The 144179-nt window shown below is 41.2% G+C and overlaps 4 protein-coding genes, 2 non-coding genes and 2 pseudogenes across 8 annotated transcripts in view; 5 read left to right on the top strand and 3 right to left on the bottom strand.

The window, feature by feature from the left end:
* Positions 1–35870: 35870 nt before the first annotated feature.
* On the top strand, positions 35871–43605 carry LOC144250858 (dual specificity protein phosphatase 7 pseudogene; annotated as a pseudogene).
* Positions 43606–70846: 27241 nt separating this feature from the next.
* LOC113183134 (dual specificity tyrosine-phosphorylation-regulated kinase 2 pseudogene) lies at positions 70847–72422 on the bottom strand (annotated as a pseudogene).
* A 1320-nt stretch (positions 72423–73742) lies between these two features.
* Trnae-uuc (transfer RNA glutamic acid (anticodon UUC)) lies at positions 73743–73814 on the bottom strand. The gene has a single exon. It is a non-coding gene; the product is annotated as a tRNA-Glu (tRNA).
* Positions 73815–75608: 1794 nt separating this feature from the next.
* On the bottom strand, positions 75609–78871 carry Vma22 (vacuolar ATPase assembly factor VMA22). The gene is made up of 5 exons (XM_026389281.2): positions 78726–78871; positions 78553–78656; positions 78390–78472; positions 77683–77814; positions 75609–75943 (listed from the first exon to the last, which is right to left on the bottom strand). Exons 1-5 carry the CDS (start codon positions 78834–78836, stop codon positions 75831–75833), a joined length of 543 nt encoding a protein of 180 aa, XP_026245066.1. The 5' UTR covers positions 78837–78871; the 3' UTR covers positions 75609–75830.
* A 104-nt stretch (positions 78872–78975) lies between these two features.
* Positions 78976–83498, top strand: Imp4 (IMP U3 small nucleolar ribonucleoprotein 4). The gene is made up of 9 exons (XM_026389268.2): positions 78976–79586; positions 79688–79796; positions 81513–81596; positions 82201–82310; positions 82451–82583; positions 82665–82819; positions 82894–82988; positions 83096–83169; positions 83256–83498. The coding sequence occupies exons 1-9, from the start codon at positions 79584–79586 to the stop codon at positions 83366–83368; spliced, it is 876 nt and encodes a 291-aa protein (XP_026245053.1). The 5' UTR covers positions 78976–79583; the 3' UTR covers positions 83369–83498.
* Positions 83499–96015: 12517 nt separating this feature from the next.
* Positions 96016–109240, top strand: Ptpn18 (protein tyrosine phosphatase non-receptor type 18). Of its 3 annotated transcripts, XM_026388989.2 has the most exons (15): positions 96016–96108; positions 98231–98339; positions 98626–98702; positions 98788–98883; positions 98965–99003; positions 103830–103898; positions 104728–104790; positions 105077–105219; positions 105574–105640; positions 105723–105800; positions 105895–105984; positions 106205–106293; positions 106910–107112; positions 107565–107639; positions 107863–109240. In XM_026388989.2, exons 1-15 carry the CDS (start codon positions 96016–96018, stop codon positions 107928–107930), a joined length of 1359 nt encoding a protein of 452 aa, XP_026244774.2. In that variant the 3' UTR covers positions 107931–109240. The 3 variants fall into 3 exon arrangements, with proteins under 3 accessions (XP_026244774.2, XP_077654423.1, XP_026244784.2); XM_077798297.1 differs by lacking the exons at positions 98231–98339; positions 98626–98702; positions 98788–98883; XM_026388999.2 differs by lacking the exons at positions 98231–98339; positions 98626–98702; positions 98788–98883; positions 98965–99003.
* A 22199-nt stretch (positions 109241–131439) lies between these two features.
* Positions 131440–131521, top strand: Trnal-aag (transfer RNA leucine (anticodon AAG)). The gene has a single exon. It is a non-coding gene; the product is annotated as a tRNA-Leu (tRNA).
* A 10974-nt stretch (positions 131522–142495) lies between these two features.
* Cfc1 (cryptic, EGF-CFC family member 1) overlaps positions 142496–144179 on the top strand; it is an 8005-nt gene continuing 6321 nt past the window's right edge. The window contains exons 1-5 of the mRNA XM_026389548.2: positions 142496–142518; positions 142802–142851; positions 142945–143115; positions 143842–143956; positions 144063–144172. Of these exons, the coding sequence (XP_026245333.1) occupies positions 142496–142518; positions 142802–142851; positions 142945–143115; positions 143842–143956; positions 144063–144172 (469 nt within the window). The remainder of the gene's footprint in view (positions 142519–142801; positions 142852–142944; positions 143116–143841; positions 143957–144062; positions 144173–144179) is intronic.

The following is a 144179-nucleotide window of genomic DNA, read 5'->3' as shown; positions in this document are numbered from 1 at the left end:
GGGTTCAGTCCTCAGCACCACATAAAAATAAATAAATAAGATCAAGGTATTTCTAGGAAAAAAATAAAAAGATACTTAAAAATGAAATGAATAACCCTGCTTGTGTCATCAGATTATAAAAACATTGAATGTTTTCTAGCATCTCTGAAGCCCCCAGCATGACTGGGTAACTATTTATTTGCTGAGTGTATGAGTTTGTTCTAATTCTAATGAATATTTTCTGTCATCTAATTGTATACCTGGGCCTGGCTTTTCCTCTGTTGCATTTTTGTTAATATTGAGCTTACAAAGACCTCTAAATTTCTTCTTAAAACAGTCTTTTGAATCTTTATCCATCATTTCTCTTTGATTTCCTTCTAAAATTTCACCTGTTTTCTTTTCTCTATATATATTTCTCTCAAATATTTTTTTTTCTTTGCCTCTTTATCTGCTTTGAATAATCTTCTTGATGTTTCCTTTAGTTTTCTGTGCTGGGATGGAACCCAGGCCCTCCCACAGGCTAAGCATATGTTCTACAAATGAAGTACATCTCCAGTCCCCCAGGACATTTTTTCTGTTTGCTTTCTTTTCTACTTGGACCATAGTAAACAAATACCAAAGTGTATTGTTCTTTCTAAAAAATTTGTATCTGAATATAATCTTCTTTTTTATCTTAGATAATGATTTAGAGGTTATAGTAATATTTAATATTAACATACTAAATATGGTTTTATAGTAACATACTAAATGTTTTATATTAACATACCAAAATTGGTATACACGGCTATAATAATTCTATATATGTTTTGAATATCAGTTCTTTATCCACCATATAAATTTAAAACATTTTTTCATATCACATTCTAATTTTATTGGAATGTTTTCATATAATGTTAGGCTGAAACAAATGAAAGGATCATATAATTTCTTTTATGTGATAAAACATAATATCTGATTAAAGAATGTTTAAATAGTTGTTATTTGACATACTTATTATGTACATTTTTGCAGATTGAGGACAGAAAAGAAGTTAAATAAATATAAATATGAAGAGCATGGTTTCAATGGAGATTTGAAAGCCAGTGAAATTGAAAGCCAAAAGGTAATTGTTTAGCCACTTTTAGGACCCAAATAAATTGATTTTGAAAAATAAAATTTCTCCATGCTTTGAGTATTGAAATGAAGATCTTTACAAATTTTTATAGACTTGATATCAATGAAAAATATATTTTTATGAAAGATCCATAGTGATGATTCTCTTATGTCATGAATCCTGGCTCATAATTTAAAGCCAAACACTTCACCATTACATGCCCCAAAATCATGAATACTAAATCATGATATAAAACTTTAGGTCACATATTTATTAAGATATAACTAACATACCATGAAACTCAGTCATTTAAATTGTATAATTCAATGACATGTATTCATACTTTCATGCAATCATCATCTTGATTGTAGAATATTTAGAATATAGAATATCACCCTAAAAATAAATCTCATACCCATATGTCATCCAACCTTAGCTTTCCCTATTCACCTATTCAGCCCTAAGGAAACACCAGTATACTTTGTTTCTATAGAAGTGGTACTTCATTGGAGTTTTCATTGGCTTTATAGCTCAGTACAGGCTATATGGAGTAAATAGTTCAACTCATCCAAAGAATACAGCACTTAAAATCAGGTAGTATTCAGTTTACTTATGAAAGACAAATAATAAAGTGATTTGAACTTCAAAATTTTAAAGACAAGATGCATGTTATGGAGAAGATTGTGCTACAACATAAAGATGAGATAGTCTTCACCAAATGAGATTGAATTAAGGTAAAAGACATATTACATTAAAATTGTTTACATTCAAAGGACACTACATTTGTTTCCCTACTGAAAAATTAAAATTATTCCATAATGTTCTCTTTACTTTTGCATTGATTAATGGAAAATGAAGATACATGCCAGAATGATAAATAAGTACTCAAAGCTGCCTCACTTAGAGTTCAATAGTTGAAATCAGATGAAATACCTGATTTTCTAACCTAGTGTTTGAAATTAAGTGGCTTCACTTTTATCACATTGTTTATTAGAAGCAAGTCATAGTAGTCTGTACTCTTGTCATAGAAACAGCCTGCATGTGCATCCAAGTAGTTTGCTCAACCTAGTTCCTCCTGAAGAACTCCCAAATCACCTTTGAATAATTTTAAGAAGGAAAGACATGAAATATTCATGGGAAAATAAACACCTAAGATCAAATGTAAATGTCTTGTGGCAAAAAAATGATGAGTATAAGAAATATGGTTTTTGAGACTCCTGGTGGTTTATTTTCTGAGTCATTAAAGGGACCAAATTCTCAGATTCTAGTATATAGCATATGTTATCGCAACTGAATGTGTGTCAAATATGGTAGGATTTTTAAAATTATTCTCAGCCTATTTCTTTCATTGCCAAATTACTTTATTCATGCATATTGATGAACATACAGCAAAATTGAAGAGTCCATCTTTAGTATCTTCATGTGAATAATAAATATCAATGTTTTTGTTAGGAGTTTTTATGTAGGAAAATGATTCAAGAGCAAGTTCAAAAACTAAAAGAAGATAAAAAGGAATTGGAGCAGGAGGTAGCAAAACTAAAAAGTCATATGGAAAGAAACATTGAAGGACAATTAGGAAAATATAAAAAAGAACTTGAAGAATATTTTAATAATGAATTACAAACATCCTTAAAACAAATCAATCTATTTTTACAGGTAAATTTATCTGCAATGTGCTTTAATTCCTTTCACTGAAAATTATGTTTTAGATGCATTATGTTATATTCTTCTTCTACCTCCCTTATAGCAATTTAATAGACTTTTAGAAGGAAGATGACATCTGTATTCCCTGTAAATATTTTCACATTAATAATTAATATAACTAAGTTGATTTTTCAGAATAAAAGCTTTTATTGGAGAATCATTTGATTTCTTAAGACTAGTTGACCTTAAACAAGACTATTAGGGAGAAAATTAAAATTGTTACATAGAAATTATAACACTTTTAGAGCTGGGGTTGTGACTCAGTGGTAGAGCACTTGCCTAGCATGTATGAGACACTGGATATGATCCTCAGCACCACATAAAAATAAATAAATTTTAAAAGGGCATTGTGTCTATCTACAACTAAAAATATATTTTTAAATTATAACACTTTCAAATTGTTCCTAGGTTATGCTGTTCAATTTTTTAATCATTTTTTTGAATCTATCATAAGATTCTTTGAATGTTCATCTCACATGAGAACTAAGAGTAATTCATGGCTGAGATGTAGCTCAGTGGTGAAATGCTTCCCTAGCCTGCTTGAGGACCTGAATTCCATCCTCAGTAACACACACATGCACACACACACACACACACACACACACAGATTTTTTTTTATATTTCAGATACAAAGATTTCACAGTTGATGATAAATATAATAAATTCCAGCATCTCATCTTTTTTTTCATGTAACTAACATTGCTCTCTGAATCACTGACTCAGATATAAAGGAAACTACTGTGCTGTGCAGCCACATCAATGTTTATAGCAACTCAATTCACAATAGCTAGTCTATGGAACCAATCCAGGTGTCCCTCAATAGATGAATGAATAAAGAAAATGTGGTATATATACTCAATGGAATATTACTCAGCTTTAAAGAAGAGTAAAATTATGGCATTTGCCAGTAAATGGTTGGAGTTGAGCTAAGCTCAACTAAGCTAAGCTAAATAAGCCAATCTAACAAAACCAAAGGCTGAATGTTTTCTCTAATATGTGGATGATAATTCACAATAAGGCAGAGGACACTAGGGAAGAATAGCATTACCTTAGATTAGGTATAGGGAAGTGATGGGGGTGGGGGGATGTAGGGACAGAAAAGATAGTAGAATGAAACAGACGTTATTACTGTATGTAAATAGGTGACTACATGACCAATATGATTCTGCAACATGTACACTCAGAAAAACGAGAAGTTATATCCCATCTATGTATGATATATCAAAGTGCATAAATGCATTCTGTCATGTATTACTAATTAAAACAAATTTAAATTTTTTAAAAAAAGAAATAAAAGAAACACATATGATAACTGTTGGGGTTATAATTATTTTTTAAATATTATTTTAATTTGCTTTAGAAAGAAACAGAACATCGAGATCATTTATTTGAGTTAAGAGAAACTCAAAGAAATGAGATGGAACTCAGAATTAAAGATCTGGAATCTGAAATCTCTCAAAGTAGAACCCAAAACAATTCTACCAAAACAGAACTGGAAAAATTCAAACAACTCTATCTAGAAGAACATGTACTTAGAAAATCATTGTCAAGTGAACTAAATGAGTAAGCCAAAATCTAGAATCATAGAAAGAATTGTACTTATTAATTTTTCTCTAAAGCATAATTTCTAGCAAAACAGGTTTATGAGATTACTAATAGGATGTGAATGCCAACTAAACAATATAATTTTTAAAATGATGCTGCTAAATGAATTTATCTTTAAATGTTAGCTCAGAATATTTTATATTACCTCCTTTTATGGCTTTCTTCCCCTTCAATATTCTCATGTAGTTAACTTGATCTATTATTCTTTCAGCAAATAGTTTTTGAAGCTTTATAACATATTTCTACTGTTATAAAATTTCTTATCAGCATTCCCTAATACAGAAATATTAACAAGTTTAACTATTTTCTATAAGAGTACAACTTCAATCTCAAGGTTCAAGTACTAATACTAATATTCTGGGCACATTCTGGCCCTTGGTGTATTAACTTGATTAGGATCATTGGTATTGTCACCAGAAGACACCAAGATATAAAGTGTGCTTCATGGGTTTTTCTACTCTACATAAAGGAATACTTATGATTCAAGGAATGATTGTTACTGGGGTGAAGGGAGATAGAATTCACAAAGTGCTTAAAAATATCCTTTGGATGGTATGAGTGGGGGTGTGGAAGATAGAAAGGACAGATCCACCTCTGATGTCTTGGTAATGATGTCTTAAGCTAACTGCCTTGGGACCTGCTTTCATTCTTCCCCCCCCCCTTTAATTATTTTGGACCACTACCTCAGACATCTCCTTGTCTCTTAGTGGTGGCTGCTCTAAATAGTCCTCATTGCTAGATGCTTAATTTCCTCCATGGATAGAATGTCCAGATGCTGAAAGCAAATGCCTAATATGTCTTTAAGGGAAGGCTTTTAAGTTGCTAAAATGGTTTGCTACAAGCAAGTATTTCTAGGTTTTTTTCTCAGTCTCATTTTAAATTGTACAAAATGCAGGAATACAACATGGTGTTATAATATATTTGTATATTATGAAGTGGCTATTATAGTCAAACAAATTAAATATCCATCATCTCAACAGTTCCTCTTTAAATGCAAGTGTTTCTAGTGGCATCCTTAAGAATCTTTTAAGATCCTTCAAGAAATCAGCAGGGTTCCCTATGAAATGATATGTCATAATAGCCATTTCCCTCTCACCTGCTTTGTTTAAATTACTTATTAAATAAGAATGCCCCTGGAAACATATGTACATCTTTAGAACAGTATAAAGCCTATGTTTGTATACACTATGCATGCTGACACATTATTGGTAAGACACTGTTTGATGGGAAATTCCATTTATAATTATGGAAAAATTTTTTAATGCGAGTCATTTTAGAGTCATTTAGAGGAAAATGAGATGCTAAGACTTTGCCTTTTACAGTCTTTGCAGAACCATTGAGATGCTAGAAGAAACCAATAACAGACTTCTGGTGATTCAGCAGAATAGCACTGGGAACTCAAGGCCTATTGGAGAGGGTCCTCTTGAAAGAAATCTTCATAGCAACTTGGGACTCAACAGAAATTTTATGCCAAGAGAAACGCCTATCTCATACCCACAATCTTCACATAAAACCTTGAAGAAATATCTAACTGAGGTTAGTTTATCAGCTTTTTCCCCTTATAGAATTTGTTTTTTCTTTTTAATTTGGTGAAATACTATGTTGTTTAATTGACCTATATATGCTAAATAAAGATCACAATGATCTGTATAGAAAGAGAGAGAGAGAGAGAGAGAGAGAGAGAGAGAGAGAGAGAAATGTCATTGTTTTTATTGTCCCTGGGCTCTTATTTACTTGTCCCATTTTTCAATAAATTAACTGATACGTCTTAGCTTTCTTTAAAAATCTCAATTTAAATTAGATTTTCCAAAATGAATATTATTGCCTGTAACTAACTGGATACTTTGAATTGCTTTGGCTTACCTTCCAAGTGATTTTACCTTGGGTGTACTTCATAATACTTTTCAAGCTTTCCTGCACCATCCCAAGAATACCACTCCTAATCATAGTGAATGTTTGATTAACAAATATTTCATCACATATGTATGTGTATAACTTAAAGGAATCTCAGATAAATTCATTTAGAAACTTAAAAAGTATAATACTCAAAAAGACTAATTAATTAATTTTAAAGAGTAATTTCTTTTTTAAGTAAAAATATTTTCATTTTCTTGAAGTGTATATCCTAATGGCTGATTCATTATAGCATCTTTATCTCAATGTTTGTAAAATAAGAATATTACTTATTACAATAGCTTTAAAAATAATTAGGCAAGTCCTTAGGGTATGGACTGAGGAGTGGGATAGCTGGGTCAAATGGTGGTTCCATTTCAATTTTTCTGAGGAATCTGCATACTTCTTTCCAGATTGGTGGCACCAATTTGCAGTGCCACCAACAATGTATGAGTATACCTTTTTCTCCACATTTTGCCAACACTTTTTATTGCTTGTATTCTTGATAACTGCCATTCTGATGGGAGTGAGATTAAGTCTTAGAGTAGTTTTCATTTGCATTTATCTAATTACTAGAGATGTTGAAGATTTTTTCATATATTTGTTGTTGTTTTTTTTTTTTTGGTTGATCCATTGTATATCTTCTTCTGTTAAGTTCCTTAGCCCATTTATTGTTTTTTTTATGTGTTTCTGTGTGTGTATTAAGTTTTTTGAATTCTTTATATATCCTGGAGATTAGTACTCTATCTGATGTACATGTAGTAAAGATGTTCTCCCACTCTTTGGGCATTTTCATCATGTTATTGATTGTTTTCTTTGCTGCAAAGAAGCTTTTTATTTTGAATCCATCTCATTTATTAACTTTATTTCTTGTGCTTTAGGAGTCTGGTTAAGGAAGTCAAGACCTAATCCAACAAGATGAAGTTTTGAGCCTAATTAGTTATATATGACAAGCAAAATTTAAATTTGATATTTAGTCTTTGGTCCACGAACACAGTTTAACTTATATTTATGTAGAACTTTCTTTTTTTATCATTAGGTTTTTTTCATACATGTCCTGTGCCTCTATTGTTGAATTTATGCCTATGTATTTCATTTTGGGGAATACTATTATTATAATTTTTAGAAATTTCAAAGTTACATTATTTTTTTCATAATTATTCAAAGTGAGTATAGTATTAGTAGTTTTTGTGCCTTTATATTAGTAGTTTCAATATTTATTTTGAAGATTCTTTAAGATTATCTAGGTAATCATGTCATTTGCAAATAGAGATTTCATTGTACTTCATCCAATTTCTCCAGTAGATAAATATCCTCTCTTCTCATGAGGAAAGTAGAGAGAATATAAATCACTGCATGGAAATTTGAGGCCAGGGAAATGAAGGTTTTCCTATCATTTAAATTCCTGCCTGAATTTAAACAGTAATTGAAATCAAGCACATATCTTTGTATATCCTAAGTAATGATTAGAAAGTTGGCCAAAAGTAGGCAAGATGGTAAAGAGAAATCTCTTTTTGTGTGTTTTAAATTTTGATATAAATAATCTACAATATGGATAATTCATTTATCAATTGATTTTGGAAAACAAATCTTATTTGGACAAAATAAACCATTTTGTAAGGAAAAATTTGCTTGCTTTATTCAAGTAAAGATTTTTTTTCTTTCAAGTTCTTTGCTCCGTTGTTTAAAATATGAGAGGGTTTTTTTTAAAAAAAAAAAAGAGTGTATTGCACTCCTTACTAACAAAAATAATATAATTTTTATTCCCTTCCCTTTTATTCATAACTTTAGAAAGTATAATTTATTAGAGAGCTTTTATGCCTCATGCTTTAAATATCATTGAGTTACATGACAGTTTTGCATATGCATTTTCTCAGAGCTATGTTTAAAAACCTTTGTCATGTTCCTGAATATGCAAGAAGTAACTACACAGAACTACATGCTTTAGTAAGAACAACTAAGGCCATTCCTGACCTGCCATCAGTTGGCTTTTGAACTCATGTAAGCTGTAATATCCCTAAGAATGTTTTGGCTCTTATGTAAAATTAGTGACATTGTGGCTTTCTTACTTTTCTAAACATTTTTGTTCAAAGAATATAAATTTTCTATTTAAAAACTTTTCATGAATCTGCATGATATAAAACAAATAGAAATTAGTGCTCTCTCTCTACAGGAATTATGGGGGCTGTGAGGGTGGAACTTTCTTATATCTGCATCATGCAGTGCCCCCTGTGGAAACATAGATTTCTGAGGACATGGTTTGAAAACTACCAGCTATGAGGGAATTCTTCTAATGAGCTTAAAGTTCATGGTACATTGGTCTACTGTTTTTATGATTTAGATATGAGGTGTCTCCCAGATCTTGTGTGAAACAATGCAAGAGTGTTTACAGGTGATTGGGTTTTCAAAGCCTTAACCTAATCAGTACATTAATCCACTAATAAGGATTAACTTGGTGCTAACCATAGACAGGTAGGTTATGGCTGGAGGAAGGTGGGTCTTTGGGATTGTGCCTTTGCAGTTTATATTTTGTCCTTGGCAAATGGAGTCTCAGCTTCCTGGTTCCCCGTTCTCAGCTGCTTCCCTCTACCATACCCTTCCACCATGATGTGTTGCCTCACTTTGAGCTCCAAAGGATGAACCCAGCTAACTATGGACTGAGATCTCTGAAAATATGAATCCCAGAATAAACTTTTCCTCTTTAAAATTGTTCTTGTCAGATCTTTGGTTACATCAAGAAAAAATAACTAAAACAAATGGGTATAATTTTTTCACCTTATATTTTTGAAAATTGAAAAGTATAAATTAAGTTACAACTTTACTGGCTTCTTAAGATTGGACTTCAAGATTCCTCCACCATCTGAAACACAGTGTCCACCCAGAAAAATATATAAAGGTTAACAAGGAAGGAGAAATGTTTTCTGGAAAATATGTCTTATTTCAGACTTTTGATTTGGTTATTGAGCATAAAATGAAAATTAGCAATTTATTAAGCTTTTTATTTCTTTTGGTAACATTTAGTTTCTCCTAAGTTGTTGCTTTAAACACTTTGAAAGCCTTTGGCAGCACTGTTATCTAACAGAATAGGACAGAGAGAGATTAATACCTCCAAGACATGTTTCTCACTTTTTTCTTCTGTAGTCTGTGCTGGAAAATGTTAAGCCATTTAACTGAGGGTAACAGTTCTGAATTTCTATTAATAGAAATAAGGAATATTTATGATTTAATGGATAAGTAAGAATTAAGTGAAATGGACTTTAAAAAACACATGCAGTGTTTGTCAGATTTCACTTGTCAGCTAAATCACTCCACCTCCCACCATCCAGGACAAACCTGGAACTTTTAGTACTCCACATAGTTAAGCTGTTATGTACGCTCTTCCAGGCCAGCCTGCTCACCCTCAGTGTTCTTAGTCTGCCCTCTATTCCTCTGAGCTGTCTTTTCTTTCTTGTTATCCCTTTCCCAAAAATAGTTTCTCTCAGCTCATTTATGCTGCCAAGTTTCTAGAGTCAGAGAAAGAATGGAAGATAATTCATGCAGGGGAATAGAGCAGAAGCAACTACTTCTACTATGTGTCTTTTAAGTGTGTGAGAAAAAAATAACCCTGACTGAAATTTATCATACCACAATATGAGTGGTAATAATAAGAGTTAAGATCTATTAAGCATATTAAGCATATGGGTAGGGAAGTAGCTTAGTGGCAGTGTATTCTTAGCATACAAGAGGCCCTCGATTCAATACCCAGCACTAAACAAAGTGGCAGAGGAGAAAAGGGCAGGAAATTTTATTCTATACAAAATTAAGAAGTATTTTAAGAAGGTATATCATTTTCAGCTAAGCAGAATCTATGTATTATGAAAGTATTTGGGGATGTGTTTATAAAAACATAACAAAATCTACCATTTATAGTAATAAATATAAAGAATAACTTTTTTGGGAAAGATAATAACATTACCTTGGTGTAGTTCCTTATTCGAGTCTTATAAAATGTGATTTATGTTCTAAATAGTGTTTATTGATGATAATGCACGATTTTTTCAAAAAAGGCTTCTCTCATCATCTGGTAATGAGTTCTTACTTTTACAAGGCTCATCTTTAATGTTATTCTCACAGAAATAGGATGTGATACTCAAAATATTGTAATATCTTTCAGTCAAAGAAATTTGCTTTTATACCTAAAATTTTTAAAGGCATTAGGTATCACCTTATCATTATCACCATGAATCATGTATTAAAGTCAGTGCACCTTGCTAAGAACCTGCTTGGGGCATTAGTAAGAGAATAGCTTTTATGCAAAACATTTAAGTAATACTCTTGGTGGGATACATTCAGATAGTTTGATATTTCATAATTAAATAGATAAGTATGATTAGTCAATAAAAATGTTTGGTCATCATCTAGACAACATAATATTTTAAATTTTTGCCAGAAGAATTTTCACCTCACATACATATTCTAGATTTTGTGATTAAAAATAAATAGCATAGAACATATGTTAAATTTTTAATTTTCTAAAAGTATATAATAGAAAATTTATTTTAAGGAAAAATCCATTGAATTGAAAAAAATTGATGAAACTTTTATAAAGGGCAGAGGTTTCTCAGAATCACAAAGTAATGCCTTCAGTATAAACTATGAATGGAATGGTTTAATCTTTGTATTAGTAAACTAAAACATCACTGTTCTAAAATTATGTATATTTAATAGATTGATATTAATTATACTGCTTATCAGATTAATCCAAACCACATTTACATGTGTTCTCTATTATTGATACAAAATAAGTAACAATTTTATATTATTTATATTATTATTTTGTAAGCAATCCCTACATTAGCTCTGCTTACAAGTCTTATTTAAAGTCCAAATATTTAAAGTTATATATCATTCACATGATAATGTTTCTTGTTTAACTTTAACATTATAAATAACATTTGATCTATTTCAGTTCCAGCAGAAATTACAAAACGTGGAAACACAAAGTAATGAAGGTACGTTGCCAAAATTTGTGTATCAAATATAGATGAACTGGTTTTTCAAATAAACAATAACTAATTATTTTCCTTATGTCAAAAGATGTTGAAAACACCCCTAATGAAGAACATACTTATTCCTCATTTATTCATGTTTCATATCTTTTAAAAATCTCAAAAGTATATGCTTCTCTTTTCTTAGTTCAACACTTTCTTTACTTCTGCCATCTCTGAAACTGTCAGGCTGCACACTGAAACTATTCTTGGAAAACAAAGGTCTCACCAACTTCTCAGATTTGGTGCCAAAAAGCTACTTAGGCAAGCATTTAGAATTCCTGACCTGTTATTGACAAATGCCCCTTTAAATCTACTGTCATTTTACATTGTAATGAGAATGATTTACCATAGGCTATCAGGAAAAGTTTCAAATTCCAAAACCTGGAAATTAAAAAAGCACAAATCAGTTTGATTCTTGACAGGTTATCCCACCTCATTTTTCTCTCTTATCCTATTCTGTCTCTTTTTTGTAACTTCTAGCCAAATTGGATTACTTGTAATTCCACATTTTCTTCCTTATCTCTCTTTGCATTGTACTTCTTCTCTCTTTCTAGTGTACTTTCTCCTTATCCTTCAGGTATCCATTTACAGATCGCCTCCACCAGAAAGACTGCAATATTTACAGTGACAAAGTCCCTTCCCTGTGTTCCTATAGTGTGCTATGTTTTATACCTGTCATAGTATCCATGACTCTGTATGTGAATTGCCAGTTGATGGGTTGGTGGGGAGGGTCACATCATGCAATTGTTGAAGGGTGGACACTATCACCTTCATATTGTCATTCCAGTGCTTGTCATAGTCCCTTAGCATACATTTGTTGGATAAATAAACAATGAGAAAACCAGAAGCTCTAATACTTGGCCCCAATGAAACTTAATTCTGGGTCAAGTATAATTGAATTATATTTAGTCACAAGTTGGTATTATAAACATACATATTTTTCATTTATTAACACTGATAAAAAAATTCTCAACTTACTGACCTTTATTTAGACAATTATGAAATCTTTCAGATAAGGAATGTAATATTTTCATTTTCTTTTAAGCTACTGCTGAATTACAATATGGACTATTTAGACCTGCACCCCCATGATCTACTAATAAGTCAAGTAGAAATCTCCAAAGGAGGACTCACAGGAAGATACACAGATTTTAAATATGTTCATATATATGTATGAATTGCAATGTAATATTTTATCCATAAGTCCATAATTTATAATTATATTAATTGTGTTGTTGAGTTCTATAGTTTCCTTGTTTAACTTTTGTTTGGAAGATCTGTCCAGTGGTGAGAGAGGTGTGTTGAAGTCTCCCATGATGATTGTATGGTGGTCTATCAGACTCTTGAACTTGAGAAGAGTTTGCTTGATGAACACTGCTGCACCATTATTTGGGGCATATATATTTATGATTGTTATGTCTTGTTGGTTTATGGTTCCCTTGAGCAGTATGAAGTGTCCTTCTTTATCCCTTTTGATTAGCTTTGGCTTGAAATCTATTTTATTAGATATGAGTATGGACACGCCTGCTTGTTTCCGCTGTCCATATGAGTGGTATGATTTTTCCCAACCTTTCACCTTCAGTCTATGGATATCTTTTTCTATCAGATGCGTCTCCTGTAGACAGCATATTGTTGGGTCTTGTTTTGTGATCCATTCTACTAGCCTGTGTCTCTTAATTGGTGAGTTTAAGCCATTGACATTTAGGGTTATTATTGAGATATGGTTTGTACTTCTATCCATATTTGTTTGTTGATGTTACTAAACCTGATTTGTTCTCCTCTTTGACTACTTTCCCCCCTTTACTGTCCTACCTCCCATTGTTGGTTTTCAATGTTATTTTCCATTTCCTCTTCCTGCAATGTTTTGCCAAGGATTTTTTGAAGAGATGGTTTTCTAGCTGCGAATTCTTTTAACTTTTGTTTATCATGGAAGGTTTTAATTTCATCTTCTAACCTGAAGCTTAATTTTGCCGGATACACGATTCTTGGTTGGAACCCATTTTCTTTCAGTGTTTGAAATATGTTATTCCAGGATCTTCTAGCTTTCAGAGTCTGTGTTGAGAGATCAGCTGTTATCCTGATTGGTTTACCCCTAAATGTAATCTGCTTCCTTTCCCTTGTAGCTTTTAAAATTCTTTCCTTATTCTGTATGTTGGACATCTTCACTATAATGTGTCTAGGTGTGGATCTCTTATGGTTTTGTACATTCGGCGTCCTGTAGGCTTCTAGGATTTGGGATTCTGTCTCATTCTTCAAGTCTGGGAAGTTTTCTCGTATTATTTCATTGAATAGGCTGTGTATTCCTCTGGTGTGGAGCTCTGTGCCTTCCTGTATCCCCATGACTCTTAAATTTGGTCTTTTGATATTGTCCCATATTTCTTGGATGTTCTGTTCATGATTTCTTAGCAGACTTGCTGAGCTGTCTATGTTCTTTTCCAGTTGAAATACTTTGTCTTCATTGTCTGATGTTCTCTCTTCTAAGTGATCTACTCTGCTGGTAGTATTCTCAATTGAGTTTTTAAGTTGGTTTATTTTTTCCTGCATTTCTAGTATTTCTATTTGTTTGTTTTTTATTTCCTCTATCTCCCTGTGAAATTGATCTTTTACTTCCTGGATTTGTTTGTCAATGTGATCTTTCATTATCTGATTTTGCTGTCTCATGTCTTCCTTGAGACTCCAGATCATCTGAAGCATGTATATCCTGATCTCTCTATCTGACATTCCATCTGTTGCACCTATTACCTCTTCTAAAGTTGAGTTGACCTGCATTGCCTGTGGTCCTTTCTTTCCTTGTCTTTTCATACTGCTGGCGTTTCTTTCTGCTTGGTGAAACTGTTGTGTTTTGAAATTTTCCCTCTATTTATTTATATTGCTCTTGTATAGTTGAATAATCACCCTTGCAGGGCATGTAGTGGCTGTGATCCTCCTCCAATTGGTGTGATCCGTCTACCACGCTGGCAGGCCCTAGGTCTGCTCTGCTGGTCGGTCAAAGGTCCGCCTACCCAGCAGGCACGAGGGGCACCTCTATCACTCCGCAGGTTGCTGGGCCTAACCTCCCGATGGGTCGAAGGTTCGCCTAGCTTGCAGGGGGCTGCTCCCGGAGCGAGAGCTAGGCCTCCCGGGGGAGCCCGGATGGTGGAGGCCGACTGCCGGTTCAGGCGGGGCGGGCCAAGCCGCACTGGGTGCTGGCGGCTTGCAAACGCGGCTGGTATCAGCAGGACTTAACTCCTGCACCCGCTGCGGGGGCACCTTTATCGCCGAGTAGCTGCGGTCGCGTGGTTGGGAACCGGGCGGGTGGGGCCGCTTCTCCCAGGGCAAGAGCTGGGCCTCCCGGGGGAGCCCGGATGGCGGAGGACTGCCGGTTCAGGCGGGGCAGGCCAAGCCGCTCCGGGATCCCGCGGGTTGCAAAGGTGGCTGGCGTCTGCAGGACTTAACTTCTGCACCCGCCACGTGGGCACCTTTATTGTCGAGTAGCTGTGGCTGCCTGGTTAGGAACCGGGCGGGTGGGGCCGATTTTCCCAGGGCGAGAGCTAGGGCTCCCGGGGGAGCCCGTATGGTGGAGGACTGCCGGTTCGGGCGGGGCGGGCCAAGCCGCTCAGGGATCCCGCGGGTTGCAAAGGCGGTTGGCGTCTGCAGGACTTAACTTCTGGACCCGCCGCCAGTTCAGGCGGGGCGGGCCAAGCCGCTCAGGGTTCCCGCGGGTTGCAAAGGCGGCTGGCGTCTGCAGGACTTAACTTCTGCACCCGCCACGTGGGCACCTTTATCTCCAAGTAGCTGAGGCCACCTGGTTAGAAACCGGGCGGGTGGGGCCGCTTTTCCCAGGGCGAGAGCTAGGCCTCCCGGGGGAGCCTGTATGGCGGAGGACTGGCGGTTCCGGCGGGGCGGGCCAAGCCGCTCAGGGATCCCGCGGGTTGCAAAGGTGGCTGGCGTCTGCAGGACTTAACTTCTGCACCCGCCACGAGGGCACCTTTATCTCCAAGTAGCTGAGGCCACCTGGTTAGAAACCGGGCGGGTGGGGCCGCTTCTCCCAGGGCGAGAGCTAGGCCTCCCGGGGGAGCCCGTATGGTGGAGGACTGGCGGTTCCGGCGGGGCGGGCCAAGCCGCTCAGGGATCCCGCGGGTTGCAAAGGCGGCTGGCGTCTGCAGGACTTAACTTCTGCACCCGCCACGTGGGCACCTTTATTGCCGAGTAGCTGTGGCTGCCTGGTTAGGAACCGGGCGGGTGGGGCCGCTTTTCCCAGGGCGAGAGCTAGGCCTCCCGGGGGAGCCCGTATGGCGGAGGACTGCCAGTTCGGGCGGGGCGGGCCAAGCCACTCAGAGTTCCCGGGGGTTGCAAAGGTGGCTGGCGTCTGCAGGACTTAACTTCTGCACCCGCCACGTGGGCACCTTTATCGCCGAGTAGCTGTGGCCGCCTGGTTAGGAAGCGGGCGGGTGGGGCCGCTTCTCCCAGGGCGAGAGCTAGGCCTCCAGGGGGAGCCGCCTGCCGGAGCGGCTGATGGTTGGGGGACTAGACCTCTGTGCCCGCGTGGTCTTCCAAGATCCACTTCTCTGGGGCAACCTGTCACTTCGAGTAAACCTACCAGTTCACGGCAGCTCTCCTCTTAAGGAAGTTATGCTAGAAGTTCCTCCGTAGCTAGGCTGCAGCTGTTTCGATGAGTCTTTCATATCCCGTTAAAGTGGAGACGTTGGAGTCGCTGCTTCCTCGCCGGCCGCCATGTTGGATCTCCAGTGAAAGTTATTTTAACTTTTTTATATGTCCGTATATTTATTGCATTATATTGTGATACTATTTTAAAGTAGTTATTTATTACTTACTTATTCATAAGTCCATAATTTATAATTATATTTTAATATTATATTTTAATTACTTCCTATTGAATATTGGACATGAAAACTTAATTGGAAGAAAATATTTTTGTAACATATGTCTGATGATAATCTATAGGACATTTTGCTATAAACTATGATTTTATTTTTGGATTGCTATATCATATTTTATTGTATATTCACACCATATTTTCTTCTTATCAATCCACTCATCCACTGATGGACATCTTGGTTAGTTCAATATGTTGGCTAATGTAAAAGTGACTGTGTTTTTTTAAAATTCAGGCAAAAATCCTAGAGCTAAGAAATAAAATAAACAAAGGGAAAAACAGAATATAATACACCAATATCAGAATATACAAAATACAGGAAGAGTTCAGTAGCTTCAAAAAATAGCCTCAAAGACAGGTTACTTGAAAATACACAAACAGGCAGAAATAATGAGAATGAAGAAGATTTCTACATCCAATAAACAGTTAAAATATTTTGCATTTCCAACATCATTGTAGACATCGTTTTACATTGTTTGTTTCATAAAGAATCATTGTAGTTCTTGTTATTTTTATTTGTTTTGTCTTTTAATCTTCCTTTATGAATAAGTGTTTACAGTTCATGATTACTGTGTTAGGGAGTTCTGAATATTGTGGACATTTACCCATAATTGTAGATTTTATACCTTTAGAGATTCTCATTGTACATATTGGCATCTTTTTCTTCTAGTTTGTCTCACAATGTACGTCTGTGTTCAATGAGTCTGTCGCCTTTTGTTCATCTGCAAATATCCTAATCTCTCCTTTATTTCTGAAGAGACACCATCAAAAGTCCAATCCCCCTGTCATTGGTGTCAACCAAAGACTCAATCATAACTGAAGGGACAGAAACTTTATTCAAATGAATGATAACAGAAAATGTTCCAAACCTAGAGAAAGATGCTAATATACAGACACGGGAAGTTCAAAGTTAAGCAATCAGGTTCACCCAATATAAGATTATATTGAAACTCTCAAAGGTCAAGGACAAAGAGAGGATCAACCAAGCAACAATAGAAGGAAGTAACATATAAAGGAGTTCAATACACCCATCCTAAGACTTATCTGCAGAAAAATCCAAAGGCAGCAGAAAGTGGAATCATATATTGAAGGTGCTGAGGGAAGAAAATTTAAAAAAAAAGAAAGCACCCAGAATACACAAAACCAGTCTTCAGAAACAAAGGAGAGGTAAGGCATTTTCGGAAGAACAAAAGGTGACAGACATTGAACACAGACCCACAGTATCCAAAAAAACACAGTAGTCGTGACTTATAAACCACTCATTCATAAAGAAAGAGAAAAAAGACAAAACAAAAGCAGTAACAGCTCTAATGCTTTTTAAGGGACAAACAATATAAAACAATGTTAATTATCATGTTGGAGATGCAAAATAATAACTGTTTCTTGGTATTCATAACTACGTCTTAAGTAGATTTTACAAATGAAAATTTAGTCTTTTTAATTTTGCATACTTAAACTATCTAACTGCTAGCTGTTTAAATAACAGCCAACAACTGAATTGCCATTAAAAGTTTGGTGGAATCAATCATGACTTTAATGACTTATTTGTGTTTTTCAAATTTTTATACTTTTTAAATTAGTTCATTATAGTTATACATAATATCAGGATTCCTGTTGATAGATTTCACACTTTCATGGAATGTCAGTTACTCCATTTAAGGTCCCAGTAGTTCCCTTTTCCCTCCCCTTCTCCTTCCCCATGTTTCCCTTACTCTACTCATCTGCCATCCATTTATTTAATGTTTTTAAAATTGTTCCCTTATAGGTGTACATCAAGTTGTAATTCACTTGGTGTATCCATGTGTACACACAATAATTTGTTCAATTTCATTCTGTAGTTTCTCCCTTTTCTAGTCCCTCCTCATTTCCACAGATCTCCCTTCTATTTTCATGAGATTGCCATTTTTATCCTTATTTTGCTCTAGCTTCCACATGTGAGAGAGCATGCTTGACCCTTGATTTTCTTATTCTGGCTTATTTCACTTGGCATGGTGTTCTCCAGTGCCATCCATTTACCAGCAAATGCCATAACTTCATTCTTCTTTATGGCTGAGTTAAAATCCACTGTGCACATACATCCCATCTTCTTTATTCATTCATCTGTTGATGGGCACTCAGGCTGGTTTCATAACTTGCAATTATAAATTGCACTGCTAATAAATAATCTTTGATGTGCTTTAAGATCTAATATCAGTGGTACAGCTGGGTCATATGGTGGTTCCATTCCTAGCCATTTAAAAAATCTCCATATGGATTATGAACTCCCCCTTTTACCCCGTATACAAATTGCTGTATCAAATCTCCACCAGAGCATTCTAAATCATGCCGTAATGTACCTTAAATGCAGATGTCTTTCCTTCTAAGCTGTGAATTCCTTCATAAAGGTCATCGATTTTAATAAAGTAATGCTGTAATAATCATAAAAAAAAAAATCTCCATATGGTTTTCCAAACTAGGTTGTAAAATTTGCAGTCAATAATTTAGGAGCGTACCTTTTGTCCACACCCTCACCAGAATTTGTTATTATATTTTTTAAGGTTGCCATTCTAAATGGAATGAGATAAAATCTCCAAGTAGTTTAGATTTGCATCTCCCTGAATGCTGGGGATGTTAAACATTTTTTTTCTTATGTGTGTTGATCATTTGTATTTCTTCTTTTGAGACATGTCTGTTTAGTACTTTTGACCATTTATTCAATGGGTTACTTCTTGTTGGTTATTCTTAATGTATTTTTTATTTTTTTTATTTCTTACATACATGACGATAGTGGAATGCATTACAATCATAATTATCTATTCACAACACAATTTTTCGTAACTCTGTATATAAAGTATGTTCATGCCAAATTATGCCATTATACATGAGCTCTCATTACTATTTTTTGCATTCCAATTCTTATATATAATATAATGTATAATGATGAGGGTCTCTTTCCACCATCCATGCTATTTTACTTCTCCCTCTGTTTCCCTCCCACCACTATTCCCTATCTAGAGGTAATCTTCCTCCCATGCTCTCCCTCCCAACCCCATTTTGAGTCACCCTCCTTATATCAGAGAAGACATTTGGCATTTGTTTTTTGGGGGATTGGCTAACTTCACTTAGCATAATCTTCTCTAATGCCATCCATTTACCTGCAAATGCCATGATCTTATTCTTTTTTATTGCTGAGTAATATTCCATTGTGTATAAATGCCACATTTTTTTATCCATTCACCCACTGAAGGACATCTAGATTGGCTCCACAGTTTAGCTATTGTGAATTGTGATCCTATAAACATTGATGTGGCTGTGTCCCTGTAGTATGCTGTTTTTAGGTCCTTTGGGTATAGTCTGAGAAGAGGAATAGCTGGGTTAAATGGTGGTTCTATTCCCAGCTTTCCAAGGAATCTCCATACTTCTTTCCAAATTGGCTTCACCAATTTGCAGTCCCACTAACAGTGTATGAGTGTACCTTTTTCCCCACATCCTCACCAACACTTATTGTCTGTCTTCATAATGGCTGCCACTCTTACTGGAGTGAGATGGTATCTTAGAGTAGTTTTAATTTGCATTTCTCTGATTGCTAGAGATGATGAGCATTTTTTAATATATTTGTTAATTAATTGTATATCCTTTTCTGAGAAGTGTCTGTTCAGGTCCTTGGCCCATTTATTGATTGGATTATTTGGGGTTTTTCGGTGTTTATCTTGTTGAGCTCTTTATATATCCTAGAGATTAGAGCTCTATCTGGTGTGTGAGGGGTGAAAATTTGTTCCCAGGATGTAGGCTCCCTATTCACCTCACATATTATTTCTTTTGCTGAGAAAAAAAAAAACTTTTTAGTTTGAATCCATCACATTTGTTGATTCTTAGCTTTAATTCTTGTGCTATAGGCGTCTTATTAAGGAAGTTGGGGCCTAGCCCAACGTGATGGAGATTAGGGCCTACTTTTTTCTTCTATTAGACACAGAGTCTCTGGTTTAATTCCTAGATCCTTGATTGATTTTGAGTTAACTTTTGTGCATGGTGAGATAAAGGGATTCAATTTCATTTTGTTGCATATGGATTTCCAGTTTTCCCAGCACAATTTGTTGAAGATGCTATGCTTTCTCCAGTGCATGGTTTGGGCACCTTTGTCTAATATGAGATAGTTGTAATTTTGTGGATTTGTCTCTGTGTCCTCTATTCTGTACCATTGGTCTACCAGCCTCTTTTGGTGCCAGTACCATGCTGTTTTTGTTATTTTTGCTCTGTAGTATAGTTTAAGGTCTGATATAGTGATGCCACCTGTTTCACTCTTCCTGCTTAGAATTGCTTTAGCTATTCTGGGTCTCTTTTTTTCCAGATGAATTGCTTTTTCTATTTCTATGAGGAATGCCATTGGGATTTTTATCAGAATTGCATTGAATCTGTATAGTGCTTTTGGTAGTATGGTCATTTTAATAATATTAATTCTGCCTATCCATGAGCAAGGTAGATCTTTCCATCTTCTAAGGACTTCTTCTATTTCACTCTTTAGTGTTCTATAGTTTTCATTGTATAGATCTTTCACCTCCTTTGTTAAGTTGATTCCCAAGTATTTTTTTTTTTTGAGGATATTGTGAATGGGGTAGTTTTCTTCATTTCCTTTTCAGAGGATTTGTCACTGATACACAGAAATGTCTTTGATTTATGGGTGTTGATTTTATATCCTGCCACTTTGCTGAATTCATTTACTAGTTCTAGAAGTTTCTTGGTAGAGTTTTTTTGGTTCTTCTAGGTATAGAATCATATCAACAAATAGTGCTAGTTTAAGTTCTTCTTTTCTTATAGTAATTCCTTTAATTTCTTTCATCTGTCCAATTGCGCTGGCCAGTGTTTCAAGAACTATGTTGAATAGAAGTGGTGAGAGAGGGCATCCCTGTCTTGTTCCAGATTTTACAGGGAATGCCTTCAATTTTTCTTGGTTTAGAATGATGCTGGCTTGAGGCTTAGTGTAGATAGCTTTTACAGTGTTGAGGTAAGTTCCTGTTATCCCTAGTTTTTCTAGTGTTTTGAACATAAAGGGGCACTGTATATTGTCAAATACTTTTTCTGCGTCTATTGAGATGATCATATGGTTCTTATCTTTAAGTCTACTGATGTGATGAATTTTTTTTATTGATTTCCACATGTTGAACCAACCCAGGGATGAATCCCATTGATCATGGTGCACTATCTTTTTGATATGATTTTGTATCCGATTTGCCAGAATTTTATTGAGGATTTTTGCATCTATATTCATTAGAGATATTGAGCTGAAGTTTTCTTAGTGTCATTTTTTTAAAAAAATTGTAGATTCTGTATATATTCTGTATTCCCTTTAGAAAAGTAATTGGCAAAGATTTTCCACTATTCTATTTTCAAATTCTTATTTCCTTTGCTATTGAAGCTTTTTAATTTGATGTCTTTCCACTTATCCATTCTTGGTTTTATTTCTTATGCTTTAGAAGTCTTCTTAAGTATGTCAGTGCCTATGTCAATACGTTGGAGTGTTGGGCCTACATTTTCTTCTAGCAATTGCTAAATTGTTGGTCTAATTCCTAGATCAGCTGAGTTTTGTGCAGGGTGAAAGAGGGATTTAGTTTTTTTTCTTTTATATATTGATATCCAGTTTACCCAGCACCATTTTTTAGAAGACTGCCTTTTCTCCTGCAAATACTTTGCTACTTTCTTTGAGGATCAGATAACTGTATCCATGTCAATTTTTCTCTGTCTTCTATTCTATTCCATTGGTCTTCTTTTCTGTTTTGATTATAATACCATACTGCTTTTTGTTACTACAGCTCTATGATTTCAGATCAGGTATTGCAACGCCTACAGTCTTGCTCTTACTGGTTTGACTACTCCAGGTATTTTATTCTTCCAGGTGGATTTTAGGACTGTTTTTCTATGTCTATGAAGAATGTCATGGGTATTTTAACGCAGGTAACACTTTTGTTAGTAGGGGCATTTTAACAATATTAATTTTGCCTATCCAAGAACATCAGAGATATTTCCGTCTTCTAAGATCTTTTTCAATTTCTTTTTTCAGTGTTCTGTAGTTTTCATTGTAGAGGTCTTTAATTTCATTCGTTAGGTTTATTTCCAAGTATTTTTTTGAGATAATTATGAATGGAATAGTTTTCTTGATTTATTTCTTTACAGATTCCTTATTGGAATGTGGGGAAGTGATTGATATTTGTATGTTGGTCTTATATTGTGCCACTTTACTGAATTAATTTATCCACTCTAGAAGTCTTCTGGTGAGGGGTTTTTTGTGGGGGGTTAGTCTTCTAGGTAAAGGATCATGTCATTCTCATAGGCATTTTTTTCTATTTGTATCCCTATAATATTCTTTCCTTGTCTAATTGCTCTAGCTAGAGTTTCAAGGAATACATTGAATGAGAGTAGTGAGAATGGCCAACCTTGTCTTATTCCTGATTTTAGTGAATTTGCTCATCAATGTTAAGAGTTGTTTGATTTTCCTGTGCTGTGTGATGATTTGCTAAGAGATGCTATGATGTATGTGAAGTCCCTGCCTTCCCCAAAGAGTATATAAAACTGCTGCAAGCCCTGGGCTTGGGGCCTCTCAGTGTCACCAGTTGCTGTGTGCACACCGAGCTAGCTCACAATAAACAACTCTTTGCTGCTTATATCAATCTTGGTCTCTGGTGGTCTTTTGGCGTCTCAAATTCAAGCATAACACCACATTCTGAATGCTGTGCTGTCTTGAAATTCCCTCCATTAGATTTATTGGTTCATCACCTTTAAATTTAGCCTTGCACAAAAGGACAAAATTTCTGAAAAAAAAAATCACCATAGTAGGAAAGATTCATTTTGGCTCAGTTTCAGAGGTATCAGTCTATGATTGACTGGTTCAAGGCAGAAACATAGACATGGACAAAAGACAAGTTATTTGCCAATTCCTGATTTCATTCCCATCAAACTTTATGAGTACAGTCTTTAAAGTCTGCATACCACTGGCATTGTATTTTTCCAAGATCACATCCAAATTGTCCATTAATTACTGCTTACATTCTAAATCTTCTCTAACTTGTATCTCCATTTTTTTCAAATTCACTCCACAAACCAGTCCTAATGGATATTGGAAAATATATTCAGATTTAGTCACAGAGATGACCTGATATTCCTATTACCAATTTTCTGTGTTAGTCAGATTTTCATCACAGGGACAATATCTGAAAAAAAAATCACCATAGTATAAAAGATTCATTTTGACTCAGTTTCAGAGGTGTCAGTCTATAGTTGACTGGTTCAAGGCAGAAATAAAGCAGAAGAGCACATCAAAAATGTTCTCACTTCATCATTGCCTTGAAAAGGGAGAGGGAAAGAAGAGAGTGTATAAGAAAGAAGGTGGGATAAAATATATTGTTCTAGCTCATGTCCCAAGGGAATTATGCCCTCTGTTATGGTTTAGACATGGTGTCCCCAAAGGCTCACATGTGAGGCAGTACAAGAAGGTTTGAAGGAGAAATTATTGGGTTATTGTCTTACCTAATCATAGAACTAATCCCTGATGGGATTGATGGAGTGGCAACTGGAAGCAAGTGGGATGTAGCTGGAGGAAGTGGTTCATTTGAGGCATGGCTATGGAGTATGTGTTTTGTATCTGGAGAGTGGATTTTCTCTCTCTGCTTCCTGATCACCATGTAAGCTGCCACACTCTTCCACCATGATGTCCTGCCTCACTTCAATCCCTGAGGAATGAAGCAGGTCTTCAATGGACTAAAACCTCTGAAACCCTGTGCCCCTAAATAAAGCTTTCATCCTCTAAAGTTGGTCTGGTCCAGACTTTCAGGCACAGCAATGAAAAAACTGACTAAAACATCCTCTCACTAGGACTCACCCTCTACAGTTTCTACTCCCTCCCCTAAATGCCTTCAAGTATGACTCCTTCAATGGATTACTCCATAGATGAAATTAGAACCCTTATAAAACAGTTGCTTTCCGAAACTCCCACCTCTGAACATTGCTGCATTGGAGACAAAGCCTTCTACACATGAGCTTCTAGGTAACATATTAGATCCAAATCATAATAGGTATATATATAAATATTTTGATACAGGGTATCACTATATTGTCCAGGCTGGTCTAGGACTACTGAAATCACATGATCCTACTACATCAGATTCCTGAATACTGAATACTGAATGTGCCACCACATTCGGTTATGTTATTGGTATTTTGATCATGTTTGCATTGGATCTGTGGATTTTTTTTATAGTATGACCATTTTTACAGTAATAATTCTCCCAATCCATGAACATATAGGTCTTTCCCCATCCTGATATCTGCTTCAATTTCTTTCTTTGATGTTTTATAATTTTCATTTTATATGTTTTGAAAATTTGTAGTTAGATTCATTCCAAGAAGTTTCTGTTAACAGGATTATTTTACTGATTTCTGTCTCAGCAAGTTCATTGTCAATATGTATAAAAACTACTGATTATGGTATTCTTATTTTGTGTCTTGCTCTGTTGCTGAATTTTCTTAGCAGTATTCATAGTCTTTGGTGGGTTCCTTAGAATTTTTTTGTTTTTGTTTTTCATACCAAGGATTGAACCCAGGAGCATTCAACCACTGAGCCACGTTCTAGCCCTTTTTTTTTTATCTTGAGACAGTGTCTTGTTAAGTTGCTTTGGGACTCACTAAGATGCCGAGGCTGGCTTTGAACTTGAAATCCTCCTGCCTCAGCCTCCCAAGACATTGATATTACAGGCACACCATGATGCCTAAAAGAATTTTCTATGCACAGAATCTTATCACTTTCTAACAAATAGATTGATTTACTCCTCTACAATTTTATGTGTTATTTCTTTTTCTTTCTTTTTTTTAAAAAAGAGAGAGAGAGAATTTTTTAATATTCATTTTTTTTTAGTTCTCAGCAGACACAACATCTTTGTTTGTATGTGGTGCTGAGGATCGAACCCTGGCCGCACGCATGCCAGGCGAGCGCGCTACCGCTGAGCCACATCCCCAGCCCTAATTTCAGAGTTTTATACCCAGCTTATTAAGGGAGGGGCTCAGAAGTTCACAGTCTGCAGAAGTTTATACAAAAAGCAGCTTTTTCTGTCACTCTTTTGGGAAAGTTAATACTTCAAGGACAACACCTGAGAAGGGGAGAGTTTCTTCTCTCCTTTCTTCCCCTGCCAGCTGTTACCATGGAGCCCAATTGGTATCTTCTCTTATCTTAAAAAATGTAGACATCTCTGTGAAGCCCAGCTCAAGGCCAGAAGCCTCATTAGCACATTTCTACAAATTACTATACTGGATACATTTGTGAAAAATTATTAAGGGGTGCCCAGCACCTGGAGTGCTGGTATCTTCCTGGCCAGTGGCCAAGCAAAACAGGGCAATAGGAAAATAGAAAATTTATCCATATTGAACTTTTTCTCAGAGACTCTTTGGCTGACAGTCCCAAAATCAGCCATGGTGAGAATTCCTGGAAAAGCCCAGTTAAGACTTTTTCTGTGGAGAGAGGATGCCACTTCATTACTGGGCCTTTAAGATATGGCAATACTGTATTGATCCTATAGGTAGTTTCTTGGGAAAGATCTTGGCTGAAAGGGCCACCAATATGCCTATCAAACAAAAACAGGATGTTTTACTGTAACAAATCTGATCTTTGAATAGTTTTCTGAATTATTGCATAATCTTGCAGTTGGAGTTGGCCTGTCAAAGGTAAAGTAAGTTAAAGAAATTCTGTAGGTACAAGCATTTATGCAATTTCATGAAAAAAACTCTGAACAGTCTGAAAATAAGTTCAGGGCACAAAAAGACACTGCCTCTAACACATATCTATAGCAGGACATGAGAAGAAAGGGTTTAAAAATTTAAATCCTGTCAATTCTGGCAGTCCCAACACTGTTTCCCAACCTGGCCCCAGGCAGCTACAAATTATCCTGCTGTGGGTCAGAGACACAGTACCTGAGCTGAGAAAACAAAATCCCAGTATGGAGAAATGGGCAAAGAGGACTTGGCCTCTTCCCTGCTTTTCAGCCCCTTTTGTGCCCATGGGAATAAAACCGAAGTTTGACAATAGAACTCAGTTCACCACTTATGCTGGTGGCTGTTGTCTATGTGGACTGAGGGCCTTGCTGATTCCTTTCTCACAGGTTCAATGAACAAAAGCCATGGATGGTGGCAGAGAAAAAAGAAAGAAAGAAAAAAGTAAGATTTGTTTGAATAAAAAAAAGATAGTGTCTTCATGGTGCAAGGAGGAACCTGACAGAGGATTTATTCCTCTTGGGTGTGCTATTCTGGCAACTTATGGCTTCTGGATAAAAGCATTGATCAGAGTTTATATTGAATACATATTTTTTTAGAGGAGGAAAAGTTTATTTTGGCTTATGATTTAAGAGGTTCAGACCATGGTCAGCAGGCTCCATTACTCAGGGCTTAAGGTAAGGTAGAACATCACAGCAGAAGGGCATAGCGGAGGAAAATTCCTCAGCTCAAGGCCCAGGGTGGCCAGGAAACAGAGAGAAAGAGGGAGGAGCCAGGGACAAAAATGTATAATCCTCAAACCACATCCTTAGTAACCTACCTCCTCTAGCCACACCACACCTGCCTTAGGCTAACCAGTAACTGAAGTTACGTAGTAAAGAAGTATTTTCAAATTAGTAATCCATCAAATGAATTAACCCACGGATTATGTGACAGTTCTTAAAATCTAATCATTTCAACTCCTGTATTAACATACGAGTTTGGGGGATAGCTCATCCAAACCACAACATTCCACCTTTGGGTTCCCAAAACTCATGTCCATTTCATAATGCAAAATGCATGTGGTCCATTTTCAAGAGTCCCCATAGTCTTAACAGCTCCAGTTTTGCCCAAAAGTCCAAGTCCAAACTCTCATCTGAGGCTCAAGGCAAACTTTTGATTGTGAGCCCCTGTAAAGATCAAAGGCAAGTTGCATATATCTAATATATATTGGCACACAGTAAGCATTCCCATTCCAAAAGGAAGAAATGGGGGCATAGAAAAAAGTGATGGGCCCAACACAAGACCAAAATCCAGCTAGGCAAACAAGTCCTGTAGCTCCATGTTCTGTATTCAGTGTGCATAAGGGCAAAATATAATCTTCAAAGGGCTTGTGCAGCTCCACCCCTATGGCCTTGCCAGTTGCAGTCCAAATGGCCTTTCTCTTAAGCTGGCTCTGTCCACAACCAGCCTCTTTCCCCAGCAGATGTTCCATGTTGTTGACATCTCTTAATCCAGAGTGTTTGCAGTGCATCTTTGGCTTCCTTCTCAGAGCCTTGTGCATTGATCTTTCAGGGGCTGCCTGCAGGGATTCTGACCTGCTGCACTTTCCCTGGCCTCCCAGGCCTTTCTCTGAAATTTCGGTGTAAACTTCCCATACCCCTTAATTCCAGCGTCCTGCATCCATGCAGAACTAGCACCATGTGAATGATGCTGAGGTCTGAAGTCAGCTCAAGTTGTAGCCTGGCCCCCTTAGACCATTACTGCAGTGACCTCTGAATGCCTGGACAATCAAACACAGTGAAATGAATCCTGGGGAAACTTTCTAGACAACCCTATGCAAGCATAGGTCCAAGGTCTCTCAGACAAGTTTTCACTTCTACACCCTTAAGCCTGCAATGGGTGTGGTTTTGCTGACTCCTGAGATGCCCCCAGGGTATCTTTCCTTTGTCTCAGCAAAGTACTTAACTTCTCTTTATTGATGACCATCTTTACAGTAAATTCCTTGGCCCCAATTTTATCTAGATTCTTTGACCAACAAAGTTTTTCAAGTCTCTCTGCTTCCAATTCTCACAGTAAACCTAGCTAAAGTCTGCCAGCAACACCCAGGCCACCCAGGCCTGAATGCTGTGCTTCTTTGAAATTTCTTCCACCAAATTATTAGTCCATTACCTTTAAATTCACCTTCACAGAAAGTGTAAGGACATGGGCAAAATGTAGACAAGTTCTTTGCTGGAATGTAACATGAATATTCTCTAGTCTGATTCCGATTCCCAATAGAGTCCCCATTCCCCTCTGAAAACTCATGAGTACAGTCTTTACTGGCCACATTTCTAACAGCATTCTGGTCTTCTAAGCTCCCACCAGAATTGCCCATTAAGCTCTGCCTAGAACACTCTATGGCTTCTTCAGCCCATATCTGTAGGAACGACTGAAAAGCTCCGTAAACTCAACAAGCTGAAACAATCTTTTACCTGTCTGAGATTTTATTAGCAGGAGTAGAGGCCAGTCGCAGAAGAGAAGGGGGTGGAGAGAGAGGAAGAGGGGGGAGAGAGAGAGGGAGAGAGAGAGAGAGAGAGAGAGAGAGAGAGAGAGAGAGAGAGAGAGAGAGAAGAAGAAGAAGAGAAGAGAAGAGAGAGGGAGAGAGGGGGAGAGAGAGAGAGAAAGGAGGAAGGGGAGGAGAGAGAGGAGAGGGGGAGGAGAGAGAGGAGAGGAGGAAGAGAGAGGAGAGGGGGAAGAGAGAGAGCCTGAATACATATTTTTAAAGTGTTGGGGCTAATGGTTGAAATCTATGTTGTACAGGTATTGGTTTGGCCTATGCCTTTTTAGTCCTTGAGTCTGAATTTTTTTAGTAATCTTCATTTAAATCTATCACCACATTTCCATTTTCCCACTGCTCTGGGAGAAATTAGTTAAATGGAATATTTTACCTCATGTGGTGGGCTATACATTTGCAAAAAAAACTTAATTGGGACCTATTATGCTGGTGGCCTCACCATTAACTATCCTATCTTACTTAGTGGATAAAGGCTGCCAGACACACAGGACATAGCAATAGATTCCAGTACTGTTAGCTTTAACCTGAAGACAAACTGATCTCCTCTTTTAAGATCTAACAGGATACCCCTTTTGGCAAGGGGACACTTCCTGTGGGTTAAGCCTTTCCTATTGCCCACAGAGCTAAAATAAAAGGGCCTTCTGGGGTTCCTATGTATGAGGTGCCTGTGGCTTTTTGCTGCTTATTTCTGTAGAGATCCCTAACAGTCTCTGTATGGTCAATATGGCCTTCATTAGACAAAGTGCCTGAACATGTTAAAAAAAAAAAAAAAAAAAGTCTGAGTACAAGTGGCACTGAAAATTTCCCTTAAAGTTGATGATATTGTGATAATGATAAGGGAAATATATCAAGCTAAACAATATTCTGTGCTCCAACCCTTCAATGCAACCTAGGAGAAAGAAGATTAAGACACAGTTTTTGTATAGGCCAGATTGTCCAATCCCTCTCCTGGGATAAAATTTTTTTGTGTAAACTAAATGTACAGATAGCATTCTCACCCAAAATGCAACAACCTAATTTGCAAGTGCCTCATATTAGACCAGGACGCAAGAAAAGACCACTGACTCCAATTAAAATCAAATTAAAGCAAGCTTATTACTTAGACCGGCCAGGCTGCCTCTCCCTCCCAAAACTGCAGGAACATGACAGCCACAGCAGCTTTCCTGCAGCCCAGCTTTATAGCCCAAAAAGTTACACAAAGAGGGCTTACGGATAACAGAACTCTGACAAGCATCACACTAATGGTAGTTTACATTTTTTGCTGGACCCAACATCAGAATTTACGAGGACCATTAGAGCCTCAGAGAGGGTCCTTGTCTGGCCAGGGAAGGCCAATATTTATGAGGTGTCACTAAAGGTTCAGAGAGGGCTGCTATCTGGTCAGAGAGCCAGGCATGGGTGAGTTCAAGGCACAGGCAGGCATTCCAAGCAGGTTCAGAATTTGCAGTAATTTATAGTAAAGCTGAAATTATCTTTTCATGGCTTTGTGGCGAGATGAATCCCAATTTTAAGAAAAGATCAGGTTCGGTCTATCACCTCACAGGAAAAGAAAATCTCCTACTATCGTGGAGATCTACTAAAAGTAAGACCGTTTGGTCCAAAGGAAATCCAAGAAAGATGATCAATGTTATCTTAACTAAGATTTTGTTTAAAGGGCAAATAACTTGCCCCAGGAAGAAAATATATATATATATATATATATATATATATATATATATATATATATATATATATATATATTTCCTTAATAAGATATATTCCATGCTTGTATATTTTATCAAAATGGATTTCACTGTCATGTAAAACTAAAAAAGAACAAATAAAATAAAACAGAGGCATTAGTGGGGATCCATTCTCTTCTGGACAAATTTGTAAAACATGACTTGAGTCAGTTTTGCCAAACAACCTAAATATATGTGACTAGAGATATGTATATATCTGAAAACTTAGGAGAAGACTTTACAAAGCTGGTGTTCTCCAAACTAAAATTGTCTGGAGTGGTAATATGTTTTAGACTTATGTAAAATTAGCAAATTTACCTGGGAATTTATTAATGTCATTTAATGTTCTATAACTGGAGAAAGGTAAACTTTTATCAATAAAGTATAAACAGAATTTTGTGTTACTCTTTACATGGGATGAGGATTTAACCATAATTTTGGAAGATAGTTAGGAAAGTCTGATTTGTTTAAGTTAAAAGCTCTCTTAGCCTTTCTGTTTGATTCATGTTCCAGATAGAATATTTATTATATTAACTGATATTCAGATAAATTCAGAGAGTCATATGAGCACTTTGTGAAAATTATTTTACTTTCTAATTTATTATGCCTTTTTAGTCATAAAAGAAGGAGGCAAAATCAGATTCAAAAATAAAGCACTTTACTCAAGATTTGTCAATATCCCTGCCTCACCTGAGAGAAGGGCCCTGCTCGGTGTTATGATGACTCTAAAGTAAGCCAGAATCAAGAACATTTAATGTTATGTTCAAAAGATAGGATTTTGTTGTAAGGATTACTGTGATTTCAAAATAAACAAGAAATATAATACATAATTAAAGGTTTGGTATTATAAAAATTTTGTTTCTTGGAGTAAAGATATTACTGAATAAATAAAACTGAATATGTTTTTGTTCTTGTTAATTTCATTTTATATTTTTCTTATAAGACTTTGTAACTATGCCTGTTAGTGTTTTGCAGAACTGCTGATTCTGATAGAATGACCTGAGTTAATTGGAGATTAAAAAGCCATCGCCTTTAGAGCAAATAGAATACAAAGCTGACTTCCAGTATTAATACTGACCCCAATTAAATAGAAGAGGCAACTCTAAAATTATAGATCTTGAAGTTAAAACCCAGTACTCCTACTTTAAGGCTGGTGAAACTGACCCATTGGATGTCTAAAACCAAGAACTTGGAGGGCAAAGTCAAGAAAGTAAAAGGACCAAGGAAAAAGTAGCCTTGGCCCTTTCCCTCTAAGCTCAGACAGAATCCGTGGAACAACAAGACCCCTGTAAGAGTCCTGCAACTCTAGTGAGTCACCTGACCTACCAATTAGGGGATCATGAGGACCCTAGAAAACAGAGAGCTGACAAGTATACGTTCTACAAAGAAGAAAGCCTTTGAGGGAGGAAGATGTCCTGATAATTCCAAGGGAAGCCACATGTGGTCAGTAAGACTATGACCAACCCTGGAAGATGGCACAACTAGTGGAAGAAAAACTAAAGAAGCCAAAAGGCTTCTCACAAGTTCCCAAGAGTGATCCCTAACAAATATCAGCTAACTATAAAAATTGATAAGCAAAAGGCCAATTTTAGCCAATGTGATTTTAAACACTTGGCAGGAGAATGTAACAAAAACATAGCCATACATGGATATTTTAAAGATAAGACAATGATTCCTTTACTTGAGATGTACATTTGCATTAGTTCTCCCAGAAGTAAGTAAAATTGGGAGGTCATAAAGAAGGATTTTTTAATACAGGAGTGTCTGATAAATATCACAAAAAGCTCTGTAAAAATCACAGGTTCAGGGTCTGGGGATAGAGGTCAGTTGGTAAAGTGCTTACCTTGCATGCAAAGGCCTTGGGTTCAAATCCCAGCACCACAGGAAAAAAAGAAAGAAAGAAAGAAAAGAATCACAGGTTTGTTCTGAGTAAATCTGGGACATGTTTGTGTTTTGTTTGTTGTTTCTTTTGGGTTTTTTTGTGTTTTGCTTTTTGCTGGTATGAATGATTATTATAAGCTGCTGCTCAGACTCCTGGAGTTCACAATTTATCACTTCTAGTCAGGTGATTTGGTTTTAATCAAAACCTGGAAAGAAGACAAGTTTCAACTGAGCTGAAAAGGATCTTACCAAGTGCTCCTGATCACTGGGATAGCTATCTAAACTTCTAAAAGGGGAGAATTCATTACCATGGGTAGTTTCCACCTCAAAAAGTTAACATGCATAGGATGGATGGCAATACCAAAAGGTACAAGAATAAAATGTATAAAAAGAAAAAGGGGGGCTTGTGATAGAAACAGAAATAGAAATTTCAGTCAATTTTCAGAATATAGTATTTAACCTTAATTGGGTTGTCAGATCCAATCATAGCCATTTTGAGATCCAATTGCTGCCATTTTAACTCTAGCCCTTCCCTTTGTCTATCTCAATTTTAAAATTAGCCAATCACTTAGATTGTGACTCTGAGTTCCTCCTATCAGAGCAAGAGACAGTGTTGTGGATAAAAAGAGGAGACTGCCCACTTGTGATGGTTAATTTGAATTGTCAACTTGACTGGATTAGGAGATACCAATGACTAAGAGGCTTCTGCATATGTCAATGAGAGTGTGTCTAGGAATGATTGGCATGCTGAATAATATCCCATTGTGTGTATATATACCAAAGTTTCCCTATCCACTCATTTACTGAAGGGTGTGTGGGTTGGTTCCACAATTTAGCTATTGAAAATTGTGCTGCTACAGACATTTATGCCTAACGCATCACTATTATAGGCTATTTTTAAGTCCTTTGGGTAGAAACCCAGAAGTGGGATAGTTGGGTCAAATGGTGGTTCCATTCCAAGTTTTCTAAGGAATCTTCATACTGCTTTCCAGATTTGTTGCTCCAATTTGCAGTTCCATCTGCAATGTGTGAGTGTGCTTTTTTCCCCACATCCTCAACAACACTTATTGTTGTTTGTATTCTTAATAGCTGCCATTCTGACTGGAGTGAGATGAAATCTTATAGTAGTTTTGATTTGCATTCCTCTAAATGCTAGATATATTGAACATTTTTTTCATATTTTTGTTGACTGATTGTATAACATCTTCTGGGAAGTGTTTGTTCAGTTCTTTGGCCCATTTATTGATTGGATTATTTGGGGGTTTTGGTATTATGTTTTTGAGTTCTTTATATATCCTAGAGATTAGTGCTCTATCTGATGTAATACAGTAAAAATTTGCTCGCATTCTGTAGGCTCTCTCTTCATCTCACTGATTGTTTCTTTTGCTGAGAAGAAGCTTTTCAGTTTGAATCCATCTCATTTGATTCTTGATTTTATTTCTTGTGCTATAGGAATCTTGTTAAGGAAGTCGGGGCCTAATCCAACATGATGAAGATTTGGACCTACTTTTTATTCTATTAAAAGCAGGGTCTCTGGTCTAATTCCTAGGTCCTTGATCCACTATGAGTTGAGTTTTATGCATGAGATAGGGGCTTAATATCATTTTGCTGCATATGGATTTCCAGTTTTCCCTGCAACATTTGTTGAAGAGGCTACCTTTTCTCCAATATATGTTTCTGGCACCTTTGTCTAGTATGAGATAACTATATTTATGGGGTTTGTCTCTGTGTCCTCTATTCTGTATCACTGTACAAGTCTATTTTGATGCCAATACCATCCCATTTTTGTTACTATTGCTCTGTATTATAGTTTAAGGTCTAGAATGGTGATGCTGTTGTGGTGTAAACTAATCAACAAAATCAGTAAGAGGGTAAGTTATAGGTTGTAGATTAGTAAAAAATATAGACTATAGATATAAGATTTTGATAAGTGAGATAAGACAATTATAAAGCAAGAACTCTCATAGATAGGCCTAAGACTCCATTTTGCTGCCTTCTATAAAAACTATTATAGGAGCTATTTCTGAGAAACTGAAATGAAAGCTGTCTTCTTATAAAAATTGATTTTCTGTACTTTGTACCCCACAAAATGTATTCAGCTCAAGTTATAGTGGTGGTCATGGTGAGCTACATCCTGGGTTTGAGTACATTTATAGGTCTACTTGACTTTAAAATAGATTATCACCCCAGCTCAGCTGAAACTCAGGATATGGTTGTCTAACACTTGTTTGTACTAGAGATGCAATTAAGCTAACTGCCTTTTTTTTTTTTTTTTTAGCTCCTGTAACTTGCTTGCTTGCTTGATGCTGAGAAAAGTCCCCCCCCCCCCCCCCCCCGCCCAAGTTGTGTGTTTTTTCATCCTTAAATTTTCAAGAACAGGCCAGGAAACTGCTGTTCTCCCACAGAGCATCGGTCTCTATGGGAGGGAGACAGTCCCTGGCCAGGTAAATAAAGCTCTCTTTTGTTTGAATTAGGACTTAGAGTGTTTTCTGAGGCAGCTCCCCATAACAATGCTACCTGCTTCACTTTTCTTGCTATGGATTGCTTTGGCTATCCTGGTTCTCTTATGTTTCCAGATAAATTTCATGATTGTTTTTTCTATTTATATGAGGAATGTCATTGGGATTTTGATCAGAATTGTATTAAATCTGTACAGTGCTTTTGGTAGTTTGTTCATTTTAACAATATTAATTCTGCCTATCCAAGAACAAGGGAGATATTTTCATCATCTAAGGTCTTCTTTAATTTCTTTCCTTAGCATTCTGTAGTTTTCATTGTAGAGGTCTTTCACCTCCAAGAATATTTCTTTACCAGACAAAATACTTTTTCATCCAGAAACATTTCTTTTACCTTCTAATTTTCTGTATAAAATATATTTCCATACCTACAACTTTCTTTTATCTTTTCTAGTTTGGGACCTTTTTTTAAATTCATATTTTGAGATAATCCTTATGAATGTTATCTGTGCATTTAGTTAACACAACAAATTTTATCCCAGGAGAGGGATAATACAATCTGGCATACACAAAAACTGTGTCTTAATCTTTTCCTTCCCAGGTGGCATTCAAGGGGTTGGAACACAGGATACTTTTGAGGCTGACCAGTCCACCTTATCATTACAATGATGCCATCTACTTTATATGAGTTCCTAACTGTCTGTTGTACACAGAGTCTTCTTTGGGGCAATTTTCTTACACTGGACATATCAATATGCAATGGGGAAGGTCATTTTTATCCTTTTCTTTAGGCTTCCATGAAGATCTTTGTAATTTACAGAGGCTACCTACAAAACAAGGTTGGTCTGTCTTTTTATTTTCTGGGTGCAGTTATTTGTTCTGCCAGACTCCCTAGGCCTTTAGTTTGATGATATACTGTTATAATAAGAGTTGTTCTGCTCCAGTGATGAATCAGATCCAGTAAGATCTTTAAAGGAGAGTCTATTCCTGTTCCCAAGGAACAGGACAATGCTGGAACCTACTTCCACATCCTCTGTGGACAGAATCCTCTACCCTCATGGTCAGAAGGGGCTAGAAGGTAGGGTAGAGGCCCATTTTTCTTTTGCTCTTTTTCTATATCCCAGGAAATTTTTTTTTTCTGGGATTTTTTTTATTCCAGTTAAGAGCTAGTGTAAGGGGCTGTCAGGCGCGGCGCGCGCGGAGGACCGGGTGGGAGGGCCGGTAGGACTGAGGCCGGGAGGCCGTGGTGGCGGGCACGCAGCTCGGCGGGAGGCAGGCGCCCAGAGAAGCGGCTGGGGCCCGCGCGACCAGGGCGCCGTCCCAAGGCAATGCTGCCAGGCCTCGGTCCTGGGCTGTCCGCGCTCCCCATGAAAAACCAGCTCCAAGGCCCCCCAGCGCGGGTGCACAGATCGACTTAGGGGGAGGAGGCGGCGGCGTCTGGAGGCACCCGGGAGGGGTCGGAGCCGGGTGCGGGGTCTTGGTCCAGCACAGGCACCGCGACAGGCGCGGAGACGGGAGCGGGGCCATGCCCTGCAGGAGCGCCGAGTGGCTGCAGGAGGAGCTGGAGGCGAGCGGAGGCGAGTCCCTTCTGTTTCGGGATTGCCGACCCCAAGAGCTCTTGAGTCGTCGCACATTGAGAAGGCCCTCAACCTGGCCATCCCGGGCCTCATGCTGCGCCGCCTGCGCAAGGGCAACCTGCCCATTCGCTCCATCATCCCCAACCACGACAAGGAGCGCTTTGCCACGCGTTGCAAAGCGGCCACTGTGCTGCTCTACAAGGAGGCCACAGCCGAGTGGCAACCCTGAGCCCGGTGCTCGGGGCTCCGGGCTCGGACTGCTCCTGCAGAAGCTATGCGACGACGGCTGCCAGGCCTACTACCTCCAAGGTGGTTTCAACAAGTTCCAGACAGTACTCGGATCATGGTGAGACCAATGTGGACAGCTCGTCCTCGCTCAGCGGGTCGCCGCCCACCTCGCGATGGGCCTGGGGGGTGGGGGGCTGCGCATTAGCTCTGACTGCTCCGATGGAGAGTCAGACCAAGAACTGCCCAGCAGAGCCACCGAATCGGATGGCAGTCCTGTGCCAGCCAGCCAGCCAGCCTTACCCGTTCAGATCCTGAACCAGCAACCGGGCTTTGTTTATATTGCAAATAAATATTTTTTCTTAAAAAAAAAAAAAAAGAGCTTGTGTACTTGACCACAGTGAGATGATCTGGAAATGCCTGGGGCCAGGCTGAGAAACAGTACTTGAAGTGCCTGCACTGGACTTAAAAGATTTAAATTTTTTTAACCCTTTCTTCTGGCTTTTGCTACCTTACACACCTAGAGGCAGTGCCGTTTGGTACCTTCGACTTCCTGGCAGTTCAGCTCCCTTATCATGCAACTGCATAAATGAATGTGCATACAGAATCTCTTTCATATACTTTACCCCTGAAAGACCACCTTCAACATCAAGATTGTATAATAATCCAGAAAAACAATTCAAAGGCCAGATTGTGTTATAAACCATCTTTCTCTTTGACAGGCTTAAACCTATAGGTGGCTTATTCAGCCAAGATCTCTCCACTCTCAGAGGGGCCTGGGCTGTAGCTCAGTGGTGCAGTCTGGCTGGGCACAAAATCACCGGGAGGTCACAGCCACTTGTAGGTTCAAACAGGAACTACTTTATTGCCCGAACCAACAGGAACTCTCTAGAACTCCATGGAAACTCTGCAAGAACTCAAAAGTAGCGGGCACCCGAGGTAGCAGGAGCTGACTTATTGTCGGACAGCAGAGGTTTATATATACAACTGAATACACAGCTTGTTTCAATTTAGCATCATCCAGTTACAGTAATCATTATCTTAATAATTATACACAGCTTAACTTAATTATCATCATCTTAATGGCTTGCTGGCATTACTTCTCAACCACTCCTGGCAAAATGCCAGGCGCCATCTTGACCTGGTTGTGGCTCTCAACAGTAGAGCACTTGCCTTGAGCATCTGAGGTACTGGGTTCCATCCTCAGCACCACAAAATAAATAAATAAAGATATTGTACCAACTACAACTAAAAATATGTTTAAAACAGAGGGGGACCAGGGGAGGGAGAGGGAGACAGACTACCAGTAAGATCAATTCAGCATGCCCCATGTCTTAAAGGACCAGTAACAGTTTAAAAAAAAAAAAAAAAAAGATGAGAGGATCAGAGGATCACTGAAACCACAGCTGAGAGATGGGAATTTAAAACAGACAGACATGCACATATAAATATTTTCCATATACTTTATCTTTGATAGAACAACTACAAATGCAAGATTGTATAATAATCCAAAATGCTATTTAAAAGGCAGATAGCTGTGGCCAGAGTTAAAGTGGGTCTGGCTTGGTTTAAATTCTGCTATGACTTCTATAGCCAAATATTTGGGGGTATTTGCCTTGCTCTGAGTTCTGATGTGAATTTCTCTTTCCAAGATTGCTAATGAAGGAATAAAGTTTTTTTTAAAGTAGTTTTAAAATAAATAAATAAATAAAGACTAGCAACAGACACAAACAAAAACACAGAGACAACCATAGAGGATTCCCAAAACTATGGCCGACAGACAGAAACTTTTAAAATGGACCAGATCAGAGTAACATCCCCTATATTCCCTATTCCCACTTAACTATGACTTCTACATCAGTAGAACTACAGATGTCCTTACACAGAAAGACAAGACATTCTTGCAAAGGAGAACCAGAGGTGTAGAAGCAAGGGTCTCTGTGTGCATGTGGGAGGGGGGAGATTACCAGATGGCTAAAGTGACAAACCTTACTTCATTCAGTTTTCTTTTTTTCAAAGTGGACCAAGGGAGAGTAGCAGATAGTTCCCCATAGTAAAAGAGCTTTGGCAGTTGCTGGAACAATTCCTCTGTCCCTCCCTTTACTCACAGGAATAGATTCTCTAGTTCAACCCAAGGAAAATTCACCCAGCTTCTACCTTTTCAGCAGTTGGATCTCAACAAATTAATCTTGCATCATTAGCATGGAAGTAGGATTTCTTGGAGTGCCAGTGCTGCACAAGAAAGCCAGAGTGAGGGCTCCTCTCAGGTCCCTTCTAAGTTGCCAATTTGTTTACAAAAACTCAGTCCTTGTTCCTATGCCAATCCAATAAAAGGACCCAGTTTTAAGAAAAAGGAAAAAAAAAAGTTTTATTGCTTTGCTACCAAAGGAGAAACACAGGGGAATCCTGTCCAGTGGCTATGATTCTTCCCATTAGGGGGAAAAGAGTGTTTTTTTGTTGTTATTATTGTTGTTTGTTTTTTATTGTTTTTTATATATAACAGCAGAATGCATTACAATTTATAATAAATATGTAGAGCACAATTTTTTGTATCTCTGGTTGTACACCATTTGTGTTCACCATACATGTACTTTGGATAATGATATCCATCTCAATCCACCATCATTTTTTTTTTAAAGAGAGAGAGAGAAAATTTTAATATTTATTTTTCAGTTTTCAGCGGACACAACATCTTTGTTTGTATGTGGTGCTGAGGATAGAACCCGGGCCACACGCATGCTAGGCGAGCGCGCTACCACTTGAGCCACATCCCCAGCCCTCCACCATCACTTCTAACCTCATGCCCCCTCCCTTCCCCTCCTACCCCTCTGCCCTATCTAGAGTTTGTCTATTTCTCCCATGCTCCTTCTCCCTACCCCACTATTAATCAGCTCTTATATCAGAGAAAACATTCCGCATTTGGTTTTTTTGGATTGGCTAACTTCACTTAGCAATATCTTCTCCAACTCCAACCATTTACCTGCAAATGCCATGATTTTTTTCTCTTGTATTGCTGAGTAATATTCCATTGTGTATATAAAAAAGAGCGTTTTCAAAGAGATCATTCAAAAGCTACATTCCAGTTGTGCCCTGATTGGGATGGGGGGGTGTGTGTCAAAATTCACTTGCTAATTTGAGAGAAGGAGAAGATAAAACACATTCAAAATAAGTCTCAGTGGCAGAGCATCAAGTACAATATTCAAAGCATGATGCAGACCATTATTATATCTTATGTCTCAAATATATTAAAATATATCCATCTCCTAAGGCATTTATCATTTCATTATCTAAAACCACCAAATTTGTTTCTCTTTTAGGTTACTAGGGATTGAACCCAAGGACACTTTACTACTGATCTCAGCCCCAGCCCTTTTGACTTTTTACTTTTGAGAGAGGGTCTCAACTATTGCCCATGCTGGCCTCAAACTTATGATCCTCGTAACCTCAGCTTCCTGAGTCGGTAGGAGTACAGATGCATAGCACATACTGGGCTAATTTTTTTCATGAGATTTATTTTCTTGAATTCCTAGAGGGAAATATGATTTATGTAGTTTTTCTAATTTTCCATGGACTTCTCTCCTGTGACACACAATAGTTTGTTTCTGAAGACTTCCTGGCTCTGTCCTTCTCCCCACTTTTGTAGGGTCACCTCTCTCTTGACCATTACTGTGACTGTATCCTGCATTGAGTCTGTCCATCAGCAGAAGGAGGACATTATGACAGCTCAGAGGGAGCTGTCTCACCAAAATCTAGTTATTCCCTTTCAGTGGTGTATACTTTCTGATTTGTTTAGCTTTAAAGTTATTTTTTATTATATGTGCATTTTAAATTATTTCATCTCTGATTACTTTATTTCTACTTTTTTATGTCTAAGTATTTTACTCTGATAACTAAAATTTAGGTTATAATTACTTACATTATTCATGAACTATCTTTGTTTTTGTGTTATTTATATTTGAATCGTTTGACTTGAGTCATTCAATTTCTTTTCATTGATATTTATTTATTAATAGTACTAAAAATGGATCCCAGGGGCTCTTTACACTTGAGCTACCTTCCCAACCCCCTACATCTCTACATTCCCAGCCCCCTACATCTCCTTCTCCTTTCCTCCTTTTCTTATTCCTCCTCCTCATCTTCTTCCGCTAACAGGTCCTTGCTAAGTAGCTGACTCTGATCTTGAACTTGTAAGGCTCCTGCCTCAATCTCCCAAATCACTAAGATTACAGATGATGTCTGGCATCTTTGCAACTCTTAAGCCACCTTCTCTCTACTGTTTCCCCCTCCCTTGTCCCTAGGGGTGGCAAAAATCACTGTTGCTGTTGCTTATACCAAACTCCTGTTTTGGGCTTTCTCCTGCCCTTATACCCAACCATACCCGGATAATTAGTTCTTTTTTTCTTTCTTTCATTCTTTTTCACAATACTGGAGATAGAAACCAGGAAAACTCTACAACTGAGCAACATCTTCAGCTCTTGTTTTTTGTTTTTTTTTTTTTTTTTTTTGAGATAGGGTGTCCATAAATTGCCAAGTCTGTCCTCAACTTGTGATCCTCCTCTTTTAGCCTCCCAAGTTGCTGGGATTACAAGCGTGTATCACTGCATCTAGTTGAATATTGGTTCATTTGCAAATAAGTACTCTGAAAACATAACAACTTAAGTGTATTGGCTCCAAAGCCATACCTTATAATATCCATATAAAGTCATGATGACATTCCTTTTTCATCTGTATTAATCCTAGTATTCTCCCAATTTATTACACTGTTAATTTCAATGACATTTTTCATATGTAATATTTTGACTTGTTTCTTCTTGTGTTTTTTCTTTGTCTTAGATCTTATTGCTAATAATGTTTTTCTATATTCATAAGGATATTTATTCTGCTTATTAAAGATGTGTTGTCTTTGTCAGCACAATACAGTTTCTGTGATATTTCCCATGCAATCATACTTCTGAGGTGGGTAGTGATTGAGGTACATGTGTACATGTTCACCTGGTTGGCAGCTACTCTTTTTCTCAGTCTGGTAACATGGCTTTTTTTTTTTTTTTTTTAAAGATTTTTTTTTTTAGAGAGAGAGAGGGAGAGAGAATTTTTTTAAAGATAGAGTGAGAGAGGGAGAGAGAGAGAGAGAATTTTTAATATTTATTTTTTAGTTCTCGGCGGACACAACATCTTTGTTGGTATGTGGTGCTGAGGATCGAACCCGGGCCACACGCATGCCAGGCGAGCGCGCTACCGCTTGAGCCACATCCCCAGCCCGAGGTAACATGGCTTTTAAAAGGCTAAAGTCCTGAGGAGCTGAAGGGGAGGGCCCCAGGCACCAAGGCACTACCCTTCCCTTCTCCTGTACCCTGTTATCTGCTGGGCAACTTCAATAATCAAGGCTTTAAATTAAAACCTTGGAAGAGAGACTGAGCATGCAGGTCAGTGGTAGGACAATTGCTTAGCATATGTGAGGCCTTGGGTTCCATCCCTAACAACAAACACACACACACACACACACACACACACACACATACACACACACACACCTTAGAAGAAATCATAGTGGGAAGTAAGAGTGGAATAGGAGAACAGCCTTCTTGAGGCCCATCCTCCACTGCCCTACTCTCACCCCAGCAATGTGGTGAGCCGTTTCTGTGAACTGTGGCCGCCATTACAAGATGGCGTTGGTTTCCCCTGTAGTCTGTGACAAACAACTCCTTATCAGAATGAGTTGGCACGCTGTGACTTGGCACCCTATGAGAAAAGTCCACGTGGCAGTTGTGCATTGGGGCTTTATCTGCTTTATTAAGGCTGGGGCACACGGGAGGAGTGTTCGAGAGAGAAACAAGCTAAAAGACATGTCTAAACAAAGGCCTGAATAAACTGCTGAAGGAAGAATCCTGTGTTGTGTTTCCTTTGCTGGCGAGGGGTCGCGGCACAGCAACAGCCATCTCTAAGTTCTGATTTGGGTGAGTTTCTGCAGTCCACATTTTCTTCTCTCCTCCACAGCTCATCCAGGCTTGATTTTAGAGAGAGGGCCAGCAGCATATAGGAAGGCCTGAAAGCCTCCAATGTTGAGTTTGGTGAAGGTTATGCAAGGGAAACCCCTAGACCCTGGCTCACCACGCTGACCTCCATCTTAGTATATGGGAACCTCCCTTTCAACCAACCAGAGGGATTCCTACACTGCACAGGGGGCAGGGCAGCTGATGCCTCTAAAATGTGGCCTCCAAGGGAAAGTCAGACAGGGCCTGTGGCCTCTGGGATGACCTGCCCTAGTGGGAAGAACAAACTCTTGTGGTCTTTTTTCAGATCTTGGTGTGAAATCCTCCTCAGGTTACTACCTACGTGACCTCAGACAAGTAACTGAACTATCCTAGGCATTGAGTTCCAGATCTGTAAAAATAGATTGCACCTGGCTAATAGAAGTGAGTGCTGAGGTGCATCCCAGGTAGCGGGGAGTGGGGCTAAAGCTGTGATCCAGTAGGTCTGCAAAGAACACTAGGTGTGGGAGCCTGCCTGCACTGTTAGAGGAGGCCTGAAGGACAAGGCTGAAGTTTGTGTGTGGGTGAACACCAGGCCAGGCGGCATGAGCCACCCTGGGTGGAAGATAAGTGGCAATGGGAACTGTGGGTGGCCAGTGCTCCAGGGGCCAGCTGAGTGCTAGGCCAGCAAGTCCTGGGCCTTCTAAGCCTCAAACACACAAGCTGAAGCAAGCCCAGAGGCACTGGGGCCCAGGCTGATGCAGATATGGGGAGGGGGAGGTGGTGGGTACAGGGGCAACAGGGCTCCCAAGATTGCTGACCCAAGACACAGACCTCAGGGCCCTTTGCCCTTTACTTGAAACTTCTCCAGAAGAGCCTCTGTGACCTGGGGGCCTGGAAGACACTTGCTCATACTCAATGGGGGCAAATCATCCAACGCCAGGATCATGAGAACTTCCCCCACATACTGAGGTTCCAACCCCTGCACTGTGGCTCCTTCTAGAAAACCACATACCCTTGAGGGCAAGACTGGGGCCTGAAGACAGTGACAAAACTCGCATATGGCCAGCCCAGTCCCCTGGGTGTCCCCTCACCTGTCCCTTCCTAGGGAGGAGTGAGGCCTTCTGCCACTAAGCAGTTGAAGCCCAGCAGGGCCTGAGGTATGGCACTGACAGGTTCGAAACAGGAGCCAGAAGTTCCTTGGGTTGTTTTTATTTCATCAGGCCTGGGCCTTAGATGGACAGGACAGCCCAGAGATGGAAGCATGGAAGGACAGTGCAGAGCTCAGCCAGGGGCCTTGTGGAGGAAAGCTGGGCGTGGACGTGCTGTGAGCCTGTCACTGAGCACTGACCAAACTCAGCCACAGCAGGAGGAACTGAGCAGACAGCAGCACAGTCATCCTGGGCTTCAGGACAGTTTCACTAGATACATCAGTGGACAGAGCAGGTGCTTTTTCATCAGGAGGAGCCTTTCCAGGATCGGGCGCAGGATTCTCCTTCTTGTGCTTCTTAATCCAGCTGGCAAAGTAGCTGACATTGGTGAAGACACTGGGACCAACAGGGGATTGACATATGTGGCTCCAGCTGGTCAGTCCAAACAGGTACCAAACACCTTCCAGCGGGCAGACAAAGGGACCCCCAGAATCTCCCTGAGGAGAGAGACAAAGGACATGGGTAGTGGGACCAACACAGAGGGACAAGCATTGCCCAGGACAGAGAGGACAAGGTGGACACAAGGGGTCTCCACTGTCTGAATAGTGTTCATCAGAACCATGGGGAAATTTTTAAAAATCCAGGTACAGGAGAAACCTCCTGGATCAATATCTCCAGGCCAGGACCCTAGAGACCCATTCCACAGCTGGCACTCACAGACCTATGAGAAGGCACTGGGGGATGCTAGGAGCCACAAGTGTGCCCTCCACCTTTTCATCCACATAGGAGATGGCTTTGAGGTCCATGGGGTGGCTGGGTGGCTGGCCTGGAGGCCTGGCCCAGGGACTTTGGTAAAATCCTCTGTCCAGCAAGGCATCTAGGCCTTTGTCTTTAACTTGATAAGGTCTCTAGTTTGAATTCCTTGACTGAGCTTCTTGAGAAAATGCCAAGCTGTTGGATGTGCTGAGGGGGGAAAAGAAGTGCTGCTAGGCTCAGCTGGAACCACAGGAAGCTCCAGGGTCTCCAGAAGAATGCTGGCTACCATAAATATGCCAGGCCCCCAGAAGGGAAGATCCCTGGTGTCACAGGTGAGATGGCTTTATCTCAAAAAAACAGAAGCTCAAAGAAACATATTGCCCTCCAGCCGTCTGTTGAATAATACCCCCTGGGGAGTCTGTATGCAAGCAGTGCTTGTTGGGACAAGTCCACTTGTCCACACCTGCACATATAACATGTGGAAAGGGGACCACGCAGGCAACAGGAAGAGTCCCAGAAGGTCTGCACTAACTGGACCATCAGAGAGCTTCTCTGAGGAGACTGGAGGAGCAGTGAGGCCTGAGTGTGGTTGGAGACAGGCAAGGACATGGAAATTCTCAGCAGGGAGGTGTGCAGATTCTGAAAGGATGTTCTGGGGCTGCTGGGGCCAGACCAGCAGCAGGGCTCTGGAACTGGTCAGGATATAGCTGTGGAAGAAGGGGGGGCAGTGTCTGGTGGGAAATGGTCAGCACACAGGATTTTCCATGTCGGATCCCCTCTTTATCCAGGTTCAAATGCAAGGCAAGAACAGCACTGACCACTGAGAAGAGGTTGGGTCTTGGTGTCCAGAGGAGGGTGAAGAGTGCAGGTGAGAAAGGAGGGGCCTCCTGTGACAGACAGAAGTGAGGATCCAAATCAAAAGAGCAAGAAAGAGCATATGCAAAAATGCCAGAGGTGAGGCCTGCTGAGAAGTGAGGACTGAGTAGCAGGAGGAGGTTGTGGGGTCAGGAAGTGAGCATGTGAGAATACTTCTGAGCTGCAGGGCCAGCCAGGAAATAGCAAGAGCAAGAGGGAAAGTGCAAGAGAGGAAGGGGAGGCTGCAGGACAATACCTGGGGGGCCATAGCTCTCAAGGAGGTCAGAGACTCTCCAAACTTAGCTATGACCATGGATCCTTAAAGTGTTGTCCACTTCCTCTCTGGGCTTTAGTTTCCCCACCATTAAACAGAAAGATTACACAGAGCAAACATTCATAATTCATGCATCCAATGTTGGACTCATATCCACAATATATAAAGAGCTTCTATGAATCAATACAAAACAGATGACCCCCCCATAGTTGGAAGGGACACACTTCACCAAAAAAGGCAATAACAGATTTTTTAAAGTTCGCAATAAACATATTAAAAAATATTTATCTTCATTAGTTACCAGATAAATGCAGATTAAAAATCACATACAGGGGCTGTAGTGGTTACAGCAATTGCCAAGCATGGGTGAGGCACTAGGTTCAATCCTCAGCACCACATAAAAATAAATGAATAAAATAAAGGCATTGTGTCCATCTACAACTAAAAAAAAAATAAAAAATAAAAAAGATCACACTCAATGGTTAAAATGAAAACAGTGTATGATCCAAAGCAATGGCAGCAACAGGAAGCAAACTGAACCCTCATTTACTGCTGGTGGGAATGTAAAGGGATACAACCAGCCTGGAAAGCTGGAATATCCACAAGAGAAGAACGAATGCATACATACCTCATGACGTAACGGTTCCACTGCCAGCACGACCCCCAATCAAAATGTGAACTTAAAGCACACACACACAAGACACTAGGATGTTCACAGCAATGACATTCACAAAGACCCCGAATGAAAACTGTCCATTCTCTGAACATAAAAATGGAAAAGTAAAATTGTGCACTTCCACAGTCGGTTGGATAAATGTCACACACATAGTATTGAGTAAATGAAACCAGGCAAAAGCCGAGGTTCTACATGTGGTATTCAGCTGAAGTCCAAACGCAAACCCATGGTGCTTGAAGCCAGAAAGGGGTCATTCTGGGGGAGTTAGTGACAGACACCAAGAGTAGGACCCTTTGGGTGCCAGTATGTGAATATATCCATCTCTAAATGTCATCAAACAATACAAGTTATATCTCCTCTTCTGTCCATGCTATATTCTGACCTTTTTTCACAGACACAAAGAAAACGGATGGGATAGAGTGGTGCCTAGGGGCTCTAGGTACAAAGAAGACATAGATGGAGGGACACAGCACAGCAGTCAAGAGGTGGCCAAGCTCAGCTGGAGAGTCTAAGCTGGTCTTACTTACTCGGCAGATGGACCTTTCATTTATATAGTCCCCAGCACACAGTGCGTCCTCGTGTACGCCAGGAGGTTTGGGGCCAGCGTCAGCAGGGTTGGGAGGTCTGTAAAAGGAGTCACAGACGTCACTGGGTACAAGCTTGAGCTCTGCCTCCTGAAGTTGCATGGGAGGTGGCAGGAATTCTGTGGGAAAGAATTCAAACATGAAGTGCTAACCAAAGCGAAACCAACTCTCTCTCCAGCCTGTCAGTGGACGCAGGGTGCTCACGTTCTTCAGTTATCATCCCCCAGCCACTTATCCAGCAGGTCGTTGCAGAGTCCGGCTTTGTGGAGCTGTCTGGGAGACAGGCAGGCAGAATGTGGGAGCTGAACTTCACAGGCTGGTGCAGCTGCATCAAGGTGATGTCACTCCCTAAAAAATGGTGCTTGTCGAAGTCTGGGTGGACAATGACCTTGTACACTGTCATCTGCATGCTTACGTTACTGGGATTGCTCAGTTGGTTGTACCCTAGCAGGATCCGGTAGTCAGCTGGGTTCTGGGACCTGTTGGGGGCAGATCCTCTGAGTGCTGCACAGGCACCCTGGCCTAACCACCCACCCACCTGGCAGACAACCAGACCTCACCCCATCATTTCAGAGTACCATGCCCACATAGTACTTCCTAATACTGTGATAGCCCTTCTCTTGAGGTGAGTTTGATTCTGATTACAGCCTTAGGACATCAGACCTTTGAAGGCTTTTAACAGCTTTTCTAGCATGCTACAGAATTCAAGGAGCAGAGAATCTTATTGCTGGAAGAAACATTTGTCCCATTTTCATCCCTGATCAAACCCTCTTATGGCCCAACGGACTTCTCAAAGTCCCCACTTCCCAGGCCAGCATGACCCCTCCCTCCAATCCTCACATCATCCTCTCTACAAGCTGGCTGGCTCCTAACCTGGGCACCGGCACTCGACAAGTCGTAGTGAAGGAAAAGGAGGAATACATGGAAACTTCCTGTTTTTGAAACCCTAGTGACCTTCCAGCCCACATGACACACTTGTGTGGTGCCCCTACCCAGACTCTTCATGCCTGGATCCTTCTCTCCAAAAGACCCTCCAGTTCCATGCTTTCACTCTGGATGGAACCATGGTGTCCCCCCTGACATGTCCTTAGGGTCTACTGTGGAAGTTGGGATTGTGTCTCGCTTTCAAGGTGGGTCTTGCATCTCCACATCTCCCATGTGGGCTTGGTACTCCTAGGTGTTGAATATAATAATGGAACCCAGTTGGGATCTCACAGTCAGCCTCTCCTACAGCTCTGACTTCTGGGATGAACTGTGGTGTCCTCCTTTTTTCTCTCTGGTCACAGAGTGAGTCAGCCTCCTGATGATCTGCCTCACTCTCTCAAGGCAGAAACTATTTACTTATCCCTTATACTGGTCTAGGGGATGGTGGTGCCCTCACCTCTTCCTAGGTATATCACTACAGGAGCAGCAGGAACCCCTAGTGTAGGTTAAACAGGGTCCCAGGACAACTCCAGAGAGGAATGTAGTGCAATATGCAGGTTGCTAGGACCTGGGCCCAAGACTCCACAGTAAGTGTGCCCTGGATAGCTTGTGGAGAGCCCTGGATAGCTTGTGGAGAGCCCTGGCTAGAGGAGGCAAGACATCTGTCTATGCGAGATAAACCCAATCCACCTGCCCTGGGAAACAGGGACCTGGGACTAGCATTCTGACTAACACCTGGAGCCTGTTCTACACATATGGCCAGGGACAAGGACACAGTCACTACCATTTGCACAAGAGTTAACTAAGGCCTGATGACATCTGCTGACACTGTCTAGGGGTAGTCAGGACACAGACTACAAAGTCCACCCTGAGAGGGATGAGATTTTTATCCCTAGTGTTTATGGAAAAATAAAAAGTAGAGGTGGTCATTTTGGAACTAAAATCTGTTCCCCAGTATTTGTTGATAATCACAACCAGAGTAAATTATTTTCCAAGTAGCATCATCTTGGTGGGTTTACTAAAATGCAAAGGGGTGGGGGGGAGTGCAGGGCATCCTTAGGGTGTGAGATGAAGTCCAAGACTTCTGCCTGGAAGAAGCACACAGACAAGCAGGGATGGCATTCCCAGTAGAGGGCAGGGCACATTGGGCCAAAGGTAGGGCAATAGCACAGGGACACCTGATGGCATCAAACTATCCTAGAATAAAACCTAGATATGGAAATATGGACATCTTCGTTCTTCTATCCTGCCCACCTTGTGCCTCCCTCCCGCAGTCCCTTCCTAGTGGCTGGGGCCCCACAGAGGGAAATTGCACCTTTGGAAGCAGTGGGCTGCAGAGGCCACCCAGTTGCTGTCAATGAGGGCAGCTCCACAGATAAATTTGCCTCTGAGAAGTAGAGCAGCCTGCCATGGCCACCGTTCAGGTCCTGCCCTCTTTCCACCAAAGATCTTCGGGGATAATTTGTTCCTGCCACATACTGTGGAGACAACTCCAGCTATGAGGCACCTACATTCACAACATCAGCCCTCGGTGCCCCCAAATATAATAGTAAGAGGACCTCAGGGACATCCCCTCTTCTCATTTGCTAAGTAGGAATACCCAAGGCCCAGGATGAAGTGACATGGCCCTTGTGACCCAGCAATTTTTACATTGAGTGGGGGGTGGGGGGATAGGGGGGCACATGTCAGCATGAAGCTGCCTGTCATGGGAAGAATCCCCACAGAGCAGAGGTCAGGGAGGAAGGACTTCTCAGACCTTCCCTTACCTAAGGAACACAGCCCTATTTGAAGACAGTAGCTGTGAGTCCCCACCTTGGCTTGATAAAGAGCCCGTGTGGGTACCCCACCTAGACAAATTCATGCAGGACCTTGGCCCTTAAATTGAGATGTCATACACTGGGGAAAATCCAACAGGGGAAAGGGGGCACACTTTGTGTATCCCCCCTCCCCAGGCCTTCTCAGTCCCCCTCTCACTGCCCCCTTTCCTCAATCCAAAGGCCTCCTAATTGCCAACACTAGCCCCTAGAGCTAGACTTAGCCTGGCTCTGGTCATCCTGGAAAATGGCAGGGCCGGGCGGAACGTGAAACTGGCTGCCAAGTGACTGGGCGCGCCCCTCTGAGTCCGCCCCTGGCCTTTGTCCATTTACTCTGCGACAGGTTGGGCTCGGTGTCCTGAGCTTGCAGTGCAGGGAAGCACAGGCAGTACATGAGGGCAGTCAGCCCCCAGGCCCCCGACCAGCCTAGGCCTGATTTTTTGGCCCCGGCACCAGCCATTCGGCTGGTCCACTTCCGTGTACCGCACTGAGCTGACTGTGCGCGTGACCGATCACGTGCCCCTGGCAAACCGCAGTTGCTGGCAAACTGTCTTGGTCAGTCCAGGCTTTCTAGGGACAGACCTTACCCATGGTTGCCCCACACGGAGTGGCAAGCCAAATGTGCCAGAGCCCCAGGTTTGCAGGGGATGGTCATCACCGAGAACCCTCAGATTGATGGAAGAGACCGGGTATCATAGGGCCTCTCCCTCTCACCTCAAGTGACACATGTTCCTTTCAAATGAGAAATACATTTTACTACAACCCAAAGTTTTCAAGAGTCTGTCTTATCCTATTGTAATGTCCACTCACCAAAAGACCTAATCCAAACCTAGAAATCATCATCTCATCAGTTCAAAGTCCATGGTCTCATCATCAAAATCCTCTAAAGCAGTGTAGATGAGTTTCCCCAGCAGTAATCTGTTAGATACAGCTCTTGAGTACAATTTTGGGAGTAGAGAATACTGGAGATTGAACCCAGGAGCAGTTTACCATCCAGCTACATCCTCAGCGCCCCCCCCCCCTTTTTTATTGAGGCAGGGTTTTACTAAGTTGCATAGGGCCTCAAACTTCTCCTGTCTGAGCCTCTTGAGCCGCTGGGATTACACAGTGAGCACAATTCTTGAAATAGTTCCAAACTAGGGCCTTGTGCAAGCTAGGAAACTGTTGTACCAACGAGCTACATCCCCAGTCTTTTTTATTTCTGATTTTGAGATAGGGTCTTGCTATATTGCCCAGGCTGGCCTTGAATTTGCAATCCTCCTGTCTCAGTTTCTGGAGTGCTGGGATTACAGGTGTGTGTCCCCATTCTCAGCCTCCTGGTTTGTTTGTTTGTTTGTTTGTTTGTTTGTTTTCCTTTATGATGTCTCTTGAAATTCTTGCAACTTCCACCCACTGTCCAATTCCAAAGTCATTGACATGTTTTTAGGTATAGTAGTTCCCCTTTGGCCTGGGTTTTGCTTTCCACAGTTTCAGTTACTCATAATCAACTTTGCTCCAAAAATACTAAATGGAAAATTGCAGAAATAAACAATTCATAAGTTTTAAATTGTTCACTATTCTGAGTTGCTTGATTAAATCTCATACTGTTCTGTTCCATACCACTGAGGATCTCTTTGTGCAGCATATCCATGCTGTATATGCTACCTACCTCTTAGTCACTAGTAGCCATCTCAGCTATCAGATTAATTGTTGCAAATCACACTGCTTGTATTCAAGTAGCCCTTTTTTATTTAATAATGGCCCCAAAGTGCAAGAGTACTAGTGCTGCAATTCAGATATACCTAAGAGAAGCTGCAAAGCATTTCCTTTAGAGGCAAAAGTGATAGTACAACATGATATTTTGAGAGAGAACCCATATTCGTATGGGTTATATTCGTATGTGCTATACACAGCAAGAAGAAACCAGATAGCTAAATATTTTCACTGATATATAATCAATAAATTTGAATTAAAAAGAAATAAGATTAGAAGTTCTGAAAAGCAAAGGGCAGAAACAGATTTCAAGCATCCACTAGGGCTCTTAGAACATATGCTCCATGGGTAAGGGGAGAACTACTGTATTTGTTATGGCAATACTCTATTCCTGGAACCAATGTTTCAATTCTTTTTTGTGTTAGTCAGTTTTCTGTCACTGTGATAAATATCTGAGGTAATCAACATAAAAAGCCAAAAGGTGTATTTTGGCTCATGGTTTCATTCCATATTTCATTCCATATTTGCTTGGTAATGTTGCTCTGGGGCCTGCAGCAGCACAGTACATCATTCTAAGAGCACAGGGCAGAGAAAGCTGGTTCACCTTACGGTAGCCAAGAAGCAAAGAGAAAAAGGAAGGGGCCAGGATTCCATGAGAGCCCTCGGGGGGTATACCCCTAATGACCTCACTTCTCCCAGTACACCTTGCCTCCTAAGGATTCCCACAAATTGGAGGCCAAACCTTCATCACAGGGGATAATCTAGGTCCAAACTATAGCAGTTTTCTAGTACAGTGAACTATAGTTTGGATCTGGAATGTCTCCCAGAAGGCCATGTGTTAAAGTTTTAGTCCCCAGCTTGTCACTTCTGGGAGGTGATACTTTAAAAGGTGGGGCCTAGTGGGAGGTCTTAGTTCACTGGTGGTATGCCCTTGAAAGAACCTCACCTCTTCTTTTTGTCTTTTGATTCCCAGCCCTAAGTTGAAATGTTTTGCCCACCAACCAACCATGGATTAAAACCTCCACAACCGTGAGCCAAAATAAACATTTTATTTTTATAAACTGATTATCTCATGTATTTGTTACAGTAACAGCAAACTTATTAACATACTGTATAACAGATCACCACTGTAACCCTAGTGGCTTAAAACATAACAAATTACAAATTTATGGCATGGCTCAATTTGGTCCTATTCAGGATCATACATTCAATGTGTCTGCTGGCTGCAGGTTCACTGAAGGCTCTTGGAAAGAATCTGCTTTCAAGCTTATTAAGTTTGTTGGCAAAATTCACTTGTGGTTCAATGACTAGGAGCCATTCTCAGTTCCTAGCTGCCACTCATGGTTTTTCCCATAGGCCTTCTCATAATATCACAACTTAATCCTGTAGCACCATCAGAAAGAGCCCCAATATTAAATTCTCATTAGGCTTTTGATCTCTCACTTCTGTGACATCTAGACCAAATAAAATGACACACATGATTAGGTAATAAACCAAGGATAATCACCCTTCCTGAAACAGTAATGTCCCCATCTTAAAGGGGGGGTCATATAACATGTAATCATGGGAGTCATAGCTCATCATATCGGCAAGCTCTCAAGCTCTCAAAGGGAGGAATTATTTAGTGATGTCAGTCATTGAGATATCAAACCAGAATAAATTTAATCTAGTTGAGAACAAAAAAAATGCATTTATTTGGGACTAAATAGAATTGCAATCTACAAAAACACAGATTCAAGTGGTCTTGAAAATGTGCTTTGAGCATTTACAAAATTGCAGCTGTGTTTATAGCTTTAAGATACAGGGGTATGGCTGGGCATCATGGCACATGCCTGTAATCCCAGCAGCCTAGGAAGCTGAGGCAGGATGAATCAAAGCCAGCCTCAGGAAAGGCAAGATATTAAGCAACTAAGTGAGACCCTGTCTCTAAATAAATACAAAATAGGGCTGGGGATGTGGCTCTGTGGTTCAGTTCAATCTGGAAGGAAGGAAGGAAGGAAGGAAGGAAGGAAGGAAGGAAGGAAGGAAGGAAGGAAGGAAGGAAGGAAGGAATCAAGGGGATTATAAATTACATAATTTGTCAATCAGGAATTATAGTTGGTACTGGTAAAAGTTAAGCCAGCTTGTAAAAAGGGTTTGGGTAAAGCATGAGTCTTTATGGAGTATGGGGGAAGAGGTCCATTGTACAGAGAGAGGGTCAGTGGAAGTTAATAATGTTTCAAAGGTCAACTCAAATCTGGCAGGGGGCAGGGAGATGTCTGTAGTCCAATTCAAAGGTTCGTCTGTAAACCTACCTGAGATCTGATTAACAATGGCCGTCCAAATCCATTATAAGTACCCCATACCAGGACTACTCCATCCCAATTTTTTTTCCTGTCAGAGGTTTATGTTAGAATTCTGCCTATTACAATTATCTATGAGACAGATGCTGCTAATCAGACACAAGATTTTTCATGCAAAAATCTCAATTTCTAGCAAAAGAAGCGGAAAAGTGCATCAACAATTTTAATGTACTGTAAAATAAACAATTAACACAGGCACAAGATTCTCAAGATTATACATGGAACAAGGCATGTAAACAATGACTATAGGCTGTATGCTTTTATCTATCCTTCAAAAAAATTTGATCCTTTTATTTCTCTGAACTTTTTATTAGTTCATCTGTTTGTTTTTCTTTCCATCTTTTCTTTCTTTCTTTTTCTTGTCCTTGAATATTTTCTTAACCTTCAGAGGAAATTTTCAAAGAACATTTGTAGTGCTTCAGAAATTTATATGAATGGTGTTCTAGATTTCTCTCCATAGGTTATTTAGTCCTAAATTAATTGATAATTGTAATGAACCATACCTGTAATCACAGTTACTAATTTTAGAGAAGAATTTAAAAATAGCATCCTGGATTCATTTGAAATAATAGAGACTTACTGTAAAAGTCATGAAAATAAATAACAATTTATGTACATTCACAAAAACAAAATCTGGGATTTTGACAACACAAAATTTGTGTGAAACTGGTTGAATTATTGTCTTCTTTTCATGGATAAGAAGCAATCACATACAATCATTTGAGCATTAATAACTGTAAGAAAGGAAATATATATCCTCTGCCTGGCTAAGGGACAATCCTCACCTACTGGCACATTCTGCATAAGTCCAGAGTTGTTTGCCACCTATCTATTCTTGCCTCTAATCCCATTAATCCATTGCACAGATAGCCATGAATTTGCATTTTGTTTATGTAACATTTTGATTCATGTCCTGTTTTGTTTCTTATTCAGCAGTATTGGTTTGGGGAAATCAATATATGTTGTACTAATTAGATACATACTTAAGTTAATTTTATGTGTCAAAGGTTATTGTCTGTGCCCCTCTATCTAGTATGTCTTTGTACATTTCTCCCCATAAGAGACATTGTGTAAACTGGGCATAGTGGCACCCACCTGTAATCCCAGTGGTTTGGGAGGCTGAGGCAGGACAATCATGAGTTCAAAGCCAACCTCAGCAACTTATCGAGGCCCTAAGCAACTCAGAAAGACCCTGACTCTAAATAAAATATAAAAAAGGACTGGGGATGTGTCTCAATGGTCAAGTACCCCTGGGTTCAATCCCTAGTACCAAAAAAAAAAAAAAAAAAAAAAAAAAAAGGCCAAAAACGTGTATACTGAAAACTATAAAGCATTCTGAAATAAATTAAATAAAAATTAAATAAAATAGACATAAATGGATAGATATCCTATGTTCATGAATTATAAGACAATATCCTAAATATGTGAAAATTACTTAAAGCAGTCTATAAATTCAATGCATTCGTTATCAAAATCCTCCTAGTATTTCCTATAGAAGTAGAAAATTATAAATCTTAAAATCTGTCCATCCACAGATAAATGGATAAACTAAAAATGGTACCTGCATACAATGGGGTATTATACACCTTGTAAAAGGAGTGAAATTCTAACACATGTTACAATGTAGATGAAACTTAAAGACGTTATGCCAAGTGAAATAAGCCAGACAGAGGACAAACACCGTATACTCCACTTATGTGAGGTATCTAGAGAGGTGAGATTCTTAAAGACAGAAAGTAGAATGGGGGGAGGGAAACAGGGGATTATGACTCAAATCCATTTCTATGCATGTGTGAGTATGAGCCCAAGTACTATGTATAACCATAAAGCTGTAATTAAAAAAAGAAGAAGGAGGAGGAGGAGGAGGAGGAGGAGGAGGAGGAAAGAAAGTAGAATGGTCATTGCTAGGGGCTGAGAGAAGGGAGTTCACGTTGAAGGGATGCAGAGTTTCAGTTTGGGAAGACGAAAACGTTCTGAAGTGGCAGGGCAAAGTGGCACATGCCTGTAGTTCCATCTGTTCAGGAGGTTGAGGCAGGAGGATCAGGTAAGCCTAGGAGTTAAAGACCAGACTGGGCAACATAGAGACACCCCATTTGAAAAACAAGAAGTTCTGCAGATGGATGGTGGTAATAGTTGCACAAGAATGTGGATGCCACTGAACTGTACTTAAAAGGGGTCAAAATGGTAAATTTATGTTATGTATATTTTACCACAGTTTTTTAAAAACTGAAGAAAAAGGTAATATGCTCCTTCCTATTATGGCCAGAGATTTAGAGGATAAGATGGAGAATTTTATATGGAATCTAGAGGGAGTAGACAGAGTGGGAAGGAAGGAAACATGATGAAGGCCTCAGATGAGGCAACTGTGTGGGGACAAGAGGGGTTCCAGGAGACAGAAGTGACAGCTAGGCAGGGCCAGGACAAACCAGGCAGGTGGTCTCAGGACAAAGCACAGCATTTTGGGGAAAATGTCTTCAGGGAAATCTAGGAAAAGAAAGGAACTTTGGAGAGACAGGAGTGTCGGGATCTGCTGTTCACCATCTGGGCTGCTGCGAGGGCGTCCTCAGATGTCCTGCTCCTGGTGGGTCACAGCCCTAATGACTACCTGCATCTGCACCCACTCCAAGCAATTCCAAACAGGGTGCAGAAGATCAGTCGTGTTCAGTCTGAACGTGGAACATCAGTAGGCCCATAGAGGACAAGAGTATGGATGGAGTCTCGTGTCCATCACCTGTGATGCTGTGAATAAAGACAGGGTGCTGGACAGGCTGTGAGTGTTTGGAAAGAGCTGCACCCTGAAGTCCCACGGCTGACCTTGGAATAGGCTGGGCTTATCCCCACTTCACAGAGAGGAGCCACATCACCCAGAGCAAAGTGACCTGCAGGCAGGGTCAGTGCCAGCCTAGCCCCAGTCTGCAGGCATTAGAACCACACCAGTTACCACTGTCCACTCAGCTCTCCGCACATTCTCTGCTGGCTGGCGAGTGTCTGCACTCACCCAAACTCAGCGAAGGGCAGACCTGCATACCTTTCCATTCTCTGCATTTTCCTACTCAGTCAGGTTTCCCAGGAATAAGTTGCTCCAAGCTTTGCCACGAGGTGGCAGCACTAACCCATTTGGTATATTCTTAACCAATTTGCACCCTCATTACTTATGCATGACAGTAGAGTATGTTTTGACATATTCATACAAGCATGGAGTACACCTTATTCTAATTAGGATCCCAGTACATGATGTGGAGATTCACTATGGTGTATTTACATATATACACACAGGAAAGTTAAGTCAGATTCATTCTATTGTCTTTCCTATTCCTCCCCTTCATTCCCCTTTGTCTGATCTATTGAACCTCTATTCTTCCCCTCCCCCTGTGCTTGTTGTGCATTAGCATCCACATATCAGAGAGAACATTTGACTATAGGGTTTTGAGAATTGGCTTATTTAGCTTCATAATAGTCTCCAGATCCATCCATTTACAGGCAAATGACATAGTCATTATATTTTATGGCTGAGTAATATTCCAGTGTGTGTATGTAAGTATATGTGTGTGTGTGTGTGTGTGTGTGTGTGTGTGTGTATCACATTTTCTTTATCTATTCATCTGCTGAAGGGCACCTAGGTTGACTCCATAGCTTAACTATTGTGAATTGAGCTACTATAAACATTTTTGTAGCTGCAGCACTGGTAGTATGCTGATTTTAAATCCTTTGGGTAAATATCAAGAAATGGAATAACTGGAACAAATGATGGTTCCATTCCAATTTTTCTGAGGATTCTCCATACTGCTTTCTAGAGTAGTTGCACCAATTTGCAGTCCTACCAGCAATGAATCCTTGCCAATATTTATTGTTCCCTGTATTCTTGATTGTTGGCATTCTGAGTGTAGTGAGATGAAATCGCAATGTAGTTTTAATTTGCATTTCTCTAATTTCTAGATATGCTGAACACTTTTTCACATATTTGTTGACCATTTGTATTTCTTTTTCTACAAAATGCCTATTTAGTTCTTTTGCCATTTTCTGATTGGATTATGTTTTGTTTTGCTTTGTTTGGTTTGGTGTTAAGGTTTTTGAGTTCTTTATTTATATATCCTGAAGATTAATGATCTATCTGAGGTGCAGGTGACAAAGATTGTCCCCCATACTATAGGCTCTCTTCATGTTCTTGATTGTTTTTTTTTTTTTTAAGAGAGAGGGGAGAGAGAGAATTTTTTTAATATTTATTTTTTAGTTATTGGCAGACACAACATCTTTGTTTGTATGTGGTGCTGAGGATCGAACCCAGGCCGCACGCATGCCAGGCGAGCGCATTACCGCTTGAGCCACATCCCCAGCCCTTGATTGTTTCCTTTGCAGTGAAGAAGCTTTTTAGTTTGATACCATCTCAGTTTTTGATTCTTGATTTTACTTCTTGCACTTCTTATTGAGGAAGTCGGTTCCTGAGCCAACATGACGGAGTGTTGGGCCTGCATTTTCTTTTGGTTGGTGTAGGGTTTCTGATCTAATGCCTAGGTCTTGGATCCACTTTGAGTTTTGTGCAGGGTGAGAGATAGGGGTTAAATTTCATTCGGTTACAAAGGGAGTAATATCCCCTATCAGGCACTATTGATATTGATACTTGAAAGCAATTCTGAGGCTGGTTATTACAGTCACGAGAAATGGCCTGACACTCTTATCCTCTCATTGCATGCTAGAGCAGATATAGAAGAATTATGACAGACAGGCCATAAACCACAGCGAACCCTCTGGAGGACTCATCTCCATTCTGGTCAGCCCCACACAATGACTAAGTGTGGGGAGCCATTCTCACACGTGATCGGGTGCCTCCCGTTAAGGGCCTGAGGCACTTTGGCAAATGTCGAAGTTTTTCCCGACCCTTTCCTGATGAGAGAGCCCATCCGTGTGGGGGTGTGCCTGACCACTGACCCCGGGGACCCAATCACTGACCCTGACCTTGGAGTGCAGCCCCCCCTCAACCTTCATTGGAGGGAATTCTCCCCTGAATCTCTTGTTCCCTAATAAAAGGCTAGTCCCCGGCGTGCTCTCTCTCTCTCTCTCCTGCTAGCCCTGAGTAATCCTTGCTGCCCTGCTGGGCAGGTTAGAGGAGCTAACCAGAGAGGAGAGCCATCTCGGACCTAGCAATAGAAATAAGGTAACTGAGTCTTGTGTTTTATTTCGATCTCTTCTAACTAACTTTATGCCTAGAACCTCATTAATGAAACCACTGCGCAGGCCGCGTGGTAGATTACTAAGTACATAGCTATTGGCTCCTGAAAGAGTAAAAAGGAAAGAGAAACTCCCTCAACTTCCATATTGAGAGTCTCTGCATTAGTTCAATGTACACTAAAAACCACAAATCATCATCATTTCTCTAACCACAAAAGTAAAATGTCCAAGGTAAAATAATTGTGAGGGTAATTTTCTTTCCAAAAGTCAATTATTCTAGATGCAACCTTAAGCATATATTAGGTGAATTAAATAAAGTTAATGATAAGAGAAACTTCCTTTCCCTCTCATCACATTCCTATCTACATATAGACAAGAACTTCAGTCTCTAACAGTCCTGAGTGGAAACACTGCCAATTCTTCACCTTGAACTGGCCCATTCCCAGAGGTAGAAGGAGGAGTGATTGAGGTGGCGGATGGTACAAGTCTTACATCCATTGGTCCTTGCTTGCCAGTTACAGAGGTTAATGTGTCAGTAATCAGTAAGTACATACAATCTCACTTTTTGTCCTGGACTCCGTACAAGAGAGGTGGAAAGCAGGTGAAGACCCCGTAAGCATCATCTGGGTAAGTGTATATTCTGTTGACCAACCTTCTTTATGTTCAGGTTCCAAAGTCAAGAGCAGGAGAAAATGTTAGAAAATTCTTTTTTGGTCAAAGGGTCAGGTCATATTTTTCAAACCAGCTTTGTGAGGAGTAACAGCTATCGATATTGATCTGACCTCCTAGTTTTATTTTTGAATGATTTTGAGCTCAAAGGAGAGAGACATGTAATCACATCACATACCCCTATGCAAAAAAAGCACATAAGCACTAATTAACTAGACTTACAGTATTCTAAGATTTATGAATCCTTTGAAGAAGTCAAGCCTGGAGAAAAACAGGACTAAGGGTGAAGGTGAGGAAGTTCATGGAGTTTTTACATTTAAAGCTATGGTCTCTCTTTCCTTTCCGGTTTGTCTCTTTTCTACCTATCATAATTTCCTATATCCTACCTCAGTAGTTTTGTAAAGGTACGGCGAAACGTCGGAGGGAGAGACCACCCAAGAGACTGACTCCATGCAATTGGCAAAAGGGGATTTATTAGGGATCCATTCCAGCGCGCTGGGACTCTGTGCTCACTCAAGAAGGGAGAGCAGCCCAGAGCCCAGAGCAAAGGTCAAGCAGAGCTTAAGTACACTTTTTGGAGAGGGCGGTGGGCTTTGCATACATCAGAACAAATCATCATGAGGCGCGGGGAAATTGAACAACAATTCTGAGACGTGATTGGCACATTCATTGGCGGGAACAGGTCGGGCGAGGGTGATTGGTCATTCGTAAGCGGGCTACACATTCAAACTGATTGGTTCGGGCCCTGTGAGGAACTGCACAGGGCCCTAGGCTAAATGGCCAGTAGGGCGTTGTTTTAACTATCTCAGGAATCTGGGTGTAACAGAGGAACTTAATAATACCTAATCTTTTACATTCAAGCTTTCCAGCTTAGAAACTTTACCCTTTCAGTTTAATATCATCTAATCTTTTTTAGTTTGGCAACTGATAAAGCCTTTGTAATTGGGAAAAAAAACTTTGAGATTTATAGTTTTAAAGTCCAAATAAAGATAAGGAATTTGGAAGGATTCAGCACATGCAAGATTAAGAATTGCAGGTATAGGGCAAATGAATGTTGGTCCAAAATATCCAAATTCTGAGAATGCTGAATTAGTTGGGGATGAATTATTTTCCATCAGTAGTTTCAAAAATTATAGGCTGTGGTATTTACTTGAAAATGATAGAATCACTCAAGGGAAGAATAACATTTTGTGGAATTTGTTTAAGGTGTAAGGGTAAAATTTCTAAGCTGATTCTAAACTGCAAAATTAAAATGTAAAAGATCCGGGCATCGCAAAGTTCCTTTGTTACACCCAGAACCTGAAATTCCTGATATAGTTAAGACAACGCCCTACTGGCCATTTAGCCTAGGGCCCTGTGCAGCTTGTCACAGGGCCCGAACCAATCAGTTTGAATGTGTACCCCGCTTAGGAATGACCAATCACCCCCGCCGGACCTGTTCCCGCCAATGAATGTGCTAATCATGTTGTTGTTCAATTATCCCGCGATGATTTGTTCTGATGTATGCAAAGCCCACCGCCCTCTCCAGAAAGTGTACTTAAGCTCTACTTGACCTCTGCTCTGGGCTCTGGGCTGCTCTCCCTTCTTGAGTGAGCACGGAGCCCCAGCATGCTGGAATGGATCCCCAATAAATCCCCTTTTGCCAATTGCATGGAGCCAGTCTCTTGTGTGGTCTCTTTCTCCGACGCTCCGCTGGACCCTTACAAGGTGTTGAGCTCTTCTATGAACTTTTATTAATTTTTTAGTTTCTAGGATCAAGTGGGGAAAAAACGAGTAAATTAAAATAGAGATTTAGCGGATATTTTTCAAATTTCATGCAGTTTCCAATCATCTATACCTCATTTTCCGTCAAATATGCCAGTGTTGTTTGCTGGATAATGTTTTCATATTTTTATGAAGGTTCTATGACTTCAAGCAATTGTCACCAAAAGGTTGTTTAATTTGGAATATCACAAATTACAGATACACAGACATATCTGTATTTTATATAAAATCACCATATTTTCTCAAATCTAAGAACATTTTATCTACACATTGTAACATTTCCTAACTGAACATTCCACCTACAATGGATTTCAAAAGAAACATCAGTCATTTCTCTCTTTCCCCTTCTGCAAGGCCGATTTTAAATCCACAGTACCTTTTACAGGTATTGACGTCTTAGAATTGAGGAAATAGAAGATGTAATCTCATCCTGGCTCATGCTCACGATAGTATGAGACAATATTTTATCTCTGTGACCTCTGATTATTTTAACCCTGCTCAACTGCAGGGATGCAAACACCCCAAGCATACTGTTTACTGATCCCAAAGAAAGAACCTGGAAAACTCAGTGGAGAGGGATAGCTGGACTTCACCTACAAGGAGGGGAATATATAGGACAAGTCTAATGCCCACTGCTCAGGTGGATCTTTTCAGATGATTTACTCTCCCTTACTTTACAACCAAGGTCACTCTGTTTAAATTCTCACTTAAAGATTGGAGATAAGGGAAGTGGCCACTTTCCCCTCTCCATTTCATTCATTATCACATAAATACTCCTTATCTAAAGGGAGGTTTTTCCAAGGAACCGATTAGTGCTTAACCCAATAAATTCTAATGTCTGTGAAATTCTGTGTTCTTACCTACAACATGGAGATAATATTACCAATCCTGACAAACCCTCAAGGTTAATGCAAGGATTAAATCAATAGATGTAGTTGGTAACAAAGCTTTGGAAAAAAAGCTCCTGGATGTGATAAAATCTGAGACAAAAGGAGTGTTCTATAAACACATGATCTCAGCCTTTTAGTTAGACTGTGACCCCTGAGCAGTGACCTTCACAACTGTTTCCAGATTTCCTTTTCTCCCCTTAGATGAGACTGGAAGGCTAGAAAGGGCTGGAGCCCTGTATTTCTCTTTTCCCAGGTTAAGTAAGTAGAGTGGTTACTTTTTCCCTCCTCTCTTCAGTGGGGTTTTTCATAATCACCACCCTGACACACTGGTAGGATTCCTGAAGATAAAAATCCATGAAAGTGTGGGGGTCACTTAAAACTGAGTCTTCCCAGTCTTGGGGAATTTTATTTATGGTCTTGAGGTACTGAGGGTTGAAGCTAGGGCCCCTGGGGCAAGCTAGGCATATGGTTCCACCATTGAGCTATGTCCCCAGCCCTTTTCATTTTATTTTGAGACAGGGTCTTGCTAAGTAGCTCAGGCTGAGCTGGAATTTAAAATTCCTCTGCCTCAGTTTTCCTGAATGGCTGGAATTACAGGGCTGTGCAAAAAAAAAAAAAAAAAAAAAAAAAAAAACTGCACCTGGCCCAGCAGTTCTTATCTCTTAAACCAGTATAACCAGTATGCCCATTAGTCCCAGGCAATTAGTCAATTGCCCTGTACATTTCCCTACCAGTTACTGGCTCCAGGAGCAACTTCTGCACCTGGTGAACTGTGGGGTTTTACATGCTCAACTAGAAACAACTATATCTTAATTGGTGTGCTAAAAATTAATAATTGCAGCAATAATTTCTCACAAACAGAAGGCAGGAATCAATGAATGAAAGGGTAAAGTTTCTAAGCTGGAAAGCTTGAATGTAAAAGATTAGGTATTATTAAGTTCCTCTGTTACACCCAGAACTTGGAATTCCTGAGATAGTTAAAACAACGCCCTACTGGCCATTTAGCCTAGGGCCCTGTGCAGTTCCTCACAGGGCCGGACCAATCAGTTTGAATGTGTAACCCGCTTACGAATGACCAATCACCCCCGCCCCACCTGTTCCTGCCAATGATTGTGCCAATCACGTCTCAGAGTTGTTGTTCAATTTCCCCGAGCCTCATGATGATTTGTTCTGATGTATGCAAAGCCCACCGCCCTCTCCAAAAAGTGTACTTAAGCTCTGCTTGACCTTTGCTCTGGGCTCTGGGCTGCGCTCCCTTCTTGAGTGGGCACAGAGTCCCAGCGCGCTGGAATGGATCCCCAATAAATCCCCTTTTGCCAATTGCATGGAGTAAGTCTCTTGTGTGGTCTCTCCCTCCGACGTTCCGCCGGACCCCCCCCTTACATGATCTAATGAGGGTGGGTAGTACACCTCTGGAAAACAGGACCTCAACCCTGAGTGAAATCTTCCTGTATTAACAGAAAGAAGTAGCAAGCAAAAAGGAGTGAAAAACTTAGAAGGTACTGCTGAGTGGGGCTTTGTAAACTTGGTTCTCCTTTTGATGAGAATGCGGTGCATGTGTAGACACCTAGGTCAGCAGCTCCGGAGGCTGAGGCAGGAGGATCACTAGTCCTGGCAATTTAGCAAAATCCTGTCTCAAATATATTTTTTTAAGGTAGGACATTGAAATTTTATTCTGAAATTATCTCTGGCCACAACAATAAAATTTAACAAATACTCACTAAACAGAAGTCTTACTCCTGTCATCAGCTGTACAAAACATACAGTATCATAGAATTGGCCACCAGGATTAAAATCCACTAGAACATATTTCATGTGAAGTTGTGACAGCAGCATCTTACAGAAATTTTTACAAACATATATACACAGTTCACATTCAACCATTTTCACATATTTTCAGTACACACAGTTACGTAATATTACAGTCATGTCTAAGTTGTTGCTCAGTAAAAACACAAGCCACTGCCTAGACATCCCTGTAGTGTTATGCTCGAATTCGGGACCCCCAAAAGACCACCAGAGACCAAGATCGATGTAAACAGCAAAGAGGTGTTTATTGCGAGTTAGCTCGGTCCTCCCGCGCACACACAGCAACTGGTGATGCTGAGAGGCCCTGAGCCCAGGGTTTGCAGCAGTTTTATACATTCTTTGGACAAGGCAGGGACCCCCACATACATCATAGCATCTCTTAGCAAATCATCACACACAGTGGGAAAATCAAATAACAACTCTAAAACATGATTAGCACATTCACAGGCGGGAACAAGTTGGGTAGGGGTGATTGGCTACTACAAGAGGGGGATTCATTTGAACTGATTGGTTTAAGCCAAGAGGGGTGTTTGTGCTGAACTACATGGTTTCCCAGCACCATAAACTACTGGGAGGGTCATCTGGCATCCCAGGTATTTCCCTGTCTCATGCTGATTGGTGGCTGCTAGGGGGTTGCTATGGGTCCCCACCTAGCTTGACAGAGTCAGGGACACCTGGCACTGCAGATCTCTCCTGTTATTTGTAGATAAACAATTTAGCAGGGTGGGAATGTGCCTAAGAGTGCTCTGTGGGTCTTTCCAAGGACAAAGGTCATGTCCCTTCCTTGGACAGGCTTTGCTTTGAGGTAGAGGCTAGTTTTTCAGTAGCAGTTGAGCTGAGTATAATTACAATTAATTTTGTCTATTCCCATACCAGAGAGATGTAAAAACCCCTACGAAACAAAGAGTTCACAAATACTTATTTTTATTTTTTATTTTTTTTATTGGTTGTTCAAAACATTACAAAGCTCTTGACATATCATATTTCATACATTAGATTCAAGTGGGTTATGTACTCCCATTTTTACCCCAAATACAGATTGCAGAATCACATCGGTTACACATCCACATTTTTACATAATGCCCTATTAGTAACTGTTGTATTCTGCTACCTTTCCTATCCTCTACTATCCCCCCTCCCCTCCCAATACTTATTTTTAAAGAGCTACTTAGCAAGACCCTGTCTCAAAATATTGTTGGGCAATATTAAAACCTTTACCAACAAATCAGATTTTTTAAAAACTCTCCTGCTTACCAGAAATATTCTTGATTTAAAAAAAATACAAAAATGAATGCTCTCTTTAAAATAAGTCACACCTGTATTTTAAGATTCCAATATGGCCCAATTTTACTGATACTTTCTAACATTCAGATGGAGTCATTTAATACAACTCCAAATCACCCATTAAGTTTAAAAGTGGCTTAAGTGCCTTGCATCAAAATTGTAAAAATCCCTGGCTATCCTTACTGGAGACAGGCACATATAAAAGGAATGCACTTTGCTTCATACCAAATGCCCTGGGATTAATCACACTATAAAATCAATACTTTGAGGTAAACTTTTACAAATACAGTTGGTTTTTGTCCAGTGTTCACATAACAAAAAAAAAAAAAATACTTTAAAAGATCAGTCTGATGTTAAGATACAACAAAGGACATCTTTTTTTTTTAACTATTTATTGTAAGGGTCCGGCGGAGCGTCGGAGGGAGAGACCACACAAGAGACCAGCTTCATGCAATTGCAGGGGGAAGTTTTATTGAACCAGCATGCTGGGGCTCAAGGCTCACTCAGGAAGGGAGAGCAGCCCAGAGCCCAGAGCAGAGGTCAAGCAGAGTTTAAGTACACTTTTTGGAGAGGGTGGGGGGCTTTGCATACATCAGAACAAATCATCTTGAGGCGCAGGAAAATTGAACAACAACTCTGAGCCATGATTAGTACATTCATTGGCGGGAACAGTCTGGGCAGGGGTGATTGGTCACTACTAAGCGGGGTACACATTTAAACTGGTTTTGTGGCCTGGATGCTTACGTGCTGAGCTATTTAGAGCCCTTAGCTAATAAACAACCAGGGAATCAATGGAAATATTTACTGGGCAGTTCAGGTATTGTCCTAACAGCTACAGAGATTACAGGTTCCGGGGGTAGCAGAGGAATTTTAACAATACCTGGCCTATTATTTTTTTTTAGCCCAAGACTTTCAATTTAGAAACCTTACAATGCCCACTCTTTTACACTTTAACTCAGACTCTTGCAGCTTAGAGTCAGCTTAGAAATTTTACCTTTACATTATTTTCTGGTTGTAGTTGGACACAATATCTTTAATTATTTATTTACTTTTATGTGGTGCTGAGGATCGAACCCAGCACACACACCCCACCCCCACCCACCCATCCCCCTTCTCCCACCCACCCATCCCCCCTCTCCCACCCACCCCCACCTGTGGGGAGCCATCCTGACACGTGACTAGGCGACTCCCGGTCTGGGTCTGAGGCGGTCTGACTCTGTCGGAACTTTCCCGGCCCTCTCCTGATGAGAGAACCCGTCTATGTGGGGGTGTGACTGACCACTGACCCCAGGGGCCCAATCACTGACCCTGACCTTGGAGTGCGGCCCCGCCTCAACCTTCATTGGATGGAATTCTCCCCTGAATTTCTTGTTCCCCAATAAAAGGCTACTCCCTGGCGTGTTCACTCTCTCTCTCTCCTGCTAGCCCTGAGTAATCCTTGCTGCCCTGCTGGGCGGTTAGAGGTGGGAACCAGAGAGGGGAGCAGTCTTGGACCTGGCAATAGAAATAAGGTAACTGAGTCTGTGTGTTTTATTTCGATCTCGCTAGCTAACTTTTATGCCAAGAACCTCATTAATGAAACCATTGCGCTGGCCGCATGGTGGACCCACCCCCCCACCCCATCCCCTGCTAGGGAAGTGCTCTACCACTGAGCCACAACCCCAGCAACCCCACAAAGGACATCTTTAACCCCTTCAACACAGGAATTCCCTTGTAACTTGCCAATGGTTGGTTATCTTGTTCAACACCAGATAATAATTCTATTAGATATATTTAAGACAAATATATCTTTGCAGAGGTGAGTTCCATCCTTACTGCCTAGCATTCAAAGAGTTAAAGAGGCCAAAAAAATGCATGCCCTACAACATGGCATTCAGAACATAAGGTGAATTGCTAACACTAAGGGCACAATTTCTCCTCTACTCTTATTCTACATGGTCTTGCATCACAGTTGTTCCACTGTTGTAGCAATATACTTAAGTGGTAACGAATACTCTGGTGGTACAAGAAACAGAGCCAAATGAGACTGCGACCAAAGACAAGACAACATTGTGCTATTCCTAAATGTGACAACAGCTCAGACAATGGTAACCTGTGAGACCAAGGACTGTTTCCAAGACTCCTGGGAGCCTAGCAGAGCCCTTTATTTTTTAGGTTTTGAAAATTGCAAAGATGCAACATTTTTCTTTTTCTTATAATATAATCAAACCAGAATTTTTTTTTAAAGCAGCTCTGTCACTAAATGCTGAAACATGGTGACTCTCATGAATAATGAAACTTTCACTGTATTTGGGTAAGAAGAAGGAAAAAAAAAAAAGTCCATAGCACTGCACATTATACTTTGGTTTAAAAGTTTCCGGTTGCATTTGTGAGTAAAGATAAGAACCAATTTTGTGTGGTAGAGAAAAGACAAACATGTTTTTTATAATTTAGTGTAAATTTGTATGTATAATCATTGTATAGGGAAATTAATAATGGCACGCTCAGTATTATATATTTGAACAACAATGTGAAAAAGAGAGTGGAAATGGAAAAGGAAAATTGTAAAGGGAAAATGACCTTTATATATTTTTTATTTATTTTAATAACTTCAAGAAGCTGACCATTATTAAAAGATCCATGGTTTTACAAAGTCACTAAACCAAGTCTTACACTTCTTAAACCTTTAAGCTTAAAAATCTCAATAAATACACGGTATTTAAGTCCTATAAACCACTGGTTGGAAGTTTCATCACATGAGCATTATTTAAAATTCAACTTACTGGGGCTGGGGATGTGGCTCAAGCGATAGCGCGCTCGCCTGGCATGCGTGCGGCCCGGGTTCGATCCTCAGCACCACATACCAACAAAGATGTTGTGTCCGCCAACTAAAAAATAAATATTAAAAATTCTCTCTCTCCTCTCTCACTCTCTCTTTAAAATAAATAAATAAATAAGATTCAACTTACTGACATATTGTACTTTCATGGATTACACAGAAATGTGTACAATAAGCTAAAGAATTTGACTAGGGGAAATAAGCTATAATTTCTAAATAGAGAAGTACAAATCAATTTATCACTGACACCTTTAAATAGTAAAGCAAATATCAAAATTACTATCTTATTAATAAGCTAATCTTATTACTCTTTTTGGAAAATATCTGAAATATTTCCTGAACATATTTTTTCCACCATCAACCAGCAAATCTTCAAAATAAGTAAAAAAAACAATTTTTTTCAAAACTACAATTTTTTTATCATAAAGTAAGAGAGGAATCATATTAAAAGAACTGAATCAGAAACCTTCTTGGCCTCACTGGGGACCAAGTTTTAAATACTTGTAAATCAGTTTACAAGCAATACAATAATCTTTGTGCATAATCAAAACTACTCTAAGACTTCATCTCACTCCAGTCAGAATGGCAGCTATTATGAATACAAACAGCAATAAGTGTTGGTGTGGATGTGGGGGAAAAGGCACACTCATACATTACTGCTGGGACTGCAAATTGGTGCAACCAATATAGAAAGCAGTATGGAGATTCCTTGGAAAACTGGGAATGGAACCATCATTTGACCCAGCTATCCCTCTCCTCAGTCTATACCCAAAGGACTTAAAAACAGCATACTACAGGGACACAGCCACATCAATGTTTATAGCAGCACAGTTCACAATAGCTAAACTGTAGAACCAACCTAGATGCCCTTCGGTAGATGAATGGATAAAAAAAAATGTGGTATATATATACACAATGAAATATTACTCAGCAATAAAAGAGAATACAATCATGGCATTTGCAGGTAAATGAATGGAGTTGGAGAAGATAAGTGAAATTAGCCAATTCCCCAAAAAACAAATGCCAAATGTTTTCTCTGATATAAGGAGGCTGATTCATAGTGGGGTAGGGAAGGGGAGCATGGAAGGAATAGACAAACTCTAGATAGGGCAAAGGAGTGGAAGGGAAAGGGAGGGGACATGGGTTAGAAATGATGATGGAATGAGATGGACATCGATATCCAAAATACGTGTATAAAGACACGAATGGTATGAATATACTTTATATACAACCAGAGATATGAAAATTTGTATTGTGTAATATGAATTGTAATGCATTTCACTGTTATATATAACAAATTAGAATAGAAAATTGAAAGTATAATATCTGTGCATATAAAGGTTATTTATCCTAATTTATACTATCCCAAACCTATTGTCCAAACAGGTAGAAATCTTTCTATATTAAATCTCACCTACTAAAATTTTTTTCCATGTGCCTTGAAATTGATATATATCATTGCTCATACAAGAGTGATAAAACACTGAAATTTTCACTGTTAAATTAATCATTATTAAGGGAAGAAAATATTCTTTTACCTAACGCTCAGTTACTTTCCCAGGTAAAGCATCATTTTCCCACAAAAACAATCAGTGCGATCCAAAAGAAAATAAACTAGAATGCAAATCCTGTGGTTCTTCTAAACATGCAAAGAACAAGTCAAACCATTTAATTAGAAGTTGAACTACTCTTCCTTTAAATGCATTGTTAAAGCTGGCCTTACTGAATGGCCACTGTGATTTCTGTTTACCAAGAAGGTTTTCAACCCTGCTTTTTTATTTTTTTATTTTTATTTTTTTTATTTTTAAGAGAGTTGATTCTTTCCCAGGCCAAGAGAACCTTGCAGTGGCACCTGAAAAGTGTGAACTCACTCAAACCTACTAAATCTTCTTTAGAACTATGGAAATCCCCACCTTTGGTAGCCAGACTGCTATTCTTTTTTTTTTAATTGGAATATAAAGTGGTGGTCACAATCATACAACTGAGCTGTCTCTTTCTGAATTAACATTCTGGGATATATAGCCAATGGAAAAAGACGAGTGGAATGTAGATAACAGATGTGTGGTGAAAGAGGAACAAAGAACAGAGAAGTGAGGAACAGTCATGAAATATTTCTAAAATTAGGTGCATAGCCAATCTTGTAATAGGAGGCTTCCTGACAAAACAGCTTGCCAGTAGAAAATTTAAAGGGACACACTCGTTTCAGTTTCTACTTAGCCACCAAAATGCTGCCTTGCCAGCTTATAAAATGTCATAATGCTAACTGGACAATTTAAACCTTGGGGATCTTATTTTGTATTTGTTTGATCATTACATTAGGAAAAAATCTCTATGATGCATTTTTTCTTAGAATAAAATTTTCATTCTGACCATTGTCCTTCCACCACCACTACCCCCCAGATTAATTTATGGAAAAAAAGTAGCAGGACATGCTACAACTGTGCATGAACCTGGAGTGTGGAGGGAGGGGGGAGAATATAATATGAACCATAAAAATATAGCAAATGTTTTTGACCAATCTATAAGTACGTGGCCGTCATGAAGTAATCAATGGCCTGATTGATATTATTACTCTGTCACGCTTAATACTGTAAGGCTCACTGTACATGTAGAAAACAAAAACAGTTTCAGAAAGTATAAAAACTTAAAGCATTGTCCCCATGTATTTTATAAAAACAAAGTGTCTTACATTAAAATTAAGTGGTGAGCCATCACCATGGCTCATGTGCCTGTAATCCCAGCAGCTTGGGAAGCTGTGCCAGGAAGATTGCGAGTTCTAAATCAGTCTCAGCAAAGGTGCTAAACAACTCAGTGAGACCCTGTCTCTAAATAAAATACAAAATAGGGCTGAGGATGTGGCTCAGTGGTTGAGTGCCCCTGAGTTAAATTCCTGGTACCCAATTATAATAATAATAATAAAACAATAACAATAATAATAATTAAATAAAAAAGGGCTGGAGATGTAGATCAGTGGTAAAGCACCCTTGGGTTTACTCTGCAGTACCTCAAACAAACAAACAAACAAACAAAAAACAAACCAGTTCTGAGCTACACCTTTTCAACTCAATAAGGCTCAGCTATGTCATATCTTTCAGGTTACCAGCTCAGCTAATAGTGTTTGGCAACACTGCCCTCTGCTGAATATTCTCATTGGCATCTGTCATTTGTGCCAAATTAGTCCTCAATTTAGAAGCCTAACTGGAAGGTGGAGTTAACTTGGAAATCAACATAATCGACAGCACCGGTGCTCTCATTTATCCTTTTCACTGATGTCTTCTCCCCAGTGGGAGGCTTTGGCAACTTCCTCCTCAGCCAGGGGTGCCATAAAGCCTGGCCCAGGAGATTCCATTCTAAAAATACTGTTTAGAAGTCAAGGAAAAGGGGATCATCACATCCCCTCAGTGCATTTCCCCACTCTCTGCTCTGGGGTGGGCCCCTCAGCTTCCCCCTCCTGAATCCGCTTCCATTGAGGACCACATAACCGTCTTAGAGTAGTGACAATGCAGTAATGGGGATGACCCTTGGGGCTCACAAAATTTTTGGAGGCATCCAGCAGTTTCTGGGAAGGCATACCCAACAGTTCAGTCATACAGGCCAGTTGGTCCCCTTCACCCTCCCCAGGTAGGAGGGGGTAACCTGTCAAGAGCCCTGTAAAATGCAGCCTAGGCTCCACATATCAATGGGCATGGGGTACCTGTTCCAGAGTATCACTTGTAGAGCCTGGTAAAAACGTGACTGGATGTATGTGTAGACACACTGATGCGCCTAAGGAGCTAAAATCAATCACTCGAATACTGCTTCTACTGTGCTGCTTTAACAAAATGTTCTCGGGCTTAAGGTCACAGTGAATTATTCCGTTTTTGTGCAAAGCATCCAAGCACAGCTAATTTGTAGACCTAAGGCAGGCTAAAGCCCTGAAATTTACTCCTGTTTATGAACTCAGAGGTTCATACTCAGCAGTTCAAATGTCATGCAGATGTGGTTGCCTAAGAAGAAATTCTCCAACATGTGTATGACACTCATGGTGGGGCAGGTGTTCCAGGATTTGGATCTCCTTCTGGAACACCTGCTTCTCATTCTGCAGCACCTTCAGGGCCACATGCTGGTGGACTTTGTAATTTTAGGCCTTGACAACCTGACCAAAGTTCCCCTTTCCAATGACCTTGAGAATCTTATACATGTAAGCAACATGATTGTGGGGCACCTGCACATATAATCTCTGGTCATCATTATAGCCACCATTGTTGGGTCCACCTCTCATGCCCTGGTGCTTCGTTGCATTTGGACCAAAGTCCAAATAGTTACCATTTCAGAATAACTAAAAATCTCATGGTGTTCGAAGGCTGTTAAATTTTGCATATATTGCTTCACTGCTTGTTCAGGAGTCACCGGGGTGTCTTTTGCCTTCCCCCATGCTTTCCATGGACTTCAGAGAGGTGGCACTCCCCTGCCATCCGTAAATGCTTTCCAGCTGCCGCACTGCACCACTGGCAAGCCCATTTTGCCCATTTGGTTGTGTCGTGAGCACTGCCCTCTAGTTACTCTCATCCCCAAACAGTTGCTGATCTTGGATCTGTCCGTGGCTGTGACTGCTAACTTGCAGGTGATCCTTCATGGTGAGCTTAGTGCCACCAATCCTGTGGGCTGCAGCGGCAGGAGAGGAGGCAGGGCGATGGGGTGGGGCGGGGTCCCCACACCGAGTCCGGAGAAAGCCTGAAGCTGGCGAACAGGGCTGTCCCCCCCCCTCTGATAAGTTTCCTCATTAACATGGCCGCTGGAGAGGAAAATGCACTTCAGGGCTGCCGTCTCCTCCGCGGGCCCCACCCCGCCCCCTTCGCTGAAGCCCTCCTCCTCTTCCTCCGGCAGTTCCAACTGCCTCGCTCCCAGCTGTGCACCGCTGGCTCCCCGAGTCCCTCACACAAGGGCGCCAAGAGCTGGCTGTGATGCAAGGACCTGCTATCTCCAAATCTTCCTCCCCGGCTCGCGCGCGCGCACACTCACACAACAAGCCTCATTTTTAAATTTTTTAATGGGGGCGTGGGGTGGGGGGGATGGGGAGTAGCCGGGATTCCAGCAGGTTGGGTGGCTGAAGCAGGATCACAAAGCCACCCTTCTGCAGCTTTAGTGAGGCTCTAAGCAACTTAGCAAGATCCTGTCTCAAAAATACAAAATCAAAACGGGCTGGGGATGTGGATCAGTGGCAAAGCGCTTCTGGGTTCAATCCCTGTGCCTAAATAAACAAATAAATAAAAAGGCGGGGGGCGGTGAAGAAGCTGTGGTTCAGGATATATTTCAATGGTAGAAGGACTCCTGGGTTCTATCCCTCGTTCTGAAAAACATCAACAAAAGTAGAGAAAGCAAAATTGTTAATGACTCTTCCTCCCAGCCCCTGGCTCCCCAGTGCCTCCGGGGACCTCACTGTACTTACCTCTATAGACCCAGGTGCACCCTCTGAGCCAGGGGCACTACAGCATCTGCTCGCAACCCCCTCCCCGCACCCCTGCGCGCTCCTTTTCCTCTCTCCCCTCGCCCGCTTTCTTCCCTCCCCCTTCTCTTCTCCTCCCACTCCAACCTCCCACCTCCCCTTCCCCCTCCCCCCATCTCTCTTCCCACTCACCCACTCCCCTTCTTCTCTCTTCACTCCAGGGGTGGAAGAGGAGACAGGGTTACAGCATCTAGGAAGCGCGGTCTGAAAGACTCTGCCCTCTACAGCGGAAGTTGTCAATAAATTTTAAATATTTTAAAAGTTATTTATATGTCAGGAATACTATTATTCATATCTATATTGTAGATGTATCTAATAGAATTAATAAGCTATTGATGGACAACTATAATGAGATGACAGTGATCACATCGATCAAAACACAGATTGAAAGTGCCCAGTTCAAAAGGTCTTACTTTAGTCAGATCCGAAGGGAGAGTAAATTCCCTATCTGACCTGAGGCATTGCAGTGGCGTCACGCCAAAATTTTGGCCACTAAGTGCAAAACACTTAGCTTGTTCCCATACCGGGAGTCGAACCCGGGCCGCCTGGGTGAAAACCAGGAATCCTAACCGCTAGACCATATGGGAACTGTTGGTTACTCCCTCCCCAGTTTCGTATCTGTCATTTACGTGTGCCTCTCTGCCACACCTCTCACACCAACTGCGCATTAACAGGTTCGCCCCGCCTCCGAGATTCATCGCGACTGCGGCTGCGTGAGCCCGGGAAGCCAGGACTCGGGCTGGAGTTGGAATCTCCGACTTCCGCGACCACCCCCACCCTGTCTGGCTGGGAGCTGGATTTAAGGTAGAAGCTTGGAGGACGAATGAATGGCACTTTGCTGTCTTCAGCAGTGTTAGCAGAGGTCGCAGTTTCATCCCTTACAACAGCATTGATCAAAGTAATAACTGAATATGTTCTTTGTGTACTCTCTTTGGCTTCAAGATTTCACCTTGTTGATAGCAGGATTTAAAAAATAAATACAAATAACCGCTTAAGGATCGGAGAGAGGGAGGAAGGACATCTCTCTACACAACCCCATCCCCGGTCACAGTACAGTTCCATTTGAGTTCTTCCATTAGGCTTTTCACTGGCTACTCATGCTCAACGAGGCTAAAAATGTTGATCCCCTTCCCCAACACAATTACCAGCGTTAATTGTGTTACCAGTAGAAAGGCTCAAAATTAAAATGCATAATGCCGGTGTACTGATGGACTTAGGTTAATGAAACACAATGGAAGCTCCAAAATTAAAATTCCTATTTACACTGATCATATGCAAAATAAAAGGTGGTGTCTCAGACCAGGAGTAAGGTGGATTAACACCATATCACATGGTGGAAAAGTTGGGCACAGGATTTACTTGATACCCCACTGAAACCTCAAATTTATGAAACACCAGATATTTCCCTTATCATCACATTAATTACAACCTCAAACCCAAAATCCTAATAACTGGCCGATAATCTCAACTCTACTTTAAAAATTGATAAAAGAAATGTAAGAGCTTGAATAAGGTAACTATAGCTTTCACTTCAGTCATTCACTATTATTCTGTACAGTTGATGTAGTTTTATTTTACAATTAAAAAGTTTTTAAAAAAAACAACACTACAAGCAAAGTTAAAGACAAACTGGGAAGAAATATTTACATCTCATATTATGAACAAAGGATTACATAGTCCCACCACCCCTGGCAAAAAACAAAAAAACAAACAGAAAAAGAACTAGATATTGCTAAAACGATAAACCACCAGTAGAAAAGTGAAACAGAGTCCCAGAACAGGAAATACACAACTGGCCCTTCAAAAAATGAAGAATGTCTTTGCCTCACTCCTGGTAAGATAAAGGCAGGTTTTTGAAACATAGACAGTCTCTTCCTAAACATATCCAGGTAAAATCTTTTTTACTTCCTGGTTTAGATCCTGCTAAGGGCTACCTGTCTACTCAGGTGTTTGTCTTTAGATAGAATCTCACTATGTTGCCAGGCTAGTCTCAAACTCAAGGCCTCAAGTGATCCTCCTGCCTCAGCCTCCCGAGTAGATGGGACAACAGGGGGGCACACATCACACTCAGGTAGATGTTTGTATTTTTATTAACTCAACTCATATTGTCCTGATCTGTTGGTCATGTACAATCTTCTCCTCTATCCAAGTCAATTCTGAGGATCTGGTGACCCTGAAGCATTACCTCTTATCCTTTCCTGCCACTGTTTGTGCAGTATTTCATCATCTAGGAATGAGACAGTTGGCTCATCTATGAGATCGTTCAATTGTTCACTAACATGAACAACCTTGTACTTGCTCTCTGGGGCGGGGGCAGGGGTTTCCTATGATAACATGGGCCTAAAAGTGGTTCCAAAGAAGGTGACTTTCATATTACTCAGTTTGGGAAGAAATGTTTATATCTCACAATGTGAACATAGGATTAAAAACTTTGAACTTCACACCTAACAAAGTCGAAAACATGAAGACCAATGACATTTTAAGAAGAGGGCATTAGCTGGTTTGGAGGTTGGAGCAGGGACTATTTATGAAGGAAGAATGCCTGAGAAAAGACAGCCACATCCATGAACTGCTGGGCTGAGTGCCTGCCTCTGTGGACACAGTCAGGCAGCCCCAGGCTCCAGCTGCTTGAGTTTCTCCTGGATCCCCCGGAGTTGGCTTCGACCCCAGTTGATACGGGTCTGGAGGCTGGCTATATCTGCAGCTAGCTGTAGGCCTGGGAGAAAGAAGAGAAAATGTCACCGTGGTATGATAGTATGACACATGACTCAGAAGCTCTGCCTGACTCCCCAGGGACTGCAAAGATTCCAGGCCTCTCTGGCCTTCACACTATTCCTAAAATGTTCCTGGTATGGCAAATCATTGGCTGCTCCCAGACCTCACTGGACACACACCCATACTCTCACTTCTTTCAGGTCTGTGATAAAATGTCATCTCTTCAGAAAGCTTCCCTGCCCGCCTTATCATCCAGCAGAAATGAAAACCTCATGGATGGTAACACCTTCTCCATGGTCTCATTCCCTTCCTCCTTCCATCATGGCACTCCTTCCCTCCACCTTTTTTTCTCTGTCCCTGAAAGTGATCCATACTCTGGATCCACCTCTAGGTAACTTTTGCCAATGTCTCTAGTCCTCCCTATCACCCAGTCTCCAGTCAGTCCTCAGTTTTCAGCCTCCCATTCACAGCAGGGATGATCACACATCTATTTCACTGCTCCCTCCAGGAAGCAACTTTCTCCTTTTGGCTTCTGGGACACCCCACCTTCTGGGCACTGTTCCAGAAGTCTCCTCTCCCACACCTCCCATTCACACTCCCAGGCTTTCTTTAGATCTCATCCCGTCTCAGCTTTAACCCTGCACATCTGTGTCAACAAACTGTGGATTTAAACAACAGCATTTCGCAGCAGATTCTAAAATCTCTCTCCAGCTCAGGCCTTTATAACATTCCAGAGACATGCAACTAACCACCCAAACACTCCACCTGGGAATTTGTGGACACCATATAGCATATAAGAACACAGGCACAACCATTCTCACCTACCAACTTCCCTCCACCTATTGCCCTGCAGCATGCCCACTCCGCCTGCCCATTCCAGCTCCATCCTCCCAGGGTTGTGGGTGAAGACCATGGGTTCTCCTGAACTCTCTTACCCTTACCCGTACATCCAATCTGTCAGCAAATGCCAAGGCCTCTCCTCTCAAAACATGTGCAAGTTCCCATTGTTTACCCCACCTTCACTGGCTTCTCATTCCTGGATGCTTCTGGCACCTGCTACTTCTCACTGTTCTCTAATCTATCTCTACTCAGTATCTTAAAGGATTCCTGTTACCCTGTGAGTTCTACTGCACCATCCTGTGGTCAGAGCCACCTCATGGTTCTGGAAGTCCTCATTAGGGCCTACATTACCAGGGCCTGGCCTTCCTGCCCTTACTCCTGGCACTCATGCTGAATTGACTCCATTCTAGCCACTGGCTCATCTCTGTTCTTCTGCCAATGCACCAAGAATATCTCCCCTTAGGGCTTCTCTGCATTGAACTCTGTTCCCCCAGATCACCCAAACAGCTTTTTCTTCATCTCCTCAGACAGACCCTCCCTGGCCATCCTTCATAAAATAGCTGCCTTAGCTCACTCCTATCCCACTCCTTTCTGTGTTACTTTATTCACAGTTTTCACAGACTGACGTTATATTAAAGGCCTACTCATTTATTTGACATTGCCTTTCTCCCCACCACAGAATAAAGTCTCCATGAAGGCTCTTTGTCCCTTTTGTTCCCCACTGTATTCTACACTGACAATAGCCAATGAGTACCTTTTGGGGAAAAAACAGGTACGAAACAAAAGTTTGCAATGGAGTAAACCTGCAAAGTCCTAACATGTTATTGCTCAAGTGCTCTCTGGTTAGAGAGCCAGAAAAATAATTCAGGGCCACATGGCCAAATGGCAGGATCTACTTACCATCCCGGAAGCTGGCTTGGGCCTGCCGCAGACTATGAGGAACCAGGATTCCAAACCAGTTCAGGGGGTCCTGTGGGGCTGCAGAGGGCTCTGGCTCTGGAGTTTTGGTAGGGCCCTTCCGCCTGCGCAAAGCTGGAAAAAGAAAGGTTGAAGGTGGATGGTGTCTTACTACAGGACTTTGTTGTCTTAATGACAATGTTGAGCTTACTCTGAGCTCATGATTCTAAAAAACACTGAATGTTGGGAAATCCCCACCTTTTATGTCCCTAGATATAGCACCACCTTTCCTCTTGTGATTCAGATGATACTCTGTCCACTTCCTCATGACTCCCCAGTAAAACTCACAAATGATCTTGTTTTCCCTTGACAAAGCCATACACTGGTCTTACCCATTTTGCCTAATGTGCTGAAACATCTGGAAGGACCACTCCACCCCAACTTCCCATTCTTTGTCTCTCAAATAGTCAACTAGAATTATAAGCTTATTCCTCCAAAATAGTTAAGATAATAAGATTTTCTGTTCTGCTGAGAGTTCCCTTGATTGCAAAACTACCCCAACTGTAATGCAACCCACCTATATAACTTCTCAAATCCTCCCTATAAACGTCTAAAGCCAAACCACACTACTAAAACATTCTGATCTACAGCTCAGAGGCATTTTGTCTTTGATATCGGGTAGGGTCCCTAACAGGAGGAAGGGGACTCACCTGACTCTCTGGGCCCCACCTCCTCTGGAGTCTGGGCATCTGCTCTCACCACCCTGAAGGTCTGGAATCCGTTCTGGGTCTCACTGAAGGACAAGGGGAGATAGATCTTTGAGAGCCCTGGCCTGGGCCTGCACTCCTCCCTCCGCTGTCGAAGGTTCCTCACCTGGCACACACACAGACCTGGGGTTCCATGCGAGAGGCATACTGCAAGGGCCCTACAGACTTGGCACCCATTGCGTAGCGAGCCTTTGCGAGCGAGAGCCAGCCCTGAAGAGAGGAAAGCTGTGAGACTCAGTTTACGCCTGTGTGCTCTTCCCCCTTTCCCCAGGCACCCACCTCCTCCACTCGAGCGTTCAGCGCCCCCCGCTTCACTTCCAGCTCCTCCAGGTCTCTGAGCAGCTGCAGGAGAAGCGAGTCCAACTCGGCCCTTAAGTCGGGCGCCGCCATGGGCCAGCCACCCGCGGCCCTCAACTGGTCTGAGGCCCCGGAACCACCTTCTTCCTGGTCACCCAATCACCGCCAGCTGCGCCGGTACAACAGCCAATCGGGGCGCTAAACACGCCCCTGAGAAGCGTTCCCCACCGTAGCCCGGAAGCCTCTGGTCTCCCGGCTCTGCTGCCCCTTTTAACTGCAAGCTCGGTCCTGGAAACTGCTTGGATGAATTGGTATCTCCGGTTAGCTCCTCAAGCGAATCCGCCAACCGGATGGCGAGAGATAAAGGGGGTTATGAATTACTTCACGAAGCGAATGAACTTTAAAAGCCGCACTACCGCTATGTAAAAAGGCGAAGTTGTAAGACAACCATTTTCATTAAGGGAGCAGCGGCTTTAAACTTAGTGCCAGAGTCTCTAGGACTCAACTACCCAGTCATTCGTCTTGCCGCTTTTACAGTTGGTGGGCTGTTTTCAGCTGAAATTATGTTTTAGCGGCTTATCGTTTTAAAACTGGGCATCGTGCATTGGCGTAGCGGGTGGTGAAGCCGGAAGCAGACATCTTTATTAACGGCTTCCTGACTCCAACTGATTGGTTGCGACCCCTTCCGCTCTTCCGCCATCTTAAAGTGGGGCATTCTTCTGACAGCGATAGACTCTGACGAAACCTCTAGCGACCTTTTTGGTTGAGGGCGGAAGTGAAGGCCCCGGTCGCGCCGACCACGCCCACAGGTTCTCGACTCACGTGGAAGCGGCGCTCAGAATGGTAGGAGGGATGTTTGAACTCCGGTTTTAGGGGTGGGGGGCTCGCAGAGGCCTGGGGTTATGGAATTTGGGGGCAAACAGTGACAGCCTTGTGTTCCCCAGCTGCGCCGTGAGGCCCGCTTGCGCCGCGAATACCTGTACCGAAAGGCCCGCGAGGATGCCCAGCGATCGGCCCAGGAGAAGAAGGAGAAAGTTCGTCGCGCGCTGGAAGGTAAGCTACCCAGTCCCTGCTGGGCAAGACGAGCCATTTCAAAGACCGTGTAATCCAACTGTGTAAAACAAAATGCTAGATTGTTTGTGCTAGTGTGGACGAGCACGTTTTCAGTATTTACTGCCGCTTTACTTTCCTGTGTTAAACCACGATGCAAAGAAAAGACCACAGACTCCAATTTAAATCAAATTAAAACAAGCTTGTAATTGTAACTCCTGGGGAGCTGATTCTCCCGAAGCCCGTAGGAATAGAAGACAGCACCGCAACTCGCTAGGAGCGCAGCTTTATAGCACTGAAGGTTGCAAAAAGAGGGGTGGGGTGTCTTGAGAACTTACAGATAACAGGATTTTGACAAGCATAACACAAAGACAGGTAGTAGGTTAATGGTCCAGCACTTAGGGAGTAAATTTAGATCCCAACATCAGAATTTATGAGGCACCACTAAAGTTTCAGAGAGGGTCATTATATGGCCAGGGAAAGCCAGAATTTATAAGGCTCTACTAAAGTTTCATAGAGGGTTGTTATCTGGTCAGGGAAAACCAGGCATGGGTGAGTTCAAGGCATGGGTAGGAATTTTAGAAGTCGCAGTAATTTATAGTAAAGCCAAAATTAACTTTTCATGCCTTTGTGAGGAGATAGCTCCCAATCTTGAGGGAATTAGGCTGGGTTTATCACCTGTTAGGTTTGTGAATGTTCCTTCCATGTGGTGGTGTCAATTACTTGTTATTTATGCTGAATCAGCTTGTTAACTTTGTTTACAGTATGCAAGTTCTTTCAAAGTTTTAATTTTTTTATATGATCTTATAAATATCTCCCCCTTGGTGTTTGTTCTTACTCCCTTCAATATTGGGTTACAAGAATCTTAATCTTTAAGCGCTGAAAGGATTTCCCCTTCCATGTGCAAGTGTGCCTCCAGAGCAAGCTGGAGAGCAGAGCTGGGCACACAGGTATTCTCAGGTTTCGTTCCGTATACCAGAGTTGGAGGGGGTGGTACTCCACAGCACAGTCCCCAGCCAGCCCTGCTTAGTCCACAAAGGAAATCTCTGACCAAAGCCAGCTGAGGCATTTTCTGCATTATAATGAGTGGATTTATTGTTGAGGGTTTTAGGGTTGCTGGCCTACCTTCCTACAAGGTAGGACATTTATGTATCTTTAAAAAATTAATTTTGGGGGGCTGGGGATATAGCTAAGTTGGTAGAATGCTTGCCTCGCATGCACAAGGCCCAGGGTTCAATCACCAGTACCAAAAACAAAAAATTAATTTTTGGCCTGGGATGTACCTTAGCAGTACATCCTTGCATGCGTAAGACCCTGAGTTAGATCCTCAGCATCACAAAAATATTAATAATAGTTGATTTTGTTTTCATTGTTAGCAATAGAACTGAGTACTTCATGCATGCTAGGCAGGCACTCTACTGCTAAACCCCCAGCCCTAAAAAAATTAATTTTTAAATTTTCTTCTGACTGTATGCTTGTGGTAAAATATTCTAAAAAGTTTTTAGAGATTTAAGAGTCATAGAAAATGAAGTTCCCTGTGACCACAGATTGGCAAATAGACCAATCTGTTGCCTTTCTTTCTCCCAATAATTCTGTATTGCCTCTGCTCAGGAAGGAGTAACATTTTTTCATCAAATTTGTATACTCCTGTAAGCTGCAGAGTATAAAATGAGAGCATTTTTGCTTATGTCTCACTCAGCCTATGTTTTTCCCCTACAGAAAACCGCCTGATTCCCACTGAGTTACGCCGGGAGGCTCTGGCCTTGCAGGGGTCCCTGGAGTTCGATGATGCCGGTGGTGAAGGTGACCATATACTGCATAGCCCTCCCTAACACTGAACCAACTCCTCTGCCCACTAGCCTCCCTAACCTCAGACACACTGGGTACTTGCCCACCTAAGGAAAGTTTCCATGGAAACTGTTCCTGGAACTGTTCCCTAGGTGCCCTTGTGTCTGCATACATGGTACTATAAGGGCTTTCCCTAAGTGCTTCCAGTTCCATTTATACAACACAGTAGTGGTTGACTTATTTTCTGCTTTCTAATCATCTCCCCTACTGGAATGTCTGCCAGCTCAGGAGAATGTCCCTAGCACCCAGCATGACATTGGCACTCAAATGTTTCAAGTATTGCATTATTCAAAAACAAGGAAGAAATCACAAACACTTTAGATGTTTATTGTGAGGCAGATGAGTGTGTCAACAGAATCTAGACTTTTGCAAACATGGAAGATTCCATCCCTCGGTTGTACTTGTGCTTGGTAGCCAGTAGGCTAGTGGCCACCTCTTAGCTCTTGTGAATGTGATGCATTCCCGTCATCGAAGATTTCTCAGACAGATTTAGTTGTTCCCAGATTAGCAGTTTACTCCCCCAAAATTTTGAATTCTTGTCCCTTCATACTCCTAATAGGTGTGACCAGTCATGTAGATGATGAATATCGATGGGCTGGGGTCGAGGATCCTAAGGTCATGATCACCACCTCCCGGGATCCCAGTTCCCGCCTGAAGATGTTTGCAAAGGTATTGGTGGGCAGGAAGCGAGTGGGGGACATCTAAGACTAGCATCCCTAATCTTAAGATTTAAGAGTCATAGAAAATTCCCCCACTGGAATGTTTGCCAGCTTCTGTGACTCTTGATGGGCTCTCTGATCCATGTGCAGGAGTTAAAGCTTGTGTTCCCGGGTGCCCAGCGCATGAACCGAGGCCGGCATGAGGTGGGGGCACTAGTGCGAGCCTGTAAAGCCAACGGGGTCACTGACCTCCTGGTTGTACATGAACACCGAGGCACACCTGGTGAGGCTGGTGGGAGGGAGATGGGTCTGGAGGTCTCCTGAGGCCAGGTGGGGTCTCTGACAGCACATTTGGCCTTTACAGTGGGGCTTATCATCAGCCACCTGCCATTTGGCCCTACTGCTTACTTCACACTATGTAATGTGGTTATGAGACATGACATCCCTGACCTGGACACCGTATCAGAGGCTAAGCCTCATCTCATCACGCATGGCTTCTCCTCCCGGCTGGGCAAGCGGGTAAGTCTAGGGGCCTTGGGGAAAGAGTTGGGGACCAGGCCAGGTATTTGCTGCTTTCCTTCTTTGTACTCCAGGTTTCAGACATCCTCCGTTACTTGTTCCCTGTGCCCAAAGATGACAGCCACCGGGTCATCACCTTTGCAAACCAGGATGATTATATCTCATTCCGGTGGGTCTTTGGGCTTTGCCTGGGCTGGCATCCTGGCCTATGTGTCCTTCATACTATGGCTGACGCACAGCATTTTCCAGCTCACACTCCTGCATTCTTTTCCTCAGGCACCACGTTTACAAGAAGGTGGACCACCGCAATGTGGAGCTAACTGAGGTTGGACCTCGATTTGAGATGAAATGTGAGTTTGAGGTTTATCCCACATTTAGAGAGGGTAAAGGAGGAGAGGTTGGTTGAGATGATAATGTCCTGTCCCTCTGTATCCAGTGTATATGATTCGCCTGGGCACACTGGAGCAGGAGGCCACAGCAGATGTGGAATGGCGCTGGCACCCCTATACCAACACTGCACGCAAGAGGGTCTTCCTGAGCACCGAGTGAGCCTGCTCTCCAGTCAGGATGTAGACTTGGAACCTGAGAGAGGGGTCTGTCCCAAACGGGCCTTTCAGATCAGGTGTGGGACTATGGTGGGCTGGAGGGTCCAAATAAATTCTTTGTATTATACCTTCCACCTACCTCTGACTGGTCAGGATTGATATCCTGTCAGGCTAAGCTTGAAAGGTAAAGCCCATGTACTCTCCTTGGGTAGAGAACCTGATAGCTGTGGGATGGACTCAGGCTTTATATCAACAAGGGGGTTAATATGAGCTGATCTGGGAGGATTGGTGTGGCTGTCTCCTTGGGAGTTGGGCCCTGTGAGTGCTAATAGAGTAGACACTGGTAGCTGGGTGAGACATTGTCACTGGTGACACACTGACTCCCATGTGAGCATGAGCCTGACTTAGAGGGCCTAGGCTGGGCTCAGTGTTAAACAGGACCTCTCCCCTGCTACAGTCAGATGGGACACCTTCCCTCCATTGACTGGAAAGAGTGATACCAATGGCCCACTTCAATTCTCCCATGGGAGGATTATCCAAGGTCACATGGGGAGGGTCAGTGCAGCCCTGGGAGGTAAGGTTTTCTTATTGGCTTCTCCCAGTTTATGACCGCCACCTCTCTCTGCCCACATTCTCTCTCTGCACCCAAGGGCCCTGATCTTAAGCAGACTTGTTAAGATCCTGCATAGAATGCACTTGAGTTTACTGGGAGGAGAAGAATAACAATAAGAAATTTCTCAGGCAGGTAGGAGGGGGCCTGTAAGGAAACATGTCAGGCAGGGCAGGAGAAAGGTTGGGGGCATGGTTCTTCATAGCTTTCCTAAAAGCTGAGTGATGGGGTGAAGTAGCAGAGGTTATCTGGATGACTGTGCAAAGGCCCTGGTGCCAGTGAGAAAGGGGATTTCAGAAGTGGGGGCCAACTTGGGCCAATGTTTGGGGGAAGACTGATGGGACCTTGAGGGACCTCTGCAGCTTAGCCTCACCTATAGAATCCATTTCCTTCTACCAGGCCCCTGCCACTTTGCCACAGCTTCGCTGCATCCTGAGGAACTTGTCATTAAGTTTTGTTAGTTATAGAAATTTCAAAACACATAGAAAAGTAGAGTAATATGTTGTCCTCTGTTCATTTCCTTTGGCTGCCGTGACACAATACCACAGACCAGGTGACTTAAATAACAGAAACTTATTCCCTCACAGCTCTGAAGGACAAAGTCCAAGATCAAGGTGTCAGCTTCCTCCAGGACTCTAGCAGGGGGTTCTGGAGGAATGGCAGGGATCCTTTACATGCTCTCTAGCATCCAGTGTTTTGCAAGCAATGCTTCATCACTTCATTGTTAGCCTTCATCTTCACATATGTCCTCCTTTTTCTTTATCAAATCGCTCTCTCTCTTTTACAGGGACCTAAGTCATAGGTTTAGGGGCCAGGGGATGACCTGAGATAATCTCTGCATTTCAAGATTCTATCTTAATTACATCTGCAGTGACCCTATTTAAAAATACAATCACATTATCCGGTCCTAGGAATTAAGATGTGGGATATTTTTTGTGGGGCTGGCCACCATTCTACCACTACATGTCCCCATAATTCATCTCTAATGGTCTTTAGCTTTGGACCCTTCTCTAGCTCACATGTCACAGCCATCCCAGGTCTATCCAAGGATACCCCCTGCTGGGGCTCCACCCACTCCAGTTTCCCCAGTACTGGGTAGGGGTTTTTCCTTCCCACATTTTTTATTGGTGTATTGTGCATAATGGTGGGATTTTTTTTGTCATATATTTGTGCATGCACACAGTATAACGATGTAATTTGGCCAGCGTCACGCCCCAGCCCTTCCCTCTTTCCACCTCACCTCCTGTTCCTTTTCCTCTATATCTCCCTCTGATTTTTATGAGATCTGCCCCCACTTTTCTTCCCCTTTTTTCTATCTAGCTTCTGCATCTGAGAGAAAACATCCAACCCTTCACTTTCTGAGTTTGGCTTATTTCGCTTAACATGATGGTCTCTAGTTCTTTCCTGCTATTCACTTTTTTTTTTTTTTTTTTTTATAGCTGAACAATAACTCCATAGTGACCCTATAACACATTTTCTTTATCCATTCATCCATTGATGGGACTCCTAGGATGGTTCCATAGTTTGGCTGTTATGAATTGTGCTGCTATAAACATGCATAGGCATGTATCATTGTAGTATGATGACTTGGATTCTTAGATAAATACCAAGGAATGGTATGGCTAGGTTGTACAGTGGTTCCTTGTGTAGTCTTTTGAGGATCTTCCATACTGATTTTCATAGTGGTTGTACTAATTTACAATCCCACCAACAGTGTAAAAAGTGTTCTTTTTCTTCCCATCCTCTCCAGCATTTATTGTTTGTATTTTACCTTATTTATTTATTTATTTTTATGTGGTGCTGAGGATCAAACTTAGTGCCTTGCATGTGCTGGGCAAGCACTCTACCGCTGAGCCACTACCCCAGCCCATTATTGTTTGTATTTTGATCAATACCATTCTGAGTGATACTTGCATTTCCCTAATTGCCAATGATGTTGAACATTTTTTCATGTATTTGTTGGCCATTTATATTTCTTCTTTTGAGAAGTGTCTGTTTAACTCATTTGCCCACTTATTAATTAGATTACTTGATTTTTTTTTTTGTTCTTTATACATTGTAGATATCAATCCTCTATCAAAAGAATAGCTGGCAAACCTGTGGGTTCTCCATATCACTAATTCTTTACTGTGCAGAAGCTTTTTAATTTGATGCCATCCATTTATTAACTTTTGGCATTGTTTCCCAAGCTTTAGGGGTCCTATTGAAAAAGTCCTTGCCTATGCCTGTATACTGGAGTGTTGACGCTACATTTTCTTTTTGGACTAATTCCAAGGTCTTTGATCCATTTTGAGTTGAGTTTTGTACAGAGAGAGATAAGGGTCTTCATTCTTTTAATATAAATAACAGCTGTTGCAACACACAACTAATCCAGTCAGGGTCACTCCTGGGTTGGCATGAAATAATGACAGAGAAATACTTTTTTTGGGGGGGTGAGGGGTTCTGTGATGGCCCCTCTGACCCAGCTCCCAGAAATGGGGCAAATCAGGCAAGAAAGGGAGCAGCCTTGAATCCAGCTTTTATTGGGAGAAGCTGTCCGAAAGAACATTCTATCCATATAAGGCGGGGTGGGGGGTAATGTTACAAGGGGCAGCTCACACCCAAAGCTGTGCTCCTCTGCTGAGGGGAAATGGGGATCCACCTGCCTCCTGGCTGAAGAAGTCAGTCTCCACATTTCCATCATTCAAAGGTAGGGGGCGCTCAACTCCTATGTGGCAGCTCCCAACAAACAGCTTTCCCAGGATCATTTGTTAAAAAGGTGTCTTCAATGTATATTTTTGGCACCTTAGTGAAAAGTCAGATGACTATAGGTGTGTGTGCTTGTCTCTGTGTCTTCTATTCTGTACTATTGGTCTATGTGTCTGACTTTTTAAAAAAATTTTTAGTTATACATGGACACAATATCTTTATTTTGTTTATTTTTTTATGTGGTGCTGAGGATCGAATCCAGTGCTTCACATGTGAGAGGCAAGTGCTCTGCCACTGAGCTACAACCCCAGCCCTATGTGTCTTGTTTTTATGCCAGTACCGTGCTGTTTTGTTATGGTTCTGTAGTAAAATTTGAAGTCTGGTATTGTGATAATTGCTTTGGCTATTCTGGGTCTTCCAAATGAATTTTGGGACTGTTTTTCCTAGTCCTTTAAAGAATGTCATTAGTATTTTGATGGGAATCACACTGAATCTCTATTTTGCTTTTGGTAATATAAACAGGGCAGGTTCTTTGTGGTGATTTGGTTTTGGTTTTTAAGGGACAAGTTCTCCCTTTGTTGCCCAGGCTCTCCACAAACTCTGGCTTTCAACCACCATTGATAGATTGGCATGTCTCCATCTAGACCTTTTTACAGGCAGATATCTCAAGGAAGCCTAAAGAGACTTGTCAACATTGCAATGAGTAGACCAAATTTGGACCCTAGTTCAGACAGATATACCATAATCATGGATGAAAACCTGAATACTAACTGGACATGGGATGATTTAAAGGAATAACTTGGAAATTTTAGATGTGACATGGTATTGTTGTTTTTATTAAGCACTTACCTTTTAGAGATAAATATGGAAATATTTATGAATAAAATGGTGTAAAATCTGTGATTCGCTTCAAAATAAAGTGGTGGAGTAGAATAGGTCATGGTTGGGTCTGTGAAAGCAACATTGAGATACTGGCTGAGACTCACTATACCATGTTCTCTTGTGTTTGAAATTTCCCCCAAACTAGTAGACTTAATCAATCAATGCAGAGATGAACAATTGCTTCCATAGAGAAAGTGAGTGGTAACAGAATACCACAATACAAACAGGTGGCCATTGAGGAATTTTTTTTTCCCCACAAGTTACTGAATTCAGCAGGTATTTAGCTATTTTTTTTTAATTCTTTTTTTTTTTTTTTAAAGAGAGAGTGAGAGAGGAGAGAGAGAGAGAGAGAATTTTTTAATATTTATTTATTTTTTAGTTCTCGGCAGACACAACATCTTTGTTGGTATGTGGTGCTGAGGATCGAACCCGGGCCGCACGCATGCCAGGCGAGCACGCTACCGCTGAGCCACATCCCCAGCCCAGTATTTAGCTATTTTTAATAGTGGAAAAACCCATATAAAAATAGCCATTTTAACCATTTTTAAGTATATAGTTCAGTAGTATTAAGTACACTTAAATTGTGAACCAATCTCCAGAACTCTTTTCATCATGCCATTAGGTGTCTGAAAAGATGCATAACCTCCATCATAATTAAAGAAATGCAGAATCATCTGGGGAAACATTTGATGCCTAGAGGTTGGTAAAGGTTAAGTAGTCATATGGGGAAAACAGTTGCTGACATCTGCTAATGGTGGTCATGAAACAAACACAACCTCTATTGTTATTAATTATGTCTTTAAAAACAAATTCCGGTTGTAGGAATTTATTCTTCAGATATACTTGCATATGTTCAGTGATGTTCCTGAAGCATTGCATTGCATATGGTAGTAAAAGCAGGAAACCACATGATGAAAAGGAGGCAGATACACAACACACTTGAAAGCCCAAACAACTTGTGGCATCCTAGTGTTATCATTAGAGGGAAAGATGGCAAGGTTCAGAATCATGTGCAAAACATGATCCCTCAGATAAAAAAAAAAAAAAAAGCAAAAACTGACAGTTAAAAAATAAACGTACAAGATGATAACCCCAGCATGGTAGTACATACCTGTCATCCCAGCAGCTTGGAAGGCTGAGGCAGGAGGATCATGAGTTCAAAGTCAACCTCAGCAACTTAGTGAGACCCAGTCTCAAAAGAAAAAAGGGCTGGGGATGTGACTCAGTGGTTAGGCACCCCTGAGTTCAATCTCCCCAATACCAACTAATTAATTAAAATATGAGTACAGTAATCTATCTCTTATCCTTGGTCAACAGGGGTACATACAATGAGATTTTATTTTATTTTTTTTTTAAAGAGAGAGTGAGAGAGGAGAGAGAGAGAGAATTTTTTTTTTAATATTTATTTTTTAGTTCTCGGCGGACACAACATCTTTGTTGGTATGTGGTGCTGAGGATCGAACCCGGGCCGCACACATGCCAGGCGAGCGCGCTACCGCTTGAGCCACATCCCCAGCCCCACAATGAGATTTTAGAAAAGAAAAAAACAATACTCGCATAATTTTTTGTTATGCTTTAATTGTTATCAGTCTTTTACTATGCCTAATTTATAAACTAAACTTTATTATAGGCATGTAAAGAAAAAAAAAACAATATATATGGCATTTAGTACTATCTGGGTTTTCAGGCATCCAATGAGGGTCTTGGAATGTATCTCCAAAGGGTAAGGGAGGGACAGTTATGTATCATGAATAGGAAATATCTGGCCAGGTACTTTTAAAAGCCAATAGTAATAACCTCTGGAGCATAGAGCTGGATTTGAAAGTAGAGGGACTAAGAAGGTGGTTTATTTTCCACCATGCACAGTAATGTATGTTTTCAGATATGTTGCTTTTACACTTAGAGAAAAAAATCCAAGTGCCTTCCACACTCCAAAGAAAATCATAGAACTCAGGAAGCAGTTCACTGGCCAGTAAATGTTTGCCCACAATAACAGAAGAGTCCCCCTCCTTTTTGTAAGCCCGATGCACCAGGAAGATATCCATCCTTCTGGAGATAATGTAGTTCATACACAAGTATAAGGCCCTTTCTACATTTAGTTCATACACAAGTATAAGGCCCTTTCTACATGCTTCTTTAATATCTACCTCAAGAACTTTCTCGGGCTGGGGATGTGGCTCAAGCGGTAGCGCGCTCGCCTGGTATGCGTGCGGCCCGGGTTCGATCCTCAGCACCACATACCAACAAAGATGTTGTGTCCCCCGAGAACTAAAAAAAATATATATATTAAAAATTATCTCTCTCTCTCTCTCACTCTCAAAAAAAAAAAAAAAAAAAAAAAACTTTCTCAATGCCACATCTAAAAATGGGACAAAACACACAAACCATCTATCTGATAAAGGGTTATTATCCTAGTTCAGTTTGTTGCTACAGTGCCATAAACTGGATAATTTATATGCTCACAGACCTGGAGGTTGGGAAGTTCAAGACCATGGTGTCTGCAGATTAAATGTCTGGTGAGAACCTACTTGCTTTTTCATAGCTGTGTCCCCACAAGGTGGAAGCTGTGAACAAGCTCCCTCACACCTCTTTCTTAAGGGCACTAATCCCATTCATGAGTGCAGAATCCTCATGATCTAATCTCTTTCCAGGGTCCCATCTCCTAAAATCAAGACTTTGGATTAGATTTTAAAGGAACTCAAATGACTCAACAGCAAGGAAACAACCTAATTTTTGAAAATGTCCAAGGACCTGAATAGACATTTCTCCAAAGACATAAATAACCAAAGCGTATATGAAAATATGCTCAATGCCACTAATCATCAGGGAAATGCAAATCAAAACCACAGTGAGATATCACTTCACATCTGTTAGGGTAATTATATATTTTTTTTAAATTGGCAAGGATGTAGAGAAAAAGGAACTTTTGTGCACTGCTGGTAGGAATGGAAACTGGAACAGCCTTTATGGAAATCAGGATGGTGGTTCCTTAAAATATTAAAACTAGAATTACCATTCCAGGGCTGGGGATGTGGCTCAAGCGGTAGCCCGCTTGCCTGGCATGCGTGTGGCGCTGGGTTCGATCCTTAGCACCACATACAAATAAAGATGTTTTGTCTGCCGAAAACTAAAAAATAAATATTAAAAAATTCTCTCTCTTTTAAAAAAAAGAATTACCATTCCACCTGGCAATCCCACTTCTGGGTACACATCCAAAAGAAATGAAATCTGTATCTGGAAGAGGTTATCTCATGTTCATTGCAGCATTGTTCATAATAGCCAAGATACAGAAATGAGGTCATTAATGGCCAAATGAAAAGGAAGATATGGAATACACATACCACACATGAACTTCAAGAGCATCATACCAAGTCAAATAAGGCCAAACACAGAAGGTCAAATATTATATCATGTTGCTTACAGCTGGACAAGGGGATGTGCACCTATAGTTCCAGCTACTTTGGAGGCTAAACAGGAGGATCTCTTTACAGCATTGATTGTAATAATGATTTTACAAGTATGTACTTATTTCCAAACCAACTTGTATACTAAAAATGTTCAACATGTATATTTTTAAAAAGCATTGTATCCTACTCTTGGTATACCCTAATTTCTACAACTGTAGCCCTGTTGGGTATCTCCAAAGTTTTCCTTTTGGTGCTACAAACCATGATGCTCACTGAGCAGCTGTTGGAGTGAATCCCTTGTGCCAATTATTAGCACTCTGTAATGAATCAAAGAGATAATGTGTAGAGGTGTTTTTAGAGCTAATACAAGATCTTCCTCTTCAGTTCTTATTACAACTTCAATATCCCATACCTTTACCAACCATGTTCCAGCCTTTTCATCTCTGATACATCAAAGCAGTCTCAGATTACAGACTTCTGAAACCAAATATCAAAAGTCTTAAGGGCATGTTCTTAGATCAGAAAATTTCCTTCTAGTATGTATCTTAGGAAAGAACATAGGATAGGGGGTAAGGTGTTCACTGCAGCCAGTTTAGTGGGCTTCCACCTAAATGCACTTAACACTCTTCTTTTCGGGGCAGGCCAAGGTCACAGGTACCTGGCCAACTGCATAGATTAGAGGCCCTGGGGGTGCTTCCAGCGATAATGTAGTAGCACTTGTTTGCCTGAATGTATTTCCTCTAAGAGAAATATATGGGGCCTACTCTGGCTAATGCAGATGTCCAGGCTCTGCCCTAGAGAGGTGACCAGCCTGGGGAAAAGTTGATAATAATGCAGTTTTAGGATTTCATTTTTTTAATATGGGGAGAAGACATGCCGTGCAATTCCCAAGGATTTTCCCCCATTTCCTGAAGCAGAAGTGCAGGGCAGGTCCTAAAAGTGGAACCCCTTCCTTCACAAACGGCTGAAAGTTGGGAGTTTGGGCAGTGGGGCCAAAAGGGTAGGATGGCTTTCTCCTTGGACTGTGTTCCCACAACCAGGAACTGCTGATACCTGACCCAGGGAGTACCCAGGAGGGATTCAGAATACTGAAAACTGGAACCTCTGAGGAGATTTGAAGGAGCCCAGCAAAAACTACAAAAGAGACTAATCTCCCTGGCATTACTGTATGCAGATACTCCTGCTTGTAACTGGAAAGGAGGATGGTTCTCCCATTTGCCAAATGCTAGACTTATAGATGGGCCAGTGGGACAGTTCACCCAGCCTGAGGTTTTTTGGTTTGTTTTAAATTTGTTCTAATTAGTGATATATGACAGTAGAATGAATTTTGACACATTGTTCACAAATAAAGCACAACTTCTCATTCTCTGGCTGTACATGGTGCCAAGTCACACCGGTAATGTAGTCATACATGCATAGAGGGTAATAATGTCCATCTCATTCCAGCGCCCTTCCCACCCCCATATTCCTTCCCCTCTCCCTTCCCAATCCAAAGTTCCTCCATTCTTCCCTACTCAACCCCTATTATGGGTCAACATCCACTTATTAGAGAAGACATTTCACCTTTGGTTTTTTGGTTTTGGTTTATCTTGCTTAGCATGATATTCTCCAGCTCCATCCAATTACCTGCAAATGCCATAATTTCTTCTTTAACCACCTGAGGTTTTTAACAAAGTACAGCAATGGGAACTTTTTTTACTTGTCTTTGCCCCATCCCCTTTTATTTTTCTGATCTAACAAACGAGGAACCTAGAGAAAAACCATCTAGGTTTTAGCATGGGATGTCCCCTTTGAGATGAATGATGAACGTCAGTCATCTCAAATCTCCTCACAAGCTTCCTGAGTTAAGATGTACCTGCCAGGTTTCTCTACCATAGTTTTTCATTACCTTTACAACTTCAGTGCAGGTTGGGCTTCTGATAGCATTGTGCAGGTATAGCTGAGCACTGACCAGCATCCAGTCTTAAGCTTGTTGAATGGCCTATGCAGCAAGCACTCTGAGCTCAAGAGTGATAACAGCTCTCACTGCTGGTATCAGGAAACAGGAGGACCATCTGCAGCAGCAAATTTGATAGCAAGAAACTGTACTACTCTGGGAGAAAGGAGTCATGGGGTTGGCCAAGGCTACTGGGGAAAGTCTGTGGGATCTTACCATCTCCCATACCCATCCTGAGCTGAACAGAGAGCAGACCAGGAACACTGGGATGCTGGGAAGGCATGGAGGGACAGTTAAGCATCAAGAGGGCAAACAGACCGAACAAGAGAGGTCGTGAAGTGAAGGTGGACTTCTGACCAGAAAGGACAGACACCCAACCCAGCTGATACCACAAGTAAATGTTCACAGGCCACAAGGCAGTTTTTGGCTAGTCCCTCAGATCCTCAGCCAGATAGGCAAAAAGCTCTCTCAATAGAAAGCCAACCAACCAGGCAAGACTTTTGGGTGAACAGGCAAAATCCCAGGGAAAACAGACTCCCAGCTGAACAGATAGCCAGACAAATGGGGAGATTCCTGGGTGGGTGGGAGAAAAAAAAAATCAACCCGACATCCAGATAGACCTGTGGCCAGAAAGAAATATGGACCATGTCTCCCCAGTTTATTGAAAGGTGGACCTCAGTCAAGCAGAAAACAGAACCCCTCCCCTTAAATGGACAAAGATGTTATCTCAGTGGAAAGCTGACCCACCCAGTAGGCCTTCAGCTGGACAGAAAGGCTTACTCTCCCCAGTAAGAGAGACATTGGCCTGAAAATGATACCCTCAGCAGGATCCAATTTTCTAGACAGACAGATCCTGCCAAGTCTTCCCAGTCAGGCAAACAGACTTAGCCCTATTTGAACAGAAAATCCCTAACTAGCCAGCAATCACTAGGTCAGTCTTCCTGTCCCTTGCTTACCACCAAAGATATGCCAGTGACCCTTCACTGTTACCACTCCTTCCAGGCACCACCCAGTCTTCAGTGACCACTGATCTATATCACAATAGTCCACAGAGACCTTTCATGATACCTCAATTACTTGCCCATAAAATAACTCACACCTCCATGACTCCCCCAGAAAATCTTTTTCTACAAGTTCACAATATTGTGTGCCACCCCACTGAGACCAGCAACCAATGCCCATCCACGAAACAAATGATTCCACTGGCATTCACTAATACTGAGCAGGAGGGGCTGGGGTTGTGGCTAGACGGTAGAGCACTCACCAATCAAATCACTGGGTTTGATTCTCAGCAGCACATAAAAATAAATAAATAGAGGCATTGTGTCCACCTACAACTAAAAAAAATTTTTTTAAACAAATACTGAGCAGGAACTATTCATCACTTGTCTAATTTCTAAATCCTCAGTAATTAAAAATAATATTCCAAATCCCAATAGTCCCTCAATTACTTTCATTGCTAGGCACTTTCTTGCCCCCCCAAAACCACTGACCTTCCAGTGATTATAATTAACACCCTATGGCTTCATTAGAACACTCAAAAAAGATGGAATTGCTAAATATTAAACACTAACTGGAGGGGACTCCCAGTGACCCCACAATAAGCAGAACAACTCCACTTGTTTGAAGACTCACTTTGATCTCTCACTTAAGCCACAGCCAGCAAACTAGTCTGCAGACCACACACACAAAAAAAAATTTTAAATTTAAATATCTGTTTTCATAGCAGAGGGAAGCAGCTGGGACAAGAGAACAGAGAAAGCAAAGCCACTTCCTATCTGGCCTTTTGAAAGTTTTCTAATCCCTAAGGAAAGGAGGGAAAGGGAAGGTACTGGGGAATGAGAATGATCAAATTGTGTGCATATAGGAATATGGCACAATGAGTCCTATTATTATGCATAATTATACTACACCAATTAAAATATTTGTTCATCCCTGACAACCATGATTTGTAATGAATTGAATTGACAACCTGTTAATAATGATCTTGTTGACCTTTCAGTGTCTTGTCCTGTCCCAGTGACACTTTGACACCTCAACCACCTCAAACTGACCTCCACTGATGATGCCCGCTCCAATGACTCCCCTTGAAATTCTTCCATAACCCCAGCGACAGATCTACCCAAGCCTTCTACCCAAGCCTGTTCTTGTCAGGCTCCTTGGCACCCAACCACTCTCTCCTTCCTCCCCTCCAAGACCTAGGAAGCAGGGACAGCAGCTATTTCTCCATCCTCCTGACCTTCCAGTGATTATACATCCTGTACATTTTCTGATGTGGCAACAGAAAAAGCAGCTCCTTTAAAGGGGTTGAGAACTCCTATCCTCTAGAACGCATTTCCAGTGCCTCAATTCTGTTTCCCTGGCAGGTTTGTGAGGATCAAGATTCTCAAGTTAAAACTGGATCCTTCTGTCCTCCAGCCCTTCCCAGCCGGTCTCGGAATAGGAAAAACCTGAGGAAATACAGATATAGAAACTTCCATCTCCACTCGCTTTTTCCAAAGTACCATTGGCCTGATAATCATTCCTCCTCGCGGTCTCCCCACCCGGACCTTCTTTGGACCCAAATGGAGCATACTGAGCGGGACATCCCGTGCTAAAGTTCCCCGGGGTGGGGAGAAGTAGCGTGATCTCGGCGACCATCTCTACTGATGGCTGCTTCACTACCCTGTTTTGGTCCTCAATGCAGCCTGACTCCCAGGAGACCTGGTCCGAGACCTGGTTTCATCCGCTCAGAACCTGACTAGTCACAGAGGAGGGGCGAAGATCCGTAATTCAAGGGGGAGAGGAAGTGACAATAGGATAGTACCGACTAAACCAGCAGAAGCAGCAATCAAAAAAGAAAAAAAAAAAAAAAAACGGAGAGAAGCGCTAGAGCTGTACTCACCAATCCAACGCTCAAGGACCTAAGGCTCCAGCAGCCAGAGCAGCTCAGGTGCTGTGGGCGGGGCAGGGCGAGTTTCGAATGCCATTGGCTCCAGGGTGCGCCTTGCCAGCTGTCGCCCGTCTTCCAATGGTTGGTTACAACGAAGGCGGAGCCTCGGCAGCCTTCCTCCGCCTCCCTCAGTGTCTACACTCGCTGGTAGCGCTGAGCGCAACTACTGGACGGGACCTTTCGGGCCGACGGTGCCATGAGCCACAATTTGGACGCGGCGCGGAGCTTCCTGGAGCAGCTGGAGGAACAGAGCGGCCTGAAGGGGGAGGTTCTGGCCGCGGAGTTCAGTGTGAGTGGGTGAATGTGTACAACTGGGAGGCGCGTTTCGGCTCCTTACCCTGGACGGTCCCCACGTCTGTCCTGTGCACTTTGTAGGCTCTGGCTGTCCTGGGTTGTCTCCCTGCCTTGAGGTCTCTTGTTTTCCTCTCCCTCACACCTCTAGCTCTCTCGCGCTGTCTTCGGCCTGCCTACAGGTCCCCAGAGAGCAAAGTCCACGGCCCGCTTGGAGGGTTCATACACACTCGGGACCCAGTGTCCTGGTCGCACTTGGGGAACAATGCCCCTGTTGGGCAGGGCAGGCCACGCAGGTGCAGTAGAAGAGGGCGATGGCACACCTGCGCTGGAAGTCCCACACCCAGGCTACACCTGACGACCTGGGTCACCCTGTGATTCCGAGGAGGAAGAGGAACAGGGAGGCTCTAATGCGGAGTGGATGAAGGACGTGGGTGAAGGACACCGATAGCCAGGGCTTTTCGGATCCCTCTGGTCTCAGCCTCCTTGTTGAAGTGGGGACGTTAATGACCAAACTGAGAATTAAAAAGTGTAGGTAAAAGTGCCTAGCATATCTTTGGGGCCCACTTCCTAGGTGCCTGTGTCACGACTTAAAAGATTCTAAATATTTCAATAAGGGTAATACAATCAAAGCTTAACGCTAGAGTAAGAAGCACCCTAGGCATGAGCATACTACAGGCAATAAAATATTTAAAATGTAACTTACATACCAAACATAGAAACATACTTACTGTACAAATACTCAAACCTGATATATGATGGTATGTATCAAATTTAGAAATATGTAATATATAAATGTATAAAAATAAATGTGAGTTTTAAAAGGTGATTTACACAACAAACATCACATAACTTCAAAAAACAATACAACAAATATAAATCTAATAAACACCAAAGTTATTCAATGAATTTGTGAGTAAATATAAAATAAGGAGTGAACGTAAGTATAAAATATAAATAAATCTAAATAACTTACACATGTAAAAATTCTGTAGTATATAAGAAATAGAGTAAATGTAAAATATATAATTTATAAATATAAAAATATACGTAAACATATAATATCCATGTGGTATATAACCACTACAGAGTCAATGAAGCGAGCTTTGCCGAGGGCCCCAAAGTGAAACGCTGGGTGGTGAGGGTATCCTTGTCACAATCCTGACTTCTGCACTCCCAGGCCTTGGTTTCTCATCTGTGTAGTAGAAATTCCTATTAGCAGTGCCCACTACAGAATGGTGACCATCAGGGCTTAAATTACTGATGAGCATAAGTAAAGCATTTGGAAAGGTGACCACTTGTGATGGTGGCTTGGAAGGTATTATTTGTTATCATTATGGTTAGGAATAACCTGATAATCTACCAATAAGAAGTTACCTATGGGGTCTTATTACATAAATAGTGTACATTACAATTCACATATATTGTAAATTATTTTATTATATTAAATAATACATATTTCATTCCAATTATTATTGCTTACAATACAGCATAAGGCAGACTACCCAGGTGCAGTGGCTCACACATGTAATCCTTTTGACTCCAGAGGCTGATGCAAAAGGATTGCAAGTTTGAGGCCAGCCTGGGTAACTTAGGGAGACCCTGTCTCAAAATTTAAAAAATAATAATAAAAAGGATTGGGGATGTAGCTCAGTGGTAGAGTGCCCCTGGGTGCAATCCCCAGTACAGAAATGGGGGGGGGGGAGTACATGATAAAAATACTGATTTGAGTGTGCAGGGGCTAAATCTGGGTTCTTTGCCAAAGCCTCCTGGGTGGGACCTTTGGCAAGTCCCTCAGGCATGTGTGAATTAACTTTCTTATCTGCACAGTGAGGATGCAATAACAGCACCCACTTCAAAGGGACCTTGTGATGATTAAATGACCTGAGCAGAGCTTAGCACAAAGAAGGGTTCTGGTCGCTGTTATTATTGTACTGTTGTTATTATTAGGCTTATGCCTCTTGGAGTCTGCACTCACTACCCTTCCTCCACCCCCTCACCACCACCACCACCCCAGACCATTGCCTTGAATTCCAAGTGTCTTCTTGTCCCAGGACTCTGACCTGGCTCCTCTTTTCCATTTCCTGCATTCCCTGTTGCCTCACTGTGCCTCCCACCAGGACATCCTAGTCCGCTCAGCTGCCTGGAAGGCTGATGGGGTGCGCTCCACCGAGGTTGGCAGTCGGCCAGAGAATATACAGAAGAACCGCTACAAAGATGTGGTGCCATGTAAGTAGGAGGGCTTCTATGAGCAGTCCGTGGCTCCACACACACCCTCAGGCCACGGTGGGCCCTTAATGTGCTCCCCGCTTATCTACTTGGCCCCCGGAGACTGCCTCCCAGAATTTTCAGGTGGCTGCATTGCAGCAAACAACACACGAGGGGTACCTGGGGCAGACCCTTGAGAGTCTGCGGCGTTGTGGGGAGGGGCATGCGGGTTTCATCCAAGGGGCTGTCTGAGCCTAGACACACTTGTCGCCTTCAATTCCACGTTTCTCGCCTCCCCCACTGGCAGATGATCAGACGCGCGTGATCCTCTCCCTGCTCCAGGAGGAAGGGCACGGCGACTACATCAATGGCAATTTCATCCAGGTCAGGATGGTGGTCAGAAAAGGGGGCAGATTGGGGTTGGTGGAGGTTGGCAGTGGAATCTCAACGGGGAATGGGCCTTTCCCAGGGCGCAGATGGAAACCTGTCCTACATCGCCACGCAAGGACCCCTGCCTCACACTCTGCTAGACTTCTGGCGCCTGGTCTGGGAGTTTGAGATCAAGGTCAGCTTGGGGGAGGAAAACAAGGTTCTGAGTTTCCACTAACCCAAGTCACCTCCATCTCGGTTTACTCTTTTTGTCTAGGTGATCCTGATGGCATGTCGAGAGACAGAGAATGGGCGGGTAGGTGTCCTCAGTCCCCAGAGTGATTGACTCTTACTAACTCCTCCCTAACCCAGAACCCAGTGGAAGTGATGTCACTGGGACTCAGTGAGAACCCACTGCTTCTCTCTAATCTTGCCTTGATCTTTTTTCCTTCTGTTCATGGGGCTCATTTCCCACAGTGTTGTTTACCCCTCTCCTGCTGGGCTTCCCACCCATACCACCTCACAGAGAATGACACTTTATGCTGACCATTTCCTTCGTAGAGCTGTTGATCTCTATTTTTACTTCTCTTTATTCACTCCCCTCAAACCACACTGGCTCTATTGCTCAGCTGTACCTCAGGCTTGTGCCTTGACCATTATATTATCTCTGCCTGGAACCTTCTTCCCCATCAACTCCTTCAAGCCTTCACTTCCTCAGTGAGACCCTCATGTACGGTCACACCATTTCAGACTCCAGCATTCCCATTGTCCTAGGTGCCATTTTCCTTCACAGTTCTTAACAACTTCTAACACACTAGATAATACTAAACATGAAATACACTCCACAATGTGCTATTATTTTAGTTTTCAATTACCTTTTTAAACCACTTTATTTAGTTATGATTCACCCACTTAAAATGTACGATTGTTTTTAGTGTATTCCTGATGATTACACAACCATTCCCATAAGAAATTTTAGAACATTTTCATCAGCCCACAAGCAGTCACTGCCCATTTCCTAACAATCTCTAGAGCCCCAAGCAACTCCTAATCTACTTTTGGCCTGGTATAGATTTGCCTTCTCTGATATTGCATATAAATGGAATCAAACAGTGGTCTTTTGTTACTGGTATTTCATTTAGCATGTTTTTAATATTCATGCATACTGTAGCATGTGTCAATACTTCCTTTTATTGCTGAATAATATCCTATTGACTGTATCTATCACATTTTGCTTATCCAATAAGCCATTTATTTCTACTTTTGGGCTATTAGGAATAATGCTACCATGAACCATTTACATACAAGTCTTTGTGTAAACATATATTTTCATCTCTCTTGAATATGTACCAAGTGGTAGAATTGCTAGGTCATATGGTAACTCTATTTTTAACATTTTGAGGAAGTGACAAACCATTTCCTATAATATAACTACATCAATTTACCTTCCCACCAGCAAAGTATTATGTCTCTAATTTCTTCACATCCTCACCATTTGCCCTTTATTTTTTTTTTTAAAGAGAGAGAGAGAGAGAGAGAGAGAGAGAGAGAGAATTTTTTAATATTTATTTTTCAGTTCTCGGCGGACACAACATCTTTGTTGGTATGTGGTGCTGAGAATCGAACCCGGGTCGCACGCATGCCAGGCAAGCGCGCTACCGCTTGAAGCCACATCCCCAGCCCACCATTTGCCCTTTATTATTATTATTATAGCCATCCTAGGAAATGGTATCCCACTGTGTAATGGTATCCCATCATGGTAAAATACATGTAAAATTTGCCCCCTAACCATTTAAAGTGTACAACTCAATTGCAGTAAGTACATGCACATTGTTGGGCAACCATCAACCACTATCCAGTACCACAACCTGTTCTTCATCCCAAACATAAATTCTGTATCCAAACATAAATTCTATATCTATTAAACAACTTTCCACTCTCCTTCTCCCAGATCCTGGTCTCCTCTAACTTTTATTTACTTATTGGTGGTACTTGGGATTGAACCCAGGGTCTTGTGCATATGAGGCAAACACTCTACCAACTGAGCTACATGCCCAGCCTATTCTTCTATTTTTTTTTTTTTAGAGAGAGAGAGAGAGAGAGAGAGAGAGAGAGGAGAGAAAGAATTTTAACATTTATTTTTTAGTTTTCAGCGGACACAACATCTTTGTTTGTATGTGGTGCTGAGGATCGAACCTGGGCCACACGCATGCTAGGCGAGCGCGCTACCGCTTGAGCCACATCCCCAGCCCCTTTTCTGTCCTTCTTAACTTGCCTATTCTAGGTGCATAATGTAAGTGGAATCACAATACTCATCCTTTTTTGTTTGTTTGTTTCTTCCTCCCTCCCCTACCACCCAGGCACCATCTCTTTTTCTTAATTGTACTGTATAGAATTTCCAGTACAAAGTTGAGTACAAGTAGCGAGTGCTACTTTTCTTCTTCTTATGCTTTAGTCTCCCACCATTAAATATGAGGTTATCTGTGGATTTTTTTGTAGTTATTTATCACATTGAGGAATTTCCTTTCTGTTCCTAGTTTCTTTCATGTTCTTATCATGAAGGGGTGCTGAGTTTTGTCAGATTCTCCCCCCACCACATCTATTCAGATGATCGTGGGTGGGTTTTGTAGTTTATTAATTTGCCATATGACATTTTCTTTTTACATCTAGTCTTTTATCTACCTTTTTCTTTGCTCTTTATTATTTTAGATATCATTTTGGCAACAGGTTCCTTTTGTATGAAGAGCTTACTTCAATTTTTCTCTCATAGTGCAGTTCTACTTACAATAAACTTTCTCAGCTTTTATTAGCCTGAAAAGGTGTTTGGGTTTTATTGGTTTTTTTGTTGTTGTTTGTTTTTGTTTTTGATTGTTTTATTTTATTGTGGTGCTGGGACCAGTACCTTGTACATGCTAGGCAAGCACTCTACCACTGAGCTACACTCCAGCCCTTGGTTTTCCCCCTGCTTTTTTTTTTTTTTTTTTTTTTTTATCCCCCCAGCATTTTAGGATGTTAGATAGACCTTTGACTTCTGGCTTTCAGTTTTTGAAAACATTTTGCCGTCATTCTTTTTTTTTTTTAATTTTTATTATTGGTTGTTCAAAACATTACAAAGCTCTTGACATATAATATTTCATTCGTTTGATTTAAGTGGGTTATGAACTCCCATTTTTACCCTGTATACAGATTGCAGAATCACATCGGTTACACATCCACGTTTTTACATACTGCCATACTAGTGTCTGTTGTATTCTGCTGCCTTTCCTACCCGCCCTCCCCTCCCCTCCCCTCCCATCTTCTCTCTCTACCCCATCTACTGTAATTCATTTCTCCCCCTTGTTTTTTTTCCCTTTCCCCTCACTTCCTCTTATATGTAATTTTGCATAACCCTGAGGGTCTCCTTCCATTTCCATGCAATTTCCCTTCTCTCTTCCTTCCCTCCCACCTCTCATCCCTGTTTAATGGTGATCTTCTTCTCATGCTCTTCCTTCCTGCTGTCATTCTTATCTTTGTTCATCAGTGCACTTTTATGTGATGATTTTAACATTTTCTCTTTATAACTGTTTTTCAGCAATTCAGTCATAATCTTCCTTGGTACAGCTTTATGTATTGTCCTTGTAGTTTACTGACTTTCTTGGATCTGTAAGTTCATTATTTCCTAATATTTTGGAAAAATCTTAGTTATTATTTCTTCAAATATAGTTTCTGTTCTCCCCTCTCTCCTTCCCTTTGGGATTCTAGGCATACATATATTAGGCCTTTTGGTGTATTTCCACAGGGAACTCATTCTGTATTTACTTTTCTCCAATCTCTTTTTCATTTCAAATAGTTACTATTGTTATACTTCCATGTTCACTGAACTTTTCCTTCTGTTGTCTAATCTGCTACTAGTAAATTCTGCATTTTTTATATTTTATTTTTCCTCTGTAGAAGTTCCATTTAGGTTTTTTTTTTTGTATTTTTCATTTCATTCTTCATCATGTTTGCTTTCCATTTCACCTTTTGAGTATATTTATAACATTTATAAGAGCTATTTTAAGGTCTTTGCTTCTTTCCTCATCTGTTATTTCTGGGCCTCTTTCTGTTAGACTGATTTTTTTCTCCTGATTTTTATAGTGTGCGTTTTCCTGTTTCTTTGTATGTCAAGTAAATTTTTATCAGATGCTTGATATTGAGTTTTACACAAGTAAGTGTTGGATTCTGTTTTCTTCCTTTAAAGAAGATTTTGCTTTTTCAGAAAAGCAGTTAAGTTTCTTTTAGAACTTAACTTTCTTTCATTCGAAGGTTTTCAGTTTTAGAGGATACTGGAGATTAAACCTAGAACTTCACACATGCTAACATGCACTTTACCACTGATCTATACCTCCAGCCCTGAGTTTTGTTTTTAAGCTTTTAGGGCAGGTCTAGGGTAACCTTTATTCTAGAATTAACTTGGCTCTGCTTTGAATGTGTGATTACTTCTGGGAGCCCTACTGAATGAAGGTCTTTCTATTCTGGCTGAAGAGAATGTAAATTACTTCTGTCCCATTGTGAACTCTAGGAAATATTCATCCTACAGATGCTTACTCTTTCATGAGAAGTTTTTCTTGCTTGGTTATACATTCTCAGATCTTTATTCAGCCAAAGACTGAAGGTGGGGGGGACTATACATATTTCTGGAGCAGGTTTGTTTCTGTTTTTGTTTTTTTCTGCTTTTGTTTGTTTGCATGGTTCTTTCCAGAACTTTGTTCTGAAAATTCTACCTTGATCTACCTCAGCCATGATCTCTGACTTTTCAATTCAGTGGAATCACTGGGCTCTTCATGTCCTTCTGACTAGTAATGCCTCCGGGCAGTCTGTTTAGTGACCACAGTCCTGCAACACATAGCAACCAATTATGGACAACAATGGCTCATGCATTTCATCTAGCTTTTTAGCCTCTTGTAGTTGGAGGGTATCCTGGACTGCCTTTCTCCTGCAGGGCCAACAACTCACCTCCGTGGGGCCTGCACATGTTTAATGAGATGGCTCTGTGGCTAGCCTCCATTTCAGCTGCAGCTGCCTGCACTTCTACCAGCAACACCTGAGGTGTTCAGTGGCAGCTGGAACTCTGAAGCTGACTCCCCCTCCTCACTTCCTGTCCTTCCTCCCTTACTTTTGCAGAAAAAGTGTGAGCGTTACTGGGCCCAGGAGCACAAGCCATTGCAGATTGGGTTTTTCTGTATCACCCTGGTGAGCTGGGGCAGCAGTGGGAACAGGGTTCTACGGGCCTTGGGTATTATGGGAGGTTTCAAGAAAGAAACACAGGTGGTAAATATTTGGGCTGGGCGCAGAAGGATGAATCATTTTACCACAGTCACCTTACACTCTGCAATTCTCAAGAGAATGCTCTGGTGTCAGCATGTAAATGATCAAAACTCAATATATGTGTGTTGCCCAAGCATTTTTTTTCTCTCTCTCTCTTCCCAGTGCTGGGAATGGAATCCTGGTCCTCGGGCATGCTAAGCAAGCACTCTAAAACTGAGTTGCAACTCCAAACCCTAGCATTATTTTGGCTCAGATCATTTGTCTTTGTAATGTAAATGTGCCTAGTCATGTTCCTCAAATCTATTTTTTTAACTTTTTTTTTTTTTTATGGTGCTGGGGTTTGAACCAGAGCAATGTGCATGTGAGGCAAGCATTCTACTAACTGAGCTATATCTCCAGCCCCCCCCCCCTTTTTTTACCATTTAAAAAAAACTCAGGACAATCTCTCAAGTCACATATGTTTAATAAATACATGGTGCTTAATAAACAAATATAATGAAACTGTTTTGCTTTAGAACCAAAAAATCTCTTGTTTTCTATAAAGCAGGGCTTGTTTGGGTTTGTGTAATCCTCATTCTCCCCTCTCTCAAACGTTTCCTTCATGACAGCTTTGGAGGATGTTTGGATTAAATTAGTTTTTTAAATGTTTTAAATTCAATATCTCATCAAAAATGTTTTGTATAAATGTGTTTGGGGGCACATTTGTTCTCCCTCTTCTTTTTTCTTCCTCTTCCCACTTACTCCACATACTCAGACAAAGGAGACACAGTTGAAAGCAGATATCATTCTTAGGACCCTTCAAGTCACATTCCAGAAGGTATGAAAGGGGAAGAGGTGGTGAAGGGGCTCTTGCATGGGGAGAACCGTTTCCTGCTCTGTAAAATGGGCACTCACAATAGTATACTCCTCAGTTATTATTGTATGATTTGTTTTTTTAAATCTTTGTGGTACTGAGGATGGAACCAGGGTCTTGCCTATGCTACATCCCCACCAGCTATAGCCCCAGCCCTATCTGGTGGATATAAATGGAAGATGATTCTAGCAGGCCTGGCAAGTAGTAGATGCCCAATAAATGCTTTTTCTATTTTCTATTCCTACCTCAGGAATCCCGTTCTGTACACCAGCTGCAATATATGTCCTGGCCAGACCGTGGGGTCCCCAGCAATCCTGACCACATACTTATCATGGTGGAGGAAGCCCGTCGCCTCCAAGGATGTGGTCCGGGGCCTCTCTGTGTCCACTGCAGGTTTAGTAAATGGGTTCTATAAGGTTCTATGAGGATCTGGTGATGGAGGGAGGTGAGGCAGGGAGAGTAGGGTGTGGAAGTTTGGCTTTCCATCTGTTTTGAAAAACCTGGGGCCATACTTGCTCATGCTGCATGGACTGAAACTGTTAGTATTTGTTGAGGATAGACTGCCTGCTAACTTAAATGGTCAGCAAATATATGTGATTAAAAAGTTTTTCCTCTGAAATCATAATCTGGGGATTCTGTAAATCAAGAGGTCCTGCAGGGGTCTCCCTTCATCCCAACCCCAAATGCTCCTTTTAAAAGATACCTGGGTTGGTCCTGATGAACTTGCTCGGATTCTCCTTCTGTTAGTGCTGGCTGCGGGCGGACAGGAGTCTTGTGCATTGTTGATTACGTCAGACAGTTGCTCCTGACCCAGGTATGGTAGGCCATCTGTGTGTGTGCAGTGTGCTCCACATCCACAAGGCCCAGCTCATACCACACTCCTCTCTCTGCCCTAGATGATTCCACCTAACTTCAGCCTCTTCAACCTGGTCCTCGAGATAAGGAAGCAGCGACCAGCAGCCGTCCAGACAGAGGTGTGAGCTGCGGTCTCTTTACACCCAAGGACACAGGCTGGGTTTCCATTCCCCTCCCCTTGTGTTCCCTTGTTGATGGCCCTCACCTCAACAGGAGCAGTACAGGTTCCTGCACCACACAGTGGCTCAGATGTTCTACTCAGCACTCCAGACCACCAGCCCCCACTACCAGAACCTCAAGGAGGTACAGAACCTATTCCCAATCTCTTCCTGCTCATCCTCAACACCCTCAAACCCCTGTACTCCTTCTAAGAACAGGCACTGTCTAAGATGGCTGTATGTGCCTCTGTCAGGCTCCCTTAGGAGGTTGTCCCCCTCCAGAATCCATAGTGATCCTCCTCCATTAGGATGCTGGCCATTTTCTTCCAAAGCTTCATGACTCCCCTCTCCTGTTTCCGCCCCAGAATTGTGCCCCACTCTATGATGATGCCCTCTCCCTCCGGACTTCTCCAGCCCTTCTTGCCTTACCCCGCCCACCAAGCGGAGTGCTCAGGTACTGGTGCCATCCTTTTATTCTTCCCTTTCAATTTCTCAGGCTCTAAGGCCAGCCCTTTACTCTCTTGAAAAACCAGCCCCTTTTTGCTGTTCAGTTCACCAAGTATTTACTGGCCCTTTCTTTGATCTGAACTCTGGGAACCCTCCCCGAGAAGACCCCTTTATCCAAGCAGTACTGTTGTCTCTGCGTCCAAATCAGTAATTAATTTGGCAAGTATTTCCGAATGCCATTCACTTGGAGTCTCTTGTTGGGTGCTGTGCGCACAGTTAAACCTCCGCAGCTAACTTCACCCCACACCCTCGAAAGTCGCCCTGGGCTTTCCCTTCGGCTTTACTCAAATGCCACTATCTCGTATTTTGACTCAATAAACATTTACATGGAAATGATCACCCTTCAATACCAATCCGATTCACTTACCCCACTTACCGGCGGGGCGCTAGGGACTGAGACTCGCACAAACAGAACGAAAGACTCCTCCCTCAGCCTCGGAGCCAACCCGCCCCTTCCCTTCTCTCCCGCGGGAAGGAAGCCGCGGTTTGGGCTGAGCGTGCACACCACTCCGCCCTCCCTCCGAGCTGCCGTTTCACTTCCTCTGCACCCTCCGGCTCTGCAGGAGCATCTCGGTGCCCGGGGCCCCTACTGTCCCCATGGCCGACACCTATGCTGTAGTGCACAAGCGCCGGGCCCCCGCGGGCGCCGGGCCAGTGGCGCAAAAACACAGCACCGAGGAGAAGCCACTCTACAGCCAGGTGAAGTCACGCACCCAGCGTCCCGGGGCACAGACAGAGGACATGCGGGCTTCGCTGCCTGGCCGCGGTGAGTCAAGACCATAGTGGGTTTGGGAAGAGTCCAAACCTACTTGCCCTTTTCGGGACCCCATCCTTCTGGGCTCCGCAGTACGGGGTGGCCCTGGAGGACCCCATCCCCTGGCCAAGTAACCCAGTGTGGCCACGCCCCCGAAGCTGGCGTCAAGGTTTCCCTGGCCACGCCCCTTTTAGTTCTTGGTGCCATCCCGGAAGCTTCCGCGGGCTAGCCGCTGTAGGGTCCCAGTACAGCCTCAGGCTGTGTCATCTTGTTTGGCTAAGTAGTCCCCCAAAGGTGGATGTCACCCTCCCAACCTGGCCACACCTTTGGCATACACCCTTTCCAGGTAGGCACCCCCCCACACACCAGATTGCCTCCTGGGACCTAGAAGTCTATGTCCCCATGCCAGGTGGAGGACTATGAGACTTCTTGAGCTGACCTGTGGGGGGATTTCCTGCCCACAGTTCCTGCTAATCAAAGCCCTGCTGGGCCTGATGCCTATGAGGACGTGACAGAGGGAGCTCAGACTGGTGGGCTAGGTAAGTTTGGTAGAACCTGGTTTGCTGGGACTCTGCAGCTTTGGATGAACCCCCAGAAGTTTGGGGTTTAGGAATGGGGTGTGGGGCTCAGGCTATCAGTGTCCGGTGGATGTGGCTGCAGAAAACCGCAACACCTCCAACTTGCGGAGGACCTTCCACAAGTTGCCTGCTTCTTCAGGCCTTAGAGTCTCTGTGAAACCTTATGGCACCCTTCCCGTCTCAGGCTTCAATCTGCGCATTGGAAGACCAAAAGGACCCCGAGACCCCCCTGCTGAGTGGACCCGGGTGTGAGCTCTGCATCCATACCAACCTGTTTCTACATGTGTGCTTGAACTGCTGCTGGCCACCACTCTGCTGTGGGATATGTTGGGGATGGGATGCTGGGTCTGGATCCAAATAAAAATGTATTGGGGTAGGAATATGAGGGTTTTGCTCCAGTGATCAGCAGTCAAGACTTGAGGCTGGGTGACAGAGGTAGGAATTAATGCCTAGTGAGGCTGCCCTGAGAAGACCCTAAAAAGAACACTGGGAATGGGCACCACCACCACCCATTTCCCCCAGTTATGAAGCCGAGAATGGACAGATGGACTGCCAGAGACTTCCCCTCTCACTGCATAATAGGTGGCCCATCCTCAGTATCTGAGCCTTCTTCACTCAAAGAGATGGATCCACCTCCAGAAATGTGAATGGATCCCTAGCCATTCAGACATGTCCAAGCCAAGCCTAGCCACAGCCAAGAAGACTGACCCCAGACAGACAAGAAGATCCCCAGACAAATGGATCACCAATCAGACCCCAAAACAGCCAGACCTTCAGTGGGATAAGTCCACTGATGGACAAATGGACCCTACTGAGAGAGACCAACCAACAGCCTGAGAGATGAGTCTCAAGAGACCACTGAGCAGACAGAGCCCCTAAAAGACAGACCCCTCCACCAGCTAGACAGCCAATGGTTCCTAGCCTGGTCAGATACACAGACATCTCAGCTAGACAGACCCTAACTCAACCCCTAGGTGGACAAACTGACTGACCAACCTCCTAGCTGGACAGATTTCCAGTCAGATAAACACCAGCCACACAAACAGATCCTCGAATGCACAAATATCGCAGTCAGCTTGCCAGACTTGCAGCTCTCCAGACAGATGGATCCCCAGCAGGCAGGAGGTCCCCACCAACACAGAACCCCCGTTTCAATAGACACATTGATGTAGCTCCTGCTGGGCAGGCAACTGGGTGGACCTTTGTTATGTTCGGACATGATATGTTCCTCAAAAGCTCCTGTTAATGCAGGAATATTCAGAGGTAAATTGATTAGATGGTAAGAACTGTGATCTAATCAGTCCATCCTAGATTGAATAGACTGACTAGATTGCAATTGTAGACAAATGGGGCTGTGGCTGGAGGAGGTGGGTCATTGGTGGTGTGCCCTGGAAGGGTTGTTCTGCCAGTGGCCCTGCCTCTCTCTGCTTCTTTCTGCTTCCTGACCCTGCCATGAGCTGAGTAGCTTTCCCCTGTTGCTCCCTTTCCCCATGATGTGTTGCCTCACATTGGACCCAGAGCAATGGAGTCTGCCATCTGTGAACTGAGACATCTGAAAACATGAGCCGTAAATAAACTTTTTCTACTCTAAGTTTCCTGGTGGGTATTTTGGTCACATGACACAAAAGCTGACTCACAAACATTAGGCAGTCAATTGGCCAAACAGATGGACCCTCAGAGATATATCTCAGCTTGAGTAGATCTTCCACCATCTCCACCATCCAGACCATCTGCCAGCCGAGTAGACATTGCAAACCAACAGATGCTTATGGCAGACAGTCTCTCTGGTATCAGATAGATGAATTCCCAGCCCATGAGATAAGTGGATTTCCCATTTGATGAATGAACCCTTAAGTTAGGTGACAAACTACCCTTAGCCAGAGATAAATGGACCCCCAGCTAGATAGATCCCAGCTAGATGAACACCAACTGATCAGACAGTTGATCCCAAATGAGTAGATACACATCTTCAGGTATTCAGATAGATGGACCCCTCCATGAAATCAGACCTTATCTAGACAGATCTCAGCCAGTCAGATGTCCCACCAGACTGACCCCTAGCTCTTGACCCAGATCACTAGACATATGTAGACTGCTGCTTAGCAGACACATTTGTAGTCAGCTAAACAGACCTCTAGCCTGTCAAACAAGAAGGACCTGCCACTAGCCAGACATACTGATGAGCCTCCAAGATAGACCCCACTGGAAAATGGAACCCAGTCACACTGACTCTTAGCTTGACAAGAATCAAGCTGACCCTTAAACAGATCTCTGGTTGGACAGACATGCAGACCTCCAGTTACAAACACAACAGCCAATCCGACGCCCAGGTACTTCCACTGATCCAGAAAGATCTCCAGCTGGACAGGTAGACACCTGAACCACTAGTCAGAATGTCAAACAGTGCCCCATCCAGAAAGACAGAACTTCAAATCAGACAGATCTCTAGGTGGACAAAAAGATAAGACTAAATTTATGCATAGTGCTTCCAAAATCCTGATTCTGCTCTGTGCTCCTCCCTCCCAATGTGATCTTCCTAGACAAGTCAGTGTCTGATATCAGGCTTATCCAGGCTCCTAACCATCACTGCTGGTACATTGTTCTCACCAGGCTGTTGGAAAGCTGACTTGCGTCCATGTTGTGCACAGAATGAGGCCTCTATGATGGGCAGGTACACACCCTTCACATAGTTATTATGAGAAGTCAGTGAAACAACAAATCAGGATCTCAGTTCATGATCCTCATGCTGTGCTTCATGAATGTCAGACCATAATTGGCTCTGGGTTCCCAGGTTCACCTTGGTCCCGACACAAGCCATTTGCTTTTTGGGTGTTGCTAAAAGGAGGATGAAATTTGCTTTCCTTGGCTACAAAGCTTGCTGCAATGACTTAAGTGCTTTAAGATCTCTGCCCAAGAAATAGCACAACCAACAGAAACCAGGGAGGGCAGAGAAACTTTGGGGTTTTTCAGTGTCACAGGAAACTGGTGTCACCATGAGTCCAAACTCTTAGATGGAAGTTGGGGCTGATTATGTTGGAGAGAGGCAGGAAGGAGGTCCCAGGTTCCTGGTAGCAGAGGAGGGCCAAGCAGAGACCAACCTCAAAGTCAGAAATATTACTTAAATGGATCTGGAGGGGAAAAGCAATTGTGTCCTGAAAGGCAGGGGCTCTGACAGATTGAGGAGACATGTTCTCTCCAGAAAGGAAACAGAGGTCAATTAGAGCTGCCTCTTGGAGTCTATCCTGGAGGCCAGAAACCAGAACTATGGGGTTGAAGTTGACAGGACTGTGCTAAAATGTTTTAGGGATTAGGTTTGAGCTGAATAAAATGTATGTAATTCTCAGCTGCTCATTCTGGATAGAAAGAAGAGAGGTTCTAACCAGGTGTGGTGGTGCACAGCTGTAATCCACAGCAACTTAGAAACTGAGGCAGGAGGATCACAAGTTTGAAGCTAGCCTGGGCAACTTAGTGAGACCCTGTCTCAAAATAACATATAGCCTAGAGGTAAAGTACCCCTGGGTTCAATCCTCAGGCAAGGGAGAGGGAAGACAAAGAACAGTTCTGCTGAAATTGAAGAGAAAGAACTGTGTCCCTGTGACCCACTGAGTAGGAAGACGCCTAGCAACACAAAATAATCAGTAGGGTTTTTTTGTGTGTGTATGCAGTGCCAGGGATTGAACTTGGGAACTCATGTATGGTAGGCAAAGTGCTCTTCCAGTAAGCCATACCCAGGCCCAGCAGCTAGTAGATTTGCAGAGGCAGAGGATACAGGAAAGTACCAGGCTGACTCTGTCCATGTTTTATTTGTGTGTGTGTGTGTGTGTGTGTGTGTGTGTGTGTGTGTTTTACTGTGGATCAAATCCAGGGCCATATACATCATGCTAGGCAAGCACCCTAGTACTGAATTCTGCCCTGAAAATTAAAGCAACAGTTTAGCTCCATATTACAGGTAAAATATTCTTTTAGATCCATATTACAGGTGAAAATGAGATTCAGAGAATATGACTGTTAATTTGAAGTTCATACCTAATCTAGCAACACAGAGACCATTGATTCCATGAAAACCATGATGGTCCTAGGCAGGGTGACACATGCCTGTAGTCCCAGAGCCTGTGGAGACTGAGGCAGGAGGATCACAAGTTGAAAGCCAGCCTCAACAAGTTAGCAAAGCCCTAAGCAACTTAGCGAGTCCTGTCTCTAAGTAAAATGTAAAGAGGGCTAGGGATGTGGGTCAGTGGTTAAGTGCCCCTGGGTTCAATTCCCAGTATCCCCCACAAAAAGTAATAATAATGGTCTCAGTGTTTGGTATAGAAATATATGGCTGTGGGCAAATAAGACCCTAATCTTCAAATGAATACTAATAGCTAGCACTAACTGGGTGCTTTGTATGTACATAGATGGACTCATTTGTCTTCAGAGTAATCCACAATAGAAGTAACTTTGTTACCTCTCACTTCACAGAACCCAGTAATAACTGCAGGGAACAGGATATCACTTAATGTTTCTATAAACTCTTTTTAAAATATGTTTTTTAGTTGTAGATGGACACAATACCTTTATTTTATTCATTTATTTTTATGTGGTGCTGAGGATTGAACCCAGTGCCTCATAGTTGCTAAACAATCACTACCACTGAGCTACAACCCCATCCCCACCATAAACTCTTAAAGGCCCTATATCACAGTAGTCAGTAGCTTGAACTCAATCCCTTTCTAGTTGTGTGAACTTGAACAAATGTCATAATTTCTCTCTGGCTCAATTTCCTAATCTGTGAAATGGGGATAATAAAGTGACCTTTATCATAGGGTTGCCACATATGTAATTTTTCAGAGCAAGTATGGATCTGCTGTATTATCTGCTAAATAATAAATGAAGACAGATGTTTGGATTTTTCAGGAATTATCCCCAGAATAAATTATTTTTGTTTTGTTTTGTACCAGGGATTGGACCTAGGGTTGCTTAACCACTCAGCCACATCCCCAACATTTTTAAAGTTTTTTTTGTTTGTTTGTTTTTTTAAGACAGGTTCTCACTAAATTGCTTAGGCCCTTGCTAAAATGCTTAAGATGACCTTGAACCTGTGATCCTCCTGCCTCAGCCTCCCTAATCGCTGGGATTATAGGCATGCACCACCATGCCTGGCTAAAACTGAATTTTACATAGTTGGAATAATATTGAAATCTCCACTTTAAACATAAATAAATGAAAGTTAAGTTGATTACGCATTTTTCTGTTTAAAAATCCAACAGATCTAATATTTGATAATAGTTTCATTTTAAATCAGTGGGCAAAAATAAATAAATGTATTCAACCATAGCTTTTACAATTGTTATGTAGCAATTTCAGAAAAATTTGAGCCTTACATAATACTTTACAGAAGAACAAATTCCAAATGCATCAAAGATTAAATGTAAATTAAATATTAAACGATAGAGCCAGGAGTAAGTGGCCCATCCCAGCTTCTTGGGAGGCTGAGACAGGAGAATTGAGAGTTCAAAGACAGCCTCAGCAACTTAGCAAGCCTCTAAGCAACTCAGGGATTGAAACCAGGGGCACTGAACCATATATATATTACAAAATATACACAAAAACATATTTATATATTATATATATATATATATATATATACACACACACACACACAAATACATATTTATTTATGTATGTATCAGTGAGGAAACTGGCGTTTTTATATATGGCCACTGGGTGTATAAATTTTTAATAGATACTTTAATGGTATCTATTAAAATTTAAAGAACCCATATCCTTTGAAACATAAATTTCATTTCTAAGAATTTATTTTATATGCTACTCAAAACTTCAAAATGACTACAAAATGATTACAGCAGGTTATCTACTGCAGTACTGTCTGTAGTCCAGAAGAATGGGAATAATTTAAACATTCCCCAGTGGGATCCTGGCTATATAAGTGCTAGGATGGAATATTATGAAACTGTTAAAAAAAAAAAAAAGGAGGAGGAGGAAGAGGAGGAGTGGGGGGAATGGGGGGAGGGGAGGAGGAAGAGGAAGGGGAGGATGCCTCCATATGTGTGGGCAAATCACATTGTAAAATGAAAAAAAAAAAAAAAAATCCCAGCACGATGATGATGTGCTTGTAGTCCTAGTTAGATGGCTTTAGCTAGGGAGTTCAAGGCCAGAAGGCCAGCTTAGGTCTATAGTCAGATCCTATCTCAATCAATCAATATATAAAATGATTAAAAATAAAAATGAAAAGATAAAAGAATATAAGATGTTCTTTTAGAAGTCCCATGAGCAGTTCTTCTAATCCTGGGGTCTCTGGACCACTGGCAGGCTTGCTCCTGAGCCCTGAGGTGCTACCCTGCAGCTTCTCTGTCCCCACATCCACCACTGTTCTTAATTGATGCCTCCTGCCTTCAGTAGCTACAGTCTTAGTGAAGCAGAAAGTAGATTGAAATGAACTCCCGTCTCCTCCCCCGGCTGCCTTCCATCAGTGCAAGATGGGGTGATGTGTGAATACCTATTCCTACATTTGGTGTGTATTTTTCATGGGTTCCCAGAGTTTTCCCTGGGTGATTAGGTATCAGTCACACCTAATGGGATTTGGTATAAAGTCATATCTTTCCTTTCACTATCCTCTGCCTTCCAAAATAAGCAATTTGCATTTGAATACTTGCATCACACAAGATGATCTCCCCTTCTCTGTTTTCTCAAAAGAGCCAAACTTATGCTGTCTTCCACCCTTCCCCCACCCTGGCCTGCTATTCCTATGAACCTGCTGCTAGTGAGGCGCTATCGGGTGTTTTCTGTATACAGATGGTTCCCAACTTAGGAAGGTTCAACTTAACACTTTCAATTTTACAATGGTGATCATGCAAAATCAATACACATTTAGTAGGAATTGTACTTCAATTTTTGAATTTTGGAGACTCAAAAGATGGAACAAAATTTTAAAAAGTGGGAAGACTGTTTCTCATTAAGGTGAGTAACTAAGGGAACTTATTGAAATTCATTACTGAACAGTAAAAGAAACCATGGAGATACAGAAAGTCAGAAACTTTGAACATAATATAAGAAACAATATGTTTGAGATGTGTCAGCTTGACTGGCAGTGGCATGACAGCTGTAGCTGCTGAGGGGAGGGAGAGCACAGGCAGAGATACACAGTGGAACAAAAATATTGACTCGGGGAACTTGTGGAATAGAGAGGGAAGCTGATCATAATGGACCTGAGTTGGTGGCATAAGTTGTTAAGTGAAAAGCAACCAAAATCATTTGGCTTGTCAGCAGATAGTTCTGTGGGAATCAGGGTAACCAGTGCAGGAACCATTAATAAGAGGCAGGAAATAGGGAACCCATAAAGAAAGTTGCCAGGTGCCTACCTATTATGAGCCCCACCCAGAGTGTTCCTAGACCCACATGACTGAAATAGGTGTAAAGAAAATTGCATCTAGGGCATTCAGGCTCTGAACACCAAGGAGAAAGACCTCCCTTTGTTGCTAGTGCCCCAGAAGTCCAGCAGAGATCAGGATCTCACCTCAACAGGGGGTGTGGATCAAATCTCAAATACCCAACAACAGAGTTCCAAGAGTCAGCCAAGACCAAACCCCAGATACTGAAGCTTTCAATTTAGAACTCTGCACCACCCCTATTATAAAAATATACAATTTCTCAGCATTCACCAGTCTATCCCACCCTATACTGGGAGACAGGAAGCTGAGCACTACTACAACCAGCATGAGCTCCTAGCCACGTACCTGGCAGCTAGGTAAGGAACACAAAGATATTGGACTTAACAACCCCCAGCCCTTAACCCAAGGGTTACAGAGCCTAAAAATACATACAAAGAATGAAAATTCATCCTTGCCAATAGTTTGATCCCTCAGCAAAAACAAGCCCTTTATTTCTCATTAAGATTTTTAAATTCTTTTCTTTCCTCTTTTTCCTTTATCCTCTCCATTTTAACTCTGTTAATTTTTTTTTTTTTTTTTTTGATGGTGCTGAGGACTGAACCCAGGGTCTTGTGAGTGTGAGGCAAGCATTCTACCAACTGAGCTTCAATTTAGAACTCTGCACCACCCCTATATCCCCAGCCCTTAATTTAAATTTTTAAAATTTTTTTCAAAAATTATTATTTTATTACATTTCATTTTTTAACGTTTGTTCATTCTCCAAGTGTGCATGTTCTCACTGCATGAATAAGTTTATATTCATATATGTATAATATATGTATATTATATGTTATATAATATACATTATCCTCTTTTAATTACTTTCTTCTTCACCTGTTATTATTTATCCTTGGTTTGACCTAGATGGAGTATAACTATAGGTGGATTTGAGTTGTTTTGATTTTACGTTTGTTTGTTCATAACTTGGTTTTTATCCCTTTTATTGCCCAATCTTCACTCTCTTTCACCACTAATAGCCAAATTTTCCTGTTCCCTCTTCCTCTATTTTATTCTTTTTAATATTTTTATTTTTTATACTTTCTTTATAGCCATTGCCTGCTACCTATCTCTTACCTATCCTCTGCTCACTGTTTAAATATTTTGAACTTTCTCTTGACTTCTACCCTTTATTTTCTTCACTTAAAAAATTGAAATTGCACTAAGAGAATTATATAGCCTAAGTAATTCTTGACCCAGTCATGTTGTTGTGATTATTAATACAGTAGATGATGTAGTAGATATTTACTATGTAATTCCTGATCTAGCTAATGATTTTTTATTGTTGGGGCTGATGTTAAATATTGGCTCCATTATTCCTATACATGTGGAAGTTAGTGGTATGAATGTCGAAGTAGGCACTGGATATTTATCTTAAGGCTGTACATTTGTTGCTAAAATCATTGCTATTGCTGGTTCCCTCCTCCCTCTGAGGAGGACTGGAAAGTGATTATTCGCAGAGTAAAGATCCCAGTGCCAAGCAATACTCACAGCTAAGACAAGACCATTTTAATAAAGAAATAGATATAATGAATAGAAACCAGTCACACTCCTGGACGCGAATGACACAATGAATCACGTTAAAATTTATTTGAAAGTACCACCAACAGATTAGATTATATAGAAAATGGAACTTCAGGTCTTGAAGACAGAGTATATGACAATATAGTAAAAAAAAAATGATCAGAATATGCAAGAATTCTGGGGCAGCATCAAGAGAACAAACATAAGAGTTACTGGGATAGAAGAGAACATGAAGATATAGGCTAAAGTGTTGGGGCCTGATGTCCTGAAGTCATGGAGCATGCACTCTGAAGAATCCAAACACCAAGTATCTGTTTATTAGCAAAAGCCAAGGAGGCTGGAATGCTAAATGTGCAGGACAGCAATAACTTCTCATGCAAGGCTAATTCTTGTGGAGCATGATGACCCTGATTCAGTAGAAAAATAATGTCCCCGCTGTACTACCTGCAGCGTACTTTTGTAGTGGTACCCCCTCCTCCACAGAAAATCTTAATTAAGCTTCTCTAGAAATCTTCATCATAATTGATTTTAGGACTCTCAGCAAAAGTGTCTCTACAAAAGAGTTCAGTGTAGATAAACTTCCTATTTTCCTGTTGCTCTATTTTACTTGGCCACTGACCTGGAAAAAATCAGCACTCCAGGTACTGAACACTCCTTACTAGTTTTTCACAAACATTTTCCCAGTATAGTAGTTTGTAGAAGTGAATTTGCAAATACAAAAATGTAATTTAAAAAAAAATTCTTTAACAAGGCCTCTGGCCTTGAGCTGGAGCTTCATAGACATGTCTACATTTCTAGGATAAGAGAAATTACCAATTGGGCTCCATGGTAACAGCTGGCAGGGGGGTGGGGTGGGGGGGTGGTGGTAGAAACAAAGGGGAGTAGAAGCTATCTCCTTCTCAGGTGTTGTCCTTGAAGGGTTAACTTTCCCAGAACAGTGAGAGAAAAAGCTGTTTTTATGTGAACTTCTGAGGCCCTCCCCTTATACTCTGGATATAAAGTTCTGAAACTACCTTAACTCAGGGTTCAGGGATTAATTGATTACAGCAAAAGCTGTTCCCTCTGAACCTGGCTGCAGCCAAACAAAACTATTTCCTGCTATCTTCAGTGCCCTGCCTTGTCTGTCCCCTACAACACTTTAGGTGTATGTTTCCTGGTATTTTATGAGAACATATCCTGTTTTGTCACTAGGGAAAATGTTTTCTTAATACGAGCAAACAAGTTAGTTGTTTTCAGTATGTTATGCCATAGTTAAGATGTGACCTCATAGTGTCCTATAAGGACATGCTGTGCAAGAACAAAGCAGTCTGAAGCTTTGCAGGCTCCCCAGCTCTGCCCAGTAAACAAATTGTCATTTTTAAGACTCAGTCCTCATACAAAATTGTGGGACCGAATGCTCAGCAGTAATTCATTCACAGCGCTAAAGGCATTAAGAATATCGACTCTTAAGATAGTAACAGCCAATTTATCCTGTTATATTAGAAATAAGGAAGACATCCATATATGGGAGGCATATAGGACTCCAAATAGACAAGATCAGAAAAGAACCTCTCCAAGACACATCAAAATTAAAATGCATAACATAAAAACCATGAAAGAATATTGAAAGCTGTGAGAGAAAAATGTCATTTTACATTTAGAGACAAATTAATGACTCACTTCTAATTTCTCAACTTAGACCCTAAAACCAAGGAGGGCCTGACATGAGATATTTCAAACTCTAAAAGAAAATAATTGCTAGCCAAGACTGCTGTATTCAGCAAAGCTATCATTCAAAATTGATGAGCAAATAAAAACTTTCCATGACAGAATAAACTAAAAGAATTTATGACCACTAAGCCATCACTACAAAGAAAACTCAAAGATATACTGCACAAAGACAAACTCCAAAGCTCAAAAATAGAAGATGATCACTAGAAGACCAGCCAAATAAAGAAAACCAGGACAGAATTAAATCTAGCACGCACACACACACACACACACACACAAAGACAGGAAACAACAAACCATATCCATAATAACAGTGAAAGTCAATGGACTAAACTCCCCAGTTTAAAAACATAGATTAGCAAAATGGATTTAAAAACATGATCCAACTATATGCTGTTTGCAAGAGACTCATCTCATAGGCAAAGACACCTACAGGCTGAAAGGTAAAGAATGGAAATTGGTACACCATACAAATGGAATCTGAAAACAAGCATGAGTGGCTAGTCTCATTTCTGACAAAGCAGATTTCAATTAAAAATTTATCAGAAGAGACAAGGAAGAAAAATACATACTGGTAAAGAGAACAATCCAACAAGAATGTATAACAATAGTAAACATATATGCCCCAAATGTCAGTAAACCTAATTACACTTAAAAACAAACAAACAAACTTCTTGACATTAAATTACCAGATAGACCCCAATACAATAATACTGGGTGATTTCAATACACCCTTATCACAAATATTCAAGTTATAATGTAAGGGGGGTCCAGCGGAGCATCGGAGGGAGAGACCACACAAGAGACTTACTCCATGCAATTGGCAAAAGGGGATTTATTGGGGATCCATTCCAGCGCGCTGGGGCTCCGTGCTTACTCAAGAAGGGAGAGCAGCCCAGAGCCCTGAGCTGAGGTCAAGCAGAGCTTAAGTACACTTCCTGGAGAGGGCAGTGGGCTTTGCATACATCAGAACAAATCATCATGAGGCGCGGGGAAATTGAACAACAACTCTGAGATGTGATTGGCACATTCATTGGTGGGAACAGGTCAGGCAGGGGTGATTGGTTATTCCTAAGCGGGTTACACATTCAAACTGATTAGTTCAGGCCCTGTGAGGAATTGCACAGGGCCCTAGGCTAAATTGGCCAGTAGGGCGTTGTTTTAACTATCTCAGGAATCTGGGTGTAACAGAGGAACTTAATAATACCTAATCTTTTACATTCAAGCTTTCCAGCTTAGAAACTTTACCATCCAAACATAAAATCAAGAAAACTATTTCTGACCTAAATAATACTATAAATCAAATGGACCTAATAGACATCTACAAAACTTTTATCCCCAAACAGTTGTATTTTGTTTCTTCTCAGCAGATCATGGAACCTTTTCCAAAATAGACCATATTCTAGGTCACAGTGCAAGTCTTAGTAAATGCAAAAAAATAATATAATCTCATGCATCCTATCAGATCAAAATGAAATCAAATATAAATCAACAGTAAGAAAAATAATAGAAACCACATAGAGATTTAACAATACTCTTTTATTTTTTAAATTTTTTTTGTAGCTGTAGATGGACAGAATGCCTTTATTTTATTTGTTTATTTTTATGCAGTGCTAAGAATGGAACCCAGTGCTTCACATGTGGTAGGCAAGCCCTCTGCCACTGAGCTACTGATCCAGCCTAACAATTCTCTTTTAAATGAAGAATGGGTCATATAAGAAATGAGAGGGGGAAAAATCTGAAATTCTTAGAAATAAATGAGAACAGAACTATACCATATAAAAATTTCTTGGATAATATGAAAACAGTTTTACAAGGAAAATTTAGAGCAGTAAGTGCCTACATTTAAAACATGGCTCTATCAGCTTATGAAAAAGAAGAACAAACTAATCTCCAAACCAGAAAACAGGAAATAATTAAGATCAGAGCCAAAATCAATGAAATTGAGAATAAGAAAATAATACAAAGGATCAATGTAATGAAGAGTTGATTCTTTGAAAAGACAAATAAAATTAACAAACTCTTAGACAAACTAACCAAAATAAAGAGGGAAAATAAGTAAATCAACAAGATCAGAGTTGAAAAAGAAGATATCACCACAGACATTTCTGAAATCCAGGGGATCATTATAAACTATTTTAAAAATTTATATTCTAATAAGCTGGAAAATCTAGAAGACAAATTTCTAGATACAAATGTATATGTGTCATGCCCACAGATGCTTTTAAGTAAAGCAGTCAAGCCATGGCAGGCCTCTAATCCCAGATTTTCAGGCAGCTGAAGCAGAAGGATTACAAATTTGATGCCAGCCTGGTCAACTCAGTGAGACCCTGTCTCAAAATTTTTTAAAAGGACTCAGAATGGGGCTGGGATTGTGGCTCAGCAGTACAGTGCTCGCCTAGCACAGGCAGGACCCCGGTTCGATCCTCAGCACCACCTAAAAAAAATAAATTAATTTAAAAAAAAAAAGAAGAACTCAGAATGTAACTCAGTGTAGAGCACTTGCTTAGCATGTGTGAGGTCCTGAGTTCAATCCCCAGTACACTGGGGGGAGGGGGGGAGAAAGAAAGAAACAAAAACAGAAATAGAAAGTGAAAGCAGTCAATATTCAGAAATTTTTGTGAGACGCCTGGCTGACCCCCAAACGTGCATGAAATTAATACACTCTCCCCAGTTCTGACATTTGGAAAATGGGATCTCACATTTTTCTTCCCTGAACCTGGGACAAAAGCATTTGGCACCTTGCTCCCTGAAGCTGAGCAAAGCCCATCCCACTCCTACAATATAGAAATACAACCCAAGGTGGTGGGGAGGAAGGAGCTGCTGCATTGATACCTTGTAACTATGAGGTACTTTGTTTCACCATTTTGTGTAGGTGAACTTAACCCCATAAGCACACTCATTCCATCAAATCATGTGCCACATAAGTAAGCAGTAGAAGAGTATGCTGAAGAATTGTTCTCCAAGTGACTATATTTTCCTGCTTTTCACATAATATGAAACTTGGTAAAGAGGAAGTGACCAAAAGCTATTTGAATGGAGGGGGATTGAGGTTGCGCTGGAATAATCAGACTTCAGAAAACTTATAATTAACACTAACCATGTGCACAGCTCTCGCCATTAGTGCCTGTTTTTTTTCACACAAAATTATCATTAAATTATATTTGTCTTCTCCCCACTTCAAAAAGACATATTTAGATGTTTGGGGCATTTTGTGTCTGAAAAATGCTTTTAATTGAGGGTGCATTGCAATAATAATAATAATAATAATAATAATAATAATAATAAAGTCCCCAGGACTAAGTGTCCCCTTGACACACATGAATACATTTCTAGAATGGCTTCACCATTTGCTGGAAGAAGAAAATATATGTTAATCCCTCCCCCTTCTCAACTGCTTCTTTTCCTTTCCTCCTCCAACTCCCACATACTTTTTTTAAACATCAACTATTTCTACACTTTTTCCAAGTCTTACCTTTTTTAATACATGCAGTTTTTTTTTTAAAAGAGAGAGTGAGAGAGAGGGGGACAGAGAGAGAGAGAATTTTAACATTTATTTATTTTTTCCTTAGTTATCGGCGGACACAACATCTTTGTTGGTATGTGGTGCTGAGGATCGAACCCGGGCCGCACGCATGCCAGGCGAGCGCGCTACCACTTGAGCCACATCCCCAGCCATAATACATGCAGTTTTGTAAAAAGGCTCAAGTCTCTTTTTTATTTAAGAAACTGAGTTCTGGGGTTCTAAAATGAATATTTTTGGTTCACATATGGAATTGAGGACACAGTGTTTGGGGTAAGAGAAAGATTTAAAACTTATGGTCTTTTAGACTAGAAAGCACAGTGTTTTCTAGATGAGGAAAAGTGGGGGAAGCCAGGAGCTCACTTAGAGGACATGAACCAGTACACCCAAAGAAGGACAGAGCTCACAGAAATGGAGGGGCAAATACAAAGGATTTTAAGACCATGGATAACTTGCTCCGGACTGATCACCTGCAGGCCAGCAGGTTCAACGTGGAGGTCCTGGCTGCTGAAATTTATATCAAAGCTAGAATGTGCTAATTGCAGAATATTTTTGCTCTTCACTGCAGCAACAGCAGGAGAGGTCTAGAACTCTAGGAATAAATGATTAATTGATCATTTTATTCACACTCTATAATTCCTGGAGACTGAATATGGGGGCTCTCTACCACTGAGCTATATCACCATTCCACCTTTCTTTCTTTTTTTTTTTTTTTTTTCAATTTTGAGACAGGGTCTAGCTAAAGTTGCCAAGGCTAGTCTCCAACTTGTATCAGCAGTTTCTGTGGGTTTTGATTCACAACTAGAGAAGTTGTTTGCGCAAGAGAGCAGTAAATAAGCCTACATCCTGTGTAGCATCTCCATGACCCTAAGAGGCTGCCTCTGGGTTCTGGCCAGGAGGACAGAGGAGACTATAGGAATGTTCAAATTGCCAGCCTTGTTCCTGTTTAGGAAGGTTGGGTGTGCACTGGACAGAATTTACTCAGTGGCTTTTACCCTGTGTCTCCTCTCAACATGGTCACCCGCAGGGACTACACATCCAACGTGTGGAACTGAGAGCTAGAGGGTTAGAGGGCAGGGCACCATCTGGTTAGGAAGCAGTTGCCCTTGTGAACCTTTGAAATAGGGGTTGGAAGTGGGCTGGTTCCACCCAGGTGAATTCGTGGTGGGGGGCAGGGGTGAGGGAGCCGGTGAAAGGCCTGGTGAATAGCAGAGATAGGAGGAAAGGAGAATATTCAACCCATGTGACCTGCTCGGGTGGCCAGGTAGTCTTCTGAGGCTGGTTTTCAGCCTCTGCCCAGAACACTGGTCTGTGAGACAGAGTTGTTGGCATTAAAGATGGAGAGCGGTCAAGCGCTAGGCACACTTGAGGAGCAAGACACAGAGGAAAGAGCTTCTGCTTAGGCTCCTGGGGCACACTACAGCATGCCTCCCCCAGTTCTCTGGACAGGCCTTGGCTCAGGCACTGCCTTGGAACAACTCAGATAGAATTGGTGTCCTGGTCAGGAGTTCTTTGAGTTGGGACTATTTGATGGCACTTAGAATACTCAAGACTTAACTGACAGAGAAACAACTTCCTTAGCTTTTGTGTCTGTGGAAAGGCCCTACTAGAAATAGGCTTCCAGAGAGTAAAATGTACATCTCAGACAATACATACAAGCAGAGCAGGGCTGGGCTGCAAAGATACCTGGCTCTGGAGGGGCATCCCCTACCCCCAAAACCACACCCAGATACCTTCTACCACGCGACCTTCGCAGTGGTTTCATTAATGAGGTTCTAGGCATAAAGTTAGTTAGACAAGATCGAAATAAAAACACAAGACTCAGTTACCTTATTTCTATTGCTAGGTCCGAGACGGCTCACCTCTCTGGTTTGCTCCTCTAGCCGCCCAGCAGGGCAGCAAGGATTACTCAGGGCTAGCAGGAGAGAGAGAGAGCGAGCACGCCGGGGACTAGCCTTTTATTAGGGAACAAGAGATTCAGGGGAGAATTCCCTCCAATGAAGGTTGAGGGGGGGCTGCACTCCAAGGTCAGGGTCAGTGATTGGGTCCCCGGGGTCAGTGGTCAGGCACACCCCCACACGGATGGGCTCTCTCATCAGGAAAGGGTCGGGAAAAACTTCGACTTAGTCAAAGTGCCTCAGGTCCTTAACGGGAGGCACCCGATCACGTGTTAGAATGGCTTCCCACAATACCTAACTCAGAGAAACTCTAAATAAGAAGTGCTATTGTTTAAGTTTCTGAATTTGGTGATGATTTTGTTTTACACAATAAATATAAAAGGCAAAATATCTTATCTGAAAGGACATGGCCTATTTGGAACCTCCCAAAAGTGGATCCTTGGGATCAAGAGCCATCCAAGAATTTGACCTCCTTCATGGGGCCTGGGTGGCTCCTTCTCTCCTGGCTCCAGTTCCAGGCTCAGCCAGATTTTCTATGAGCCAAATCAGGTACTTTCTGGTACCAGAAAGCTTCTGAATGACCTGTCCTCTGACTGGCAAAATCTGTCCCCAGTTGGCAATTAACAAAGTAGAATTAAAACTGTACATAAACCGTCTTGGCAATTATTTAATCATGAATTTTGGGGAGGGTGGGTACCAGGGATTGAATTTAGGAGCACTCAACCACTGAGCCACATCCCCAGCCCTATTTTCTATTTATCTAGAGACAGGATCTCACTGAGTTGCTTAGCCCCTCACTTTTGCTGAGGCTGGCTTTGAACCTTTGATCTTTTTTGCCTTACCCTCCAGCCTCTGGAATTACAGGTATGTGCCACCTTGCCCAACCTTCACCTCTAACTTTATATTTTTTACTTTTACTTTATATTTTAAAACATGCCTAATATATATGAATGCTTTCTGGGGTGGGGGAAAGTATTTGCAATTATAAAGGGTATAGGCAGAAAAGAATTTCTTAGGTAGCCTAATGAAACAGAAGCTTTAGGACCCCCGACCTACATGGGCCCCTACTAAGGATCTGCAAAGAGCTTGGTGGATAAGATGCCTCTAGGTTATTTCTGGCCACCAGCTTTGGTCATTTGGACATGGTGTTCTGCTTCTAATGCCCAGGCAGAAAGCTTTGCTGTGTCTTGCTGTTATAGAAGATACCCACCCCCTCCTTCAGCTCCTGACATTCAAGAAAGTCTCTCTCATAACACTAGCTGAAAACAAGCTATAAGAACAGAGATTTTTTTGAACTCACATACACAAAAAAAAAAAAAAGAAAAAAAGAAAGAAAGAAAAGAAAAAGAAAAGAAAGAAAGAAAGAAAGAAAGAAAAAAACCCGGCAGAAATTGTCTGGAAAACTCTCTGAGCAGTCAGACATAGTGGTGCATGCCTTTAAACCTGGCTATTCAGGACTGCTGAGCAGGAGGATTCCAACTTGAAGCATCCTGGGCAACTTAGTGAGACCATGTATCAAAATTTAAAATTTTTGTAAAGGGATGAGGATGTAACTCAGTGGTAATTTTCCTGTGAGTTTAATGCCCAGAACCAAAAGAAAGAAAGAGAAAGGGGTGGGAGAGAGAGGGAGAGAGGAGAGAGACTGAGAGGAAAGAAAGAGAGAAAGAGAAAGAAAGAAAGAAAGAAAGAAAGAAAGAAAGAAAGAAAGAAAGAAAGAAAGAAAGAAAGAAAGAAAGAAAGAAAGAAAAGGGAAGGGAAGAGAAGGGAAGGGAGAAAGAAAGGAAGGAATCCTAGCAAAGAGGGGAGGAATCTGATTTTTAGGGTTCCCACATTATAGTATCTAAATGGGCAATTAAAGAAAAAAGCACAGAGCATAATATGAACAGTATAGTCTGTTCAAAGCAATAACAACAAAAAAATTAACAGAATCCATCCCTAAGGAAACCTAGATATTGGACTTAATACAAAAAGACTTAAAAACAACTGTCTTAAATATAAATTCATGTTATTGATCATACAGTATATAAAGATATGGTTTATGTAGACAAAAATATAACAAGGTACTAGGAAAGTGACTCAATTGTACAGCACGAGACTATCATGCCTGATATTAGATCTCCAACACTGCCCAAACAGACCAAAACAGACATAATGGAGCAGGGTGGGGGAAAGTATTGAAAGTAAAATAATATCAGTTCAAACTAGATTGTTATGAATTTTAGAAAGTTAAAAGTAATTCCCATATTAACCAAAAATAAATACATTAAAATATATATAAAAAGACTTATAAAAGGAGAAGAAAATCTAAAGTGCAAAAATAGTCAACTAAACATGAAAGAAGGCAATAATGGAGGAAAGAAGAGATTAAAAGGAAAGTATACACATACAGAAAGCAAATGGCAAATGACAAAAGCAAGTTCTTCCATATCAGTGACTACTTGAAATGTAAATAAACTCTGATCAAAAGATAGAGATCGGCAAAATGGATTAAAAATAGCACTATCCAACTGCAAGAAACCTATTTTATATTAGAAGACACAAATAAGTTGAAAGGAAGAAAATGGAAAAAGATATTCCATGCAAATATTCACTGAAAACAGAGTTGAGCTATTTACGTTAACATAAAAAAATAGAGACTTAAAGTAAAAAATTTCTATAAGAGACAAAAAGGATATTATATATTGATAAAAGAACAAATTCATCAAGAAACCATAACAATTATAAATATATATGCACAAGAATTAGGGCATGAGAGCCATTATGAGCATTGATGTACCTGTGATTTTTTGATACATTTTTCAGTTTTCATCCATGGTTGCTGATTCACAACTTCCTCCCCAAGTCAGGCCACAGTGGGTCATAGAAACTCTAATATTACTTCATCTTTCTGCCTGGGAGTGGGCCATAATGAAATTCTTTGACCTGCTCTTGTCCAGAAGTATGTCATGAGACTCTCCTTATTCCAGAGGGCTCCTACCCATACCCTGCAGGGAGGACTACTGCCTGGAAAGGCCAAGCAGAAGGTGAAGAAGACAGGTCTTGCTGGGTTTCACGTCTCAGTCAATTAGCAAGAGACCCCTTTTTGTCCAATCACATTTTTGGTTAAATTGTTATGGGTGCATGGACAGGGATCCCCAGGGAATCCCAAGTCCAGGTTCTTGGTATCCCAAACAAAGAATTGAGTGAGAACCAACAGGTTGGCCAGCAAGGTGAAGGTTTCTTGAAAGTGAACATTCACTCTATGACAGCAGAGTAGGCTGGACAGCAACGTAGCTTAAGGACCCACCTACACAGAAGAGCTTGATTTTACTGGATTCTACTAGTTCTCATCCTTCTTCCCTAGGTAGATCTAAAATTGATTGGTACCTTTAATGACAGCTGAATTTGACATAATTTTTTCTCTACTGCCTAAGTGTATGTCTCTTTTCCCCCCTGAAAATGCATGGAGGTGTGGCAAACAGCAATGGCTAGTAAGTTAACTAGTAACAATTTAACTTCAGGTCAGTCTCTCAGGCTACTGTGTGTGCTGAAGATCAGGGACTTTCCCTTTAGAGACTTGCATTTTCCTGTGGTCATCTAGCTTCCTCCCTTTAACTTTAAGATGACCCAGTTTCCTCCTTACAGAAAGGGGCTTCAGACACAGTGTTAGGTGGGCTGAAGGTCTAGGAGTGTTACCCTCTCTCCCATCTTTTCTTTTTATTCCTTCCCCATCTCCTATCTAACAAAATCATGCCTATGCAATGAAGACTTCATAAATACTTAAAAGAATAGGGTTCAGAAAGATTTCCTGATAGAGGGACACATGGATATTCTTGGAAACTGGTGCCTCTTCCCCCACCCCTCATCATAGGATACATCTCTTCATCTATAAGATTCTCTGTAATAAACTGGCAAATGTAAATATGTGTTTCCCTGAGTTCGGTGAGCTGTTCTAGCAGATTTACTGGGCCCAAGGAGGGAGCTGTGGAAGCCCTGGTTTACAGCTGCTTGGTCACAAAGCAAGGTGAAATAATCTGGGGCTTATCATGAGCAGGTGAAGATAGAAGGGCAGTCTTGGGGACTGAGCCTTCCATCTGTGGGACTTGACATTATCAACAGACAGCATTAGAACAGAAGTGGATTGAATGAGAGGATACCCAGGTGGTGTTTGCTGTTGCAGAATTGCTTGCTTGCTGGTGATATCCACACATCTTTCAAGGTCACAGAGGTCTGCAGAGTGAGAAAAGAGGAAAGCGTGATTCATTTTCTAAGCACAGCACTAAAACACAAAGCCCTAGGAAGCCAACATAGAAATGATCGGAGTAGACAGTCATAAAATAACAGTTGAAAGTTTTAATGCACCATGTTCAACAAAAGATACAGAACATCTGGAGGGAAGTTCAGTAAGGGGACAGAGGACTTGAATACCACCATAAACCAACATACCTGTCAGCTTTTTGTTGCTGTGACCAAAATACCTGACAAGAACAACTTAGAGGAGTAAAAGTTTATTTTGAGCTCACAGTTTCAGAGATTCAGTCAATGGTCAGCTGACTCCACTGCTCTGAGTCCAAGATTAGGCAGAACATCAAGGCAGAGGAAAGCTTCTCAGCTCATGGCAGTTAGATGGAGAAAGAGAAAGAGAGAGGAGAGACAGGGACAAAATATAATCTTCCTCCAGCCATACCCCACCTGCCTATAGTTATCACCCAGTAGTCCATCGAAGCTATTAATCCATTAAGTGGATTAATTCACTGATGAGATTACAGCTCTCATAATCTAATCATTTTACGTCTGAACATTTCTGCATCAACTGACACGTTAGCTTTTCAGGCAATACCTCATATCCCAAAATATAACAAACTGACAGACATAAAGTATTATGCGCGACTGCTCAGAAAACACACCAAGTCCTAATTTGGAACAAATCAAAGAATTTTATTTTACCTATATTTTCCTGGCCAGAGACGCATCTGCCATGCCCAAATGCCCTTCTGATACAAGCGCACCAGGTTGTCTGTGGTCCTGATATTTAAGGAAGAAAACCACATTCTATGGAATCTGAGAATTGCAAGCGAGCAGGATACAAGGAACTAAAAAAAGCAGTTAGCAGAGCAGGGTCAGACAATCACATCCTGGGTTTGGGCACAGTTGTGGTTGTACATCCTGGGTTCGAGTACATTTGCAAATGTATGAAGCATAGAAAAGCAATTTTTTAATACTTTTAAAAATAAACATCTTATATAACAGTTTCACCTGGGAACCATAAAGATGAAGTCATTATGGCTATACTCGCTATTTTATTAATCTATAGTTTTTAAATCTATAACTTATTATTTGTATTGATTAGTTCAGACCATGACCAAAGAACACTGCAGTCAGCAATATCAGAACACGCACTCTCCTAAGTACACATGGAACATTGTCAAGGATAAATAACGTGTTAGGCCATAAAACAAGTCTTAATGAAATTTTAAAAGATTACAAGTATCTTCTTCAACCACAATGTTAATGAATCTGGAAATCAATAACAAAAGAAAAACTGAAAAATTCACTAATATATGGAAATTAAATACTATACCTTTAACCAACAGTTCAGAAACATCCCAAGGGAAAATTTAAAAATACTAAGAGATTAATAAAATGAAAAGACACTATGCCAAAACTTTTGGATCTAGTGAAGGCAGAGTTCAGAGGGAAACTTATAGCTATAAATACCAACATTAGAAAAGTAGAAGCATTACAAATGAATAATCTAATTTTATATTTAAGAAAGTAGGAAAGAAAGAGAAAATTTTACCCAAAACTAGCAGAATAAAGGCAATTATAAAGATAAAAATGAATATAAATGAAATAGAGAATAAAAAACAATGAGAAGATGGGTTAACAGTGCACACATATAATCTCAGCTACTTGAGAGGCTGAGGCTGCCAGTTAAAGGTCAGCCTGGGCAACTTAGCAAGGCACTGTCTCAAAAATAAATTTTAAAAATAGGAATGTAGCTCAGTGGTAGAGTGTCCTGGGTTCAAGTCCTAGTACTAGCAAGAAAAGAGAGGGGGGGGGGGACGAAGAGGGGGGGAAGGAAAACAGAATCAAAACCAAAAGTTGATGTTTAAAAAGAAAAAAAAATTGACAAACCTTGAGCTATACTAATAAAGGGGGGGAAAAGAGAAGATACAAATACCTAAGTATGTGCTTAGGTATGTGCTTAACATGTAAAAGCACTAAAAGAAAAAGGTAGGGAAGGAAAGTTACTATTAACCTTATAGAAATAAAACAGATTTTAAGATATTGTGCTCTGAACAATTGTTCATTAACAAACTAGATAATCTAGATGGAATGGACACATTTTTAAACCCACATGAACTTTGGGGCTGGGGATGTGGCTCAAGCGGTAGCGCGCTCGCCTGGCATGCGTGCGGCCCAGGTTCGATCCTCAGCACCACATACAAACAAAGATGTTGTGTCCGCTGAAAACCATAAAATAAATATTAAAAATTCTCTCTCTCTCTCTTAAAAAAAAAACAAAAAAAAAAACCCCAAAACTGAATAGTTTATGACACAGAGATTGATTCAGTAATCAAACACCTTCCAAGAAAGAGAATTCCAGCACCAGATGACTTTCCCCGTGAATTCTTCCATACATTTAAAGAGTAACTAATTCTAATATTTCTGAAACTCTTTTAAATAATCAAAGGGGAGGGAACACTTCCTAACTATTCCAAGAGGCCATCATTAAGCTAATACTGAAGCCAGACAAAAACACATCAATATAGAGGCAAAATTCTTCAACAAAGCATCAGCAAACTGAGTTCAGGAGAATATTAAAAGGCTTAAACTCACGAATAAGTAGGATTTATTCTACAAATACATGGGTGGCTCAACATGAAAATCAATTGCTGTAATTTATCACATTAATAGAAAAGCATTACATGATCCTCTCAATTGACACAATATAAACATTTACCGCAACTCAACATCTTGAGAGATAAGAGAATCTTTTAGTATTTACTTTTTAGTTTTCGGTGGGCACAACATCTTTGTTTGTATGTGGTGCTGAGATTCGAACCTGGGCGGCACACATGCCAGGCGAGCACGCTACCGCTTGAGCCACATCTCCAGTCCTCAAAGTCCTTTGATAATAAAATCCATGAAATTTTAACCACCTGCTTTGGCCACTTCTGTTCAACACAGTGCTGGAAGTCGCAGTTAGAGAAAATTGGCAACACAAAGGAAGTGGAAATAAAATTATCTGTTTGAAGATTACATAGTCTTGTGGATAGAAAACATAAAAATTGTTGAGCTGGGGCTGTAGCTCAGCAGTAGAGTGATGGCCGCGCAAGCTCAGGACCCAGGATTTCAACACCAATCCCACCAAAAAATAAAAAGGAAAAAAGCTTACAATCCAAAAAGAGCTTTTAGAGGTAATAAATGAGTTCTGCAAAGTTGCAGAATATAAAATCAATGCACAAAAATCAGTTATAGGATGGGCATATATCTCAGTGGTAGAGAGCTTGCTTAGCATGTTTGAAGCCCTGGGTTCATTTCCCAGCACTACTAAAATAAAATAACTTATTGTTGAAGTGATAATACCACTTACTATGTTTTGAATATCCCCTTCCCAAAACATGTTGAAATTGTATTGTCATTGTAACAGTATTGAAAGGTGAGACCATTAAGAAGAGTCTAGCCAGCCAGCAGGTAGCGTGGCCGAGCGGTCTAAGGCGCTGGATTAAGGCTCCAGTCTCTTCGGGGGCGTGGGTTCGAATCCCACCGCTGCCATAAGGTTTTTGAGCTGGGGATGTGGCTCAAGTGGTAGCGCGTTTCGATCCCCAGCACCACATACAAAGAAATAAATAATAAAATTCTCCCTCTCTCACTCTCTCTTAAAAAAAAAAAAAGAAGATTAGCCATTAGAACCAGCCTCATGAACAGATTAATGTCATCAATCTGGGTATGTGCCCATTATGAAAGGGTAACAACCTCTTCTTTTTTTTTCTTCTCCCTCTCCCATCTAGCGCACATGCATGCACACATACTTGTTCTTACCCTTCTACTTTCTGCCATGGAATGATGAAGAAATTGGGCTCTCACCAGATGCTGCCTCTACATCTTGGACTTTCCAGCCTCCAGAACCATAAATTAATAGATGTCTGTTCATTACAAACCATTGACTCTTTAGTATTCTGTTATAGGGCACAAAATGGACTAAGATATCATTCAAAGCAATCCACAGATTCAATTCAATACCTGTTAAATACTGTATTCTTTTTCTTTATTTATTTTTGGCAGCATAAAAAATTGCACCCTGATATTTGTATGGACATTTCATGTATCTATAGATGTTTACAAATACATGTAGAAAGTCAAACTGATAACCAAACACTTTGATCCTCACCTTCAAATATAAATCTAAATCGCCTATAAAACCTCACTTTTTTTTTTTCCAGAAATATACAATAGCATTCTAAAGTTTATCTGGAATATCAAGAGACTCTGAATAGCCATACCAATCTTGAAAAAGGTAAAGATGGAGGAGTAATATTTCCCAATTTCAAAACTTACTACAAAGCTACAGTAATCAAAACAATGTGTTAATAACTAGCATAGTCATATAAATAGAATAGAATAGAAGAGATCTCATAATAAACCCTTGCACTGTGGTGAATTGGTTTTCACAAGGACTGTTCATGGAGTTTTATGTACTAAGGGATTTCTGCACTGAACAGATACAAAGTTGACCACAAGGTGGCAGCAGCACACAAGAGCTATTTGGGTGGTGTTTTGACAGGATTGCCAGGAAAGAAAAGTCCTTCATAAGGAATTTACCTCAACATTGTAAAGGCTATATATGACAAATCCAAAGCAATCATCATACAGAACAGAGAAAAACTGGAAGATTTTCCTCTAAAATCAGGAACAAGACAAGGATGTTCATTTTCACCACTTATGTTCAATATAGTTCTTGAAACTCTATCCAGATCAATCAGGCAACAAAGGAAATTGAAGGGATGTAAACTGGAAAAATAAATACTCAAACTATTTCTATTTGCTAACATGATCCTATATCTAGAAGATCCAAAAAAAAAATCCACTAGAAGACTTCTAGAGCTGATAAATGAATTTAGCAAAGTAATAGGACACAAAATCAACATTCATAAATCAATAGCTTTTCTGCACTCCAATTCAGTTGAGAAACAAATAAGAAAAACCTTCATAATAACCTTAAAAGAAAGGAAGAAAGAAAGAAAGAAAGAAAGAAAGAAAGAAAGAAAGAAAGAAAGAAAGACCTGGGAATTAATCTAACAAAGGACGTGAAAGAACTCTACAATCAGAACTACAGAACACTGAAGAAAGAAATTAGAGATGTCTTCAGAAGATGAAAAGACTTCCCATGTTCCTGAATGGACAGAATTAATATTATCAAAATGGCCATACTAACTAAAAGCAATGAACACATTCAATGCAATACCTATCGCAATGTCAATGACATTAATTCACAGAACTAGAAAAATCAGTCCTTAAATTCATTTGGAAGAATGAGAGACCTAGAATAGCTAAAACAACTCTGAACAAGAAAAGTGATGCTGGAGGCATCACAATACCTGGTCTCAAATAATACTTGGAAGCTAACCAGCAGATACTAAAGAGAACCATCAAGTCCTCTTTCAAATGTAAAAAACCTTGAGGCTTACCTGTGGAAATACCTCCAGCCAACTCCTTTATCCCAAAGGTGAGAAATGGAAGGTGGGGGTGACCCGGATGGAAGTTTTAGAAAGGAAGGTGGGGGTGACCCAGATGGAAAGGAAGACACTACTATTTTACATACCTGTTGCTCCACACTCTGCCCAGAACCATAGGTAAGTTTCTAGGCTGGCAACACCAAAATGTTTTTGTTTTTTTTCCTACTATCAGGACTCCTCATGCATGGTGGGAGTTCTCTCTTCTCCCTTAAATAAACCTGCCCTGTTTATTCTTCACTTCTGTGATTGTCCATGGATTTGATTCTTCAAAATTTGCAAGACAAGAACCAAGAAGGAAATTGAGGAAGTCGGGAATCTAGTCTCATCTCAAAACTCCAGTTTTTGAAACTGAGCTACAGTAGCAAAAATAGACATGGAGACCATAGAATAGAAAAGAAGATAGAGACAAACCCAAATATTTTCAGCCAACTGATTCTTGTCAAAGGTGCCAAAAATGTATGTTGGAGAAAAGAAAACCTTTTATACAAATGGTGCTTGGAAAACTGGATATGTACATGTAGAAAAATGAAATTAGATCCTTTCACCCTGCACAAAAGCCAAATCAAACAGATCAAAGACCTAGAAATTAGACCAGAAACCTTCCAACTGCTCAAAGAAAACACTCATCTTTTAGAGGCGGACACCGACTTCCTCAACAAGACTCTTAAAGCTCAAGAAATAAAACTAAGAATCAATAAATGAGATGTCATCAAATCAAAAAACTTCTGCACACCAAAGGAAACAACAGAATATAGAGAAAGCCTATGGAATGGGAGAAAATCTTTGCCAACTACTCCTTCACAACATATAAAGAACTCAAAAAACTCAATACAAAACAAATAATCCAATTAATAAATGGGCAAAGGAATTAAACAAAAATATTTCTAAAGAAGAAATGCAAATGCCCAACAAATACATGAAAAACATTTTCAACACATCTAGCAATTAGAGAAATAAAATCAAAACTACCCTAAGATTTTATTTCACACCAGTCAGAATAGCAATTATCAAGAGCATGAATAATAATAAATGTTGGTGAGGATGTAGGGAAAAGGTACACCCATATATTGCTGATGGGACTACAAATTAATATAGCTATTCTGGAAAGCAGTGTGGAGATTCCTCAAAAAGCTGGGAATGGAACCACCATATGACCCAGCTAGTTCACTCCTTGGTATTTATCTCAAAGAACTAAAATCAGCATACTATAGCAATACAGTCACTTTAATGTTTATAGCAACACAATTCACAATGGTCAAATTATGGAATCGACCCAGATGTTCATCAATAGATGAATGGATCAAGTAGTTGGGGATTATATTCACAATGGAGTTTTACTCAGTCCGAAAGAAAAATGAAATTATGGCATTTGCAGGTAAATGAAAGGAAATGGAGAAAATCATGCTTTAGTCAGCTTTTACTGCTGTGACTGAACACCAAACAAGAACAATTTTAGAGGAGGAAAGTTTAATTTGGGAGCTCACAGTTTCAGAGGTCTCAGTGGATAGACAGCAGGCTCCATTCTTCAGGGCTCCAGATGAGACTGAACATCATGGTGGAAGAGTGTGGTGGAGGGAAGAGGCTCACATGATGATCAGAAGGCAGAGAGAGAGAGAGAGAGAGAGAGAGAGAGAGAGAGAGAGAGAGAGAGGAGACTCCACTTACCAGATAAAAATAAACCCCAAAGGCAGGCCCCCAATGACTCACCTCCTCCAGCCACAACCTCCCCAACTTCATTTTCCATTTTCAATTTCAATTAATCACCATCAAGGGATTAATTCACTGATTGGATCAAGACTGTCATAACCCAGTCATTCCACCTCTGAGTGTTCTTGCACTGTCACACACACGAGCTTTGGGGGAACACCTAATATCTAAACCATAACATCATGTTAAGTGAAATGAGCCAGATTTGGAAAATCATGAGTTGAATGTTTACTTTTGTATGTGGACACTAGACCAAAACAAGGGAAAGAAGGCGGTGGGAGAAGAGAGAGGGAAGATCAGTGGCATAGAAGGAGAATAAGAGGGGGGGAAAGCAGGAAAGGGGAAGAAATATGTAATAAACTTAATAAAATCATGTTTTGTACATATAAAAATGTGCCAAAGGGCATGTCACCTCTATGTGGAAAATACCCGTCAAAAATAAATAAAAAGGAGTGAAAGGAAGATCAATAGAATAAAAGAGGAAGAAAGGGGAAGGAAAAGATGGGGGAATTGGATTGAAATCAAATTCCTTGCATGTATTATGTTGTCAAAATGAACCCAAATATTACATATAATTACAATGCTATAAATTTTAAAAAAGAAAAAAAAAAGTTCTTCATAGCATGAAACCTTTCAGAGATCATGGTGCAGGGCACCCCTTGCCAGGGAAAGAGGTAGATGGAATCCTGGGGAGAGTCCAGGTGACCTCAGCTCATAAGCACAGTGGGGCAGCACTGGGTCAGAGATTTCTGAAAGGTAGCAATGATTTTTGGTCTTCTGAAGACCCTAAGTTTATCTTATCTATGGCTAATAGATCTGGGTACAGTTACATGGGGAATGCAAGTAAGCCTATCTCAAATGGCTGGACGCAAGCTTCTTTGGGCTTTTATCTAAAACAACTGGACGTGTGGGAGTCTGAGTTTGGTGCTCAGCAGCCTCTTAGTGTGTCTTTGCCTCTGAACGGACTAACAAATTCTCTTCTTGATGTCCAGAACCTTCTCCTAGGCCCATTTCTGTACCTGTTTTTTTGAAAACCCCAGTTTTAACAAAAATCCACCCATTCTCCAAGTCAAAGTTTATTACCTTCCTGCTAAGCATCCTAACTGATTTCCTGGATTCCTCTCTGGTTTCTGTGACTGAACTCTGAGGATGAATACATTCAGACTCTTTTCAAACTTAAAACTACAGTGAGGGACTCTGATATGCAGGAGGGCCACACGCTCAAAGCCATCCTGGGTAACTTAGTGAAACCCTGTCTCAAAATTGTAAAAGTGCTGGAGATGCAGTTCAGTGGTAGAGCACTCCTGGGTTCCATCCCAATCACAAAAGGAAGGAAGGAAGGAAAGCAGGAAGGAGAAAAGAAAAGAAAAAGAAAGTAAAGGAAAGAGCTATGCTTCAACTTTGCAAAGAGGGTACAGGGGCTTCTCCCTCACTAGTGTGGTGGACCATGGTCTTAATGCTGCTGGCAGTCACATGATGTTCTTTTCCCTGTTCTAAGGACAACTCTTTCATGGTTTCACTTCTCTCTGCTAAAGCCTCCAGCACTTCCTGATCCATCTCTATGCTCAGCTCCTGACCTTGTATTTGCCTTGACTTACTCAATTCAATAAATCTGTAGGGTGCCCCTCATTACAATATGTTCATAACACTAAAAAGTAAAATGGCAGCAGGATGGTCAAAAGGAGAGCAGAAATCCTTGTCTAAACCTTAGAGATGTTTCTGACATGATTAAGTTGCCATACAAACATCATATCAGGAACTGACTGCCAGAGGTAAGAAATTTTTAATACCTAAAAATATTGGTCAAATAACTTGGTCATTCCAATGAATTTACAAAATTCATAACCACCCTGGTTGACAGCAGTTCCCAACTACTGTACTTAACCACAATCCTACTTATCTTCCTTAAAGATTGCTCTTTTGGTTATTTATGGGGCCCTCACCCAATTTCAAAACTGAGCCAGTGTTTGCCAGTTTTCAGATCTATTCTGCATCTGAATAAACTTTCTTTGCTTTTATTTTGGCCTCATTTATGGTTTCTTAGTTTAGAGAGCCATCCCTACTATTCCTGTTGTAGGGAAAAAAGAGGCAAGGCACCGAAGATAGCAGGAAACAGTTTTATTTGGCTGCAGCCAGGTTCAGGGGGCACAGCTTTTGCTATAATCAATTAATCCCCTGAACCCTGAGTTCAGGGAGTTTCAGAATTTTATACCCAACATGTAAGGGGAGGGGCTCAGAAGTTCACAGTCTGCAGAAGTTCACATAAAAGCAGCTTTTTCTTTCATTGTTCTGGGCAAGTTAACTCTTCAAGGACAACACCTGAGAAGGGGAGAGCTTCTTCTCCCCTTTCTTTCCTCCCCCTGCCAGCTGTTACCATGGAGCCGATGTATAACTTATCTTAAAAATGTAGACATCTCTGTGAAGCCCAGCTCAAGGCCAGAGGCCTTGTTTGCACATTTCTACAAAGTACTATACTGGATATGTTTGTGAAAAACTAGTAAGGGGGTGTCCAGCACCTGGAGTGCTGGTATCTTTTCAGCCAGAGGCCAAGTAAACAGGGTGACACAAAAATAGGAAGTTTATCTACATTGGACTCTTTTGCAGAGACTCTTTTGCTGACAGTCCTAAAATCAGCCATGGTGAAGAGGGCTTTTCTGTGGAGAAAGGGGGACAGTCCACACTCCTGTGCTGGTGGACTAGACCCACTTAAGAACACCTCTCAGCACCTTCCACTTCACTCCTGAATCATTCCTGGTTTCCTATCAGTTGTATAAATATGAATTTCCTTGACCCATTTTTAATTAAATACCTTATTTACCCTGTGTGTTATTTAGCTTTTCATTACTGTGACAAAATACCCAAGACAATCCACTTAGAAGGAGTAAAGGGTTACTATGGTTTTGGAGGATTCAGTCTTTAGTCGGTTGGTTCATTACTTTTGGGTCTGTTAGTGGTGGGGTACATCATGGTGGGAGCACATGAAAAATGATGCTCATCTCATGGAGGCAAGAAAGCAAAAGAGGGAAGCAGAAAGGGACCAGGGTTCCAATATCCCCATGATACATCCCAATGACCTAACTACCTCCCAGTAGGAATCCTCTGAAAACAGAGGGAAGACCAGAGGAGCAGAGGAAAGAGATGGAAGAAGAATGAGAGAAGGTAGGAACTGTGGAGTGTAATTGACAAATGACGTTATATACATGTATATATGAATATATCCAGTGAATTTCACTTTTATGTCTACCTATGTTGCACCAATTGAAAAAAGCAATAAATAAGTAGGAGGAAGTAAGTTGCTGAGACTAGCCTCAAATTGGCAGAAGTTACTAAATTGCATAAGGCTTTAGATATGAAATGTGAATACTTGAATAATGATTTGGATTATGAAATGTCCCCCCAAAACTCATGTGTTGAAAGCATAGTTCCCAACGTAACAAGTAGAGAGGTGGGGCTTTTAGGAAATGATTGGGTCATGAGAGCTGTAACCTTATCAGTAGGTTAATCCATTGGATGGATTAATAATTTGAACAGACTATTGGGTAGTAACTGTAGGCAGGTGGGAATGGATAGAGGAAGTGGGTTGCTGGAGGCATCCCCTTGAGGACCATATGTTGTCCCTGGATATTCATATTCTCTCTCTTCCTCTCTCCCTCTCCTTCCCAGTTTCCATGAGCTAAGCAGCTTTCCTCTTCCACACCATTCCACCATGATGTTCTTGACTATAGCAATGGAGACAGCTGATCATGGACTGATACCTTCAAAACCATGAGCCCAAATTAACTTTTCCTCCTCTTGTAACAGTGGTCCACTTTATGCTTTGAATATTACCCTTGCAGCTCTGTCCCTGCAACTGATTTTTTTTAAATGGACATGTTTCTTTCTCCTCCTCTCTCCCTGCTCCTCTCAAATATCTCCCCCTCCCTAATCTTAGGGGAAACAGGATTACCTTTCTTCCCCATCCTAGGTAGAATTATCTGTCCCTAAGTACATACCCACCATAGGAATGAGATAATCCAGACTTTGGGGATGGTACTGGAAGATCTCAGAAATGACTATCTTCCAAATTAACAAGTGAATTACAACTCCAGAAAGCATGTGGAATGTAGTCTTTGAATCATCTCTTTAAAAGCCCCCTCTTCCTGCTGATGGGCAAAATCATAGCCTCTGGGACAGGAGTCCCTTGTGTTTCTCCTTTGCTAGCAAAGCAATAAACTTCTTTTTCCTTTTCCTCAAAACCATGTCCTCATCGTTATATTGGCATCAGGGAAAGGACCAACCTTTCAACAACACTTCAAGCTGTTCTCCACAAGTATTTTGGTCACACCAAAATGACTTAATACACATAATATGTGTGTATATATATTATGTGTGTATATGTATATACATAATATGTAACAACAATGAAAAAAATATGGCTAGAGGTATAATTCAGTAGTAAAGTATGTGCTTAGACTAGCCAGGCCTTGAATTCAGTCCATAGCATCAAAAAAAGAAAAAATGAATAGAAAAATCTAAAAACCTTGGTATGAGCTCATATGCCCATGCTAAAATACCACAGACTGTGTGGTTTAACGAACAGAAATTTGTTTTCTCATGGTTCTGGAGGCCGGAAGTCCAACATCAAAATTTTGTCTTCCCTTATTGGTGTGTAGATGGCCATTTTCCCTCTCTGCTCTACTCAAAGGTAGAAAGAACCCAAGCATCCATGAACAGATGTCAGATACACAGAAATGGTGTATATACATATGATGAGATATTTTTCACTTATGAAAAGACATAAAGTTCTAATACATGCTACAACCTAAAAGCATCGCACTATGTGAAAGGAGTGAGGTGCCAAAGGACAAGCATAGGTTTGGTAGAACACATTCCTAGAACGTGAGGTTCCCCAGTTCAATCCCCACCCCACGGACAAATATTGTATAATTTCATTAACATGAAATACCTAGAAAAGAAAAATCTATAGAGACACAAAGTAGCCAAGCCAAAGCACCTAGGAGGATGGAGAGAAGACATTTTCACTCCCCCATGGAACCCAGTGAGTAGCTGATAGGACAACCTCAGCTTTAAAGTCTTTCTCACAGAATTCCTTCACACCTAATTTGCTACAGAGCATTTTCCTCTGTGAATGTTTGATGTGCTGAAAACATGACAAGGGACAGTGCCCATTCTTGGCATGAGAGTCCCAGTTCCCACGCATCTAATGAGTCAGGGCATCCACTGGAGATTGGATTGGTGGCTCCTACCTTATCTGTTTACAACTGATAACAAGGGAGAGGACCTCCCCCAAGGCAAAGGACCCACCTTCCCCCACTCCAGCTGTTCCCAGGCAACCTTTACTTGCTGGGCTTTGTTGATCACAAACATGGCAGCTCCTCAGCACTGAAATGCAAAACTCTTTTTGTAAAACCTTCTAGCAAATGAGACAACAAAGGACAACAAAGCTCTGCATGGAGTAACAGTATGGTGAAAAATAGTTTATCAGCAGCTTTATCACTGCAGGCACTCAGCCCTGCCCCATCCCCAGAGCTGATCTTAAGTAAACAGAATTGGGACATTCTGTTGCTGGTCTGCCTCTCTTCTCTTTCTCCCTCTCCCCTACCCCCTGCCAGGTCCTTGCACCCACTAGACAAGCCCTGTACCACTGAGCTACACCCCAGCCCTCATTTTCTGACTCAAACTTGTCTTGAAAGCAAACATTTCCTTTCCTTTTTCTACATTTTCCATTTATAAATTGCAGATTTTCAAAACCTTATAAGATATGAAACAACTCAACATCTAGGGTAAGTGCTTTTAAACAAGCAAGTGCTTTTAAACTCCACAATGAAAATAATTGTGGTACATAAGATTGGCAAAGGCTAATACTTAATTGGTGAACCTGAGTTTACTGATCATTTCCCAGCTTGTGTATGTGTTTGGAAATGTCTACTGTAAAACAGTTGAATAGGAGGAAACTATAGGGGGGATTAGATTTTAGATGTTTCTTTTTAAAACTTCAGTATTATCAGAAAGATTTGTTTTCCACAGCATTCTGTTACATGAATGGTTTTAAAACTTATTTATATAAAGAAATACAGTCCTTTATTTCAATAATTTTTATTTTAATACATAACACACTTAGTTCATACAGAAGTTTCTGTTAATTCAAAGTCATAAAATGTACTTACTTTTTACATATAATTAAATTAAATTACATAACATTCTCTTTAATAAAACTCACATTTAAATGTATAAGAAATCAAATAGTGTCAAAGACTCTTTCAACTTTGGAAGAAACATGATTTTTCCAAAAAAAAAATGTTTTTAAATTGAAGTCACACAACAATTTGCCACACTGAGTTCCAAGGTGTCCTTTTTATTGCTGATAAAAGAACCAGAGTTTCAGTTTAAACAATAAGAAACACTGAGACTTACACAAGTGCCAGGTGAGACATCCAAGTCTCTCTCTTCTTGGATTCAGATAGGCTCATCAGACAAATGTGTACAGCAGTTTTACCTGTGCACAGGGGACTCTGCATGCTATGACCAGTGGGCTTCTCATAATATATGTGCATTTTGCATTTTTCAAAGATTTAACTATCAAGAGGCTTAGCCTCTAGAAAGTGTCAGTTTTATTGCCTTTTACCTGGGAGCAGGACTAGCACCTCTCCCAAAGGAGTGTTGTAGTAAATGGGTACAGCTGTTACCAAACTGGGCAAAGTTTCCATCTATGGAAGTAAGGATGAATCTCAAAAACGAGGGATTGAATTGTCCTCCTTTACTTTCATGCTCACAATTCATGACTTCTGGGACCCCAGCTACTGGTTATGTCTCCTCTCTAGCTGAGCCCTCTCACAACTCCCAGTACACGAGAATGCAATAGAAAAATCTCCATTTTTTAATTTGTGTTAGAGTTTTAATTTTGTTTTCCAGTGATAGAAGGTTTGTCACTTTGGTCACCAATGTTTTACCCCAGGGATTGGCCACCCCTGCTGAGGTTAGGATTGCAAATACTGCTGGGGGTGGGGGTGAGGGTCAGCCCATATCTCCACCCCCTCCTAGCTAGGACTCATTGAGGGACAGTCCATCAGACTCCTGGATGTCACAGCAGGCCCTCGCCTATTGGGCTTCAACAGCAGAGCTCAAGATCTCATCATTGCTTCTCTTAGGCAAGACAGAGGGAAGAAAATGTCTGTGTTTTCCATACTTACCTATTCTATGTTCTGAGTAAAGATACCTTCCAATGCAAAAACTGCTCAGACACAACTTCCTTGGAAATTGATCTTCAATGTATTAATGACAGGAGACCAGGCGTGTCAGTGGGAAAATGACCTGGAGGCACCATGTCAGGTAAAACAGTGTCATTTAGATCTTAGAGCCAAGATGAGGGTTTAAAATTCTCAGGATAAGTTGCAATGCGTGCGTGACAGTTTCTTCTCATTAAAGGAAGTGTGCACTTGAATCTCAAAATCTTTCTAGCTATGATAACATTAGTCAAAATATACGAGTAACAAAACGATTGCATTTACTGTGCTAAATGTTTTGTGTAGTTATGTATGATTGCACTACATTTTTATATGTATAATATGCTTATACTCTTTCAAACTTTAATACTTTTCTTTAAATATTCTAGGCTTCTCTTTATGATGGGTTTGGCATTACAGAGCATCCATTTGGGAAACAGTAAGATGCATTTTATTCATAGTCTCAGTTTTCATTTCATAAAATATGTTTCTCAATCCTTATCGGTCTAATATTTTTAATGTTTTTGAAAAGGTTATCAAAGAGGGAAACATAAAGGTGGCAGAGAAGAAGCAAAAAATTTTGCAGCCCCCAAATACCAGCAGACAACCCTCAACTGGACTCTGAGTACTTTCAGGGAGGTGAATGGGAGCGAAGAGGACTGGAGGCTGCGGGGTTCTCCCTATTCCAGAGCTTTTGGAGAGCGTAAGTTTAGGCGTCCCCCACCCTGGAAACATTTTTCTCCAAAGTCGGTGGACTCAGAAATAGGGTCTCGAAAAAAACAGAACAAAACAAACTAACAAAAATCCGTGGGATAAATTGGGGATAAAAATAAGAAACCCCAGAGAGAACATCTCGGCATGTTCAAGTTATGAATCACTGCAAAGCAAAAATATATTTCCTTTAAAAGTTTGACTATTTCATTGGCAAAACGTTGCATTTGATCTCCAATGGTTATTTTCCACAGGTCTAGAGAACTGTGACTTAAATGTGTTTAAGACAAACGTTCCAAACCAAGATAATAGTGGACCTGGTTTGGCTTATCGCACACTCTGGGGCTCCAGTCTCCGCGTCCCCAGGGGGCCTCTCTGGGTTTGGCGTCACCACACCCGTGGGTGGTCCTGCTTGGGAGGCCTGTCTTCTTCAATCCCTGTCGAGTAAAGCCACTGACTTTAACATGTGAAAAGAGAGAGAAAAATCCAATTTGCTGTGTGTCACCGGACTCTGCTGACCTCCTGCACCCCGGGTAGTTTGTTTTTAATCCCTAAATTAACAAGCAGGGTTTGCCCAAGCAAACACCCTCAGCGGAAAGCCCGCTTTATTGCCTCCACGGGGCGGTCACGAGTTCGGCCGACTCTCCCCGGGACCAGGAGGAGCGCCTGCACTGGGCGTCGGGATTAAACTTGAGCGACACCCACCCCGCCTCCACAGGTGCGTCCCTGCGACAGCGCTGCTGCTGGAACGGCGGCACCTGTGTACTGGGCAGCTTCTGCGTGTGCCCAGCCCACTTCACCGGCCGCTACTGCGAGCACGACCAGAGGCGCAGGTGGGCGCTGGGGACCGGGGGACGCGACCCAAGAAAGGGGCAGGAGGGGGCGCTGCGGGCAGGGTGCGTGGACCTAGGCATTGATGCCTGGTGTTCGCCTCCTCAGCGATTGCGGCGCCCTGGTGCATGGAGCCTGGACCTTCAGTGGTTGCCGCCTGTGCAGGTGCGTCTTTGGGGCCCTACACTGTCTTCCCCGTCAGACGTTCGGCCGCTGTGGTAAGAG

The sequence above is a fragment of the Urocitellus parryii genome, chromosome 1, assembly GCF_045843805.1.
Source record: "Urocitellus parryii isolate mUroPar1 chromosome 1, mUroPar1.hap1, whole genome shotgun sequence".
In the NCBI taxonomy this organism is placed as follows: Eukaryota; Metazoa; Chordata; class Mammalia; order Rodentia; family Sciuridae; genus Urocitellus; species Urocitellus parryii.
The sequence above is the reverse complement of the archived record's forward strand: the minus strand, read 5'-3'. Positions and strand labels throughout refer to the sequence as shown.

Coding starts and splice junctions, on each gene's coding strand:
- Vma22 (XM_026389281.2), bottom strand. CDS start 78,836: ATGGCGGCGCCCGACTTAAGGGCCGAGTTGGACTCGCTTCTCCTGCAG. Junction 78,657..78,725: donor TGAACGCTCGAGTGGAGGAG/GTGGGTGCCTGG, acceptor TCCTCTCTTCAG/GGCTGGCTCTCGCTCGCAAA. Junction 78,473..78,552: donor CAGGTCTGTGTGTGTGCCAG/GTGAGGAACCTT, acceptor CTTGTCCTTCAG/TGAGACCCAGAACGGATTCC.
- Imp4 (XM_026389268.2), top strand. Junction 81,597..82,200: donor CGATGATGCCGGTGGTGAAG/GTGACCATATAC, acceptor TACTCCTAATAG/GTGTGACCAGTCATGTAGAT. Junction 83,170..83,255: donor ACCTCGATTTGAGATGAAAT/GTGAGTTTGAGG, acceptor CTCTGTATCCAG/TGTATATGATTCGCCTGGGC.
- Ptpn18 (XM_026388989.2), top strand. CDS start 96,016: ATGAGCCACAATTTGGACGCGGCGCGGAGCTTCCTGGAGCAGCTGGAG. Junction 103,899..104,727: donor GGTTTTTCTGTATCACCCTG/GTGAGCTGGGGC, acceptor CCACATACTCAG/ACAAAGGAGACACAGTTGAA. Junction 106,294..106,909: donor CCACCAAGCGGAGTGCTCAG/GTACTGGTGCCA, acceptor CCGGCTCTGCAG/GAGCATCTCGGTGCCCGGGG.